At 44.0% G+C, this 137,913-nt stretch overlaps 13 protein-coding genes across 19 annotated transcripts; 5 read left to right on the top strand and 8 right to left on the bottom strand.

The window, feature by feature from the left end:
* The first annotated feature begins 2,353 nt into the window (after positions 1-2,353).
* c1qtnf4 (C1q and TNF related 4) lies at positions 2,354-17,142 on the top strand. Its single transcript, XM_003969752.3, has 3 exons — positions 2,354-2,505; positions 12,560-12,921; positions 13,663-17,142. The coding sequence occupies exons 2-3, from the start codon at positions 12,562-12,564 to the stop codon at positions 14,419-14,421; spliced, it is 1,119 nt and encodes a 372-aa protein (XP_003969801.3). The 5' UTR covers positions 2,354-2,505; positions 12,560-12,561; the 3' UTR covers positions 14,422-17,142.
* A 413-nt stretch (positions 17,143-17,555) lies between these two features.
* Positions 17,556-20,028, bottom strand: ndufs3 (NADH:ubiquinone oxidoreductase core subunit S3). The gene is made up of 7 exons (XM_003969751.3): positions 19,877-20,028; positions 19,462-19,527; positions 19,116-19,213; positions 18,826-18,975; positions 18,319-18,444; positions 18,110-18,229; positions 17,556-17,819 (listed from the first exon to the last, which is right to left on the bottom strand). Exons 1-7 carry the CDS (start codon positions 19,929-19,931, stop codon positions 17,652-17,654), a joined length of 783 nt encoding a protein of 260 aa, XP_003969800.2. The 5' UTR covers positions 19,932-20,028; the 3' UTR covers positions 17,556-17,651.
* A 239-nt stretch (positions 20,029-20,267) lies between these two features.
* On the bottom strand, positions 20,268-22,540 carry ptpmt1 (protein tyrosine phosphatase mitochondrial 1). Its single transcript, XM_003969750.3, has 4 exons — positions 22,267-22,540; positions 21,247-21,327; positions 20,965-21,156; positions 20,268-20,841 (listed from the first exon to the last, which is right to left on the bottom strand). Exons 1-4 carry the CDS (start codon positions 22,411-22,413, stop codon positions 20,713-20,715), a joined length of 549 nt encoding a protein of 182 aa, XP_003969799.1. The 5' UTR covers positions 22,414-22,540; the 3' UTR covers positions 20,268-20,712.
* A 490-nt stretch (positions 22,541-23,030) lies between these two features.
* Positions 23,031-28,386, bottom strand: prc1b (protein regulator of cytokinesis 1b). Of its 2 annotated transcripts, XM_029845953.1 has the most exons (15): positions 28,223-28,386; positions 27,847-27,979; positions 27,200-27,322; positions 26,862-27,095; positions 26,620-26,790; positions 26,348-26,497; positions 26,010-26,157; positions 25,789-25,925; positions 25,535-25,630; positions 25,305-25,451; positions 25,114-25,224; positions 24,903-25,016; positions 24,472-24,627; positions 24,223-24,257; positions 23,031-23,706 (listed from the first exon to the last, which is right to left on the bottom strand). In XM_029845953.1, the coding sequence occupies exons 1-15, from the start codon at positions 28,231-28,233 to the stop codon at positions 23,658-23,660; spliced, it is 1,815 nt and encodes a 604-aa protein (XP_029701813.1). In that variant the 5' UTR covers positions 28,234-28,386; the 3' UTR covers positions 23,031-23,657. The 2 variants fall into 2 exon arrangements, with proteins under 2 accessions (XP_029701813.1, XP_003969798.1); XM_003969749.3 differs by lacking the exon at positions 24,223-24,257 and having other exon boundaries at positions 28,223-28,379.
* Positions 28,387-28,632: 246 nt separating this feature from the next.
* vps33b (VPS33B late endosome and lysosome associated) lies at positions 28,633-34,003 on the bottom strand. Its single transcript, XM_003969748.3, has 24 exons — positions 33,862-34,003; positions 33,451-33,578; positions 33,012-33,092; positions 32,874-32,935; positions 32,744-32,793; positions 32,196-32,263; positions 32,071-32,116; positions 31,899-31,993; positions 31,384-31,488; positions 31,203-31,293; positions 31,057-31,134; positions 30,805-30,878; positions 30,652-30,738; positions 30,483-30,573; positions 30,336-30,410; positions 30,193-30,257; positions 30,031-30,085; positions 29,916-29,962; positions 29,690-29,822; positions 29,485-29,558; positions 29,303-29,404; positions 29,150-29,225; positions 28,946-29,065; positions 28,633-28,846 (listed from the first exon to the last, which is right to left on the bottom strand). The coding sequence occupies exons 2-24, from the start codon at positions 33,544-33,546 to the stop codon at positions 28,767-28,769; spliced, it is 1,851 nt and encodes a 616-aa protein (XP_003969797.1). The 5' UTR covers positions 33,547-33,578; positions 33,862-34,003; the 3' UTR covers positions 28,633-28,766.
* hddc3 (HD domain containing 3) lies at positions 33,920-35,334 on the top strand. The gene is made up of 4 exons (XM_003969609.3): positions 33,920-34,134; positions 34,624-34,679; positions 34,760-35,000; positions 35,130-35,334. Exons 1-4 carry the CDS (start codon positions 34,023-34,025, stop codon positions 35,258-35,260), a joined length of 540 nt encoding a protein of 179 aa, XP_003969658.1. The 5' UTR covers positions 33,920-34,022; the 3' UTR covers positions 35,261-35,334.
* Positions 35,335-35,859: 525 nt separating this feature from the next.
* Positions 35,860-39,263, top strand: mfap1 (microfibril associated protein 1). Its single transcript, XM_011609834.2, has 8 exons — positions 35,860-36,071; positions 36,670-36,886; positions 36,978-37,155; positions 37,267-37,454; positions 37,555-37,824; positions 37,910-38,069; positions 38,460-38,549; positions 38,681-39,263. Exons 1-8 carry the CDS (start codon positions 35,990-35,992, stop codon positions 38,858-38,860), a joined length of 1,365 nt encoding a protein of 454 aa, XP_011608136.2. The 5' UTR covers positions 35,860-35,989; the 3' UTR covers positions 38,861-39,263.
* A 24-nt stretch (positions 39,264-39,287) lies between these two features.
* On the bottom strand, positions 39,288-40,599 carry hypk (huntingtin interacting protein K). The gene is made up of 4 exons (XM_003969607.3): positions 40,398-40,599; positions 39,964-40,019; positions 39,828-39,879; positions 39,288-39,517 (listed from the first exon to the last, which is right to left on the bottom strand). The coding sequence occupies exons 1-4, from the start codon at positions 40,557-40,559 to the stop codon at positions 39,422-39,424; spliced, it is 366 nt and encodes a 121-aa protein (XP_003969656.1). The 5' UTR covers positions 40,560-40,599; the 3' UTR covers positions 39,288-39,421.
* A 3,940-nt stretch (positions 40,600-44,539) lies between these two features.
* serinc4 (serine incorporator 4) lies at positions 44,540-54,412 on the top strand. Its single transcript, XM_029846215.1, has 11 exons — positions 44,540-44,980; positions 47,160-47,327; positions 47,440-47,618; positions 48,221-48,300; positions 48,700-48,793; positions 50,227-50,438; positions 50,948-51,043; positions 52,738-52,864; positions 52,947-53,059; positions 53,150-53,303; positions 53,395-54,412. The coding sequence occupies exons 1-11, from the start codon at positions 44,861-44,863 to the stop codon at positions 53,600-53,602; spliced, it is 1,551 nt and encodes a 516-aa protein (XP_029702075.1). The 5' UTR covers positions 44,540-44,860; the 3' UTR covers positions 53,603-54,412.
* A 96-nt stretch (positions 54,413-54,508) lies between these two features.
* adamtsl5 (ADAMTS like 5) lies at positions 54,509-74,511 on the bottom strand. The gene is made up of 13 exons (XM_029846084.1): positions 73,862-74,511; positions 68,037-68,112; positions 64,949-65,115; positions 63,951-64,011; positions 63,172-63,277; positions 62,833-62,960; positions 61,937-62,060; positions 60,267-60,353; positions 59,610-59,773; positions 58,821-59,016; positions 57,754-57,879; positions 57,611-57,682; positions 54,509-57,515 (listed from the first exon to the last, which is right to left on the bottom strand). Exons 1-13 carry the CDS (start codon positions 73,879-73,881, stop codon positions 57,175-57,177), a joined length of 1,668 nt encoding a protein of 555 aa, XP_029701944.1. The 5' UTR covers positions 73,882-74,511; the 3' UTR covers positions 54,509-57,174.
* A 5,566-nt stretch (positions 74,512-80,077) lies between these two features.
* Positions 80,078-97,581, bottom strand: crtc3 (CREB regulated transcription coactivator 3). 6 transcript variants are annotated; one of them, XM_029845902.1, is made up of 15 exons: positions 96,401-97,581; positions 94,273-94,383; positions 93,224-93,352; positions 91,427-91,488; positions 88,757-88,819; positions 87,735-87,838; positions 85,916-85,954; positions 85,756-85,844; positions 85,498-85,547; positions 84,117-84,337; positions 82,970-83,205; positions 82,717-82,878; positions 82,538-82,648; positions 82,228-82,438; positions 80,078-81,760 (listed from the first exon to the last, which is right to left on the bottom strand). In XM_029845902.1, the coding sequence occupies exons 1-15, from the start codon at positions 96,530-96,532 to the stop codon at positions 81,555-81,557; spliced, it is 1,926 nt and encodes a 641-aa protein (XP_029701762.1). In that variant the 5' UTR covers positions 96,533-97,581; the 3' UTR covers positions 80,078-81,554. The 6 variants fall into 6 exon arrangements, with proteins under 6 accessions (XP_029701762.1, XP_029701761.1, XP_011608129.1 ...); XM_029845901.1 differs by having other exon boundaries at positions 84,108-84,337; positions 96,401-97,574; XM_011609827.2 differs by having other exon boundaries at positions 84,108-84,337; positions 85,756-85,841; positions 96,401-97,573.
* Positions 97,582-99,401: 1,820 nt separating this feature from the next.
* iqgap1 (IQ motif containing GTPase activating protein 1) lies at positions 99,402-126,222 on the bottom strand. The gene is made up of 37 exons (XM_011609825.2): positions 126,089-126,222; positions 124,969-125,071; positions 116,760-116,916; positions 116,453-116,530; positions 115,068-115,144; positions 114,043-114,110; positions 113,587-113,700; positions 113,124-113,302; positions 112,641-112,728; positions 112,398-112,555; positions 112,222-112,306; positions 111,733-111,896; positions 111,424-111,584; positions 111,227-111,351; positions 110,901-111,064; positions 107,972-108,062; positions 107,562-107,729; positions 107,297-107,439; positions 106,876-107,046; positions 106,671-106,754; positions 106,517-106,588; positions 105,777-105,846; positions 105,322-105,686; positions 104,948-105,111; positions 104,641-104,865; positions 104,400-104,540; positions 104,232-104,316; positions 103,194-103,426; positions 102,944-103,076; positions 102,717-102,819; positions 102,217-102,352; positions 102,055-102,142; positions 101,724-101,933; positions 101,474-101,640; positions 100,948-101,070; positions 100,728-100,836; positions 99,402-100,603 (listed from the first exon to the last, which is right to left on the bottom strand). Exons 1-37 carry the CDS (start codon positions 126,132-126,134, stop codon positions 100,490-100,492), a joined length of 4,962 nt encoding a protein of 1,653 aa, XP_011608127.2. The 5' UTR covers positions 126,135-126,222; the 3' UTR covers positions 99,402-100,489.
* cartl (cocaine- and amphetamine-regulated transcript-like) lies at positions 126,185-129,119 on the top strand. The gene is made up of 4 exons (XM_029845888.1): positions 126,185-126,312; positions 127,417-127,754; positions 128,098-128,175; positions 128,668-129,119. The coding sequence occupies exons 2-4, from the start codon at positions 127,617-127,619 to the stop codon at positions 128,773-128,775; spliced, it is 324 nt and encodes a 107-aa protein (XP_029701748.1). The 5' UTR covers positions 126,185-126,312; positions 127,417-127,616; the 3' UTR covers positions 128,776-129,119.
* Positions 129,120-137,913: the final 8,794 nt, after the last annotated feature.

Here is a 137,913-nt window from a genome sequence, read left to right as displayed (position 1 = left end):
GACAATCGTCTGAACATAAGTAGAGGATAATGAGTGAATTATCTCACGATGCGGATGGAGGAGAGTGTGGTGTGGTTGCATCCCTGTCGGTGTTACTGTACTTATGTTGTTGATGAGATAACATAGGATTTATGTCATAAGACACAGCTTAACTGTCCATTTCAACAGAGTTTCACAATTATGGGTTCTGTTGTCAGTCAAGAACTCTCTGTACACACACTAATCCCTGTATTTCTATCTCTGCAAGGACATAATTTATTCCCCAGGGCAGAACCTAACCCTAAATGTTCCAGCTATCTCCCTAACCCTGACCCTAACCTACACCCAATTCTAAAATCCACCCTAAAACCACATCGTCACCCTTAAACAGCAGTCTGACATTCTGGGGACCAGCCAAAATGTCCTCACTTCCCAACAATGTCCTCACTCTGGTAGTGGAATGCAGAACACACACACACCATACTGTCCATTCACATAGAAAGGAGAACCTGTGCGACATGTATGATTGTAAATATAGATCCTGTATTTCTGTTTTTGTAAAGGCTTCCGATGTTTCACCCTCAAATTTAGCTAAAATATCCATTCCCATCATAACCAGTCAAATTATCCTCTATATTCCAGTACAACCAGTCTATGTATCCACTCTGTCACAGTATAACCAGTCTATTCTTTAGAATTAATGTTTTAAACATTATTTGTTGTGAATTCTTTCAGACACAAACAGTGTCATGGATTTTAAAACACTAAAGTGTCAGATCTGCAAACAAACTGGGACCATCAAATAAATGTGCCCGTTTCCAGTGGTGTTTGTGTTGGTTCTTCCTACGTGTGCACGTGTCCATTAGACGCAGCAGCCGTGGACTTTGTCAGGGTTCCGCAGAGCCATTTGCGTGCCGATCCGCTCCCACTCTTGAAATTCTATTTCGACGTGTTGGCGGCAGCACACAGAGCACGCTGGCTTATGGAGACACGGCTCCCAGGATGCACCAGAGCGGCGACGCCTGCCAGCAAACCGAAGGGCCAAGAACTGCAAAAAACAAACTGCTCATTTAAATATGAGACAGACGGCACGATGTGAATGAGCTTATAAGAGGAGACGTGATAGGATGAATATCAATTTGAGAGAATTATATACCCCCCCGCACACATACTCCTCTTACCCCCATCCTCTCACACACCCCCACCACCCTCCTACCCCCCCCCCCCCCCCCCCCCCCCCCCCGAGATGTGATAATGAGTCATAGAAGGAGGAAGCTGCCAGCTCTGCCTTCAAATAACAGAGTCCGGTGCAAGCGCTCCTCCCACCCTGTTAACATGAACACACACACACATACGTGTACCCAAATTCTAACCTGGCCCTTTAAACACACCTCTGAAATTGTGAGCCAAAATTTCTTCACTTTGCTTGTGAAATATATCTTCTAGTTCTCCCTCTGTGGCACACACACACACACACCCCATTGCGGGGACACTGTTGTTGAAATGCACACTGAACCAACCGTCCTCTGTCCACAAGGAGCTTGAAGCTCCTGTGGTTTGTTTTGGAATTCCCTGTTGGAATCCTTCCGGGGCAGCTTTCTCAGCTGTGGGGGAACCACAGATGGAAAAATCTGAGTACGACATTCAAATCAGCTCAAATTACGACCTCAAACAGCCGGAGGAATTCACAATGACATCACGTCCGTACTTATTTCGCTCAGAAACCGATCGCACCGAATACGTCAGGCCAATGCCAGGCGGATGTTTGACCTTTTCCAGTGCAACACACTGCCAATTAAAGGCAGCAAAATGAAGGGAACACAGAAGGAACAAAGTCTGGCTGCTCTTTTTAAAAACACCTCACGTGTTCTTCTATGACAACGGTCGACTCAATAAAGGAGAGAAAAACAAAGAGATGAAGGAGCCAATGCTGACTAGAGATGCGTACACTCCATCAGGACTGATTCTGGGTGGTGCTGGAGGTGTCTACCCACCGCCTGTGGTCAACTCCACATCTTTATCTCATGCTCATATCAGCCCACCTTTAATTTATACATCTAGAAGTCTAAGCATTGAATCAGGTGCAGTATACAGACTCAGATGTTGTATACAGAAGCTTTTTCTGGTTCCTCAAGCCCCCACCGATCACGCAAGCTCATTGCTTTAACAGGTCTGTTCTAGTGATCCAGGCTGCACCTCCTGTGGGTGATGCACCCGCAAAGAAAGTGGCAGACTGAAGAAAGATGCTGATGGAAGAAGATCAAGGCTGATGAATGAAAAGAAAACAACCAAGTGATGGGGAAAAGAGCAAAAAAGGGCAGGCTGGTGGGAAAGAACAATATGGGAAACGGAGGGGGTGGGCAGACAGCCGGAGAGAGAGGAGAGACGGAGCAGGAGAGGGAGAGGGAGAGGGAGAGGGAGTGAGGAAGAAGGGGAGGATTTTCCAGCAGCGCTACTGTTGACAGAAGTTTCATCTCAGCCGTCACACAACCAGAAGAGAAGATACCTCACACACACCACAGTCAGGTAAGACAACACTTCTTCCTCTTCCTCTTATTCACCTCTCTGGGAGGCTTCTGGATGTCTGAACGCACCAGCGTGACGCTCGGGTGAGAACGTGTCAACTTGCTGCTCAGGCTGAACCGTGGCATCATTCAGGAGGCTTGTCATGCCCTGAGGGCACATGAGGAGGACAGCCCGCAGCTCCACCAAAACTCAGAAAACTGAAACGATCTGCGTGCGCGCGCTTGTGTGTCTCTGTGTGTGTGTGTGTGTGTGTGTGTGTGTGTGTGTGTGTGTGTGTGCATGTGTGTGCTTTTAGCAGTTATGGCTCGTGTGAGCAGCATGCATTATTTATCGGCACTGATCTCCCGAAGAAGCAATACCTCTACATCGGCGGGGGAGGGGGGTGCACACAGTGTGATATATTCAGAGCGTTAATATCATGTGACTGTGTGCTGCACAAGCAGAGAGAAAACTGACAACCTGCACCTTTTTTCATTACGTGCGGTTGAGCTGTGCTCACTTCAGTCTTTTGGCAAACACTGCCGACGGCTGCCGATGGTACGTATAGCTGTCCTGTGGTTTATCCTCCATTATTTGTGCCGCAGCAGCAGATGAGCCCATGAGCTCCTCTCAGGAGGTCGACTCCTTTTGTCTGCAGATACTCCGGATCTTTATCTGCATCAGTGTTAACGCTGCTGCTACTGCAGGAGATAGGCTGCATAGTACACACCTCTAAGACTTGTTATCTTTATGTTTTTCTACTCTGTGTGTGTGTGTGTGTGTGTGTGTGTGTGTGTGTGCGTGTGTGTGCGTGTGTGTGTGTGTGTGTGTGTGTGTGTGTGTGTGTGTGTGTGTGTGTGTGTAGATGTAGGTGTTCTTGTACTTGCTGAGTACCAAAATATTCATTCTACTACTGAAATGAGGACATTTTTGGGAATTGAGGGCATTTTGGCTGGTCCACAACTTCAAAGGACTGTTTGAGGGTCATGTCCGTTGAGGTTACAAATGGAGTTAGGTGTGTAATTGTGATGGTCCTGGTTAGGGTAAGGAGCTGGGAAATGCATTACGCCTATAAAAGTCCTCACAAAGATAGAAGTGCAAGGATGTATATGTGTGTTCTGCTCTTTTTATTGAATTCTGCAGCTCCCGACATGCAGAAACTGTCCATTTTGAGCCAGTTAATTTGGCCCGTTCGACACGGATTTCACACCTCAGTGAGGAGCACTCAGCACCCGTGTCTGACTATCTATTTGTCTGAATACTAGCAGCTTCGTGACCATAGATATTCTGGATTTTCCTGGACCCAAAAGCTTCTTAAAAACATTTAAAAAAAGAATCCAAGACTAAACGTTCGTCTTGTCTGTGTACACGGTGTGGCTGTTACTGTGGGTAGACAGGTGTATCTTATATGTCTGGCAAATGAATGGATTTTCCACACAAGCGTAAGCTCTTCAATCTGTGGCCGGGTCATTTAATAAAGGGGACATCTGTGCAGCCACGCTCATCAGGAAACAGCAGCACCTGCACATCCCTTATGCTGCACGTATGCTGGAAATTTGCATCTCGACCCAGAACAAAATTAAACTCATCTTCAGACTCCAAACCAGATTAACAGGCCGGTCAATATGAAAGGGAACTGGAGCAGAAAGATTTTAAGGTGGTGTATGAGGAGGAGGAGGAGGAGGAGGAGGAGGAGGAGGAGGGCTGGACCACTGTACAGTGTTTTTCCTGGTCCAGATCCTCTTTAAATAAAATGTATATATGTGCCCACCACAGTCACAATCTGACTACGTTTTTCTACTTGTTAGATGGAGTCTTCCTCCTCGAGAGAATTCTGAGCTCTTCTTACAACTGAGATCATAAATATGTAAGAATCCCTCCCTGCGTAACAATTCTGATTCACTAACTTTATTTTAACATTAGACAGCACAAGAGACGAGCTGTCACACTGAAGGATTAGAGGATTATACGCGTTGCAGGATTTGAATTTTTAGGTTAAAATTAGACCAAAAAAAACCTGGTGTGTAATAGAATTACAGTTTCATTGTTGAGAATTGAGAATAAATTGCTGCAGCAACACCTGAGGTTCTTTTGTTTTCAGTCCTGGATGCTTGTAGACGTTTGGATGTCCATCTTTGTGTGCCACACTTCGCTGCAGAGCAACACATTTGAGAAAAGTTCCGCCCAGTACTAGGTGCCGACTTTGTGACTAACCTGCTGTCAGGTTGCTGAAAATGCGCTCGTGTAAAGCAGAACGTAGGCTGCTTATAGCCCTGATCACACCTCTGCAGGCAACATCCAGAATTTATTTTTTCAACAGCAGCAAACCTTAAAAATACAACATCCCACACGGGACAAACACACAACCTGCAATTGCCGAGCGACCGTGGACGAGCGCTTCGAGGTGTCGTGAGCAGAGCTGCTGAGTGAAAACTGCACGAGTGCGAGAGCTCTGAAGTGGTGCTATTTTTGAAATTCCAGTTCACACCTTGGGTTTCAGTGTATTCTGTGTCATAAAAGGAGCTTGAGCCGAGAAACATGACAGCGCTGCAGCCGAGGATGTCTTGGAGTCATCATCTCATAATCCCTCTGTTGCTGCTTCTTATCCGTCTCCAGCAACATCCTGAAAACTCGCGGCTCCATAAACAGCTCACTCTTGTGCGAAAGAAACAACTCTTCTGGTCTGACATTTTTCCCTGGAAGTTCACTGTGCAGACGTCATGCTGACAGCCAGACTTCTCTGCGTGTCCCCAGATGAGATGTCCCCAAACTTCAAGCACCATGAGAATCTCCAGAGATCCTATCCAGACCAATCACAGCAGGCCTCTGTAAAATAGCCCAGATGATGCAAAAATCTGTAAAAGAAAAACACTTAACTTTTTTTTTTAATTTAGCACAAAAAAGCAATAGGAAAACTTTTTTTAGATGGTTCAGTTGGAGCATCAGTACCAAATGTACTCCTTTAATTGCATTGTGACACCGAGCCAGATAAAATTACTGCAGTGTTTTTTTTTCCTTTCAAAGTTTAATTTGAAACCTTCTTTTGTTCAGCTCAGCACAGAATATTGGTAAATACACAGATAAGGAGCAGCAGACACCAGCTCCCTACATGTTCTCCGGCAGGTCCCGGTGGCCACTGAGCATCTATGTGATGGGATTCCTGAAGCTGACAGTCCTGACTCGTGTCTCAACCCTTTGCCTACTCTTTTGTATTCCTTCTTCATGTGCTGCTCTCCATCTTCCGGGTCCCCTGGCTGGGCTTGTGTCTCCAGCCGGGCAGACAGCTGACAGGTTGGCGACGCGTCTGGAGCATGAGAGGCTGCTCAGGGAGCGAGGAAGAGCAGGGAAGGGGAACTAATGAGGGAGCGAGCAGCAGCAGGGGTCTGTCACTGCGCCTCCAGATAAAAGCTCACCCGAGTCCCTTTGATTTCTGTCCAGAGTGACCAGGTCGCTCCGTCTCCAGTCTGTGGCAGCCGGGGGGGGTTGCTTGTTAGCTATGTGTTTTTGTTTCCTCTATTTTGAAAAGACAAACCAAACCAAAATAATTGCGAGTTCTCGACAAAGAACAATATAAACCTGGCTTTTATTGTCAGATTTGTAGTGTTCTCCTGGGACTAGTACTGGAACCAGTGCTAGTCCCAGCAGCACCAACTCCGGGATGATTCTGCACTGTTGAAGGACATAAGAGGGAAGATTTCATGAGTGCAAATCAACCTGGAATGGCTCACAGGACTGGGCCAAAACAATGCCAGAAGAGTTCCGTCAGCATCATGGAGACCGTACTGTTTTGCACCTATTTTATGGTGCGTGTGGATGGAAGCAGTATCGATCTCCTGGTGTTTGTGTGAAATTGATCGGAGGAGGTGAACCAGCCTGCCTCCGTGCAGAGGACAATAATCCTCGGGATGTTTTCAGGTTGTAATCAGTCACACCGGCCACTGACAGAAGCAGGTAAAACGTGTATTGATTTTCTTTCTCTCTCAAAGTAGCAACACTCAATAGATCAGAAAGAACCTGCTGCGGGGGTTTGAACGTACATGAGTGAACTACGAGGCTCTGCAGCCAAGCTGATTTAAGTGGACTAAAAGTATCGTCACATTTCAATATTTCCACCCAAAACGTCAGGAACGGTCGCACCAATGTGAAGAATTAGCAAACAGCCTCTTTACCTGCCCGGTAACAGGCAATGCTCTGTTGCTACGAAACAATTTCAATGAACAAAATGGATCAAGGTCATGCAGAAGATTGTTGAAATTCAGGATAAAAGCATGAGGAAAATGGCTGCATGGAGGAATTTGACAGAAGAAAAGTGCAGCTTCTCTTAATTTGGTTTGTAGATTTTTTCGGTTTAAAATCTTTTTGCACATTGAATCTGCGTTTCTGTGTTATGGGTTTAGTCCACAGATCTGCAGTTTAGATCTCTTCCAAAGTGAAAAACTCAAAGTTAAGAGCATATTATTGGACAATCAAGCGTTCCAGCTGAATTCACACCCTGAGGGCTCATGTCTCCAGGTCCAGCTTACTGCTTCTGTCTGCAGAGCCGGAGACAGCAGCAGCTCCGAGTCCCTATGATCAGGTTTGAATTGAGCTGCTGCGCTGAGACCAGCAGCAAGAGGATGAGTTTATTATGTCTGTGTTGTTTATTTTATTTTCTCACATGTATTTTACCTCCCATCATATCACATTTCCTCAGTAATTCGACTCATTTACCTACAAACATCCATTTTCACAACTCAAAGGCCTTTAATAGCTTATATTAACATTTATTGAACCAATTACCAATATTCTTTTGTTTTAACAAAGAATTTAAAATATGACTAAATGGAAAAATTTTCCTTGTAACTCTTGTAAGGTGCAACTTTCTCTTCGTACTTGATATTTTATTATTACGAAATTATTAAATACATCTCATCTAAGAAAAAAAGAAAGAAAGAGGGCTGCACGGCTCCAGTTTAAAATGAACGCCGTCTGAAAATGAAAGCATCGCTTTCATGATACCATCTGACAGCTCAGTAGATACCAGGAGAGGGGAAAATGTGCATCTCAATAAGAAATCGCTGCCGTCAAATCCTGCTTTAATCAGCGCTGATCAATTGTTGCCAGATCTGCTGCAGGCTGTACGTTTTGATGAGGAGATATCTCTGATGAATCTATTGTTTGGAGGGGAGAACTCCCCCCCCACACGCACACAGCCCTCCAAACCTCCCCCTTTTTTGTTGTAAGGAGATGAGCAGGGCTTGGCCTTGAGCCGCCCCTTCACAATGAACGTTTGTCTGAGCTCATGAATCAAAAGATGAATCATCGCATGTGTCGGTGTCCGTGTGTAAACTGGGATTTGTGTCTTTGATATTGAGCTTGCCCGGAAGGACAAGAAGCACGTTGGACAACATCAACATTGACTTGAGCCGTTTATCAAATCTAAATGTTTTAGTATAACTCCGCATCCGTAAAGAAAACAGCAAGAATAAATGCAATTAGTGACACAGACGACCCTGGCAGGACCAGTGTGGTTCAGGGTTAGCAAAGAAACTGAAATTTCATTTAGACACCGCTAATAATTCCTCACCGGAATCTATAAAGTTTTACATTTCAGTGCTTTCGTTTGTTTGGCAACACCGGGAGCACACAGGAAGTAGAATGAGGCACTTTTCAAAAGTGCTAGTGCTTTGACCTTTGTTGTTTGATTTTTTTGACATGGGTCATTTCTTTGTAGTCATTTAGTTGTCATCAGTCGCTGCCCAAGTATGCTTCCAAAAACCGCACCTGTGAATTGAGAAATGGCCTCAGTGTCTTAGCTCGTTGCTGCTCAAACAGTTGATAACAAAACAATGAGCTGATCCGCCACCGAGCTTCCACCTGAACCACCCAGCCCACTGCTGCTGCGGACACAGCAAACTCCTGTGTTTTAGCTGTGAAATGGTGGCAGGAGTGAAGGTTAAGCCTCCTCCTGAGACCCGCAGATGTTCCTCTGCAGGAGGAGGCTCTCAGAGAAGAAGGGGAGGAATGATCCTCAGCTATCTCAGCACGTGCACACACACATATTGTTGGAACTCTGCATCGACTTCATCGTCAAATACCCCAGAATCTAGACAATTTCAGTCCACTCCAGCCCTGAAGCCAACCTTGATTCATATCACAAAATGTAACCAGGAGCTCAGGTCATGTTCCTCCTTTTGCCACACGGTTCTTCCATTTTTGCATTTTTCCCCTGTCCATTTCCTCTCTCTCATCTCAATCATCAGTTATTGATCTGTCTCCAGGGGGGAGAAACCAACCCCAACCTCTATTTTTAGACATACAGCCAAGAGCTCAAACACCACCTGGAATATGGGCGTAGATTCTCTGAGATGATGGTTAATTTGGTCACAGCAGATTAAAGATGGGGTCTGTAAGATATCATTTTTGATGTTCAGCTGAAGGGAAATGCAGGGAAAAAAACAATTAATTAAAAAAAAATCATGAAGGTCAACCTAAAAATAAGGCTGGTTTTGAAATCCTGCTGACCTTTTGGAGACAGGAGCTTTTCTGCTGACAACAGAGGACACAAACAGCTGATGTTGTGTGCAGATATGTCGATTCTTTCTTTTTCTTTGAAAGGCGCGTCAGCCGTTTCAGTTGAAACGCTCAAATTCTGCCTGTCAAGCACTGTTAGGATCAAGGTCCTGGAGATTTCAGAGCAACTGTTTTTAGCATTAAGCCCAGACAAGCCAAGACATTTCCAATACCTCACGTTTAAAGCCCCTCCCCCCACATTCACCTCAGATTGCCAATAATGGACCTGTATTATCACAGAAAAGTGATTTCATTTTTACTGAAGTGGACCTGTAACACGCTCGCGCACTGGTTGGTTGTTTGATTTGGCTGAGACGGGACATTTGTAAAGCAAGTCTGCTTAGACCTTATCCTCCCTCAGACATCTCAGCCCTTTTCAGCATCGTCAGACATTACCTGGCAGATTCATGGGGATTTAACTTCAAGTGAATCGTCCCACCAGGGTCACTGAGGCATGGCCCCTTAATCAAGGAATCATGTGGGAATCTCATGTGGGTTTATTCCATAGATTTTACCAGGCAGGAAGTGCTTCCTTGTCTGAACCTGGGATCCCACGTTCTTTGGAGCAAGTGTTTTCTGCCTGGTAGGACAGAAAACCTGACCCATCTGTGGTCCTCAAGGACTAGATTTGGGCACCCCTGTGAAACTCTTTGACATTGTTACACACTGTTGGACTGTGATGAAACCCAGAACCATAAAAAAGGAGAAGATGGGATTTAGGGAATGGCTTCTGGCATCCAGCTGTGATTGTATGAGAACTGCAACTGGATTGGGAGTGGGGGCTGCTAGATGATTTGGATAATCATATAATATGACACAAGTGGATTCTGAGCTTGCTCTTCATTACAATTAAAGATCAATCAACAAAGCATTGATTTGCAGTTCTGGTCTAAATTATGTTTAAGTTCATTCTTGTGTTAACTTAAGTGGGATTTAAGAGGAACAAATCTGTACGTCAGTGTTCAGATGTGGGTCTAATTCCTCATCAGTGGGAGCTGCGTGCATTCACGTCTTAGGGTTGTTTGCCCAAACTGTCCGTTTGTTTGGACATCTGGCAGCTGAAGCAACAGTTAATCCTCAGCAACAACAAGGAGGATTTGCACCGATTCATGAGACGTTCATGCATGGAAAACATCTTTGCAATGTTGGAAAGTCTTACGTCTAATCCTGCACCTTTCTACGTGGGGACCTACGTCTTATCACCCTCCCCTCCGTTAGCAGCACCCTCCACCTTCTGGTGGAACAGGTTTCCTGAGGAATTGTCGAGGTTTCTCAGATCGCAGTTTGTCGCCGCTTTTCACCTCATTTCTAAAATTGTCATTAGTAGGTTACATAAATGTTGAAAAATAATCAGCTTATATCTGTTTTAAAAGGAAGCGGAAGCTTTTTTTCTATTTTGTCAGAACTGAAAGTATGATGTTCTATTTTTAAGGAATAAACTGTGTGTTTGTAAATGCAAACGCTCACATTGTTACTATTACTGAAACTCGTTTGCCGCTGCAGCATCAGGAGGGCGACATAAAACATTTAGGAATTTAAAAGTCATTTCAAGTAGATGAGATCACGGGGGCTCCATCTGTAGCTGATGACGCAATGCCTCATCCAGCAGCAGCTGGGGAAAGGTGTGGACTCCAGGGGGGGGGGGATTTCCTGTGCTTTTCCACTACCTGGCTGCAAATTCAAGATGGCAGCGCTCACACCAGGGTATTATTGTGTTAATATTGTGTTAATGTTGCTGAGAAAGATGCTTCCTTAGAAAGACTCCATTTAAATTCAAATCTTGCACATAACTTGTTTTTCTATGTTTGCCTGGACTAATTTCGCTCGGTGGCGTTGCTGCCGCCTGTGCTTACCTCCCGTGGGTGCTCATTACGGAAAAAGCTTGTTAGATCTATTCTTTCATTGCCGTTTGAACCTGAAGCTCTCGCCTGTCGACGCGACTATTTAAAACCTGCTGCCATCACGCAGACAAACCAACCCCATCTCAGCCGCCACACGAACAAGCCTAATGGAAGTGCTGCATTGTCGATTGACTTTTCTTTCCAACGTAACTTTCATAGCAAGAAAAAAAAACACAGATTAATACGGAAAAGCTGCTGAGAACTGCTGCAACAGGCTTTGTTGCAGAATTCCTTTCTTCTGCCGTAACGGGAGAAATATTCTCACAAAAACCAGCATTTGGGCCTCTGAGCCCCCAGTGGAGAAAAACAACCTGCTATAATTAGTTCTCACTTAAAGACGCCGCCTTAGTATAAACATGCGTGAAGAGCCAGTTCCAACAGTAAATATCTTCAAGGCTTTGGCAGTCGTGCAGCACCGCCGACAGTTTAAAGACACAACAGAAACATCAGCAGCTCACAGGAGACGCTGGCTGGGCTGTTTTATTGTTTGGTGTTGATGAAGAGGAGGCTGCTGGCGGCAAACACTGCGATAAGCAGTGATTCACACGGGCAACTTAATCACCGCTTACAACGCAGAGGAATCTGACACACAAGCATGTACCTGAAGGCAACATCAGGACAGTTTCCCTCATGGGTCTTTTCTCAGCTCTGGCACATGATCAGTATAAGACTGAAGAGGTATATGTTGGCAGCGTGGTGCAAAACTGGAAATACCCCCCCCCCCCCCCCCAAAAAAAACAAAATCCACAAAAAGCTATCAGCTTTGACATTTTTCTGAAAAGAAATGCAGATGGTATGAAAAGGAAACATCTCAGCAGAGATTACTCCTCTCTGAACCACTTCTAGTCTTGAGCAGCAGATCCTCAAAGCTTTACCATCCAGAACCCATAAAATAAAGGTTTCTTGCACAAAATGTTTGATGCTCTGAATTTCAAACTCTTGGAGGACATCAAATAATTAGAGAACATCAGTGAATCGCAACAATTAAACCTTAACATCAGGCTGTAATCCACCTGTGTGAACCTAATCAAACAAATCAGTTTTGATGTGAAAGTGCACAGGTTATGATTAAAGCGAGTGTCACACTGAGAAAGTGAGTAAAAAGCAGAGCCAATTCATTGATGAGAGAAGGTAAACTCACAGGTAAGATTTTATTTTTATCACGGGTCGGAATCGGAGCACCAGAGGAAATAAACACCCACTTGTGAAAAATTGAAAATAAAAGTCAACGAAACAAACAAACGCTAAATAGAGAGGGGGAAAGCCTGGAGGGGGTGTCAGGTTGAGCTAATCAGGAATCATGAGCAGGGGAATAAAGGAAAATGGGAGAAGTTTGGGGAAAAACACTTGGATTCATGACTGAATAAATCAGGGAATATAAGAGTTAAAACGGTCACATGATAGGAAGGTTGTTGGTTTGATTCCAGATCAGGTCTTTATCAGGTGTTGGGACACACCACATTTCATGGGACGATTATGACTGTAGGGTTACTGGTTCAAATCCCTGCACCAGCAGGAGAGCAAAAGAGAGGCCCAAAGGTGGCTCCTTCTGTTCTGCCCATGGTGCAGTTCAAAACTGGAAGCTGGATCAAATGTTGTGGTTTTATGTTGTTTTCCTGCAGACATGATGCTGTTCCCAGCGAGCCTTCTGATTGGCCTGCTTTGTATGAGCCATGCAGGCGGGGCCCAGGCTTTCGCTCGCCTGCCGGATGATGTGGAGCTGCGCTCGGCTTTCTCTGTTGCGCGTACCAGCAGCATGGAGGGTGGGCCCAAGATGACGGTGACCTTTGACACCGTCTATGTCAACATCGGAGGGGATTTTGAGCCCAAAGCTGGCTTGTTTCGCTGCAGAATCCCCGGGGCCTACTACTTCTCCTTCACTGTGGGCAAGTTCCCTCACAAAGATCTCTCTGTGATGCTGATGAAGAACAGGAATGAAGTGCAGGCCATTGTCTATGAAGAGAATGCTGGAGAGGAGAGGAAGGTACGTGGCACTCGTCATCTAACGATCGGCTGGGTGGGATTAAAGTTATTCATCTGGTCTAACAAATCATGATAAAATAAGTCCAGTTTTTGAAGCTTTTTAGGCAAAGCCCTCGTCTTCATGGGATTAAATTAAAGACTGAATCAAAATAGTTTCAGAGTTTATGATGCATTTTTATTTAAATGTGGAATTTCAGTCAATCCTTTAAAAGTAACCAAATTTAAGAGGCCAGAATTTCAGTATAAATCATTGACATTGTGAACAAAATTATTGCAAAAAGGGGGAAAATCCCACTTTATAGTTTTAGAGACTGAATGTTTAAAACAAATAAATGTTCTAGTCTCCTCATTTTAATTTACTGTAAATTTGATCTATTTTTAATAATCTCTGTCATTGTCCTTGTAGGTGTTCTAGTAATGTAGTATAAAAGGTTGACATCAGAAATCCCATTTGATATCAAATATTGGTCAGAATATGAAGATAAACAGTTTTTTTAAACTGCTGAAACGTGCTAAAAGCGTCTGTTTTTAATGGTTTGAACTCAGCTAAACGAGCAGTGCCTGATCTCATCTCCCCGGCGATGATAGTGGTTCAGAGTTACTCATCTAAAACATTCTAACCTGAAAGAGCAAATCTTCCTGTGGAGAGAGCTGCCTGATTCCTGGCGGACGCCAGCATTGAGTTTGGGTGGTGAAGCAGAAGGACGGAGGCGTCTGAGTAAACATCTGCTTCCTCCTTTAGGTGCAGAGCCAGAGCGTCATGCTGCAGCTGGATTTTGGCGACACCATCTGGCTTCGTCTTCACGGTGACCCCCGCTACGCCCTCTACAGCAACACGGGCCACTACACCACCTTCAATGGTTACCTCATCTACCCGGATGTTTTTGGCTACCAGACTGAGCACCGCCACAGCCGTCCTGCCCAGCAAGACAGCATCCTCCATGACAAGGCCAATGAGCACGCCGCAGTGGAGGACGGTGTGTTGGCCCAGAGAGAGGATGAGGAGGAAGAGGAGGAGGCCAGTGATGAGGATGACCAGAGGTCTGCCTTCTCTGTAGGACGCACCCAGAGCATTGTGGGGGTAGACCAAGTGGGCTTACCGCATCACCAACCGGTCAGCTTCGACACGGCATTTGTCAACATCGGGGAAGACTTCAACGTGACCGAGGGCATGTTCACCTGCCGCGTTCCAGGCGCGTATTACTTCTCTTTCAATGTGGGCAAGATGCCTCAGAAAACGCTCTCCGTCAAGCTGATGAAGAACCACCTGGAGGTGCAGGCGATGATCTATGATGACAGCCAGGGAGAGAAAGCTCTCCAGAGCCAGAGCTTGATGCTGTCGCTGAAACCTGGAGACACAGTCTGGCTCTACTCCCACCAGAGGGATGGCTTTGGCGCCTACAGCAACCATGCCAAGTACATAACTTTTACTGGCTTCCTGGTGTATCCAGACTTCCCCACAGCTCCCACTAACCACTCGTATGCCGACAAGAAACCCTAGCTGTGACGCGTGAGCTGGAGACTGTGGGAGGAATTCATGCAAAGGAAAGTTTCTGGGCCACCACAACAGCAGTTTCCCACATGGAATTGCATCATGGCTCTATAAGGGTTTCTAGTTCTAATGAATTCCTTATCTCAGACTGGCAGCATCTCTTCAGTTTCCAGCTAATGGCTTCCCAGGAGGAAAAAAATGCAAACTACTCAAAGATTTCATTCCATAATGTAAACTCCGTGGTTACCTTCTCACCTCTGTGTCCTCCAGACTTGCATCTCAACAACAACGACGAGTCCTCTCCCAGTACTTCTGTGTTTTGTGCGGCTGCACCCGCTCCCATTGCTGCATGACTGAAGTATTTTATATTCAAGTGAAGATGTTATCGAGAATGACGGGCAGCTTTACGCCTCTTTCAGATGTAGCATACTCGACTCACACAGAGACAGACAGCCGAGGCATCGCCGTGGTCCACAAGTGAAGCAACGACATGTTAAAATGACCATATTTAACTTGTGCCGCAGGTTTGTAAGTGGGAGTCGGCACCGCGGGAGCAAAAAGAGTACAGCTGTCAAGCACGATGTCGCTCCCTCGATCTGAAATTAACTCCCGATTAAGAGTATGAAGGATATATTTGAGGCGACCGCTTCTGAGTCCTGCCTGCAGTGGTGGCGATGGGGGGGCTCATTTTATGACTGCTGAAGATAATTAAGATGTTTGGCTCCTCTTCTGTGAAGCTCTGATATTCACTCTGCTGAATCATGGCACTTACAGGAAAAGAAACTAAAGTAGAAGAGGAATCTGTTATCTTAGTTGTGTATTGTTGGCTGTCTTGAAGGCCGTGTTCGTTATACTCGTCAAAGACTTGATGTTTCTGCTTGTACAGACGATGTCACTACTTTCTCCGTGTCTTTGGCGGCATGTGAAAACCATAAGTGAGCAGTGTTGTCCGCTGTCAGTTGTCCCTTTTTTTATTTTTTTTGCTTTCACCCTGACATTCACAGAGGAAGAGGAGGATGAGCGCATCGAACAGATGAACTTTTGAGGAGTGCAGACTGTGCCTCCACCCCAGCTGGTGGCCACATGCTGCTCATGGGCCAGCGGGGATTTGGGACCTTAATTTGATTTTTCTATTTCCAACGGCGTAGGATTCATTTCCTCAGATGCCGACCACTGTGGGGGGAACTGGATCGCTCCTTCAGGGCCACTTCAGCGTGCATGGCTGTTTAATTTCACGCCACCAGGAGAAAGATGATGCTGTTAGAGCTGCACAGGAATGTGAAGCGTGACCTCTCTGTGGCTAAATTGCTGTAGAGTAAGAAAAGATCGGAGTTCATAAACAGCAATTAAGTGATGCAAGCTGACCGGGTTTTTGGAACATTATGTACCACCAATTGGACTATGTTTTAAATGATTATTCTCTTATTATACATGGAAGGTTCAACTGATTTTGCTGCTGTTTTTTTTTTTTTTTTGTTCAACAGATTTGTAAATCCAGTTCTGTATGGACTCCACGTTTGTTAGTCTTGACTTTAAGCCTGTTTCACCTCAAGGCTCAGGTTTTAGCAGCCCAGAATCCTGGTGTTTTACTCTCATGCTCTTGTTTCCAGCCAAAGGTAAAAGCCTCTGCTCCAGTCCAAAAGTAAGAAAAGTAGTTTGGCACCAAGTTTTACCTCTGTAACATTTAATGAAACACAAGTACAAGAGTCCTTAAACTTTAGGCTGGGTAAAAAGGCCTGAAGGTGCCCAATACATCTGAAAATGTTTCTCTATTATTGATCCAACACAGCTCTCATGGACGTCACTTCCTGTTCTCTTTCTGCTGCGACACAACTTATTGTTGTCGTTGCCTATGCGTGGTGTTGTGAGTTATCAGGCTGAGCTAAAGCAGGTTGGACAGGAACCACACAGTTGCAAATCACAAGAATAAGGTCGGAGAAAGTCCTAAAGCTGCCACGGTTCCCCTCTCAAAGTAAAGGTTTTAAGGGATCAGAACAGTATTGTTGCTCTCAGGCTACTGCCTGTGTGAAAACTAAGACTTGGAAAGTATTCTAGAAAAACACTAAAGCACTAAAGTGCAGCTGGTTGCTCTCAAACTGGAAGTGTGAGGATGATGTTGACTGTGTTTTTTGGCATCTTGGAAATGGTCTCACACCTTCATACGCTTCCATTTCAGCTCCTCATTGCTCATCAACAGCCGCCTGTCCTGCCTGACCTCTAAAACGCAGCCATTTTAGGGCTGCGAAGCACTAATTTGTTTTTCACAGTATGAGATGTTACAGTGAGCACATCTCATATTAGAAAATAACACATCAAAGTGAGACCCTCAGTGAATCGCTGGAGCCTGGAGACGGAACCAGTGGCCGGGTAAAAGATAAAACAAGAGAAACTGAGCAGAAGTGAAGAATTTATGTGATGTATGCATGTAACAGAATAAAATTGTTTAGACAGTTTCACAGTCCCTGTCAGCTACTTTAAATGAATTAACTAAATGAATTATCCGTATAGCAGTTATTGTTATTGACGTGGTGGATTTTCCTGATCCGTGCATCTTTGTTTCTGCTGAATTAAAAATTGTTGTGCACCTGGTTAAAAATATGGCTCTTTAAATAAGTCTACCAAATATGAGCTTTTCTGTTCCTCGTAATCACAAAATATTCAAACGCATTCTGGCGAGAACTTATTTTGTTGAGAATTTTTACATGTGAAATAAAGATGTTTTGAAAATTAAAACATTGGTGGTACAGCGCCATCTGTTTGTAAGGAATCGAGGGTCATTAAACGCCTGAATCGGTTTTTATATTCCGATATAAGTAACATTGAAAATATAAAACCAGTTTAGTGGAATTTTGTTCTTTAATCCCAAAGTTTTAAATGTGCTCTTCTTTGAAGGTTCCAGGTGTAGGATTTTACTTTGCCTCATAAGTTGTTCCTCAAACCTCTTGACTTCAAACATTGTACAATTTATTTCCCTGATGACAAACTTCAATGTGGGACAGAAAAAAACAAAAAACAAAAAACAAAACATCACAATATATGAACAGGTCAGAAACTTGATCTGGTTTGGAATAAAACTCTGATGAAGTTCAGGTTTATCCACAAATTTAGGCTAAAAGATTTACAAAACCCAAGAATCCAGAAGATCTTTTTTTCAAGTTATTTTATTAGTATTTGTATTTACATAAATATTTCAGGTGTGGTTGTTCTGGTGACTAACAGACATGAACATGGTAATGACATCACTTTTTTTCGGGGGTCTCGCCGGCCTCCAGTTTGGGCGCAGCCTCTTTGGCCTCGCGATGTGCTGGAAAAACTTCCCAGGGTGTGTTCAGATCAAACTTCCTGAACTCCTGCGACAGCTCAAGGGGCTCAGCCACCACACGCTTCACCTCGTCATCATAACGCACCTGTAGAAACAGGACCAGCATTCGCTCAAATCAAAGACTACTGAAGGTAACAGAGACGAGACTTCAGTTAACAGAGAAAAAGTGTAAAAAGTTCATTCTTTTAAGTTTGTTTTGGCCAACAAATCTCCATCCCAACACCGAGTATCAAAGCTCTTCAAGGCTTGGATCTAAATTTAGTGATGACCTGAAAATTTGTGCATTTTCTGAGCAAAAAATGTATCTTCTCTTTAACCACCAGCATTTTCACATCAATCTGAAAGTAATCAGATTCTCAGATTGAGAGAACTCACCTCTACGTATCCAGAGAGGGGGAAGTCCTTCCTGAAGGGATGACCTTCGAACCCGTAGTCTGTAAGGATGCGCCTCAGGTCTGGATGGTTAGCGAAGAACACACCAAACATGTCCCACACCTGAACGCACAAACAAAGACTCAATTCATCTCAACAAAACAGAATTAAAACACACCAACCTCAAGCTGGCCGCGCAGGCTCAAACTCACCTCCCTCTCATACCAGTTGGCAGCAATGTGGACTGGGACTGCCGAGTCCACGGGTGTCAGCTCATCCGTGTAGGTCTTGACACGAATACGAGAGTTATAGCGTAGTGACAGCAGGTTGTAAACGATCTGTAAATGATCAGAAAATAAGAAACAACGAACACCATTAGAAATAAATGCTAGCTGCTCCTTTACATCTTACACAGATTAACCCAGTCTCTACATTAATAATTCAATCTTACAAAAACAGCTAATCTGTATCCCTTTGAGCTGCTACTGTTGCCATGGTAACTGACATCAGCATTGTATTGAGCCAGGAGTTGCACCAAAGAAACCGGCACACATAAAAGCCCAGACAGGAATGTCAATGCTGCAACCACACTGCACCAATTCTCGTCTGACTTCTGAGGACTCCTGAAGGTTCAGTCAGATTGTAGGGGGCTTCTAATAACATATAAAAAACCCAATGAGCCTGTTTCAATGTGTGTGTTTGTGTATGCTTAAGAGAACCTCAAAGCGGTTCTGGCGTGTTGGGATGTCAACAGCAGTCAGATCAATCATGTTCCTGAACTGAGCATTGGTATGGTCCCTCAGGAAGGTCAGAACAGGTACGACTCCATCAGGATGGATCATCACCTCCAGCTCATCGTAGCAGGTCACCTGCAAACCACCAGTTAGTATGGATTCATAAGCTGGCCATCTTACAATGAGTCAATGCCTTGTGAACACCCACAAAGTTGAAATTAACTTCAAAGTGATTAGAGGTTTTCTGATTCAAGAAGAGGGTGAAGAGAACGGACCTGGACCTGCTGGATATATTTTGGCAGCATTTCGGAAACATACTCCCCAAATGCAGCCAGCTGTTTGTGAATGACAGCATCTTTGGGCCTGACAGTGGCTGCAGGAAGGACAGATAAATATATTAGTAAATGTCTATGTGGTCACAATAAATATGAATACAGAAAAGCATTATTACAACGACAACCAAAATAAACATCCCCAAAACCCTGCAGATTATTTAGGTCGCTTTGTGGGTTTGTCATATGTTGACAATATCTAAGTCAGAGAGGCAGAAATAATTACATATGTCAAGGACCACAAACAATCTCAATAATGTGCTCCAAGGAAACCTTAAAGCGGACTTACGTTGAGTGTCAGATGTAGAGCTCTGCAGTCTTTTGTGCTGCTGGAGTACACACGAAGATCTTGCAACTATGAGAACATCGAAAGACCGTTCTTTAAAACCTTGCATAAGATATACGTTTCTGCATAAGGGAATCTACACAACTGATATCTAATAAACATGAATGACGGGGCATGGTACAAACGAAAGATTTTTACTTAAATATGGGCATTTTTTCCATGCATGTTGCTGAAATAACAAACTATTCTCTATCGCTGTGGTATGTTAGCTTTAGCTAGCTCGAAGGTCAAACCCGAGACGTCTGACTGCTGAATACGAAAAAAAAAGAATTCATCGGCAAGCAAGGGCAGTTACATCGAAGCAACTGTAAACAACAAGCATCGCCTGCCCTCCCATTGGAATATTTAGACGTTATACCGTTAATACTCCTTCCAAGACCCCCGCGGACAAACCGCACTAATGAGGCCGCCATCTTTGCGCCGGTGTGGCTCGTCTCCACAAGCAAAACTGTGTGCGCTCTATCGCCACCTGGTGGATGGGAGGATGTACAACATGTACAGTTATAAGCGCAATTACTATGAATACCTATTTATAATTACTACCGGAAATTAGGTCATTATGAAATTAGTCTAGCAGGAATTATTACGTTGGCTGCGGTTTATTATAATTATGTGGATTTTTCCACGTCAGCAAAGGGAAATGTGCTTAAATAAATAAAACTACCATAATAAAAGATCAGTTTTAACAAACTTAATCTGTGTGTAATGTTCATTTTCAGCCAATTTAAAAATTAACTTAACAATCATGCAGCAATCATCAGACAAATATTTTATTTTATACCACAGCATTGTAAACTACAAAGGCACAGTTTTTAAATGAAATAAGGTAAAATAAACAATTCCTGCATTATGCACAATGTACAGTTTTTGATTTAAAAAAAAAGAAATGACAGTAACCAATATCCAAAGAAGAAATTGTTGTCAAAGTTGATTGTTTTAGAGATATTCTCCATTTTCTTTGTTTTTAAACTGATTTTCATATTCAAAATGTTCATCTTTTTAACCTCACAGCTTTCCTTGAAACTTTGATATTTGCCTGTAAAATATTTCTTAAAAATAAATAGGCTCAACATTATAATGACAGGAAATAAATGAAAATCAGAGGTGTGGACCATGTCCCTGGTGTCCACCTTTCCAGCTGCCAACAGATTGTGAATTTGACGGCTGAACCACCGCCATCGCCCTTCTGCCTGTTCAGCTTGACTGCCCACACACCTGCCGGTAATACCTCCTCAGCATCTCCATCTGAGCAGTGCGCACCAGTACGTGTGGTCGAACTGACGCCAGCATCTGACAGGCTTCCTCTGGAGTCCAGCAATGCAGCTGTAGGCAGGAAAGCACCGAAATCAGAAGAGAAACAACATGTGTCACTCGTGTGGTCCCTCTTGAAAACATGTTCTCATTAAGAGTTGAGCATGTGTGTCCTGCTCATCTTTTTACACTGACCCTAATGAGGTACGCAGCAACCAGCGTGGCACTGCGGGATCGTCCAGCCTTGCAGTGGATGTACACACTGTTGCCCTGCTCTCGGTGCTTTAGGGTAAACTCCACACCTTCGTGCAGGTACTCCAAGGTGGGAACGCCAGTAAGGTCTACAGTGTCCAGTCTGACCTGCTCCACCCCTGCTGCCTGCCACTCCTGCAACAGGCCAAATTAGGCAGCTCATTTATTTATATGTTGTCAAATGGTGATTATATCAGTGACTATAAGTATTACAGGTGGACTCACCTCAGCAGAGTTGCAGAAATATTTAGTTTCGTACATCTCATTCATAGTGACAACCCCTCGGACATTTTCCTTCTCCACCAGCTGCAACAAAACAGATCATCTTTGTATTTACTACTGATCAATATTTACTTGAGTCTGAGGAGGTGAATTATGTTCCTGCAACTGTGAAATATTACAAAACCAAAACTTTCTCCTTCCATTTACTTATTAACATCATATTTGTTACAATTTCTCCAGATTTTTAATTATTTCACGCTTTCAATCCTTCTGAAAAGGTTAATAAGTAAATTTCATAATGTCATAGATTCCAAAATTTTACAACCCTGTAAATAAACAAACACATCAATATACAGACAGAGCAGTTTGAGTGTTGTGGAGTGTTTCGCTGCAGAGTCCTTGAAATGCTGAGAGGAAAGATCGAAAAACGCTGACCTTTCTGCGCCCGGTTCAATATTTAATGTCATCTGCTCATTAAATTCAGACACAAACCAAAAGTGGAAACCTGAAGTAGCTCAAACCTGATCTGTCAAACAGCTTTACTGGTTGAACAAGTCAGGACAATTATTTTCAGTTAAAAAAGTAACCTGTTCTTTTTTAACTGTTCACACAATGTAAATTCTGAGTTTCCTCAAAAACTTTCACCTCCAGCTGAAAGAATAGTCTCCAGTGTCAGATAAACCAGACTTCACCAAGAGGCAAATGTGCAATAATCGAGGATGAAATTTAAATGTAATGCCACGGCATTCTAGTGTTTTATATACCTGTAGAGGAACAGAATACCAGATCCTCCAAGCTTAAATGACATTTGCTGTCGATCACAAATATTCTGGACAAATTCTTTATGGTCACAGAAAACTGATGCTTCCTAAACAGAATGACTTTGACAAAGTTGTTAGACACTGGTCGCAAACACATGTGAAACAACGACAGATAAACTGAATAAATATTTAAGAAGATCTGTCTAAATTCACATAATCGCAGCCAGTTGTTAAGAATTAGCCGCGGATGCTAACGTCTGACCTGTCTGGTCATGGATCGGAACGGCAGCGCTCCGAGGATGACAGTCTCGTCCACCCGGTCGAACCATCGTCTCAACGACACTTTCTCCATCACTACATTGTAGGCTAAGGTCGGGTAGAAGAGCAGCCTTGCTAGCGCTCCCGACATGACTCCACCGACACTAAAATGGCTTTAAAAACACTTAGAAAACTTTGTTGCACCAAATCTTCGCTCAGACCAACCTGTCACCGCTAAACGTGTTCAGCGGCGATGGCCGGGATCCACTTCCGGAAGCAATATCAACACTTCCGGTGAGACCATTTCAGTCTAAAATCCGCGACAGGTAAACTCTTATACCATATAAAGGTACATTAATATCAGCGTAACAATATTGTTATTAAAATTGGCAGTAGCAATATATTTCATTAGATGAATTCAAAGAACAGATGCTTTAGGACTCAGGTTGCAGTGGCACCTTTCCCAGAAATTATATTCACCTGTATCATTTAGGTATATTTCGATATATCCAAGGAATCAATTCCATGTAAACAAGTGTCAAATGAACAATGCATTTAGAACTGGTCTGTCCACATTTTTGCATGATAGGTAAGAGGATTATTAATATCTTGAATTTAGTAGTGGGATACTCATACTGTCAATATTTGACTCTCCTGCTCTAACCCGAAAAATCAGTTTTTCTGTTAAGTGAGGAAAAACATGTTACAAACTTGTGCCGAAACTCAAACCAATCAAGACAAAAATAACACAGTGAATCCTCAATAACAAACATTTTACAGTGGAAAATAAAAATTTATTGCCTTTTGGGAAAAAAAAATTCAAAGTCAGACATGACAGTGTTCTGACCTGTGATTTATCTAGATTAAAACTGTTATCGAGCGTCCAGATGACGCCCTGCAACAGTTCAGCATGTTTAAAACGGACAACTTTCAGAAACTGTGCAGAATCTATAGAAAATAGATACAAAAATATATACATAAATACATAACACATTCTGATGGAATAGTTTGCTTAAAATAACAATGCGCTGATTTTATAAACAAAGTGCAAAGTATCTAAAATATAGTTGGGCTGTGTCCTCAGATTGCATAAATTCAGAAATGTTTTTCTCTCTAAATGTGCAGTGAATTATACAATTTCTGTCACATCTCTATCAATCTTGGAGCACTACAGTAGTGTTAGTTCAAATATGTAGATGGTGCCAAAAACCCTTCAATGTGATAATATCACACTGAGGAATGCAACAGGATCCTTTTTCATCAGCCAAAAAACACTCAATATATTAAACCTTCATTTCCATATAAAAGCAGTTTGCAGTGAAAGGTAGTGAGGCGGTGACTTTGTTGAAAGGACGCCAACAGCTTGTGACCATCAGAAGTTGGTGATGGTTGAGTTCAGGACGCCGTGCTGGTTCTTGGTGTTGGAGGCCTTGGAAAGGTCTCGCTGTAGAGGAGGACAACACCATCATTATAATTTATTCTTGACATAGGAACTGTGCAAAAGGGGGGTTCTGTCTCTTTTGCATTCATGTTGCACGCTTATCTAGTCTGAGAAAAGATAAGAGTTTGCTGTTGCTATTTGATGTAGCAGTTTAAATCATCCTGCCGTGAATTCGTTACAAAGGCTTGAAGTTAATTAATTACAATTCGAGAGTAATAGTTGAGCAGCAATTAAGAAATGATGGAGCAAAGCAGTGGAGGATGAGAGCATTAGTGCTTCATTCAGATTAATTTGTTTAAAGATAAGTTATTTCTGTAGAGTATAAATGCCAAACTGGTCACCCTGGTCAACCATTGGCCAATGAGCTGATTTTGGCTCGGATGCCCACTATCTGATGTGTTAAGGCTACACTGGTGTGTTAATGTCATTTCTGCAGGTGATTAAAACACATGCAACCAACACAGAAAATTAAAGCATTAGTCAGAACTTCCACAAGAAAAATTCAACCTGAGCACAGACCTTGACTGAACAGATTCAGTGTTGACCAGGTCCCTCTAAGATATAAATTAATCCTAATTAGATATTAGGATATCTAGTTTGATTGAATTGGTTGCTGCACTTAAAGATCCCATGACAGGCTGCTTTTTGGAGGCCCATAAACCAGCCCCCCAATGATAGTGGGTGTTTTTCATGACATAGGACCTTTAAATGAATTGTTTTTTTTATTTTAAAAAAGCACAGAAGAAAAGAAACAAAAATGCAAGTTACCACAAATTCTGAATATGTGCTGGCAACAGAGTTTATGCTGTACTGGCTAGGGCAGGCCAGGGGAGTCCCCTTTGGTTGCACCTCATTTTCCTTGTTACAGCCTTTTGATGGTGGGTGAGGTGGTTTAGCGCCACCAGGCGTTCGTGCGGCAGAAACCTAAAAAGACAAGTTGTCAGGATCTGTGCAGTTTTGTACAAAAACCATGTCACAAATAATTCCCAAAAGATTCCAGATTTATGTTAAGGTCAGTCTTTGGGGAACAGTGTTTTTTCTGCACATCTGTGTGAAAATTCACCTGCTCCAATAGAAGGTCATTATCACTGTTCATAATCAAATGAAACTTGTTCATCCATTTCACGGCTAGGTCAGCTGGTGTTAGACTCAAACCCAAATCTACACAAGTCTTCCGTTAGCCGGACAATAAAACGAACCTTGTTCGCTGAGAGAGGTAAACGAGGCACAGGCGAACGACAGACTGTCCCACCAAAGGCACATCGCATGGTGCTGTTGGGCGTGGCGCTAGAACTGCTGGATGTCGCATTAAACTGATTAAAATAAGACAGGAGGTTAGAACAAAGGACAGGCAGGGGCTGGATGTGTACGTCTCAGAACCACACGCTCAAACAGAGACAGGTTTGACACCTTTCTGGATTTATTTGGTGTGGGGGTGCCCAGGAATCTGCGCTTGGTAGGGGTTCGTATGATGGTGCCATACAGCATATCCTCCTCGGTCTGTTTGCTCTTTTTCAGATGCTGTTTGGTTGAAAGAGAGAAAAGTTTAGGCATTGTCCTGTAGAAAGGATGAACCTCCAACACAAAGATGAAGGCCTTACCCGTTCTTGCTTCTCCCTCTCCTTCTCTATTTGATACAGCTCCCACTGCTCTTCCACATACTGCAGAAACTTCTGCCCATTCACCAAAAACTCTCGACCATGTTCACCTTCCCATGCTTCAATCTCCGATTTCAACTTCTTCTCAAGCTTTAAATCGAAGAAATGATGATTACAAGAAAAAAACAACAATTGGTTGCGAGAAAAATAATATGACATCCTTTGTGTTTCACCTTGGGGAGATGTTTCTGCAGCTCAGATCTTTGTTTCTCCTCTTTGAGGAGATTACCTCCTCTGTTTGTAAATCGTGTTGGATCAGTTGCTTTTTTCTGTGAATGAAAACAATAAAGGCACACGTTTATGGTCTGAAATTATTTTGGTTTTTTTAACCACCTTATACAAGTAAACCCATAATTGGAATTTGGAATTGTTCAAATCTGGATAACTCACAGGATAAAGACAGCCTTGTTAAAATATCTAGACTCACCTCGAGCTCCTGGAAGTGTCTCCAGTTTTCCTCCCACTGGTGAACTCCATCAAAAAGTTCTTTGTGGTCTTCATAATGCTGCTTCATCCTTTGAATCTCAGCATCATGCTGACTCAGCAACTCTTCTGTAAAATCCTCTAAAATGCAGAGGCAGAGTCTAAGCACACTCCCAAACCCTCCAGCTCTGACTGGGTCCAAAATGTAATCAAAGAGAAACTCACCACTAAAGTATGGTGTGAACGCCTGCCTCTGTTCTGTGCTGAAGAAGCACTTCTCCCAAAGCACAGCAATCTCAGAGCGAATGGCATCAGTGACGTTGTGGATGTTGAGAAGTTTAAGCTCTTCCAGACGCTGAACTTCTGAGCGTAACTAAAAAAAACAAACAGAATAAATAGCCATAATAACAGCTAAATTAAATACATGACATAGAAATAGCTGATTCTGGCTAAAGAGTATCCATGTCCTTATGGCATCTAAAGTTGATTTTAATAAATGAGCATCATCACACATTACAGAGATAAAAACTAAACTCAAACATGAAAAATGTTTAAAAGCTCACCGCTTCCAGGTTCCTCTTCTTAGATGACACCATATGTTCATTGAAGGCTTCCCTCTCCTCCTGTGGGACCTGCAGCCTGTCCCACAGCTGCTGGATCTTCTCTCTGTGATTCTCACACGTCGCCTCATTCTCGGCCTTACGTTCCTCCAGCTGCAGGATCAGAAGAACATCATATTTTTGTGCAGCTGCTTCTGCAGGGATTCTACATTCAGGTTCAGACTTTTTCAATTGGCATTTCGAGCTGGATCACACAGACATTCGGTCAGACTTACCTGGCAGATGAGCAGCTTTAGAGATGTAATATTTTCTCTGGAAAGGCAAAATGAATCTTCATCCTCACATAAAACATCCTTTTCAATGCTGGTCTCTGGGATGTGGTCCAGCTCTTCCATGTACAATATAATCTGCTTTTTCAGGGCCTTGAACTCAGCATGCCGCCTCGCCTGTAGACACAAAAGTGACTAGTCTAAGAAGCTTAAGATAAAATTAAGAAAACAAAGCATTGATCCTCTACCTTCTCTTCATTCTGGTTCTGAATGTGCTGCTGGAAGCTCTCCAGCTGCTCCACTGAGGGGACAGAGTCTGCAGCAATTCCATAAGGCATGGAGCAGAGGATGTCGCACAGATCCTGATCCTGCTCCAGCAGAATCTTCAGCTGCTGCATTCGATTAGCCTTCTCCTTAGTCAGAACCTCCACCTCAGTGCGCATGTTCTTCTCCTGCTGGAGCATGCTGATGCCTTTTTCCTCCTGAAATAACAAGATCACATTTACAAATCACTTTAGTCAGCAACAGTTAAAGAAAGGTGACTGTGCTGAAGAGGAGAACATTGAATTATCTTCATTGCTCTAACCTCAAAAGTAGGAAGCTGAAGTTCCAAGCAGAGTGTCTCCATTTCTGCCCTACATGCTTGAATGCTGGTTATGAGCCTTTTTCTCATTGATTCTTCCTCTTGGATCATCATGTCCAGCAGGCCCTGGCGCATAAAGACAAGGGAGTGATGAGAATAAAAACCTGTGTAGGATCGGGCAGATCATGGCTTAGGGCCACAACTAAACCAGCAATCCTCCGTTCACAAGACCAATTTCTTTCCTCTGACCCAGCAGTAAAGTTCTGCCCACCACTCCCGCACATGGCTTGTGTGTATGTGTGTGTGTGTTCACTACTGGAGTGTAAAGGATCAGTTAAAGGTAGACATCAACTTCACTACCACTAATTTGCATTTGTAAATATTTTAGTTTCTTGTACATTGAATTCTCTCTAATCTACCGTAATCTAATTATCTCTTGGTGATCTCTTGTGTTGCACTGTTTATGCGTGTTGAAGAGCATTAAAACACATAAAATATCGTTTAACTTTGTTCACCAATGATCTCATGGATTTTTCCACTGGTCGTTACTGATGCTGACGATAAGTGTGAAGCTGCCCCCCATCCACCCCCATCGAAACCTATCAGAAAGCATCTCGTTTAGAGACTCCATGCGTTCATCTGTGTCTCACCTTCACATGGTTCTTTACTACATTTGTTCTCTGTAGTCTCTGATCCTCAGGAATTCCGATTTCTTCCCATATCTCCTTCAGATGGTACAGCGCTTTATTCAAGCAGGTCACCGCCTCCGCTGCAAGCACCTCGCTACGGTGTCCAAAGAATCAATAGAATCGGTTTCAGTAAACTCAAAGGCCTGATAGCATAGCTGGTAATATTTTAAACCAGTAACGAACAATGGACATATTCTAACTGCGCTAAACCACGAACATGGCAGCTGCCGTTACGGGGCTTCGCTTGATCACAAGTAGTTCGAGTTAGCTAGTTATTTACATGGCCGTGGAGTAACTCCACACATTAGGTAAATCATACTATGGCGAATGTTCTTACCTCTTTCTCATTGTTAAGCTCCAAACTCGGACGCAATTTTATTTTTTCGTAGCAAGAAAATAAACGCCAAAATCTATGCGAAACAGTGTCTCGTCTCTATCAGCCGTGAGTCTGGTCCGTTTGGATAGTTCAAAATACGCGTCTGGTGACGTCAGGCGCGCTGATTGGCCCGTCTTCAGAGTGCCCTTGTTCTGTAAGCTAGGGCCGGCCGTTAGGAGCGTCCTCAAGGGAACAGTTGCAGAATCCGCCCCTCCAGCAACAATCATGATCAAAGAAAACGCACCACTATGGCTGTTGGAGGTCGGTAACTTGTTTCAACGAAAAGTGTCGTTTTTGTCCCCTCTATAACCAAGGATCCAGCTATTCAACTTAAAATGAAATTAAAATTAAAATGGAAGAAAACTCCAACATGCACATGATAAAAAAATGTTTATTTACTTTGTACATTCTTGTGGCGCCTTTTAGTATTGGACACTGTTAATCTTTGATGCAGGCAAACTAGGCTGGAGAAGACAAAGTAGCAATGAAAAATGCAATTGGAATGTCAAACACGGTTCTCAAGCAAAGCCTCCATCATTCTGGAACTGTTTGTAATTGCAGTTGTAACCACAATGAATCTATACCCTGGAAAATAAAGGATTAAAAAAGTGGATTAATAAAAGGATTTCAAACTAATGCCTAAAGTATTGTGTGAATGAAAGAAAAGCCGATTCTTGAATTTACCTTTCTCCTTGCCAAGGAAACGCAGGGCTGAAATCTCAGAGAAGGTGCAGCCACCAAGGAACATGACAAAGATAATACGCTGAGCATCACTCTTTGGACTCAACTCGGGGTTGTTGCTGACTAAAGAAAGAAAAAGACCTCAACATTCATTGCGCCGAGACATCTAGGAGCAAATATTACATTTGGATGTGCGGTCGGTTCAACCTGTAACAGTAAATTCAGGGCTGTTTATTAGCCTTGTGACTTCTTCAAGCCCTGTCCAACTGTCCCTCTCCAGCACCTGCACATGACCGCAAGAGGAAATAATAGCAAACATGGAGATCAGGCAAGTGGAATCCACTTCACGGGTCTTCTCACCTGCTCGATTATCTTGCAGCTCAGAGCGTTGTAGGCGCCACTGAAGATGTAAGCCATGTCTTTTGGGACGCGCAGGTCATAGTCCTTATCTGACTTTGGCACCTTTACACAAGATATGATGACATGAGACACCCTCCAATTTTAGCACTTTGATCTCAAGTGAAATCCTGAACTATACAAACCAGATTGAGTTTTCTACTTAGAGCCCTGAAATGACTTTTCTTGGTCAGAGAAGAGAAGGCATCGGTCAGCTTTCCTGAAAATCCGACAGTAAAGAAAATATAAAAACAAGCGCGACATTTATGTGCGAAAGAAAAAAAAACAGAAAAAAGAAATATAAACATCGGATATGTGATCAACACTCCTACAAAAGCTCTGCTCCATCACCTGCCGTTTTGTCATTGACCAGTTTGCCCACTTTGCTCTCCATCACAGTCAGCGTTTCGCCTGGTTGCTGCTCCACCAGCAGCCCCAGTTGTCTGAGGTTGGCAAACGTGAACAGGTGATCTGTGCCGTAACTCTGAGGAGGCCAACCAGATACAACATTACACTCGTGACAGGTGAAAACCTTTGACGGCACATCTAATAATAACATCTAGGAAAACAACTTCACCTGTAAAAACTGTGTTTTTAACGAGCGGTAATCTTTTGAAAGGAGCCCTGTGGAAGGGAAACATGTTAGTTCATGCATTTTTAATGCATTTAACATTTAAACAAAGCAAGCTCACCATTTTCAGTCATGGACAGAAGACAAAGGAGCCTCATACTTTCTGTTATGGAGGCCTTTTGAAAAAGAAAAGGGTCTTTTTAAAAAAAAAAAAAAAAATATTCCTGAAGTTTCTGACATCCAATCAGTATTTTGGATTCTGGACACTGATAATCAAACGCACCTGTCTTATGATGTGCTCCTCTATGAAGGAAATACATTCACGAATATCAAACCCTTCAAGTAAAGCTGCAACAGGGAAAAATAAGATCAGAGTCACAGTCACGGTCACAGTCAGCGTCAACATAGAGATACGACGACTCCTACAGTGCTCGATCCTCAGGAGCTCCTGAAAGTCCTGACTCGTTTTCGTCTTCATTATGGACTCGCTGGCACTGATGTCTGAAAAAGACACCGGACAGTGAGAAACGCACGTCTGACCACAATTCCTAAGTGAAGAGCAGCAAAACTCACGCATGCTGAGCAGCCGGTGCTCCTGTTTTAAGCTTTTGAGTTCTTCGGATACAAACGCCTTCATTTGCTTGATGTCCATCCCCTGACGCTTCTGCGGGGGGGGGGAATCACAGCTTTAAGCATCACAACTGTTAGTCACCTCAGCAACAATGACTGACAAAATCCTCACATCATACGCGGTCTGCAGATTCCTGGCTTTCTGACTGAGATAGCCAAAGACGTTGGAGAAATGCTCGTTTCTGATTTGATTGAAGACCTGAATGAGAGTTGAACGTGAACGTCACGTCGGACTGATCTGGAGCCATTGTTGGCGATGACCCACCTTATCCTGAGAGTTCAGCATGACTTTGGTGCTGCGGTCAGATGAGGTAACATCAGGGCCAAACTCCACACAGCCTGCAGAAGGGGACACAATGATCACACGTCACAGGATCAACAGGTGACCAACATAAACCAGCTGCAGGGTCGTAGCGATCAGTTGTGACTTTCAGGAAAGGGATAAGACTGGAAAAGTTCAAAAATGACTTAAACTTGAGGGTTAAAGTTAATCTACTTGAGATTTATTCATACTCACCACATTTGATCCGGAATATGTCATCTACAAGTCCTTCATAAACCACTTGTGAGCACAGGGGAGTGACGAAGTCCACATCTGTGAAGACACATTTAAGAGAATAAAGTGTGGCACTGCGCGTGGAAGAAGCCTGGGCTGCGTCTCACCTCTGTCAATGAGAAAAACCTTTCCGATTTTAGCCTGTTGATTCTTCGTCTGCCCCCGTTCACCCTGCTCTCTCCAACACTTCTCAACCATCTGAACAAAATTAAATGCAGTTCAAGTCAAAAAATCGCTTTGGTGGGTTGTATTAAATTCAGATTCTCCAAACAGATGAATGTGGGGAACCTTGGAAATTCGTCCAATCCCATAAACATTGGAAAAGGGACCATAGAGGGATTGAAGGAGGCACAGAGAGTTGCTGACTGTCCTCACCCACCGCTGGTCCCCCGCCTGTGTGATGGACCATTAAAGATCATTTGATTTAATACAGTGTTTCAAATTGTTGAAATATTAAAATAGCTTTGTTTGAATTTCTTCAGCCCACATTAGCAAACATTTACATAAATATAATCTCGGAGCAGGAAAGCAAAAGAAATATTTTTCATCAAAGAAAATTAATCTTAATCAGGCTTTACCAAAAAAATGTGGTAATTTATTAGTTGGAATCTTAAAAGCAAATTTCTATCCAAGATGTAATTTTATCTTCTTTTTTTTTTATCAAAATGCAACAAAATAAAGAAAAATAACCCCAAATCAAAGATTGATGGGCCTAGTTGACATTAAATGCTTTTTTGAAAAGAAACACATCAAATGTGAACACAAGTGCGAAGTGTTGGGTAGCACCATGATTTGCAGCCTACCAGGAAGCTGTCTCGGAAGAATTCTGGTAGCTCTAAACTGATGATGTCATCATCCAGGGGGAGAAGGTAGAACTCCCATTCATAGGTGGTCACTTCTGTTCATAAGATCAAATATCAATAAGAATTACTGACTAAAATCAATTATATTAAAAGGTCATAAAAAAGAATTTACCTTCAAAGAGTCCCTGCTCCTCCAGCACTGCGTCACAGGCATAGAACTGGACCAGACAAGGAGCCAGCAGAGAATTATCAGCATGATGCAAAATAAATCGAACTTTGTAACAAGACAGGAAGTACCTTCTGAGGGGTAAAGATGATGTTATACCGTCGAGACCTTCCGGCTGCCTTGTCTGCATTCGCCACATCTGGAACAAGGAAAACCATATACACATCAAACAGCACATCCAGTTTTCAGAAGAGAAGAAGTTGTGCTCTTAAAACTGCTTAAACCACTCAGAAATGCCTTTTTATTTTTGTTTTACTCGATGAAGAATTTATTTCTATTCATTTTGTCCAGTAGTTTTTAACATGTACTTTGTGTTCTTGCATCTTCTGTCATACTCAATTCACTTTAGCATTAAAACATCCAAATCCAACATTAAAAAAATATATGGATTGTTTCTTTTTTGGAGAATATGATCTAAACAACAAAAGAATTATAAAAAAAAATGTGTATCTTTAAAAGCACATTGCTTCTGAAATGCTGTTTAACAGATATCTTTCTTCAAGCATCGGGAGACTGGTGGTTAGTTGGCCTGAGGGTATGATCAGAGTTTAGTCTTTCGAAAAGATTCCTTGTTATAAAAAAAATATTGGAATACTGAGCATTTATTAACACCATTTACCACAAATCCACTTCACAGTTTGTATTCTCGGGCGGATCAAAAAGCAGAGCCTACAAAAGAAAGAAATGCCAGACATGTCAAATCAGCCTGTGTCTGTTTAGAATAGCAGCTTGAAAGTTGAAGGACTCACTGATCTGAGGTGCTGATAATTGGTTTATATTCTACTTTGAAGAGTTTGTCGACTTCATGTTGCTGCAAAACGGACAGAAAAGAATTTACTTAAAATGATTTCCAACTGTCAAGTGACACAGCAGCTGATGAAGTTCACCTTTAGCGTTGACACATTAGCAATACGATCCAGGGGGCTCATTAAGTCTGGCTCGATGAAAAGGTCCTTTTTCCCCGGAATCTGAGTGAGAAAGACGAAGAGGGAATGCAGGATGTTAAAGGCTCTACCAACCATGATCAATAAGCTTTCTGTCACATGACAGCTTGGTCTGTTATTAACACTTCATTTCACAGTTGTACACAGTGTTGTCAGATAACACTGATATTTTTTTTTACCACTCTTCTCATCACTAGATGTATGTTCTAAAAAAGACATATAGAACAAAACATATAGATGCCTAAATGTGTTTTATTGTTTTTATACATTAATATTTGTATATGGTCAATGTGGTGATGGTGACATTGATTCATAACATTCCTTTACAAATCACTTGTTTCTCCCAGAATGAAAACAAACAAACAGAAACAGAAAACCTTACTTTTCTTAACTGGTCAATGAGATGATCTTTGGCCAGGCTCTTCAGATAAGAGAAGTCAGGCAGCTCCGGCGAATCTTTCCTGGCACTGTGAGCCATACTGGGGCACCACGGAGCCAACAATCACTCATCTATTGTGCAAAGAAAATACACAACGTTAGTGCCCCAGAAAGACTCTAGAAAAGCTAAATTTCGGAACATCGGAAACAGAACAATTCTGTCAATGTTTAACCATCAGCTAGGTTAGCTTGTTTGCTAAAAATACTTCCATTCGGGAAGCACGATTTCGACAAGCGTTTATAGTCGTTGACAGATTAACCAAAACAACTCAAGAATTATATGTAATAATAATAATTCTAAGGTAAGGACAATGTACATGCTAATACCATTTGAAAAAGTAGTAACCAACATTACCTGCTTCCGTACCTAAATCGGCGGAACAAATAGAAGTCGAGTTGTTTCTTCCGGACATAAAAGGTGGCGGACTGCTACAGTCTCATCTTGACGCTTCTCTCGCGTTAGGGCGAGTGTAAATAGTTATCGTTTTTCCACTACTTTTTGTTCTTAGTTCAATAATGAATTCAGAAGCAGTTTTGTTGTTAGAGACCGTTCATTTTGCCGCAGAGAAACACCGTAACCAACGACGTAAAGACACAGAACAGACGCCGTACATTAACCACCCTATCGGTACGAATGTCTTGACTTTCTTGTGACGCCTTCAGGAGCGTTACGCAAATCAGATAACTAGTGAGAAACTAGAATGAAAAGAAAGTTAGAAATAAAATGTTTTTTATATAAATTAACATATGTAACAACCTATGAGACAGGAGGGACTATAAAATAAATTACATTTCATCAATTTTATATAGATATGGACATATAAGGCGCTTGCTCATGTTCTTTTAATAATTAGCGTTGTGTGTAGCAACAAACCCGGTTACGTTTTGTTATCTATATATTTAAGATTATTAAATAGGACATAAAACTATTACAGATTCATATAGAACTCTTAAAAGCTTGTTACAGAATTTCAAAGACTACTACAGCAGTTGAAATTGCCAACGTAATGTTCCACAGGAATACAGTACTGGGAGAAGCAAGTGTGTCCTGAATTGTTCTGAAATTATGATCCTGATAGATCTCTGATGCTCTCTGCCCTATGTGTACACTTTTAAGGAGTAGCCAGAATCCTCAGCCATGAAGGTGGCGTGATGGACGTTGAGGTTTTGCAGGTATGCCACAAGTGTTACTGTACAATGCTGTTTTGAGGTAGGGATTTAGAATTGAGGCTGCATGTTGTCTTGTGTCAAAGGCTGCTCTTCTTCATGACACCGTTGAGGATACGGACACTTCCATAGCAGAAATCCAAGCAACATTTGGACCCGTCGTGGCCCGTATTGTTCAGGAGGTGACAGATGACAAAAGCCTGCCCAAGCAGGAACGGAAGCGTCAACAGGTGGAACATGCACCACACTGCAGCCCCCAGGCCAAATTGGTGAAGATGGCTGACAAACTGTACAACCTCAGGGACCTGAACCGCTGCACACCCGTCGGTTAGAATTTCACTTCTGTTATTATTTTCCCCTTGATTTTCTACTGTTGACATATTTTATACCAGGGTGGCAGCCATTATGTTTTCACTTGATGTTTGAGGTACCGTTGTTCGGTCTCTTTGTTTTCAGGTTGGACGGCTGAGCGGGTTCAAGAATATTTTTTGTGGGCTTGTGAGGTTGTGAAAGGCCTGAGAGGAACTAACTCAGTTCTGGAGGAGAAGCTGGATGAACTTTTCAAACAAAGAGGAGTCCAGCTCTGACTGCAGGGCCACACTCAGCACACAAAATATACATCTTCTTTGTAAATTATACAAATAAAATGATATTTTATTTATTGGTGTTTATTAAATATTTATTTGTTTGTGTCATGGATTTATAGTTAACCTGGAGAAGAATGGGGATTGGGAGTTAATACTCTCTCTCCTATTAATCATAGATAGATGACCAGATTCCAGTATAATTCATCAGAATTTTTTTGTTTTTTTAGTCTGAAAATATATCCAGTAATTCAGCAACAGCTCAGTAAAGCACAGAATTAGACAAAATACACAAGAATAAACTAAAATTTAAAAAAACTTGGAAACAAATACATTAAAAAAAAATCTTAAAACGTAAAAGTAAAATTAATGGTATGGCAACAGGAAACAGCGCAATTGAACCTGCGTTTAAAACAGCGACCACTAGAGGGCGATAATATGCAGAAACCATTTTACAACAGTCTTTTTCGTCATACAACAAAAGTATTTACTTGGGAAATTCTCTATTCCAAACAATAACCATTATAACATCATTATGATTACAATGATGGCACGGCATAACACATTTTTGAGTAATTCGCTCTTTGAGGAAGAGGTTTCTGCCGGAACATATCTACTTCCTGTCCACCGTCTAAACTTCCGCTTGGCTAAAGCCACATTTAGCATTTCGTTTTGTGCGGAGTTGTATATATTTTTTGTTGTAGTTCAACTGTTATCGTCGACCAGACAGCCATGTCTAGTCGAGAAACCCTCAGCATGAATCTGCCCCCGATCCAATCCACGGCCGGAGCCGTGCCGGTCCGAAACGAGAAAGGTGAGGCATAAAGAGTTGGTAAACGACTAGCCGCGTGCTAAATAAATCGGTTAATGTAACGTAACCGTATTAAATGTCTTGATTAAGATACTAAACAAAGTTTAAAAAAACAAACAAAAAACTATAACGTTGATGTAAATAAATCCCCACAGACAGTCACTGTATAATTTGGACTCTGTTTCAAGCGAGATGCTAATTATCTTGTAGGAATCGTTGGAGGTCCAATGAATTTCCCACCTAAAGAATCAATATAACTATTGGTCATTAAAGTTGCTCATATCTGTAACACTATGTTCAGCATATACATATGCAAAAATAATAGCTTAGTCTATGGACGAATATGCTGCTGATGCCCCACAATACATATAATAATCTATACATTATATAATAAGCAGGTCATTTCCACACATATTGTGACTTACATTCATAGTATAGTATATATTGTACATAAGCAGTATTATTACAAAGTTACATAACCCCCTCTTTCTATTTTGCTAGCAGACAAACCCTGGCTGTCACATAATCTCCTCACCAAATTTGACCAATCCCCCCCAGTCTGCATATTTATTAGAGGTCCTAACATCTCTGCACTTTCTAGGTGAGCTGTCCATGGAGAAGGTGAAAGTGAAGAGGTATGTGTCAGGTAAACGGCCAGACTATGCACCCATGCAGTCATCGGACGAGGAGGAGGAGGACTTCCAATTTATCAAGAAGGGAAAGGAAATTGAGCCTGAGGTGGAGCAGGAGGAAGATGATGTCTCTGACCCTCGTCTCAGACGTCTTCTCAATCGAGTCTCTGAGGATGTGGAAGAGAGGTACCCGCTGGCTCTGAGGATTTGATTCACTTATTGTGGTGCTGAAATCTGCATTCAAATCAATGCTGCTTCTGCTTCCTGTCCTCACCAGGCTTGCAAGACACCGTCAGATTTCAGAACCTGAGGTTGTAGCAGAGAGCAGTGAGGACTCTGATGAAGGCACTTGGCACCCAGAGCGGGAGGAGAGCAGTGAAGAAGAAGAAGAAGAAGAGGAGGAGGAGGAGGAGGAGGAGGAAGAAGAAGAAGAAGAGGAGGAAGTGGACGATGAGGTTCTAATGTTTTTTGCATTTAATTTTATTGAGCATCCTGAACACAGAATTTGTGTTGCTTTAGGTGGGTTTAGGAACCGTTTTATGTGGAGCATTGTTTGTGCTGTGCAGGAAATTGAGAGGAGGCGAGCAATGATGAGGCAGCGTGCTGTTGAACGGAAGAATGAGGAGATGGAGGTGATGGAGGTGGAGGAGGAGGGGAAGTCTGGTGACGAGTCTGAGTCCGAGTCCGAATATGAAGAATTCACTGACAGCGAGGACGAAGCAGAACCACGACTCAAACCTGTCTTCATCCGCAAGTAAAACACCACAACGCAGTGCCTGATGAACACTCTTGTAGTGGAAACGTGTCCCCTAAAGCTTCTGATTTTGTCAAATTTCCTCTTTTCTGAATGACAGAAAAGACAGAATCACTGTGGCAGAGCGTGAAGCTGAGGAGCAGAAGCAACGAGAGCTGGAGGCCGAGGCTAAGAGGCAGGCTGAGGAACGCCGGCGATACACACTCAAGATAGTGGAGGAGGAGGCAAAGAAAGAATTTGAGGAGAATCGAAGGACATTGGCAGCTCTGGAGGCTTTGGATACCGATGGAGAGAATGAAGAGGAAGAGTACGAAGGCTGGAAAGTCAGAGAGTTGAAGCGTATTAAGAGAGACAGAGAAGCCAGAGAACTGTGAGTAGAGGGGTGTGATTTTCATTAATTAAAACATAAAACACATTAACATGGTACTAAGAAGGCTAATGTGGTGTCCACCCAGGATGGAGAGAGAGAAGACTGAAATTGAGAAATTCCACAACATGACAGACGAAGAACGTCGGGCTGAGCTGCGCAACAATGGCAAAGTTATCACCAATAAAGGCACCAAAGGAAAATACAAGTTCCTCCAAAAGTATTACCACAGAGGGGCCTTCTTCCTGGTGAGTCGCACCGCCAGCTGGACCACAGCAAGCTCCATTTGGATCAAACGACAATAAGACCTCACGCAAAGTTTAAATGAAACAGGCAGAAATGTTTCACAGTACTGTCATTCAAATGTTGTGACACCTAACACATTTAAATGTGTTGAGTCTCTTAAAAAAAAACACACATTTTTAATATAATCATTTAAAATTCTTAAGTACTGTAAGTCTGGCTTATTGTCCCACTCACCCCCAGAGATTGGAATAGAGATAAGATGGATCATTGACAAGATTCTAATCCTAGATTTTACAAATTTGAATGTCATCAAGGTTTTGAATATTCTTGCTGTTAGAGGGTGAATCTTGTCAGATAGAAGTTCTCTTAACTGTAAATTTCATCTGCTGCAGAATGAAGAGGAGGACGTCTTCAAGAGAGATTTCAGCGCACCGACTCTGGAGGATCACTTCAACAAAACCATCTTGCCCAAAGTTATGCAGGTTAGCCTTGTCACGGCACCGGAGGCACAAGCTTTGAACATGACCTTAAACTCTAGGTCATATTCTGCAATTCTATTATTTTATATGCCATCATCACCTCTCACCTTTACCCCCTCCCCACCTGTCGCCAGGTCAAAAACTTTGGTCGGTCTGGGCGTACCAAGTACACTCACCTGGTGGACCAGGACACCACATCGTTTGACTCTGCCTGGGCCCAGGAGAGCGCCCAGAACAGCAAGTTCTTTAAGCAGAAGGCAGCAGGCGTGAGAGATGTGTTTGATCGGCCCACAGTAAAGAAGAGGAAGACTTAAAACTCTAAACATACTGCATCAGTCTCAGCTGCAGCTTCAGACTGCTTCATCTGATGATCTTGGACTGACTCCACCTAAAGCTACTGGGAGGCACTTCTCCCAAGTTAGAAATGTCAGGTGGATATTTGTCACAAGTTTAAATGGATATTTCTGTTTTAAAAGGTAAGATTTTGCTTAAGGGGCATTTCTACTATCGGATTTTTTTTTTCTTAGTGATATATTGTGGACTACTGCATTTGGACACCAACTGCTCCTTCAGTTTTATACCTGTTGCATTGTAAATCTGTGTACATTTGTTCAGAATGATGAACTTTACTCTTCCCACACGGTCTTTCGTTGTATATTGAGAACAATTCACATTGGAACTTCAACTGTCTGAATAAAAATTGTATTTTCAATTTTTCAGAGGAAGAAATTCAGAGAAACATTCGTTACAAAATTTAATTTAACAATGGGCACAAAAGTAGGCATGTCAACTTAAAATGAATTGATCTTCAGGGTCCAGTCCAGGATTGTTGTCTGGATGTTGTTGGAAAAAGCAGTCTGCTGTTTAAAATGGGCTCAGTTGGTCAGAGTCACCAGGGCTTCCACGACATTCCCCATGTGTTCCCTCAGACTGCGTTCAGCAACAGCTCGGGAAATCTCCATCTCAGACATCTGCAACAGAACACAGGAGGTGACAAATCAGGCAAATTTCGGCCAGGCTGCAGGAAAGGTCAATGTGTCGCGTTTACATCCTCCAGCCTCAACTTGAAACATTTGATGTGAATACTTGTCGGGCTGAATGCTAATGAATGAAAGCTTCACATACATCTTGACTTCAGTTCTGTCCTTGTCGCCTAGCAGTGTTAATGGGAGAAAATCTGAAAACCTTTCAGCATATGTGCACTTGTTTTCTAAAAATGTGGGCATGCCATTAAGTTATTTAGCCAAAATCGATTTATGGAAGTAAAGTAAAGCAGCTTACAATTAACTCTACGTCCTCTTTCTTGATTGTGACTTTGGCCAGCTCCTTTTCACTGAAAGAAAAAGTCAATTTTGCATTCAGTTTAAGTCTAAATAAGTCAACAGGGCACTTTGGTGAAGGCTTCTGCTGTTCTTACCGTTCTTGTTTAGCTTTCTGTTCCCTTGATCTTCTGTCTCCGATCACCGACATGGCCTGAAGACATATGGGCACTTGTGATTATTACCACAGCTAAATGTCTCTATCCCGTTTTAAGATTATCCACAATGTGTGATAATAGTTTAGTGATAATGGTTTGCACAGGTGATTTTCATAAAGCATTCTGAAATAAAATAAAACGGGAGGGACAGCTCCAATGAGACTATGGGGTTAATCACGAAGTCAACCAACCACAATACGGAAATAACGAGTCTTTCAATTGGCAGTCACGGCATCTTTGTAGAACAATGTGCTTTTAGAAAACTAGGGGGTTAAACAATTTAACTGTGTGTCAATTTTAACTCTTTTTTATGGTTTGCTGACACCGCAGCCTGCTGGGGCCGCATGTTAGCTAGCGTCAGCCTGGTTTCTCACCGTTTCTAAATCGGAGCTGGAGATTTCCTTCTCCTCGGCATAGTCCGTCACTCTTTCCAAATCGGCGGCCCCGCTGTCATGTTTCCGAGGCTTTTCTGCCGGTTTTCCAGTACAGTTTTCCTCTGCTTCCAGATCCAAATCGACGTCCCCCTCTGCCGCCATGTTCGCTCCAGTAAGCCCGGAACAAAGAGGATGGTTCCGATCAACGGCGGAGGGATAATGGAGTAGTACCGGAAACGATAGATTAAAAAGAAAAGGTGTAATAATTATTAATTAAGAGTATTTGTATAGCATACAATGTTAAAATTTCGTTCAACTGTAATTTCTGCATTGTAAACAAAATCTAAAATAAATTTTATGCCCCTAATAAATATGGACAGTAAAGTAGCGGTCGTGGGCGCCATCTGTTGATAGATTAGTGTATTTCTCTGTCACGTCGTGGTAAATTAGAATTCAAATGCGACGGTAGAATTAGAAGCTATGCGTATTTTTTTTTAATATAAATGAAAATGCATTGTAGTAGTAGTAGTAGTACCTCACCCATTAAGTGATAATATATATTGCGGAGGGTAACTGGAGGACAAATCGTCACATAGCCAATTAATTAACTATTATAGAGGAGTTTCTTTATATATTTTGTTGGGGTTTTCTGTTTGTTTTGTGCGTTCACTTTAGTAAATAAGTTCTAAATGATTTTAAATATTTTTTTTAACTTATGGATGATGTAGAAGGACAATAAATGGATTATGCTGACTTTTAACAACATCACTCAGTGCTCCTCCTTCTTCTATTCCTGTTGCTTTTAAGAGGTTTACTTTTGCTTGGATAGCCATTCAAGCACAAGAACAGGATTCTTGTGAATTTTCCAGATCTTCTGGGTACTTGAGCTCTTTTCCATCTACCTGGCAATAATCAGATTAAAGCAAAAGGAAACCTGCTTGCGGCTGAGCTAGACACTAAAACCACACCCGTGCTTTCTGGCTTTTCTCTCCTGCCCTTCAGAGGATGTGTGTGAGGTCTGGAATCAGGAGAAATGGAATGGAGGACAGAAAAGCGATGCTGTCATCACACCAACCCGTTCATCCTGCTGTATGACTGATGACTTTGTGAATGTGTGAAGACTCATTGCCTCGTGATGTCAGGGCGTAAGTTGCAAGCTCAGGTAAGTCTGTGCAGGATGCATCCAAAACATCTTTGCAAAGGTCAGAAAACTCGCTCAGAGTCAGACAAAAAGAAGTTTCACCAAAAGCTGTTTGTTTTTTCTGCTTTTACATTCTTGAATGCCAAAATGTGTCTGTTATGCATGATTTATATAAATAGACTCTCTGAATTGGAAACTTTAACTTCCATCTAAACCAATAAAAGCCACAGGGCCACCAGGTGATCAGTCACATAAACTTGTTGGATTTTTTTGTGCTTTTCTTGTGAAAATAATCCTTAAAAGTTCTCTCTTTGACACTTTGCTCGTGTCAAACTGAACTATAGGCCCTTGAAGATTTCATGCAGTCATGTCACATTAATGAATGGGAACATTGTGTTCCTGTGACACTTTTTCCTGCCACAGTATGTGGATATGTTCACACCTTTCATAATTGTAGTCCTTTTCAGCTCAAACAGTGAGCCAAAAGTGGTTGCATTTTCATCCAAATGATTTTATGAATGGCACATTTTTATTGTCTGTTTTTCCAAACAAGCCTGGATCTCAGCCAAGTGTTATTGCGCAACCCTGCTGTAGCCATAGATTGAATGCTTTCGCTCTAGCGCCGATTTGCATCCGCTTATTTGGTTTCGTTTGTTCTCTTTGGCACTACCTCCTCTCCCACAAGGCAGCGGCAATTATCCTGGAAGTGAAGGGGGCCCCTAGGAATGCCCGGCCTTCGGCTCCCCGGACCACTCAGTCAACATGTGTTTGTTACAGGGACGCCACGCAAACACAAACTCATCGTAGTCTGAAGCAGGTTTAGGGAAACTTTTGAACACGGCTCTCCACAGGTTGTTGAGATGTCATCCATTGACAGATATTATAGATATGTTCGATTTTTACCTTATTTCCAAAGGGTGACCTGCTTTATTTGGTCACTACATTAGAGGGATTATCGCCACTACGCCTTTATAGTTCTGTTTTAATTGTCCCTGCACCAGTTTGTAAGCAAAGATTAGTGGATTTGGAGATGGGACCACATTATCATGCTCCAAACGTTTCTGACCTTAAGGCACGGCTGAGTCATCATGTTGAGGCTCAATCTACTCCCTGTAACACCTGCTGACGAGCCTTCACAGTGCAACAGAGGAGCTCCTCTGTTGCACTGTGAAGGAAAGTGTCAGGTTCTAGTTGCTCATGGAGGTCATGGGTATTAACAGAATTAGCTGCTCTTCTGCGTAATAATCCCACAACTGTGAGTTCATTCACTAGGTTTGCAAGGCCAAGCCTCTTAACACTGTCTGAACTGAGCCGACACCTCCGCATTTAACCTCTCTCTTCACTGGTCAGGTCATGAAAAGTGGCCCGTTGATAGACGTCTGCCTCTCAGAAGGAGATACAGCACATGAGTTCTTGCACCTTCTGGTAATCTCCCACCACAGCTCAGTGGTCAGTCAGTCTCTCACTTTATTGCTGAATGTCTGACTTTTGGATATCGACACATCTTTCTGTTCCTTTCCTTTTTCGATCCATCAAGCCAAAATAATGTACAGTAATGCAAAGTTTGATGTCTTTGACCAGCACAGGAAATAGATGTCCCAACAATGGGCCGTTTCCAGTTAAATTGCTCAATATTTTAAGTACATTTTTATTTTTAGTAATCAGTATTAGGAAGTGAATTGAGCTTTATTATCTGATAAACTGATAGAGGTCCAACTTCAAAATGTGGGCTAACGGTTGACCTGCTGCTGCTGCAGAGAATAATCTGAACAGCGCGGGTCAGACAGAGGCTGGTTTTCAGAGGACATTTAAAACTTCCCCTGATTGTTGCAGCAGGATAAATCCGTATCACCGTGGTCGGCGAGGGCTGAGCGGAGCGCTGCTCCCGGTGACCCATTTAGGCTCGTGAAGGTCAACGTGCCTGAGAGGACAGAGATGAGAACAAGGATGGGATTATCCCAGTGCTCCGCCCTGCACACTACCCGAATCTAATCTCAAACTCTCCTCATGCACTCAGCTCTTTTTTGTCAGATGGCTCCGCTGCATCCCTCTAGTGCAGCTGCAGCAGTCAAGCTGTCAAAATGACCCCGAATCCCAACATCATGTTCCAGGATTCTGGATGACCGTTGGTGCCTGCTGACAAAAGAACCTGCTGCACTTTCTCGCACATAATTTATTCTTATTTTATTTATTCTTGGACGCGAGGAAGACGGCTCACCATCACTTTTTACACTTTTGGAAACAGTTTTACTTTAAGCCAAAATCTCCTAATGTTAAGGAAATCTTTAGAAAGGGCCTGTATTCAGATACAGGTCGGCCCCGTGGTAACTACCATGGTAACTAAGATCACCCTTGGTGTCATTTTCATGTAAAACTATTCGAACACAATGTGGAAAAACTAAACAAGTAAAAATGATCAGTGCAATTGGTCTCGTGTAATAAACTAATTATGCAGATCACTTTATCTCCAATTTTTCTCCTCCAATGCCCTTTCAGCCCCCCCCAAAAGTGCCCCCAAACTTCAATTGGCCTATTTATTAATAATCTGTGAGTGCATGTAGGGCTGCGCCTGGTTGTGTGAGGATTCCATCACAGACTCGCTGCCCCATTTCGGTATTTCTGGGGCAATATTCAGCCATGATAACTTATTAGGATTAGAGAGGTGGCCTCTTTCTGTGAGCGCCCGGGTTGGCTGAGGCCAGAGGTAGATGGGCGGCTGTGAGGTGTCAAGCGTGAGCATCTATAAATCACGCACACAGAGTAACTGTTTAATTTTCCAAATCTGGATTACAGTTTGCTATGCCCAATCCCACTGTAGTATTTGCACCAGCTGGGGGAAGGGAAAGTAAGGACAGATGGGACTGACACATGGTCCCTGTCGACCTCCTTCTTCTCACCCCTCCCTCCTCCCCTCGCCGACTCTCTGCCTAATCTGAGAGGGTAGGACAGGAGGAGGGTGGGGGAGGACGCTGGGCATTCACCACCACCTCTCCCTCTTTTCTGGCAGCACCCACCAGAGTCACAGAGCCAAAGCACGCAGGATGTGGGCAACAAAACAACCTGTTCCCCAGTGAGGGTGGACTGAAAGCAGCCGAAACGGTTCTCATGCCGAGGGCCTTGGCTGCAGCCAACTCCTCCGGACTAAATTCATTGTTAATCCAGCATAAGGAGGACACGGAAGGGATAACCTGCAGGACTTTAAGCTCTTACTTTTTCTTCCTACCCATTTTTCTGAGCAGAGCAGTTGGTGGAAGTTTGGTCGAGGCCATTTTGAAGATGTGAATTTTCCATCTTTGGCCAAACCTGTTTGTGCTGGAAGTTTATGGCCAAATGTAGAGTGGTGGTAGCCGAGGAGAAGCAGGTTAGAGGCACGATGTCGGCCACTCAGGGGATGAACCGCAGTGGCATGTACAACTACTTCCTCAACATGGTGGCCTATCAGGTGAGAGGTGCTCGTAACGGCGGCCCTTTTACATCAGATCTGATACGGAAAAAGATTTTTTGGTTTGTTTTTGGGGGTTATTTCTTGATCGAAGACACATTGGAATTTGCAATAAACCCATTACTGTCAATTATTACCACATCTCAGTCGAACAGGAGGAAATATTTCACATCACTTTGCTGCTGCAGGACTGTGAAAATCACTGTTTTCTCCCTGACTGAAAATTATAATAATCCTGTGAAATATTTGGTCAAATATTTAAGATTTTTATCACTGTATGCAAAATAAATTCAGTATTTAGTCAAATGTATCGTGCAAAACAGAGTGAATACATCCGCTGGTGTCATTCCTGCAACATCTTGAAGCAAAAGAAAACAACAATACTTCCCAGCATGGTGAAAGTTCCATTTGACCTTATCAGTATATCAGTGTTGCGTTCAGATAAAGCCCTGCTGCTTTATTTCCCACCTCTGGGTGATGATCAATGTAATGAGAGACAGAGAGGTCAAAGCACCTCTGTTGCCTCCTGCTGATGTGTTGCAGGAAGTGAATAAGACCCTCAGCCTTTTATTTAAAAAGCAAAAATGTAAAACATTCTGATAATGAACTCTCTTAAATGAGTGCTGGATGTTTATGTTCTGCCTCAGCCTTGAATTGAAGTTATTTGCTGGATACTTTCTTGTGTTTGTGGACAAGCTGCTAGTTTTAGTTTGCAGGGTTTATGTTGAATCACAGAGTTGCTAACATGACTGAACGATAATATGAGCAACCTCAGTTTGAGTCATCGGGTTTGACCACCATAAGCAGGCATTTGTGCTGTCCTTTTTTTGAGCTACTGTTCGTGATTGAAGTTCTATTTTTATCCATTTGTTCACTAAATGAGATGATGGTGCATAATCTCTGCATCATCCGTCAGATTATATTGTGTCCTGCTGCTGCACATGAGGTAGACAGCATGAACAGATCTGCTGTACCTGCAGCAACCTGTCTCCAGAATATTGTTATTTCTGTTGCAATCCCACTGAAACTGAAAGCATCACTTAACATAGAGCAGAAAAATAGGCCCGTTTGCTGGACTGAAGGCTTTTCATGACTGTGAGGATGCAGCGGAAACTCTAGACTTTGCTGACTCCAGAGTTTGCTGAGGCAACAGACAGCTCGACTGCATCTTAACCATCGCCCTGTGCAGCTCTGATTTGTCAGTCAGAAAATGCCAAAAATTGTTGGACAAAATGACCTTTGAATGTCTTCAGACAGCTTAGATATAAAGTCCAAACTAGTCAGCAGGCAAAAAGCCCAAAGGACATTTGAATGTGACGGAATTTGGTGCAATTGTTAATTTTGTCTGTATTTTACACATAACAGTATCAGACATGTAAATATAAAAGAAATGTTTGTTTAATTTATGCCTCACCAACTCTTGAATTGAACCTTTTTCCCATGGATACAGTCTCACCGATTCAACCTGACTCAACAACTACAAAGCAAAAATGTTTCTCATAGACACAGTTCCAGAAAGGTTCCTGATAATACCGGTCGGTGCTGTCGACCGCTTCTACCTCACATATGCAGTATGTGTGGATGTAATGAGGCTTCACCTTTTGATGATTGCTTCACCTTAAAATACCTATAGCCTGAATGTCCCCCTTCCTTAAAGGAAAGGTGGCCACAATATAACGTATATCCTGGTGATTGTACATGACAGGACCATGTCCTGATGGGAATAAAGAGCACCTGGAACTGGACAACTGCACGTGTGTAATGAACTGAATGACTTAGGAAATGGAACATGAATATGGTCTCGTTGAATATGGTCTCGGTTATGTTCACAGAATATGTTATCATGGTACCTGAGCATCATCAGTCATTTTTGTGTATTTAAAGTCTGATACATGCTGGGACAGTTTCATATATATGGAGCTTCATAAGGTGACGTCTATGTCTGCATGCAGGCACAGTTATGAGTCTCATGCACCGTTTTAAAGGTACATTTGCAGCAGTTTCATCCTTGCGTGTGCACATAAACACAAATTGATGTGTGTTTCCTGTTCACAGAGGTTGCTCATTGCTGCTTTATCTGCTTTTATGTGGATGCTTTGTGCACATTTTCACTGGTTTACCTGGAATGGTGGCCGTGCGGCCTTGTCCTTCCCCCTCTCCTCTCCTCTCCTCTCCTCAGATATGCTGTTGTTGTGGACCAGCGCCGTGCTCGCTCTGCTGTGCCTTCTGCCCGCCGGTCAAATCGTCCACCAGTACGCGGGTGATGTACACCCTGTTCCACATCATGAGCTGTGCTGTTTCCTGCCTAATGCTCTCACGCACCGTCTCTGAGCTCGTCAGGGAGAACGTGAGCACTGAACCAAAACACCTAAATTCCCCTAATCTCCGAAAAAGACAGACTATAATCTTAAAGGATGGTGCAGATATTTTTATTGTGTGTGTCTGCATATTTTTTCCAGGTGCCTTTCTTTAACGTGGTGTGTGACCAGGCGCATGGCGGTGGTCACTGTGAGATGCTTGTTGGATACTCAGCAGTTTACCGAGTGTGTTTTGGCACTTCCTGTTTCTACCTGATGCTGGCGATCTTCCTCATAGATGTGAAGTCCAGTCAGGACTTTAGAGCGCTCATCCACAACGGGTCAGTTCCATCCCTCCATCTACCCGACTGCAATTCCTGTATTTTTGTATGTTTATTCACTACATCTCACTCTTAAATATGACTTTGACACATTTGTGGAATCACAAGGATGCAACATTCTCCTCCTCATCATCATCTTCAACAGCAGCAACAACAACAATCCGCTGTCTCATTCCCAGAACATCTTAAATTAGCCGTCTGTTTTCTCCTGTGCTGTCTCTCACTTGAGCTGCTGGTCTATTTAAAGCCCCTCACCTGTCACACTTTCCATTGCGCCGCTGTAGATTAGAGCCTGACATTGCTCAGATTAGGATCTGACAGGCTGGACTAGATTTTTCTCTGGAATAAATCCACTCACTGAGTCCATCAACTGCTACAATCAGAATCATGACCCAGAGGCCTGTTGGAACCTTGACGATCCAGATTCATACAGTGATGCAGAAACTGATAGCAGTTTTGCTCCAACACCAGTGTTATGGCTTAATCATTTTAATGATTTAAAAGAGTGATATAATCTTTATCTGTTGGGTTTTTTTTTTAGTTTAACACTGATGCATGTAAAACTTCAGTTTGAATTAAGTTCTTTGGAAATATCTCGACAGCTTCTGGTTTCTAAAGTTAATCACCCTGCTTGGAATGTGCACTGCTGCCTTCTTCATCCCAACAGAGTCCTTCCTCCACGGTGAGAAACTGCACCCTGTGAGTTTGTGTGCTCTTATTTGATTTTAATGTGATAAACTGGATGGATGGATGGATGGATGGATGGATGGATGGATGGATGGATGGATGGATGGATGGATGGATGGATGGATGGATGGATGGATGGATGGATGGATGGAATTACGCACATACTTAGCAACAGTTCGACCTATAGTCCGCTAGGGGGCAGACGAGTCCTGAAATCTATCGCGTTGCCTCGCAGCTGTGAATTATTGCACCATAAATCTCTTCTGTTTTTTTTTTTTTTTTGGAGCATTAATCTGGCTCCCAATACAACCCTGATATCAGACTTCTTTGTGATTTACAACCTGCCTCAGCCCACCAATACAAATCATTTCACTGTTTTTCTTCTTTGTCTCAGCCTGGCATTATGTTGGTGTAGTGGGAGGATTTGCCTTCATCCTAATCCAGCTCATCCTCATCACTGCTTTTGCACACACCTGGAACAAGAACTGGTGAGTGAGCAAGCAAAAATGATTATACTCCATATTATGTTCAATCATGACAAACCATGACACAAAAACCTTTAGGACTAACTTCTTCTGTCACCTGTGTCCACACACACGTCCCTGACCTCAGCGACCAGCTTCTGACCTCTTCACCGCTCTTTTTTTGGCTCAGTGGGAATAAATCCTTGCAGCTGATCACCACATCTGGTGGGAAAACTGAAACCAGCAGCAGCAGATAACTTTGGGGTGACGTTTTTAGAGTCACACATGGGCACGAGGTTTCTTTGTCCTCACATTTCTGGCCTCGTCATCTGAGTGATTTCATCACATTGTTGCAAATAACAACAGGCTGGAACTTTGTACTGTACTTAATTAGATTGTTATATATTTTTATATACAAAGTTCGGCCAGTCCAGAACTTTGTGGCCCGGACAACAAAAAGGATCTTTCTCTGTTTTTACTCCTGAGAATTATTAACAGGCTGTGGCTGGAGGATGTTGTGCTGCATCCTTGCATCACACTGATCCCATCAGATGTTAAATATTGTCTGGAAAAAGAGCGTTCGGGATGCGTTCGTCTTCATCTGTCAGGTTGCGTAAATCACAAACAACCACCAGAACTGTGCCTCATTCGCTCTTTCTCATTTTGTTTGTGACGTCCACAGCTCCCAGCTGATCAATAGATGACACAATTACAGCCACTTCCTTTAGTTGGTCTTCATCAGTTGCCTACTGGTCAATGTTCCCTGTCTACATTTTTCCATCGTGGCCCCACCAGACCGCTCCTCTACCAGCCGGCACAACCCAGATATTATTTACTGCATCCAGCTGTTTGCTGTTGCACCATCAGTCTGAAGTGGTCTAAAGAGGATCCATTCACCCGGGATGTTTTACAGATCTAAAAAAAAAATCCTCTACAGTGAAGAAATATTAAAGGATTGAAGGGAGTAATCTGTCTGCGTCTCCTTTGCGTGGGTACGGCGCCACTACAAAGTCATCACGTGCGCGGTAATCCAACTGGTTTGCTGCAACATGCACAAGAATGTCCCTGCAAGTTTTCAGTTCCAGGACATTACTCATAACGCCAGTGTCAAGGAGAGACAGTCAAAAACAGCGCAACTGATTCGAGGATAAAAGATCATATGACATCTTTGCTACTGCCACTGTGTTTGAGCTACGTTAGAACATCATCTACCTTTGGAACGGTGTTTGGACACACAGACCTGTCCACTGCAACCTTCTGTTAAAGGAAGAGGCAAAGAGGAACCTGCGGAGCAGTCGTCTGCCATTAAGTCTTCGTACAGCTGCAGGACGTCAGGAGAATCAGGAGTGAATTTGATTCATCCTGTCTGCACACAGTTTTTCAAACAGATTTTCAAAGTAAAAGCACGAGAGGCAGAGGACTTGTAAATCAAGATGTTTTTGCCTGATGTCCTTCAGGTTAACTGGAGCGGCAGAAAACAAGCGCTGGTATCTGGCTGTGATGTGCGCCACCCTCTTCTTCTACACTATCGCCACCATGGCCTTCACCTTCATGTACAAGTACTACACACACCCCATCGCCTGCCACTTTAACAAGGCCCTGCTGTGGATCAACCTGGGGCTCTGCGGCCTCATGTCCTTCATTGCTGTCACACCGTGCGTGAAGCAGAGTAAGTTGATGAAACACGTTTGCACATCTGTCATCGATGTTCAGCAGTGAAATAACACTTAGTCCACCTCTGCAAACACTCCCCCCCCCCCTCAAACAGCACTGCCTCTGATAATGATTAGATGTGAGCTAATATTATGTTCCTTTAAAAAGCAAATGTTAAAACCAGGCCGGATTTGCCCGCACATGCCTGCTTTTTATGACCAAAAACATACAGAACCGCACAGTAGTAGATGTATTTATCCAGGTATTCTCCAGCACAGAGTGAAGTTTTGGCATGTTGTGCTGCAGGATTTTTAAATGTCAGTTGACAAAAAACATCTTAGTTTTATGTTTAAAATCAATAATTCAATGTTATTTTCCAGCACTCTTATCTGCCACACATGCTGCAGCTTTTCTATTCTTAATCATAATGTGTGTGTGTGTGTGTGTGTGTGTGTGTGTGCGTGCGTGTGTGTGTGTGTGTGTGTGTGTGTGTGTGTGTGTGTGTGTGTGTGTGTGTGTCTACAGAGCAGCCTCGTTCAGGCCTCCTTCAGGCATCCATTATCAGCTGTTATGTCATGTACCTGACCTTCTCTGCGCTGTCCAGCCGCCCACCAGAGAAAGGTATGCCAACTCTTCACACACACACAAACACACACTGAGACAGCAGGTTTACCTGCGTATCTTACTGGTTTGCTCCCAGTTTTACTTGCATGTCTCCAGAGGGAGGATTGATCACAGTCACTTTCTATCTGGTCATGATAACATCTGACCTGCATTTGCTTACTCACATCAGAGTACATCAGAGAAGAAGAGAGGGACAAAACTTTCATGATTTCGCTTTAATTGCCTCATAATGGCCAAGGTGAGACACAGGGCCTCCTCACCTCTGAGTTCAGAGGTGTGATCAAGGGTTTACATCTTGACGCAGATACAGACTCACCGCCGGTGATGCGAGGTGTTCGGACATGCTGTCTGCTGTCCTGTGAGTCAAGACATTCATCTGACATTCCTCTTGGATGCATTGATGGTCAGAGGGGCAAGGAATATAGTCACGCATAGGACAGAGGTCATTGGCTGTTTTTCTTAGAGTCATCTGCTTTAATAACCTTAAAAACAGCCAAAAAAAATTTGATGCAAAAAAGCACATATTTATCATATATGTTAGACTGTCTGCTGGAGTATTTTCCATCATCTGATCAAGACATGTGACCACAGAACTGGTTTTGCTGGGCGGGGTAATCCACTATTATACTATAGATTACATCTGTAGTGTAATAGTTTTATTTTTAAATTTAGGACCACATGTAAAGTTCTGCTTCCTTTCAAAGTCACTTTGAATCACTTTTCTGTAATTTTGTATACAAGATGAATTGGTTTTCTGTTTGTGTTCTGCTTTTGTTTTGGTACTTTATTCTGCTACCTTGTCATTGATGGACAGTGTTTCATAGAAACTGAGTATGTCTGTGTGAATGTACAGTATGAGTGTGCACTGTGTGTGTGTGTGTGTGTGTGTGTGCGTGTGTGTGTGTGTGTGTGTGTGTGTGTGTGTGTGTCTGTGTGTCCTAAGGGCAGTGCAGAACTTTGTAGCAACTTGTTGAGGAAATATGCGCTCAGGGTCTGTTATAAAAACACCTTTTCAACGACAGTGAAGTGCTCGGTGTCACACAACAAACACACACATGAACAGTCCGCTCTGTAATATTAAATTTCCACCTACTGGTTCCTTTCTCAGATGCTTTAATTCAAGGGTTCAGCACTTGTCACTTTAACACGTCCAGGCTTGCGCGCGCCACACACACGCCAGCCCACGTGTGTGTTCGTGTGCGTGTGTGTAAGACAAATAGATCCATCCTCATTACTATTTCAAAAGGTCCTGGTCTCCAAAGTCTGTCCCTGGAAGGCTCAGTCTGTTCTGTGACCTCACTATCATGCAAACACACACACACTCACACACAGACGCGCACACACACACAGACGCGCACACACACACACACACACACACACACACTGTCAAAAGTCAAAGGCATAACAATTACTGTATGTGTGTTTGTGTGTGTGTGTGTGTGAGAGAGAGGGAGAAACAGCAGGCTGTATTTAGCCAATGTTTTCTCTGAGCTCATGTCGTCAGTAATCACTAAAGAAATGAGTTTCAGAGGAAATGAAATGATGGGGAACAAAACCCCTTGTGGTGCTGACTACTAAAGGTCATCTGTCACACATTTAAATATCTTAAAGACTTGTTTAAGAAAGTCCGTTTTCTTGTCGCCAGTTCCTTCCTCCGGTGATGGTGAACATGTTGTGGTTTTCTGTCTCAGTGGTGTATCAGGGCATGAACATGACCGTCTGTTACCCCAGCGTGGGTCAGGACGGCATCCAGAACGAGGGCAACGCCGTGGCCATCATCGGAGCCGCCATCATGTACTGTTGCGTCCTGTTTGCCTGGTGAGCCCATGATGTCATCGCTGACTTTCCTGACAGTTCGAGGTTAAAAAACAAACCACCAGCTTTTTCTGTATCCCTGCAGCAATGAAGCGTCCTACCTGGCAGAGGTGTTTGGCCCCTTCTGGATGATCAAAGTTTACCGCTATGAGTTCCAGAAAGCCACCTGCTGCTTCTGCTGCCCCGAGGAAGAGGAAGGTTTGTACGAGCTGCTGCTGCCACACTGACCTCCTTCAAGACGTCCGAATAATTACAAGAGTTCTGATTTTCTAAATGTATCCTTCTCAGTTGAGGAGGAGTTTGTGATGGACGACGACAACAAAGGCTGTCAGAAGGTGATTCATAACGAGACCCAGAGGGTGGCGTACAGCTACTTCTTCTTCCACTTTGTCTTCTTCTTGGCTTCGTTGTACGTCATGATGACGCTCACTAACTGGTTCAGGTTAGTTAACCACACCCTCTTGCTTCCATACATACTAAAGTTAAGATGCTGTTGAGTTCAAACCAAAAAATCCAATGAATGATTGCTGCAGTTACGAATCAGCCGTGTTGGAGACCACCTTCACCCACGGCAGCTGGTCTACCTTCTGGGTGAAGATGTCATCCTGCTGGGCTTGTGTCATCCTCTACCTGTGGCTGCTCCTGGGTCCTCTCTGCAGCTGTCACTCCGAGTCCAGACCTCGGCGCTCACGCATCAAACGTCGCTCGGCGTCCTGCCGCCATGTTTCCGTCAGCGTATGACACACTCTGTCTGTGGTCAGGGGATTCCACTCCCCGCCTCTCAAGAGGATTCACGGAGGCCGCCGGGGTCGTGGGGTTGAAAAGACTCGCAGTGCTCTGCGACCCGAGCGATTGGAGAGCTCGGCAGATCGGACCCAGGCCCAACATCACCGTGTGGACGTCATGAAATGAAGCCACTGGTGGGAACCTGAACGAGGTCATTTGCCAAAGGGATCAGAAGGGGTGAAGACCCGCTCTCTAAAGTGTGCGAGTTACAGGATGTAGACATAAACATGGAAAGATTTATTAAGTGTAACGGTAATATAATTTTCACTTTCTTAGACTTTAACCCCATATTAGATGTTTTATAGTTATTTGGTGTAATATAGTAGTACAACATCTCAAACACACCAATTTACTTCATCTGCAGCTGATCATTTTGGCTTTGAACAAATTTTTCTGAGAGCTGGAAGTGTTTAGTGTTTTATTTCCCTTAAACTCATATATTATATTTTATATTTCATTTTGTACTGCAGAGTAAACAATAGTGGTTATGTGTGAGTTTAAATTGCAGCTGGACATGTTTTACATGCCCCCCCCAACACAGATGTGGGTGATTCTGATTTGACCCGATAAACCAAAAACATTTTCTAGCTCTGCACAGCAGTGTTTATCTTGCAGGCCCCTGTCAGAAGGTGAGTTAAAAAAAAAATCCCTGCAGGGTTAAATGGATCGTATTAGAATGCGTAATTGTTTGCACTTGCTGTAAACAATTTCCATCACTGGCCTCAGGAGAAATTTAGCTGGTGAGTGACTAAGAGTGACCAGCAGGTGAATCAGAAAGCAAGGGTGAAGAAATCTGTTCAAGATGGAACAAAATCTACAAATCCAGGCAACAAAAGTCACACTCTCATTACGTAAAATATTGCTCTGAAGTGTATTTTATTTAGTGTGTGCAGAAACAAAGCAGAAAATGTACAAATGTCGTCTTGTTGAAAGCGCTGCGAGACACAACCTCAGGTTCTGATGTTCAGCCCAAAGACAATGAAAGATTTGTTCGGGATGCGTTCAGGATTGTGGGAATTTACAGATTATCGATCTTCTCTGCCTATTTCATATGTTCACATTCTCAGTGATGGTCTGCCAGAGAGACTGAGAGGCAGCTAATCGGGAACGTATGATGTAATTCAAAATTGCACGCTTGCATTCCCTTTTGCTTTACAGCTCACTAAATTCACCAGAAATTTCTGCATTGATTCTCTTGTTTACATTTTGTGTTACACTACTTTGTTTTGGATTTTATAAATTGAAACCAAGAGTGCTTAAACATAGAAAAGGTGCAGAAACACTGAGTTTCATAGGGGATCGCTGCTTTCTGCCTCGCACCTGAAGTCAAATGTTTTCAAGGTGTCCCAGCTGAGAGGACGCTGAGCTGTGAAGACTGTTACAGTTAATGAGCAGCAATCTGGCTCCTTCAAAACATACTTGCATAATTATATTGTCTGGATTCGATGTAGTTTTTTTTTTGGTGTGTCGTAGATATGGAGTTTGTCTTTTTTTTCTTCCAAATACATACTTTTCTTAAAAAAAACCAACTGTTCTCATGCCTGGTTTATGGTACACAAAAAACAAGTTTACATGTTTGGCAAACCCAGAACACAAAGGCACACAAGGTATTTGGCCAAATCTTTTGTGACATTTGTAACTCATTAATTCCAAACATCAGATTTACATCTGTTTTATATAAAGCAAAGCAGTCATGATCTTTAAAACAATGTATAATACCTCAAAGGAATAACACGGCCACAAAAATGTTAAATAAATGACACACAGTGTAAAGTTTAAACTTATTTATAAATACATTGTGAAGCATTATATTGTGAATATATCTTGAGTTAAAACAATAAAAACACACCCTTATAAAAAGCAAAATGAGCCAGCAAATTTAATCTAAAGTTGTATCGTATTTATTTAACTCCTTAATCCTGATTTAGACAAAAAACATAGATGTTCTTTTGATGGTGTGCGGTCTGCTGCTATGCTGCTAGCCTACGTCATCTAAAAGCATACCAAGTTTACATCAAGTCTAAATGTTTGTGTGTTTTTTTGGATTTACCAAATGTTTACTGCACGCTCCAACTAGTGTTATATAATTTATACTCATATAGATACAGGAGGTCAGCAGCATATGGTTCAGGCATGAGCATGAAATGATGCCGTGTTCCACTGCAGGAGGCATAAGCTGCCTGAGAAAACCATAATTAATGTCTGAAATCTGCACGCACACAGATAGGCATCTATGTTCTTGTGTGGGTCAGAGGAAGGAAGTAAATGAAAGGAAATGTAACATTTGGTGTATTCGATCCGCTGTAAATCCTGCATGTTTTCATCGTGGCGGCAGTGACGGATGAGGAGTTCTCCATGAAAACATCTGTGGTTTCGGGGGGCATTTACTGCAGCCAGGGCTGTGTATGCATAACAAGTGCTCAAAGCCTGGAGTGTGTTTCTGTTTTACTGCTTCTCTTCAGCGGGCTGGCTTTACATCTAAACAAGCCCCTAGTGACAAATGGCAGAGTTCTAATATTTGACCAGAATAGCTGAAGCAGAGAGAAGAAGCATCAGCTGTACAAGAGTGGTGTTTCTTTTATATATATGCATCTGTCCTGCTGTTTTAACTCACCTTTCTAAGCCAGAAACAGGAAGATAGCAGAAAAACTGCACAAACCTTTAGACAAGCCAAAATGACTGGTTTCAGAGTCCATAAGAACATGTTCACGAGGTAATAAAAATGATTTAAGGCAGCTATAGGAGTACATTTATGCATGATCACACTGTCGACTAACAAATAAACACGTGAACTACGCTGACCTCCGCAAAAAAAAAGCAGAAAAAGTGCAAAAATCTGAAATACGTGTGGAAAAACAAAATCAGACACCGCTGCATCAGTTTTACTGACAGTCCGACTCTGAAGGCTGCATCCATCAGCTGCACCTTTAAAACCAAAGGCCAAGGAAATAATTAATCAACTTTGGGTTCTGCCAGTCAGCCTGATGCGACTGCAGGCCAAATCCATCCACCTCATTGTGTCATCACGTCTCCGGGAGGATAATGTGTCACACCAAATGCCAAATACCGGTAGGGTACGGCTCAGTGAGCACAAGCCTGAGGCCTCCGAGCTATCAGATCCATATCAGTCACATATCCACGGGATGTGTTGGAACACAGGATCCACTGTCAGTGCCCTCTGAGCTACAGGAGATGTGTGGGCGAGCTGTAACATCAAAGGTTTTGGCACTAAATGCTTAATATACCAGTGCTGAGGTGATTTTTTTCCCCCCCAAAATACACTAAATTGCATCCATGTTCTTCTCTTTGGTATGTTTAAAGGTGGATTCGAGCATCCACCTAAAGTGCTCTCTGTGATATGGCAAGCTGGTGAAGTTCTTCTGCGTTCTAGTTTTTTCCAAGAAGGTAGAACAATGAAGGAACACCCGCTCTCCTCCTGTGGCATCACTTGGAAACAGCCGGATCATGTGATGATCAGAATAGCTGAAGCAGAGAGAAGGGGGCCCGACTAGACGTGATCTAAAGCGTCAGGACGATCCTGACGACTGTTCTGCGTGTTTGTGTCCTCGATTCCCGCAGAGCTTTTCGTGCTGCCGCAGCTGCTCATCCTCTCTGGGTCTGTACGGCACCACGTAGCTGTCCTCCTCCAGCAGGATCCGGTTCAGCGTGTGCTCGTAGTTGATGTGACGGCGCACCATCAGGATGTACTGCCTCCCCACCTCTAAGTGGGGGCAGTCGCACAAATTGGGGGCCCAGATGAACTCCCTGTGCTCCAGGCGGAAGCTGTTCCTGTAGGTGTGGATCACCTGCACGTCGTAGCGGGTCTCCTCGCCTCTGTACAACTTCCCAACCACCTTGGCCCGGAAAACTAACAGGAAACAAATTCAGTTCAGTTAAACATTCATTTACTCTGGCAAGTTTCCAAAGCATGAAATAAATACATCGTAAACGCTTCCAACTCACCAAAGTCCTTCCGGCAATACTGCCTCTTGCGCTCAGTTCGGCCTTTAACTCGCTGACATTTCCCACAATTCCCTGGAAAACCCAAACAGACACAAGTTCACGTATCGCTAGAATCACCCATTGTTTTCACGCAGGGAACTACTGAACGTACTTCCAGGTGCAGGTTGGGGAAGAAGGTTTCTGTGGTTCTCCTGCTCCGGTCGGGGCAGCGCTGGCTGGGGGGGGGCGCTGCTGAGGAGACTGGCGTGGCAGCTTCACGGGTCTTAGAACTGTCAAATGACACAGTTTCATCTTTTGTTAGATATACGGGGCAGCGGTAGCTCAGTCTCTAGGGGACTGGCCTTAGATGTGGAGGGTTCTTGGTTCAAGCGCCAGTGCAGGCCCAACTTGGGAGGTGACACGACACCTTCAGAGCACCACTGAGATACCCTTAAGCAAGGTACCAAACACCTAATGTTGAAAGAGCGCCCTGCAAGAAGCTGGTGAATGTGAATATGTTTTTGAAAAATATCACCAGTTCCATCAGAACCAGTTAGACTGTGAAAGTTTTATTGAACCAATTTCATTAAAATATGCTTGTTCTCAGGTTTTGGTCTGTTGCAATCTGAAGAAGACACAGTCTGTTTTGCGTTCCCATGTGAATGGGGACTTTTTGGATAACAGGTAGAATGCCACAAGTAAGAAACCATTATTTGGATCACTTTCACTGCCAAAAACCGCTTTACAAAACAAAAACCTTCTGTTCACAGCTTCATAAAACCTTCATAAAACCGTCCATGGTGAGGCAGAATTCCCATTAGCTTTTAAAATGAATATCATTCTAATCATGTTATGTCTCAGACATTAGGAAAAATCCTCAATTGTCAATTTCCCCGTTGCCATCAAAGCCATCAACACACTTTTTGGCATTAAATCAGGTTTTCTTTGGCAGGATTTTGCTACATGTCTCCACAGACAGATTCATTAATTTACAGTACATGTCCTCGAGCCGCCAGAAGAGTGTTTTTAAAACGAACATGTGTTCTGCAGGCTTATCGTGATGGAGATACACCAGCTGCTTCCCTCCCAGCAGACACATTGGTCCGCAGACGAAGCCATTTTTATCTCAAAAATGGCAGATAAACAAACATAGACCTCATCATAAACCCTAAAACTCTAATCAAGACTGACAATTTCCTGGTAACTGGAAGAATCCTGTAAAGCTACTTACACCAGTGTGGTCTGGTGGTGATGGGAGGTGCACGGGTGGTGGTGGTGGCTGTAGTAAAGGGTTCATCCCAGGGAAGGTAGTTGGCGGTGTGGTGAGCTTGACGCAGCGGGCTCTTCCTCCCATGGTGCAGGGCATACTGGTCTGGGGGCAACCAGTACTCGTACTCGATGTCTGGGTTCCTGTCTGTGGCAAGAACCTGCACAGGTGCACAAAACGGATGAAGCAGGAACCAGCCACCATAATGCTGCCGCAATCCACATCTATTTTTTACACTGGATTTATTGTCCAGCTGGAATATTTTTATGCGCTACAACACACATCGTCATTGAAATAAACTAAATGTGAAGCCCGACAGCCCAGGCTTTACCTAGTTCTTCAGCCCTGGAGGAGGCATTGAGGATTTACTCAGAAAATGATCACCACTTACCTGGGTTGATATCGGTAATGCTCGTCCTGCTGCAGTTAAACAGTGAATACAAGTTATCTGCAGAGCTTGAAGTGTTTGTTTTGATTGATGAGGGGGAAAAAATAACCACCAGCTTTGGTAGCAGATTCTGGAACAGCTGTGCATTAAGTGAGACTGGAAACAATCAACTGTTTATTAAAACCCGATGCCTCCGTTGACATGTTAAACACACAGCAATTAGCAGAATGACTGCAACCACAGTATTTTGCAGAAATGTTCGAAACCTTTATAGCGAAGGCCAGCTTTCTAACAATCTGCTAAAGTGTTGGGCAATTAACAGTTCCAAGAGGGGAAATGATTCAGCTGCATATTAGAAGTCTCACCATTAGATGAAGATCCTCTCGGGTGGGCCCAGGCACCTCAAAGCTCTCCCAGGTGTCCGCAGAGCGGCGGTACAACAGTTTTGTCCCAGCTACATTGTACTCTCCTGGAATGCTGATCTTCCAGTCACCATTGATCACAAACTGGGAGCGACCATTCTGGAGGGCTGGCGAAGAGGAGGAAGAGGCTATTCAGAGAGGTCAATAGCTGTTAGTATGAAAATCTACATCTCCAGAGAAGTGGGACATTCTGAGGTGAAGCTATGCTGTCAGGCGGAGAAATAGCCCAGCTGGCTCCATATGGCAGCTGTCTGTTCTCAAGCACTAGAGAGGGATTACTCATGACATGAAATGGAAACAAGCACCTTCACCTGCCGTGGCCCCGCGTTCAGAAAAAGCTCTTTACAAGCCTCCCTTTTCTGAACCACAGCAGGCGCCGGGTTAACAATGGCTTTATTTTCGTCTCAGAAACAGGGATGAGAATAGATGGCCTCAAGTTGAAAACAACACAGAGTGTCCAGATGGAAGTGCTGGAGCCCTCCAGCCTCCAAGGAGAGGAAGTTACACACAGTCTAAGACTTTAATTTGAAGCTCCTGATTTGCACTGAAGCCACAGTGTGTGTGTGCGTGTGTGTGTGTGTGTGTGTGTGTGTGTCTTACCGAGATAATTCCTGCTGTTATCAGTAACTCGGATGTGAGTGGCTCCAGCTGGTATCATGGCCACTTCGTTGTATCCAAAAGGTCCACCTGGCGAGCAGAGATTCAGGCTCAAATGTTTGGTGCTTTTAAAATAATTCACAGGTTAAAAGAAAAAAGGCATTTCTTTTCATCTTTTTTTATAGACTCAAACAATTTGCAGGGCTGAAAATGAGACAATGGGACCAAGATGATAAACAAGATGAGGTAAAGAGCCTACGTGGCCCCGCTGTAAAATAATAAAAGTGCTGAACTGGCTTAGTTTGCTTCGGGTCATGACTGTCAGAAAGACCTTTGTGGCCTTGCGTCAACAAAAGATGAATTTCAGGGCTTATTTTGGGGCCAAAGAGCAGACAGTGCACGACAAAGAGACTCTCCAGCATCTGAAGTGAGAAGCTCCTACATCTGCGTAGGTGATGACGCCCACGTTAACTTTGACCTCTGTGCACGATGGCAGGAAATGTCACAGCGGGTCAACGTTGAAAAAATGAACACAGAACTTTTAGTGCTCCTGCAAAGAACACTGATATTTGGCGGCTGTTTGTATCGGCTGTCATTTTTGTGATCCAGCAAACATGCTTTCTTTGCTCGTCTGTCGTCGGATTGGCGAATAATTGCAGCGTGTTCGGTATTTTATCGCTGAAATCACAGCGATTACGAGCGTAATTCTCTCTTTCAGAGCTATAATTCATCACTGATTTCCTTGCGGTTTGCATATAAGGTCAGATTCTGTAATTAAGTTGTCACCTCGGGTGGTTACTGCGGCAACGGTGAAAACACAACAGAAGAAGAAGCAGCAGTAGTGACACGCTCCAGTCTCTTAAGGAGGAATGATGATTATTGGACAGGATCCTCCTTAAAAACTCAAAGACAAGGAAGTTGTGGATGAGATGAGACCATCTGTTTATTCTCGAACATTTTCACCTCCAAACCCAAACTAAAAGATCCAATGAGAACATGAACGTGGTTCTCCAGAACTACCAGCAGAATGAGGTCCTGATGGCGTCTAAAGGGTTGGCCCAGTGTAAATCAAGCTCCTTTGGCTCAATGGAGATGTTGCCACAGCCAGACAGACAGACGAGATTAAGGCCATTGGTGCCTGACCTTGCGAGGAACGGCTGCAGGAACAGAGAGAACCTCCGAGGCTGACACGCACAGACAGTGTCCTTTATCGCCCCGTCATTCTCAGTTCTAGTCAGGTGTGAATTCTTTGGAAAATGATCTTTTTTTCATTTCTTTGTACAAATAATCCGGTCATTTTTTGCAAAATATTTGTGAACAAACATCAAGCACAAGATTGGCTGTGGTTTAGTCACTCTAGAACAGAAGAACCTGGAGGGCCCATCTTCCTCCTCCTTTCTCTATTTTGAACTATGGCACGACTGTTCCTGGAGGGCAGCCAGTTGGCTTTTCTTTTGCAGGAGCGTTGCCATGGTTATTGTTTGGTTTTGCCCTGAATGGTTGATGACAGAGTCTGGAATTATCTACAGCCCTTGTTGGTCTGAATATACTGCAGTTGGGTCCTGATGGTAATGGTGTGTGCGTGCGTGTGTGTGTGTGTGTGTGTGTGTGTGTGTGTGTGTGTGTGTGTGCGTGTGTGCGTGTGTGTGTGTGTGTGTGTGTGTGTGTCCTACCTTCCTGCTGACCGCTGCTCTGGTACACACTTTTGTGATGCATACAGGTGGAGTTTTGTCCTCCACACACCATGCAGGCGTCCTCCTGTTGCTTTGATCCCAGTATGGAGTCACAGCCGGGCTTCTGTTTGAGACAAGAACAGCATCAGATCTTTCCGTCCCTACAACAGGCAAACTTTGACCAGTCTGTCTCAGTCCTCCATCTCTGTCCTTCTATTTGCTTCTCCCCATTAGTTTCTCTCTTTACCAACATTTACTTCAGAGTGGGAACAAAAACAGTTTAGGGCCTCACGAGCAGAGGATGGATTAAAGAGCTGTCTCTGTGAATGTTACAAGACCGAAACAAAGAAGGCAGAGGATGGGTTGGATGGTTTACGGCGCTTTCTGTTGCTTCTGGATGGACTACAGTGGCTGCTTTCTTCTCTGGCCCTTCTTCTGCAGAACCAATCAAAGGGGAGGATCTCCAGCGAGACAGCAATAATTTATGGAACCCGCAATTACCCCAAAATCCCTAAAAACATAAAAACATGTGTGTGTGTGTGTGTGTGTGTGTGTGTGTGTGCGTGTGTGTGTGTGTGTCTATGACAGGAAATGCTCCTCGTGGAGCTGCTGCAGGCTGTATGCTATAATCTGCATTGTCTTTATTGCCGGACCTGAGGAAAGTTCCTAACTGACGGGGGGCAGACAGATTCAGACTCAGCTTTGTCTCATCATCGTTCCGCTAACGATCAGCTGCACAGAAGAAAAAGCTGTCGGACCTTTTACCACATATATCCACACTGAAAAACAGGCTTGTGTCTCTTACAAAATAAGACATCATTCCAGCTTTTTGTGTCTGCGGACTAAACAAAGTCTAACTTCAATTCAAGTTGAAATCACTCCCGATAAGCACTCACCAGGCAGCGCCCGTTGACACACACACCTCCAGGCTCCTTGTCGCAGGATGTGCCGTCAAGCACACGACCAAAATTGTAGTAAAAGTTGTGACCCAGGGCCAGACAGCTGAGTTCACAGGGGTTTGAGCCTGAAAGGAAGAAGCTTCATTACTTCATGGTGTTAAAAAGGCAGCGGAGGAGTAAATCCATGTGGATTAAATCCCCAGCAGGACTCTCAGAAGGCATCATTGGTAAGTAAAGCAGAACAGTAGCTTCACCAGTGTTTAAGGCTGGCAGATACTGAAAAGCATGTATTCAGGCATGATAATATGGGCGCCGTGCCGTAAGGAGACACCTGACCTCCATGAAACGTTGTCCATTTGAAGGAGCTTCCCGTCAGTAAAGGCCTGTCATTGAAGGCAGCACACTGCATCTCTCTGAAGTCCTCTGCGTTGGGGGGGCACTCCTGCAGACACACACTTGATAATGCAGCTCCACATCCTGGCTGCAACATCAGCCCCAGATATTACCCATCAAGTGGAGTTTATTGGTGTAATAGGAAAAAGCCTTGACCATTTCTAGCTTCCTCAGACACGCTGACATCTGCCAGGTCAGTTTGTTGGGGATAAAACAACACTGTGTTTTAATCTCTTGCTATCATTTTCAGCTGATGTGTTAGACTCCAAAACATCTGTTTAACGGTTCCAGCATGTGACTGACATGTTCCATGGGGCAGTGCCATTTCCACAGCCGGACCTGATGACCTGTGACTCGAGCTGTGAACTCTGAAAGTGCCACAAATGTAGGTAGACATTCAGACATGTTGTAGCACGTTGCTACGTTCATGTACGTTTTCTTGGTTGCAGCCACTTTACTGTACACACACAGAGCTGCTGACCTCAGTGTGTTTCTAACATAAAGGCAGGACTGAAACCCAACTGTAGGGCAGTAAATCCCTTCAGACACTAATGACGCCCGTTAATGTGTCAGTTAAATTCCTGCTCACAGTCAGTCACAGAGAGCCATCAGCACGAACACACCTGGCGCACTTTCTGAGCAAACACCATCCATTGTTGTAAAATGTTTGCATATAACCTGACTTTCACAGGTACGGTAACAAACCTTTACACTGCACTGACCTTGGTGTTGCAGATTTTGTACTGTCTGGGGTCTCCATCACATGGTCCACCCACTGGGTTCCTGCAACTCAGAGATGAAATCTTGTGAGACGTTTTTCATCTTCAAAAGGAAAGAGATGTCGCAAAAAGTGTGATATCTGAGCAAAAAAACTCAAAAAAACTCCTATAAACAGAAGTTTATGTCTTAATGCTTACACATGCAACAAACTGCACCAGTGAGATCATCAACACCCACAAACATTTACAGAAAAGGATACACAACTCTACAAGGTTAATTATGTATGTTTCAGACAGAAACATCATGTAGTTCCCACTGAGGCTACTTGTGGTTTTGAGATGAAACATCTGGGTATTTTCTCATGTAAATCAAAGCTTTAAGTCTCATTTATGTTCTACAGCTGATACACAAACAAAACTGGCACAAGCTTACAATCATGTGTACCATCAGGAAACACGAGGGCAGCCCGCGGCTCCAGCAGACCTCCCAGTGTCCAAGGTCAAGTGTTACAAGTACACATAAACAATAAATACAGCAATGAACAACCAGGAGAGCCTCTACAACTGGAGAGTTAGTAAACTAGATGAGACAGCTCAGCCATCGCAAGACCACAAGACCTTCCCTGAGCCAGACAGGCCCAAGCACCCCAGTCCAAAAGCCTAAAGAGCTATTTTAATGCACATTTGGTTTCAACAGGTCATGAGAACCACGTACAGCAGCCAGTCGGACTCACGAACAATACATCACATTACTCCTGCATTGACCTGCACTATTTCTTACCACTTACCTCTTACCACTTACTATTTATGTATATACTGTATATATGTCTTATTTTATTTTATTTATATTATTCTAGTGTGGTCTTCTTTATGTTGAACGTCGCAGCGTCACACCATGACAAATTCCTAGTTTGTGTAATACTGTGTATTACATGAACAATGGCAATAAATCTGCTTCTGATTCTGATTCTCTGAGAAACAGGTAAACAGTTAGCCTTTACCTGGTGATGCAGGTGCGCATCCTCACCGAGGCCCCACTCCCGCAGCTTCGAGAGCAGACGGACCAGCCGCTCCATGCCGACCACTCGTTCATGAAGAGCAGCTGCCGCCGGAAACGCACTGATCGCCCCGACGATGCAGCAGAAGGAGCCCAGGAAGAAATCCACGACTGAGGGATGTAACAAAGATTTTAACCACTTTCACTACATCAAATTAAATCACAAGACTGTACGTGAAATCATTTGTATTGATTCTGGGGATCCACACCTCCACAAAGACATACTCTCATGGGAACGGCTGTTTTATTTAAATTAACAGCAGCATTGAGCATGAAAACATTTATGATCAGTGGAAAATGTCCTCTGCATTCATGGAGGATTACCACGTTCTGTCCTGTTGTGCTACTGGAATTTGTTTGGTTTGTTTCCGGGACAGAACACGACACTGGGCCGACTATCTGATAGCTCTTCAAATGTTATGTGTGTGTTGATCATGTTGTGTCACTTGGCAACTGTCAGCTGCTCATAATGTGTGTATCAGCTAAAACCAGTAAGGAGGGGGGTGTCTTAGAGTAGCTGGGAGATACAATCGGCAGATAAATCTATTTATAAAACGTTGCGTTAGGAAGGTAAAAGGATCCGGATGGTTGAGCCGAACAATAAAAGTAATTAAAAATCTCTCAAACACATTCCAGAGATTTTGCCCTGGAGGACCGACACTGGCAGTGTTCCCAAAGGAGCTGCCTCACACACACATTTAACTCTTTAAACACACTGGGAACAAGTGCTCCGACTACAACTCTGTAAGGGGTCATTTGGAGTTTTCACATATGGTCTTTGCATAGTTAGTTGGAGCGAGATATTGTCTCTACTTGGTTGACAATGACTTCAAGGAGCAGTTACAAAGAAAAGTCTAAACTATTGGAATTTTTTAGAGACAGCTGCAAAGTTGTGAAATCCTGGAGCCACTGCTGCCTATAGCAATGCTGCACCAGCCCGTACACAACGCAAAAGCATCACTGGCTGACATCTGGCAGGCAAGAGAACCTGGATCGAGCCGTTTCATTTTTAATGTTTGCATAGCTTTTGAATGGATAAATGAAGGTATTAACACAATAACAGGGAGCGCAAACAAGAATCACATTCTAACATACCTGAAAATTCAACACACATCTGCAATAAATCTTCCACAGCAAAACCTCAAAGTAGATGAACTGTATTGGTGTTTGGCTTTTATGGAAAAACACACACACACTTGTGACACGCACGAGCACACACACACAGTTGAGAGTGACCTGTTCTATGACTTCGCATCATTTTCCATGGTGGGGGTCACCTGAGGTTGCCCTCATTAGTGTTACTGCCAGTCAAATTAGCATGGACATCAGTTGGAGATGAGGTCAGCTGGCATTCTGGAGTAATGAAAGTGACATTTGACCTTTACATTAACACCCCCCCATGCACACACACACATACATACACACACACACACACACACACACACACACACACACACACAAGCAGCTCTTGTCCAAGCATACAGTCAATAGTCTCCAAAAACATCAAAATGACTCCCCCATTACTCCTCTCATCAGTCGGCAGACCACTTCTCCCAGTCTGTTTTAGACGGCCTTGAGCTGATAGACAAACTGGAGAAACTTTCCACCTAAAAGGCAACGTGAACCCAGCAGGTAAAGTCAGAGAGAGTGTTCAACCGCTGCCCAAATACGTTCAGATAGCAAACCTTCTACACAGGCATCCATCCGCTGAGTATTTCCTGGATTGCAGGTAAGAAAATATACGGGATAGACACTTTAATCAGATTAGTCCAAATAAAGAGAAAATTAGAGAATTAAAAAGGTGTTTTAAAAATAAAAAATCAGAGACATGGGTCTATGCGAGCATGGCCGATGATGACCTAATACAGAAAACGTGCCAGCAGCCTAAAACAACTCTTAGAAGAGGTGTGTTTTCCTTGGATTGACATTATTTCTCTTTAAATGACACTGGTGTGAGACTGATTGGTTGTTTTTCCTGACAGGTGGGAATGAAAAAGCATGTTGACCCTCCTCTACATTCCTGTTGTATGATGCTTCAGAGTGCGTATCTCTGTCTACGCCTGGCTGTTCCAGCGAGCCTGGGGGAGGCTGGTGGACACCTGCCTGACGACAAGACAAACAGTGATGAGAGATGGTGCAAAGGGGGGGGCGGACAGCAGCAATCAGAGAGTGGAAAGAGGATGCCACCATGTAGGAACTTCACCATTTCCAAGAACATGCACCATCAAACAATCTAATGGCACTTCTAAAACTCTGCTCTACCCTCTGAATGAGCAGGGCTTTCCTTGATGGAGCAGCCTTTTCCTCTGGACTAATTAGCTTAATCACATAATTTACCACTGCCAGATGAGACAAAGGCGGAGAGGCTGTGGGAAATGTCAGCGGGGCCCTGACGGACCCGAGGCTTCAGTGTGGTTCCCTGACACCGTCGCTATGCTATTAGCTTTGTATATTTGTCCAACGCACCACAAAGGCTGACATCATGGCTGCAGAATGAATTTCAGATCAGCTCCTTAAATATCTGTCCAAGTGCCCTAATCAGCCTGTTCCGAGTGCTGCTGTTGTCTTCTCTGCGTACACCAACCAGTGTGATGCTTGCAGTGTGGTAGCACACTGAGAACACCTGCATCTCGCATTGAGTCTGTTCATTATTTATGCCGCTCAGCTTCACGGTGGAACATGTGAACAACCGCTGACCAGTTTTGCAGGGGTGACCGTTCAGCACCCTCCCTACTTACAACACTCACACACAATCACACACATTTGTTCTCCACATGTTTTAGTCAAACTAGTTGCTTTGACCTGAAAGGTTTCTGAAAAGGGGGCCAAGACTCATGATTAATAAGATGATAATTGGTTCTCCGTTGTGGGGCTGCAGGTTGTATTTCATTTGTTTCAGTTTTACAGCCGTGCACAGGGTTACGTGACCGGGAGGTAGGTGGTTGTTGTCATTGACAGGAGGTCCAGAATCAACAGCCTTTCTTCACTTCATCCAGGGATTTGTGTTGTCAAGATATGTCTTTCAGACTTACACTCTGCGGCGTCGACAGGCAGTCGGTAGCGGCCAGCAGCAGGGCAAAGGTCAGGGCCTGGCACAGAGTCAGCTTCCTGTAGGCAAAGAGAAAAACAATCGCAACAGGTTGGAAACATCAGCCTGATCTATTTTCACAAGAGCACAGAAATCAAGGAACCCTTTAGGTGGTAACCGGAGGGGAATCTGAGGAGGAAACAGAATGACCAGAAAGAAAAGGCGAGCCTGACATTTTAACCATGAGAGGTCTTTAGGTCGATGATAATATCCACATATAATCTGCTGCATTACAATGATCCCCTGTGGACAAGAACCAAGGACAGGAATGCCCCGATCCAGCAACTATCATTAACTTCACCGCTCACTTCCCCCACCCACCTCGAGGCCGCCTTATTAACTCTCACGTAGCCCAAGAGGCATGGACCGCCCGCCTGCCCGAAGCACCCGTGTCCAACATTAAAGACTTACAGGACCACCTGCTGAGTTTACGGGACAGAATAACTGGCTGCATTGGTTCCTCTCTGATTGAGGAATACGGCAATAAAACAATACTAAATAACTGGGCAGAAAAGCATCGTGTTGGATTTATTTTTCCTCCAGGGTTTTTAAATGAAAGGGACTTTCATCGCCATGGAGCAGGTCCAAAATCTGATAAGTAGTATATGATTATCATAGTACATTATTGACATGATTTATAATCTCAGGCAGCACTGCAACGAAGAGGAGATGTTTTAAGTCATTCTAGGTCATCTGAAAAAAAAGTGGGGGGCCGAAATGTGAATGGCAACAGCACAATGAGGCACCAACAGACAGTGTTGAAAGCCCGTGTTTTGTCTTCATCTCTACCTGGAGGCAAATGTGAGTCTGTCCCTCTGACTCATCAAAGCAGACCTAGTTTCCCAGCGGTGCCCATAATTCTTGGAAGTCCTTCAGACACGGTTTGTGCTGACAGCTGTGGTGCGTCACACCTTTACAGCTCTGTTCCCTGACTGGACGTGTCATTTTTATTTGCTTTTTCTGGGAAAATATATGACCCGTTTCAATTGGAAAAGTACAACAACTTAATCTTCTCCATTTCCTTTGTTTCATCGGTCTGTCCCTCATTTATCTTCGAGGCTGTTTTGACTCCTTTATTTCTCTTCGGGCCATAAACACAGATCTGGTCCAAAGCTCTGGGAGCTCCCTGTTGGCTCAGTCCCAGGTCAGTAGTTGCCCTGTCTAATTAAACGATACACATCTCCCTCACACTTGGCTGAGCAGTCCTTCCCTTCAGCTCCTGTCCTGCCCTTACATGGGGGAATTCAAATCAGAGGAACCGGGGAGGTCACGTTGACCAAAATAGGACAAGGAAGGCTCATAAATCACACATAATTAGATGTTCAGTTTGATGTTTCAAAGTTCCAGGAAGTAGAAGTAGTAGTGCTCTCACAGCCTAGGAAGTTATAGTAAAAACAGGTTATATTTGAAATGAGACTATGACTTTTAAAGACATTTAAATGAAGATCGCAGGGGGAAGAGGGACCAAAGGTGATAAAGCAGACCGTCGGACCAGAAAATGTCCTTTTTACTTAATTTATGGAAAGCTGTGAGCCTTCCTGCATGAGCTTAAATGTCAGAAAGTTCCCTCACAGCATAGATCTCACAGCAAGGAACGGTGTTGAAATGGTCAAGATAGGCAGACTGGGAAAAAAAGCAAATCAGGTGTAAGAGGCTTAATTGGGCTGAGTCAGCGCATCGAGGTTTTAAGAGGTCCACATTCATGGTGATGATGGATTCATTTTTTCCCGTTTAAAAGATGCACATTGATCCCTCAGTTAAGATTAAAGAGTCAGAGATCTACATCTTTAAAGACAGGATTTCAGTACCTCAACTTTACTGTAAAGGCAAATATGAAATCATCATAGGTTTGACTGTGAGACTCTCAATGTGTGAAATCACAAATATGGAAACAGAACTGCACACATGCCTCCAATGTGAGACAGGCTCAGAGGTATTACAAATTAGATATGGATAAATCCAGCACATGACATTGATTTAAACGTTTGATCCTGGAACATCTCTTGTTTCCACAATATCAAAATTCGGAACAATATTCACGCACAATTGAACAGCTCCGATCTTTTCTCCGCAACTTCAGTTGTCCAAAATGAAAAACACATCAGGTCCATTTACTGACCACCTCCCTCCCCTCTCAGAGGGGCCCTAAAAGAGACGAAGAGGGGGTCATTCCTCCTCCTCCCACCCTCATTAAGACTATTGCAGCACATTAGGGAAAAAGCTCCAGGGCAGAGAGACAGGAAATGACTTCAATCAATACCAGACAGCTTGTTTATTTTGACCGACATTAGTCACTCTTACAGCAGCCCCACCCAACACCCCCCAACACCACCCAACACCCCCCAACACCACCCAACACCACCCAACACCCCCCAACACCCCCCAACACCACCCAACACGTGAAGTCGCTCTGCATTCATAAATCAGCAATAAAGCCACTGAGCTCTTCCCTAAAGTTGTTATTAAATAAAATTGAATGATCCTGTTCTGTACCCTGCACGGCTGGAGTCTGCTGCTCTTGGATTAAAAACCTGAAGGCTCTCAGACAGGTAACTTGACCTGCGTCCACCCTCAGCAGCAGGAGACAGGGTGACCTCTCCCCTCAGTGTGCCGGTTGAACTCGCGGACCTCTGCGCTAACACAGCCTGGCCAACAGGTATAGCTCCCACATCCCCACCCTGCACAAATAAACAACACTTCCCTGCTGTTATCTTTCAATTACAGCGAGGCTGCGGCTGCTGGGCGTCTGGCCGGAGCGCTGCAGGTGAGAATGTGTTCTTTGACCTCGGTGAGGTCTGAGTCAACACCGGGGACACCTGACCAAGGCCAGTTAGCGTGTCTGTACGGTGACCCAAGGCACCCTTTTCTTTACGAGGCTCTGCTCACCCACCATGTTCGGAAAAGCAATGCATCTTCCACCCAGTGTCAACCTTTGACCCCCACCGAGCCTCAGCGGTGACCCACCCTGGCTTTTTGTGAGCGCCCCGTGGAGGGTCTGATGGTTATATGGAGTGCCCTGCTGAATGGATTGACAGAACCTTTAGCAGATGTTCAGTGTGAAACTCCAGCGCTAGGCTCTAACCCCTGGGTCTGCGCTGTGAATGCAGCAGCAACAATTGGGCACCACGGAGGCCTCGGTCACGCATGCATTAATGAAACGAGCCACTTTTAACACGAGTGCAGGCCCTTTGTGCAGTGACAGCTGCTTCTTTTAAAGACATAGTAATTTTGTTGTGGTGAAAAGAGATGAAATACTATTGTGCGCGAGGATAAACCCCCCGGAGAGGATGGGTGGCGGACGACTACAGGACGCGCACTGCTTTCTCTGTTGGCTTTGCTGCTGCCAAAATGTCTAGACTTAGCCTCTTGCTCAACCACGGTCCCTTCCCTCCGCTTCACTGCACTTAACTACACGACAGGGAGAACAAACCTGGTACACCGTCATACCTCAGGGATTATGAGATTATCTTTTCACAGCCACTTTGACTGAAGCAGGCTCTCTCATGTCATACGGTTAAAGCATGAAAAACAGATAGAGATGCTCAAAAGTATTTAAAGAGACGGGTAGTCGTGACCAGAGACACACAACACTTTCAACAAGTGAAGGCACCTACAGGACCGGGGAAGCTTTATTTCCTCCGCCGGAGTCGTAATTACAGTAAACGGATTTATGGTATGGCCACAACGTGAAGACACGTCCATCACAATTCATGAAAATTCCTTCGTGAGTTTACAACCTGCTGACAGACAGACATGATCTGAATCCTGCAGAGAGTACGAGACACACACAGGCGCACATGCAGAGCAGTTAACTCTTATCTGACTGAACATTGAGACTGCGGAGGATCAGTTTCAGGAGCTGTTTCAGTGGAAGCCAGAAACCAGATACGTGCGTTCATACACACATGCAGTCTCCACCCTTTCTGTCAGGTGGCAAAATAACAGAAGCTGCTCTGCAAAGTCTCCAGAGAGATGTTTGACGGCACCTTAGATCTGTAAAAATCTGGACAAGGACCTGTGTGACATCCAATTTAATGATCCAGGTCGGATTATTGCTGTCCAGACCCACCAGAATGGGACAAACACTTAAAAGCAGAGAGCAATACCTTCACTGAGCAGTCTCACGTGGACCTCAGCTGTGATATTTGTGGGTGGATGCGGGAAAATCACATCAGACGATATCGTCACATGAACATCACGATCACAGATTACAGATAAATGTTATTTCCCTTTTTTTGTGGATCAGAAGATCACAAAAAACATGTGCAGGAGCAACATGTGATCATGCAGCTGGAACAAATAAACTCCTCTGCCCGACGCTCCCTCGAGCCAGCTCCCAAGGATACAAGTGTCTCTTCACAATCCTGTCTGGAAAAAAGGCCAAAGTGAAGAAATTCCTTACCAAGCGACAACAGCACCAGGGTCATATAATAAATACAGCACATGATAGCGCCGTGGTTACCGCTGTGATCATCACCAGCACTCTCACATTGTTTGGAACTGACAACAATTGTTCTTCATCTAAAAGTGGAATGTTCCCCATTCTTGGTGAGGGATTTCAGCCATTTAACCTTTTGGGCGCTCCTTTGTTGTGGTTTGTGTTTTATTGTGTGCCAAATATCCTCAATGGGTGGCGGCTCAGGAGCGCAGGAAGGCCACTCTCACCAGAACCACGCTGGAGTAATCACACAGAACAGAGTTGAAAGCGGAACGCGTCTTCAGAATACGTGTTTGGAAAGGAGGACATTCTTCAGACTCCTGGATCAAGTTCCTGCAGTTAAAATCATCGCTTGGTTCAGCATCTGTGGACAGATGTGCAGTGAGGTCACACTGCCCTGCTTTAGATGCAGGGCAGTCATGGGGGCGGGGCAGATGGTGGCCACCCAACACTGATCTCAATATGCTGATTGTCCTTCCAAAAACTCGAGGTTAGAGTTTTAAGCTATATGCCCAGTGTTCTGTGTCTGTGGTCAGAGGACAGAAAGAGGCGCCCTGAGCCAAGTTGTCCCCCTGTGGACCAGTCAAGGCTGACAGCCCCCATCTGACAGACAGACCACACATTTCTCCAAAAATACAGCCCATAAAAGGGAAAACTCTGTAGGTCAACATCCTGGGGGTGCTGAAGTGTCCCATCAGAGGATGGGGGGGGGGGGATCTTTGAGTGCAGTTTGACTCTGCTGTTCGCCCTGGGTTTGTGTGCCCTCTGTTGCTGGGCTGGGATTAGATCAAATATGAGCAGGCTAATTATAGCCAGTGACATTTAAGAGATAAAGGTAGGTTGGCAGGACGGCTGGAATGTGAGCGCTGGAATTGCAATATCAGAGATACTGTGAGTGAGGATTGCCTCACTGACAGGAAGTTAAGCTTGGTGAGACTTTCTCCACCTCAGAGCAGAAACAACAACAACAACAACAGCAACAAGTGACTGTGTTTATGTCTTAAAGAGACACGGGGTAAAAGATAGCCAAGGACAGAAACTGTATGTCCAAATCCACAACTCACTCCTCCAGTTTTTGGGAAGGAATGAAAACAACTTCCAACCAGGGGGAAAAAAACAAACCCTCAAGTGTCCCTGGAATTTATCACCTCCCATCCTTCACTGTACTGCAGCTTTGCAGCTCCTCGCAAGCAAAAGCCACACAAGGTAAATATTTGAAGCATCAACTCTCCAGTCCTCCCTGCTGGACACTCCACTTCGAAGACAGAAACGCTCCCTCGGCTCCCCACTGCATCTCCAGCAGAGACATTAAGAAAAGCCCCGTGTCTTACCTTGTCACTAATGAAGGCATGGTAGATCAGGTAGCTCTAACTTCAGCCAGGTAGGTTTCCTCCGTCTTCGTGCACCTTTACGCACGCACAAGATCATCACGCTTTAAAATGTTGCGGATCAGTTGCACAGTGCCTCCCGACTGAAGGCTGCTTCAACGCGTGGATTTTAGGTCCAAATGTACCCATGACCCCCCCTCTCACAAGGTTCTTCTTTTTTTCTACAAATGTGACATTAAATCAGCTTTCGCTTTTCAGAAACCCTTTAATCTGAATTTCTGTCCATCGGATCCAAAATCACATCACATGCTGTATTTTACGCACGAAAGCCGATAAATTCACCTCTCCTTCTCGACCTTAAGTTGGGGGGGAAAAGTCCTCTTTGACTTCTTCTTCCTGTTTCTTCTCTGTATTAAGGACTAGTCGTGATTTGCTGCGGTGCACTTTGCTCAAACAGAAAGTACTGAATCTTTTCGAGCGCGTCGAAAGTCTGTCGCCTCCGGGCAGGTGCTTTAATGCTCCCGCGCAGCCGTACCCGCAGGTTCGGCCCACAACCCGTTTCTGTTCCTCTGAACCTTCTGTTCAGTCCTAACAGGTCCAATGTTCGCAGAGTGCGGCAGGAAAGCGATAAGGAGCTCTGCGCTCACCTCTCTCTCTCACACACACACTCTCTCTCACCCTCCCTCTCTCCCTCTCTCTATGGCTCTCTCCCTCTCTCACTCAGGTGTTTCTGAAATACGTCTCATGTAGTCAATCACCTCGTGGCAGCAAGTCTAAAGTCACAGGTGTCCAAACTGATCGTAGGGGCAAACATGCGGTTATGACAATGTCATTGTAATCTGTCCCTCACAGGTTACCGTGGAGAAGAGAAGGGTCTCTTAGGTAGAGTCGTTAGACTCTTCATTGACTGGAAAGTCATCTGGCGTATTGATAGATTTTAATTAATGTGTAAAGCAAATCTACATGAAGTCAATTTCAGTGTAAACAAAAATATCTTTTAAATCAGTGAACTGTGCTGCTGCTGGTGGACCCCTCACAGGAGAAAACTTACTGACTGAGTATCTCAGGGGGAGAAATGACCTAACATATTAAACAAAGAATTATTTAAAAATAATAATAATAATAATAAAAAGCATGTCCCGCGACCGTCTCGCATCCGGAGCAGTGTTGAGTGGTTCTGTGTTGGTCCACAGCTGAAGTATCTACTGGACCGACAAGACAACTCCCGCTAGACAAGTTGTGACCCAATAGATGATGCATGGACCAGAGGTGCTGAGGCTGGAGTGGTGCTGCTGGGTTCGACGGAGGATATGGCTGGTGAGGCAGTAGGTCGCAGTATCAGCGTATGTCCACTAGGGGGCGCCGCAGAGCCTGGAATGACTCGTAGAGCCAGTTGAGGGGGAGGATTACGCGGGCACGCTGCAGGGGTGGATCGTAGAAGTAACTGGGGTGAGTGTGATAGCAAAGTGGTGGATGAAAACAAGTGAGCCTTTCTTGCCTGCACCTGCAGTGATAAGTCCAAAGAAAGGTTTGACTTGGTGTGGGAGAAAGATGGAGGCACCCAGCCAGTGAATGCCATCTGAAGAACGAAGCTTGGCAACCTCAAGGTTGTGTACGGCTCTCGCCAAGCGCTGCTGCCTTTCTAGCCTCTAATGAGTGCCTCTCTGGCCCTAAGTGCCTCCTCATAGAGCCTCTGTCCTTCCTTGGCTCGGTCCTCCTACAGTTTGTACTCCATGTCAGCTTGAGTGCCATGGTTAATCAGGTGGCGGATATCTACCACCTTCATCCGACTTATTTTGTCCTCCAAGATTGCAACTTGTCCAGAGGCCTAGACTTGCAAGAGAAAGTAAATAGCGCTCCAGGTAAGCAGGTAAGCGGTTGTCCATCATCTCAGGTTGTGCTCAATCCAGCTCCGACCAATGTTGGAGGGTCAGCCTCAGTGGGGGCATTGCTGGTTGAGCGTTTATTCACAACGCTGAGGTCGGGCAATGGCTTTATTGTTAAGGTTGAGGATAGACAAAAGCTGGAGTATAACACATATCGAGTATACTGAAGTAGTATAGTAGGTGGCTTTATGATATAGGCCCCATGGTCCCCTGAAGATCAAGAGCTAAGTCTCCCAGTTCCTTTGATTTTGTTGTTTCACGAGGGAGGGCGATGGGCGGTCCCGATTTGTTCAGATGGCGTTTTTATATGGGTTTATCTTTGCACAACTAGGTGGTGCTGTTGGATCTCAACCTGTAGGGCTTTCTTACACTAGTATTGATAGGACTTAGAGAAGGTAAGATAGATACTGTTGGTGCACAGGTGAATGTTCTTGTGTATTGTTTTGGGGATTGTTTTCACCAGAGAAACATTTAGAACGTTAGTGATACATACGGTAACAGGGGCAATTTCACAGTGTTTGTGTTCATATTAGAATATTCCCCAAACAGGATTCCTTTGGTCCTATCAGCCCTGCTAGCCTTCATCATGCACTGAGACGTCAGTGTTTCAGGATACACTTTTAGATAAGCCTTCATTAATCCCCGGGGACAACTCAAAATCCCACTTTTTTGTAACTCTATCCTCCTCTTCTTTAATCAGGTGAGATTTCCTTTTAGAAGCCTTGGTTTTACAGTTAGAGCACATTATGGGCCACATGAGGCTGTAATCCTCGGGTCACAGGTCCCCTTTCAATGCTCGTCCTGCGCACAAGAGGATTGATTCGGTGACTTAGCAACCGCACGTGCACGTGGACCGTCCCCAGCTCGCCGTGTCCATGGCGGCACCACGGAACCGAAGCTGTGCTTCGCAACAGGACAAACGGCAGAGCTGCAAGGCCGTTCTGGCAGCCGTCAGCTGTCGCTCACTGTTATTAATGGAAACTCGTGTTTTAGAGCTGGTGTAAATATTAGTGTGAATCAGACCCTCAGCGCTACACGGGGCACCGTGTTTTGGTTGTTCAGAGGCCAGAATCCACCGGTCCGGCTGCCATTTTTCTGTGCATTTACACAAAAATATTGATTCAGTTCACACACTGAAAGCCTCTGAGAATGTTTCACATCATTAAACCAAGTCTCTTTAATGTTTTCTAGAATCTCCTGCTTCTTGGATAAGCAACAGCATGGGGTTATTCCAGCTGTTCCAGCTGTCACCGAACCTCTTTGGCAGAGGTAACAATGGCAACAATAGATGGGGATTCAATCATTTTGAGCTCATTTGTTGAACGCAGCTCAGTCCATATAAAAGAACAGACGTGAGGACCTCGTTGACTTCCACGTGACCTCTGAGTTACGTCCACGTCTGTCGCCGTAACAGAACACACGTGGCTTTAATTCATTGTGAGGCCGACTCTAAACAAGCTCCGGGGGCTTGATCACGGCCCGTTGAGTCCCCGTCTTCCATCCGGGATCATTTTGTCTTTAAAGGCAGTTGACATTAAAGTATTATGTCCCTAATTCCAGCCCAGTCAAGTCCATTTAGTTTCCGTCGGTCTGGGTCATTTGCGGGTGTATTCAGTGATGAACATGATTTCCAGTGATCTAAGATTCAGAAGATCAACGGGAATAAAAGCTCATGGACATGTTTCTATTATTGTGAGCTTTCTGTTTGTGTGTAGAACAATTACACACACTCTGAGCTCTCCGTACTTGTCGAGGCCTGCGGCGACATTTCCCCCCCCCCCGACAGCTCAGAGATGACAGAAGCAGCCGCCGAGTGTTGGCAGTAATCATCACATCCATGCAGCTCCGCTCTCTCTTTATGTAATAAGAGGCTGGAGAGGCTCTTCACCCCTCCTCAAAAACATTAGGGGGGTCGGTGTTTTTAACACCAGCGCTGATAAGAGGCCACCTCTATGGGTATCAGGAGGCTGATACCTCCCATCTGCAGCAGGAAGGGAAGAGGGCTTTGACATGGACGTGTCCCACCGCTGTCAGGTTACATTTAAGCTTTGACCTTTCACTTAGACGGTTGAAATGATGCATATCCAGGAAGATCAGAGCAGAGCTGTCAGTGTTTTATATTCATAATTCACCTACCGAAGGATTTCTAACACAAACCATCACACGACTAGATGCTTCCTGGTGCGACTGTCACCTGGTTGTCAAATCAGGACAAAACACACTAAATACTCAGGCTTGATGAGCTTATTTCTCCCGGTCACAAAGTTTTCCCATGATTAGCTTCAGGAACAGATCAGGATGTCAGTGAACGCCTCACATCGCAAACTGGCTGAAAATTTTGCAGTAGTTCTCGGTTGAGTTTGAGGGCTCACTTTGTTGCATGTTGCCTTCACTCTTTTCTGTCTTGATCCAAAAGGTTTCACACTCATTACTTCAAAGATCCTTAGATGTCGTCCTGGGAGCACTCACCCGTGCCTGATTATCGGGATTCCAGTCGTCACTTGCGTCATTAACGCTCAGCATAAGAGCAGCTCATTACACGCCACTGCCATTAGAACTTTAACAGCAACCTTCCCGAGAGGGAAAAGAACATACAAAAACGGTTAAAGCTGCCGTAAATACCATCCGCCGACTTTACTGGACAGTTCAAGTACTGTAAAACTGGCTGAACATCTGCAACAATCGTGTACAGGGACCAAAGAGACACATGTTCTTAGATTTCCCCGAGGACCCTCCTTCATTTTCTCTTCAATTGTCTTTGAAGTTCCAGTTTAAAAGCAGCCGTTTAAAGATGCCACCACTCCTGAAATGAAGCCGCTTCTGATTCATTGCAGACTTGATTTTTGGCGACCTTACCTGACAAGGACATACTCCTGTAGTGTTTATTTTCTGAAGGGTCATGTAAGTTTTTGGTCACCAATGCCTCCGTTCACACTGTGACTGTGCCAGTGTTAAAAACAAGGAACTCAACATGTTTTAAAGGAACCCGCTTCCTTTTGAAATCTTTAGAGTTGAGTCAGACGAAAATGTTGGAAACAAACGGAAAAAAGCAAGCTGGACTGTCAGCAACATAAACAACAGTGATGGGAGTTCCTCCCCACTGCAACCAGTTAAAGGAAGTCATGAAACCCTTAACAACAAGCCAGTGGGTGGAGAAAAAAAGCCCCTTTAATGTTAAAAAAAAATCCTGTTTTAATCTCACATGCCACTTATGGCAACTAATGGGAAGCAGATGTTTAGTGGAACATTCAAGAGAGGTAAAAAAAATAGAAAAGATCGTCATTTTGAAAATGACACTTAACCTCCATGTTCTTTCAATGGCCACAATGAATTTTAGAGGCCAACTAGGGTGGTGAAGAGGAAGGAGGTGGAATATGAAAACTTGACATGAAGATGCTGCCCTCGGGAGCCTGCAGAGCTCAACAGATTTGTGGCAGCCAAGCCCTAATGTGCACCTAAACAGTCATAAATCACTTCGGAGGGCAGAAAAAACATGCATGTTTTTGTCACAAAGCTGTTTACCCCTCATCGGGCATTTATTTTAGAAATAAATTTATGCTTCAATTCTGCGGTGATAGGTAGGATCAATAATGCAATACCGATATAGAAATGGTCTGTATTTATAAATACAATTTAATTTATATATATATATATATATTTAGATATATGATACGTTAACCGAACTTAAGAACCCAAAACGGTCAGGTTTCAGACCAACGCTGCTCGGACGCCACCTAGTGGCTGCAAAAGCAACTGCAGTGAACGCTTGAGGAGGGGGAAAAAAGCATCAGGAGACAGAACCTATAGAGTTGTGTTTATATTAAATCAGATAGATAAGCACTATAACATATACAAACTTTGATATATTCAGGAAAACAAACTCAAATTACGTTACAAAAAGTAGTAACACTAGTAGACAAAAACATTATTTAAATAACAGAACTGTACACTTTCATATGTAACTAAAAAGTACTGTAAGACACCAAAACTGGACAGAAGAGACAGTTAGTAATAAACAGAGCAAAAGCTACAGGACTAGATGAGACGAGTTCTTGTTGGATTATGACAAAACAGGAGAGTAAGGCAGCAGAAGGCAGCATTCAGACAGCAGCAAGAAAAATCGACAAGGATAGAAATGCATCAGAGCTGCAACTGAATATAAAAATAACCTCATCAAAACAGCCATAACCCCCCTTACATACACAAATATACACAATCCACCGGCAAATTATTCAATATTCCCTGACCTTTGATTAACTGGATAACAGACACTGTGGACACTGGACACACGTAACCTAATGATTTTACACAGATCTGAATAATTTTTTTTTAAAAAATGTATCTGCGAGCAGCAAGTCCAAAGCACACCTGCTCAACAGGTGAGAAATAAGTTGCATAGATGAAGAGGGAAAAAAACGACTCCAAATCCATTTGTAGTTACGTTTACAGAAGCATTCTTAGGGAAAAATATTTGATTTGTAAAAAAAAAAACACCAGGGGGCACTCTATGCCCAAGAACGCTGCGTTATTACATAATCTAGTGTAAATATGAACTCCTTGCACAACGTGGAACAACAAGGACAAAAGCCAGAAAAATGTTAAAAACTTGCTTAAGATTTAAAAATGTTTGCATGTGTGTTCTGTTAGTAATTCTAAACTTTGTTTGAATGGCTTCTTTCAAATTCTTTGGTTATCAGGTACAAAAACCCCGCATGAAGTACAAAAAACAACCAAACAAAGAAAAAAAAATAGACAAATTAGTGCAAATGTGAGTAAGTGCATCATTACATGATATCCGCCGTCCACATAATGTCCAACTGCACTCACACGGGGGTGGGGGGGGGGTCAATGACAGAAAAATAAATGCATAAACAATATTTGGGACAGATTGATCCACAGTAGCACAGCGCATGCCCTTATTCACAACATTTACAGTACAAGTGCTGTTAGATGTCAGTAAAAAAAAAGGAAAATAAAACATTTTTCAATGATTGTACACAGACTATTTAACTTAAAAAAAAAAAGTTCTTGAAAAAAAAGAAAAAAAAAGAAATTGGATGCTGCTGCTCCAGTGCCGTCAGAGTTTTGCCAACCTGACTGGGCAGAGCTGGGACATCGTTCCGAACAGATGGAAAAATATAGCAGTCTTAGAAATTCATTTCTTCATTTAAAATATCTATCTTTTTAAGTAATTGTTACTTAAGTCTTTGTAAACAGCTTGCCCTTTTTGTTTCTACTCTGAAATACATTCTAATCAGACTTCCATATTGTATAGACGTGTCCATATCTATGGTGCGCGTCTCAAAACTATTCTGATGTGTAGAAAGAAACTGAACCCAAAGCTTGAATCTCTTGGGTCTCGTTTTTCTCCAGATGTGAGCGGCAACAGCAACCCTGCTCTCTTGCAGAGCAGGAAGTGAAGCTGTGTTGGCATTTTGCATGCTCCTCAGCTCAGTGCTCACGTTGCTATGGCGGTGTAACCGCGGCAACCAGGTTGCCATGGCTTCGGGAGAGCTGGTGATGCTGATGATGAGGGACGGAGGCTGAGGATTGCGATGCGGAATGTTCATCCCGGCGTTCTTTGATGTTGCAGCCTCTTAAAAACCCGACGATGGGTGAAGTCTGAGCGACTCCAGGCCGAGCACGAGTCAAGGATGCAGGTAGAAAGTGTTTGTTCACAAGTCTCCTCCTTCGAAAGCTTCACATTGAAAAAGTCTTAGTGGCTGCATGCACAGAGGCCTCAGAGACGTAGGTGCGCGTGTGTGTGTGTGTGTGTGTGTGTGTTTCTGGACACCTGCACCCCTCTGTGCTCAGAGTCTGTCACTGCGGAAGGTGTCTTCCACGGAGGGGTCTGGCAGCACCATGTCGGGGTCACTGAGCATGCTCAGACCATCCAGGCTGAGGGGCTCGATGCGCAACTCGTCCTCTAAGGGAAAGACCCCCTCCGAGTCGAAACACTCGGGCACGGTGGAGAGAGCGCTGCTGATGTCTTTGGACAGGCTGGGGTTGGAGTCATCTGAGAGGGAACAGATGACAGTGGGTGAGTGTTTCTTCTCGCTGCGACCTCATAGTGTTGCTTTTTAAAGAAAGTTGACACTTCCAGGAAAAGCTCTGGAGCCTCGGGCTGCTTGCTGCACTTCTTTTTTTCCCGCCCTTGCTGAATCTTCATGAACCATTAATCAATATTAACAGATAGTAGTCAACAGATGATTTCCTGAGGGAGCTCAAATAATTCTTTCATATCTTTGGTCACGATTGCACCATGACTACTGATTTAAACCAGAAACCCAGAGGGCAAATAGTTTTTCAAATCCAATAACTTGCTGATTAAATAAAGATTTTTAGAACCTAACAGCAAGTCAAGCATACTCTGATCAACACCAGCTCAGTCCCCTCTAGTAGAAAGACATGTGAAAACATCCCTCCACTTATGGCCAGTCAAAATCTTTCTAAGAGACCAAAAGAAGCTGAAGCCAGATTTACCTGTGAGTATGATGTTGGGCAGACCTCCGCTGCAGTTGGAGTATAACATATTGGACCTCATGTGCACCGGATCCTGCAGGCTGCCATGGCTGCCGCCCAGACCCGAGAGAGCAGCCTGGGAGTAGTAGAGCGACGATGAGGCAGAGGGGTCGAAGCAGGAACCCCCTGCTGTGGTATTCATCGCATTTTCCAAAAGAGCAAACTGGTCCAACTGGGTGACAGATGGAAATGGCAGGGAAAAGAAAGACGATTCAGAATCAGGGAGCAATAAACATGAGACCTAAAGGTCAGGAAGTGAATTTCAAACCACCGTGAATGCAGCAGGTTGCGCGTCTACCTGATACGGGAGGGCTTTGCTCTGGAGGTTTGAGAACTGCTGCTCCATGAAAGAGTCAGCGAAGATCATCGCCATGTTGTTTTGCTGTCAGGGAAAAGATTTTTTTAATTTTTTTAAATCCAAGCACTCAACACATGAGAAATGACACTCACCTGAATGTTGGTGAAGTCCAGCGAGATGTTCTGAAGGGGAGAGACTGGCTGCTGTTGCTGCTGGCACTGTCGGCTCTTGTCCACTCCATGCTGGGACTGCTGGTAGAGGGGATAGGGCGGGGGTGGCTCTCTTGGCATGTTGCTCGTGTCCAACGCAACTCCCTAGACAGAATGAAAGAACAAAAGAGGACTTGCAAAAGACCAGCTATACCGATTTCACTACTTCACTCAATCATGTCCGACGTGTGTATACCTGCGTGATGGGGGACAGCAAAGGCGACATCGTGGGAGAAAGCTGCTTGGCCAGACCCCTGCGCTGATCACTACCAGGAGACAGCGTGAGAGGGCTGATGGGAGCAGGCCGTCGCCGCGGGGAGCTGTTGGACAGGCGAAGGGAGGAGTTGATGGAAGGGTTACTGAGTGACGACTGTAGCTGGCAGTTGTTGAGGGACGCCTGAATGGACGGGTTGCTCAGAGAGGAGGACAGGCCTGTCAAAAGGTGGAGACGAGACATCAAGCAGGTGTAAAGGGAGCAATGAATGAGCAATGAGAATCAATCAAGTGTATCTGAAGCCGACTACAACTCAGGAACATGCAGAAGTTATGATGTAGCAAGTGTTCGGTTTACCAGAACACTGGACCTTATTGTGCAGCAAAGATGGGAGGATGGGGGGGGCAGAAAGAGAGGGAGAAGAAAAGAACCAATTGTTATGAGCCTAAAAAACAGGGTCGGGGTTCCTGTGTGACTTTGGTGCTTGGCCAAGCTGAACTGCATCTGACACGAGAGCACAACCGACTGCACAGTCCCTCAAACCAGGCAGCGGCCGAGGAGTTAATGGAGGGCGTTTATGAACAAGTCTCGCTGGCAACAAGAAGATGGAACCCGCTCTACACCCGGCAGAAGCAATTTACAATTTTAAATATAAAACCAGAAGCCATTAAATTATTTTCCCCACACTTATCTGTTCAGGAAAATCTATGCTGAAAACAGTCTGGGTGTAATTGCACACTCCTGCCTGAGGTCAGCCAGGGAGAGCTTTGCCTCCTCTGTCGCACTCCGACTTCAGTCGTGACCCAACCGACCACAACGCACAGTGTCCAGGTTCTAATGCTGATGTGACTCGACCAGACATGTTCCAACGAGAAGTGAAATCACTGGTAAGCCACACGGTTGCCAGGAGACCATTATTACAGAGTGCAAGAGTTGTGTTAGAGCAGTCGTGTTGTTTGGGTTTTCCTGTCTAATGCTGCTCATCTTCTGTGTTGTGGAGCCAATAAACAAGTCTCTTGAGTTCTGGCAAAGATCTTTTGGTCATTTCAATGCCAAAAGCATCAAAAGATACTGTACAAGACTCAAATATGGATGTGAAACACTAAACACAAAGCTGTACCGTGGCCACCTTGCGAGTTCCCAATGCCGAGGTGCATCATGGCAGCCGGCAGGTTTCCGGTGCTGCTGCCGCCACTCAGGTTGGGGTACGCGCCATTGTCCTCGGGGTCCAGCGGTGTGGAGAGAGGCGAGGGGAAATGCAAGTTGCTAAGATCAGGTAGGGATCCTCCTGTGTTTAACAAGCCCTGGTAGTGGCACAGCCCTGGATTCTGCTCCGGAGACGGGAATATGCTGCGGGGGAGGGAGAGAAGGAGAGAGAAGCGTTTTCAGGAACAACACCGATGATCACAATCCACATGAGTAACAGTGACGCCGCTAATGCCCGGGTCACCGTGAGTGTCACTACCGTTTCACACACCCACTTATGTCCAATCTCTGGGTTTTTGCATCTTTACTCTTTTTCTATTATTTATTTTTTTTGAAATCTCATCTGCATTTGTGCTCAAACAGCGAGTGCGTAACAACTGTGACTCAATGATACACCCACATGAACTCAAACTGAGATGACACAATGAAGAAACGCTTCATCACAACCGAAGCCTCTCCCTCGATGCCGACTGAGCCGTCTTGTACAACTAAAACAGTGGACTGAAAAAAGAAAATCCACTTTTATTGGTAGGAGCTGCAGCCTTGAAAGCTATTTTATTGCCGAGCACCTTGCCCAGAGAATTTTGATTCTACAGGAACACAAGAGAAGATCAGGAGCTTCCTTTTTGAGACTAAAACGAACAAAACAAAACTCTAAAAACCCAAATATTCATTGAATTGACGACTGGGGAAAATCTGGTTCCTTTTTCAGTTCCTGTTTCAAAGAGACCGTCGGCTGCCGAGTTACGGACGTTGTTTAGAGTCAGAATTAAAGAGAAATATTCAGAATTAACCCTTCAAAACCTGGAAAACAAACGCATCATCTGTGAGGTCATTTCATTTCAAGTTTAGTTTGTCCAAAATTTGGCAGGCCACTCGTGAATGGGTGTTTAGGGGGAACGCCTCTTCCACTCAAAGCCTACAAGTTCTTCAAGAACCATCATCAGTGGTCGGCTTTGTTACCTGCTGCCAAAAATAACCTGTAAATTGAAATCATTGCGTGCAAAAATAAGCGCATCCGTTTGCTGCCGAACTACAACAGGATAAAGGTGGTTTGTGCAGGGAAGACAATGGTCTCAGTGAACCTGCTGTTACACAACGGCTGTGGAATGTGATAGTAAAAACTCCACTCCTCTTGCTTCAGCAAGCGCCTGACGTATGAAGAGGAACAGGGGTATCCTGTCTAACCAGCTGGAAGTGTGAGGGATTTTCATGCTTCCACAATTACAACATTATTGATGAGCAGAACACAGAGAAATTAGAGGGAAATGCATTTTAACGTGTTCAACAGGCTGGTGACTTACTTGATTCCAGGCACCTCGCAGGATTTAGGCCTTGATGCCAGAGACTGAACCTGAAACAGAGACACAAGCTGGACGATGGAGGATTTGTTCACTTTAATCATGTTGAATAGTGCGTTTGATTGTTTGAGCTAACTAAAATACCTGATGCACAAGAGATCCCATCATGTTTTTAAGAGAAGTTATTGTTGCGTGTATGTGTAGTGACCGCGCCACGAACACGCAGAACAAACAAGACCTAACAAACATGTAACCTCTCACCTTTTTGGCTTCCCATAGTTGTTTGGGAAGTGGCTTACTAACACCTATCAGGCTCTCCTCGTTAACCAGGGAGGGGAAACTGAAGACTGCTGGCAAAAAGATGCATTTTAATGAAACGTCTTAAAATGAGAGCTCATTAGAAGTCAAACGTTCGACTCACCGTTGCCAGAGCTGTCCACCTCTGCCTCGTTTAAACTCACTGCATTCACAAGAAAGACAGGATAGGAAGAGGAGTGAGAGAAAGGGGGAGGGAAGATACCGGTAGATAAAGCGGTTCACAGACAAGAACCATTAACTATCTCGACATATGTGGCACAATCATCAGTCCTACTGAGAAGCACAAGGCCTCTGGGATACATCCTGCAATTATTGCCTAAATTCATAAATGTTGGACATCTGGCATCATTTATTAGACCGATGAGGAAGAAGGAAAATAGGCGAAGATATGATAAGGAGAGCCATTTTTCCCCCCCACTTGAAACAAAGAGCTCCCTTCGGCTCCACTGTCAGGATCCAAACCCGCCATGTGTTTTCTCCTTTGGGCTTTGCTCCGTTTAACAACAAATACGTTACTCTTTATTTCATCACTCGCAGTATAAAACCGGGTCTTCATTGCTTCTCCTTTTATCTCTCTGAGGCTCACTCCATTTTGATCAGCAGCTTTTGAACAGATGGGACAAAGAGGTGATAGAACACGTTCTGGCACTATTACATTCCCCCTTTGAGAGGTGTCTAATCGCTGAAGCTCGCGGAGGCGCAACTGGGACGGAAATGGGACAAATGGGATGGAAAATGGCTGGCTTGCATCCCAGCCCCGTTTATGCCGTGCAATGTAGTAATATGGGTATTGGAAAAAATGGTATATTCTTTCAGGCAAGGCAATAATCAGGGTCGTTTAGACTGTTGTAACATTACAACCGCAGAAAAGAAATTAAGAGAAACACTGAACTCATCTCGACCTTGGCGCTGTGACTCATAGCTGTAATTCATATTTAGACGCTTTGTTAATCAGTCAGTGCTCAACAAAACAATAGAAATGTTCTGTGGTATCAACAAACTAACAACGGAATCGGTAAACAGGCTGTGAGGCTTAATCTCAGGTTCAGCAGCAGCTTCTTCAGGAGAATGATAAACCAGAATAAGGCCTGCAGGGTAGCAGGAAAACATTAAATATCTAAGCTGATTTACCATTTTCTTTTCAGCCAAAGAGGATAAGCAATCATGCATAAAATCAGTAAATCTATGGTGACAGGTTTCCAGCTGGGGTTAAGGTGACACATTTTAAATCACAGCCGACTGTAATCTATGCATCTGCACAAGTTCGTGTTTGTCTGTGAAAGTCCAACTTGGCCAGGATCTTAAGTAATATCCTGTTTAACCCTGTTGGCTAAACACAGTAGGTAGTAATGCACTGCAGGAGTGCTCCTCTCATCCACCACGCACTTCATCAGTGCTGAGATCAGACAAACACTGTAAACGCTGCCAAAAACATGCCAGAACCTAGCCAGGAAAAGCAGCTGACAGGGTGCATGTGTGCATAAAGAGGGAGGAACTGAATTAGGAGTGATAAATTTGTCTCTGGGCCGACGTGATCAGCCCGCTTGAACCATAAACACCAGATCGGCCTGATGGCGAGTGGCTCAGCTGAGCCGACAGACAGGGATGAAAGGACGCTGTTGGATGGACTGTGTTCTCTGTTAATCAATGACCAGAGGAATGGAACTACAAACACCATAAAGTAAGCTACAACATAGATCTTGTCCATTAACAGCCAGCAAAGGATGACGGCGAGGGGCTTGAGTTAAATTACAGCATATAGACGAATGTCTGTGTGTACAAATGAAGTTTGGTTTACATTCATTTCTGTCCACACCTACATAGTATTTGCAGTGAGTTTAGCCACTCTGCTATACCTCTAATACAAATGTGGGATTAAGGGCAGGTGACACTGTCATCCCGTACCTGCATTTTACTCTTACCATTACGCTGGGGGGGTCCACGGCCCATATGCTGGTTCATACCGAAAGGGTTCTGAGGGTTCGGGTTCATGGCGCTCGTGTGAAGAGCCGAGTCTGAATTAGTTCTGTGTAGGAGTGAGAGAAGGAGACAAATGAGACAAAGTGTCAGGACAGCACCTTGGACAGAGGCAGAGGACAGGGATGCGACGCTGCTTCCTGTTCCAATTCTACATAAATGAGTCCCCTGACCTGACCACACTTGATGCTTTAAAGCATTAATGAATAGAGTAAAAGCTGTAAAAACAAAGCATCAATGGAGACTGGAGAGTGTTTAATGCACTATTGCCATTAACATTGGAGTGAATCATTTGTTTACATCAGATACACATTCCTTAAATTGAGGCCAATATTAATATCTGAATTCTCTGCACACTGATTTCTAAAGCAGAGCTGGAACCACCCAAGGTCTTTATCTGGCTGTGGAGCTCAGAAAAAACCCAGTAAACTCTCTGAAGAGCTGAACAAAGCTAGGATTTATTTAGGAGCTACAGAGATCAAGTTTCCCCTTTTTCTCTTCCAACAGTAAAAAAAAAACACATCCACAAACGTTCAAACTGGCTTCAGTGAAGTAATTATAAATACAAATCAGTGGGTGACATGTAGAAGCTTTGAAAATGTTAATGGGCGTCTTTGATGGAAGACTGCAGAGGAGCTGTGAGTTGTAAAGCTGGGTTAGTAGGAAAAACAACTGATTAATGCTTCAGACATTCAAACTGGAATGATGAGTGGAAAAAATGAATTAAATCACCAACACACAACAGTGTTTAGTGGGGCTTCTGTGGTCCTTTATTTCAGGGCCTTGAAAGGAAGAAAAGGGGATTATTACCATGTCTCAAATCAGGCAAAGGTTTAGAAAGGATGGAAAAGAGGATGAGAGATTGCAAAGAGACAAAGAGCAGAATTGTCTGCCTCCGTGTGCATGAGGGATAAAGCGGTGAAGACAAGCTGAAGGGAGACAGAGAGACGGGAGAGTCAAGGGTCACCTGTTGAGCTGCGATATTAATCTAAACCCAGGCCGTTTTTCCTCAGTCCATGGCTGCTGCTCCCTTCAAAGAGACAGAGGAAAAGAATGGCAGACATGTTTACTGGGTGAAAACAGAGATCCCAGACTGCTGCCTTAAAGGCTACCAAGAAGATAGCATATCTCTTAAATGGGAAGAAAGACCCAAGGAACTGTCCAGAAGTGGAACAATGCTGGTATTGTTGGATGCAAAAAGAATAAATTAACAATGAGGACAAGGGCTCTAATGAGCCTGCAGCAGATCTGATCTTCAGTTCTGATGGACGGCGTAAACAACTTAAGGCGAAGTGCTGCTGCCAGAACCAAAGAGTGGAGTGAGTATGAGGACGAATTCCAGCTCCCAGAGACGCGGCCAAAATGGGTCATCTCAGCACCAATGAGCAGTCTAAACTCTAGACCGATGATTGTGGACAATTTTTGATGGTTAAATAAAAATAAATCAAAAGAATTCCAACAGTCTTAGGCACACCTAGACCACCAAGATGGAGGAAAAAGCCCCAGAGAGTCATCACACCACATCTCCCACATGTTCTTTACAGCCTGGAGGGAGCTCCATCTGCAATTTCATCCCAAGAGAGGCTGGTAGAGGAGCAGCAGGCCAAAGATGGGTGACTGAAAGAGGGAGAGGGCATGGGAGTGGACCCAGACTGGAAAACAGTCTCTGAAGAGACGCATCCAGAGCTGCACTCGGTTCTGTTAGAGGACTCCAGGAAGCAATCCCTGAGGAGGAGTCCTCTTCCCAGACACCAGTAAACAGTTCATTGACATATTCACATTCAGATGTGAGTGAACAAATGTTCCCTGCTAGAGTCTAGATAATCATCAGATGCAGGGAGACGATAAAGCCTGCTGGTCAGCCCGCTGGTCACAGAGCGGTTAAAGGCTGTGTGAACAGCTCTGCTCCCCTTCATTTCTGCTGGACTGCACAGTCCCTCAGAATTGGCCCACTGCCCTCAAGTTCTGTTCTAAAAACATTGCGGGAAGCTTTGCGTGACTTATCTTAACCCACACACGTGAATGCTTTACATGGCTTCTCAGAACCACAGCTTCTCCTGCTGGTGCTGCAGCACCTAAACAGTTAAAGAGCAGCACACATGTGCTCAGTGTTGAACGCGCCCACTGGCCCGCCCACTCAAACACTCCAAGTACAACACAACCGTGAAAACAAGCCCGAGACCCTGGAGACATTCTTCTCTCAGGAGAGTTTAGAATAATGTGAATACATCACCTAAAGAATTTAGTAAGACAGTGTCACCACACCGGATTTAATTTTAAGGGATTTCCCAGCAACTTACTGGAATCCAGTGTGGCCAGACTCCTGGTTGGTTTTTATTAAACCAACCACTGACGCAAAGGCATCATTCATTTTTTGCCACATATCTAGGACTAATAACGACATATTTACCTGCAATTAATGTGCTGTTTTACCATATAAACCACGCTGTATTCAGACTCTCTTTGACCGATGCAGCTGTGTGCTAAAATAAAACGCAGCTCTGCTTAAGTACTGATTCTGAAGACTGGTGTCAATGCAGAATTTCTTTGTTGACAAATTTACAAAAACAAAATCAAAAAAATGTGTATTTGAGGAAAGTGAAAGGGTTTGGAAACGTTGACAGCAAAGAAACTTCCACAATCTGAACATCCTGAAGTGCACAAAGTAAAAGTGGAGCGGCACAAAATACTCCAGGAATAATGCTCCCATAAATCTGCTCTCCCTCCAGAAAGTGTTGGGTTCTTCTACTCATGAAGGGCTGTGTCTCCAAATGCTTTTCCATCTCTGTCAAGTTCAAGCCTTTCCAGTTTGCTTTCTCTCCAGAGTTTCTTTCTCAACAATTTTTTGGGAATCAGCGTGGCGGTTATGTAAATCACACCAATGTGAACTAGACAGGACCACTGGGGCTCATTTATTACACTGTCTATGCTCCTATAACATCTCACTAAGCCAAGACATACAACAACATGGACATTTTCAAGGGGATTTTTTCATCTATAAAATGATAAAAGGGGCTGTTGCAGTAATGCGAGAGGATCATGTACAAAATTCATGCTCTCGGTGCTTCGCGACTCTCCCAGAAAAACGCGTGACGTTCATAAGCCGACTTGTTCATCTGTGTGTCGTCAGCGTTGACGACAGGGTGTGGGCCCTGTTCAGTACAATCCATCAGTGTGATACTGCGTTATCCACCGATCCCGGCATTTTGCTGATGACGCCGAGGGCCAGCGGAGCCACAAACCTAATGAGAAAGAGTGAGTAGGGAGGAGCTCGCCTTTTATCGCAGGGCCATAATTCTCTCCCTGTAAACACAGAGGAAACGTCCAGAGAAAGAAAAGCAGGAGAAAAAGAGGATGTTCCAGCTCATAGTAAGAGGCCGACAACTGCTGCTCACCCAGACTTTTAAAACGGAACGCCTGGAAAGAAAACACGGCTTCCCCAGAGTAAAATGATATGAGGGCCACAACTCGTCACCCTTCTCGTCACCGTGTGCGACTGTACTATAGAAGTTTGATTTTAAAAAAACAAACAAACAAACAACCATACTGACAACCACACCAAGAGGAAACAGTTCTCAAGATGATAGAAAATAAGGCAAAAAAAACCCACGACATGTAGCAGAGACGCCTTACTCACCTTCTCCAGTTGTTGTCGAGCGGGGGGGACAGGTACACACCTCCATACGGTGAACTGTCGATGTGCTCTACAGTTAAAGAAAGCACCGACGGTGACAGAAACGATGCAAAAATAAATGTAACAAGAAAAACACTTTTCTTATGTTGTAAAGCTCCACAATCATAACCGAGCTAGTTCCCAGGCCAGAGGTCACATTTCCTCTTTGAGCTCTTTTTGGCTTTTACATGGACAGCTATTGAATTTGAATCATGTCAGTTGCTACAGAAGGTATTTTTCCCTCACAACAGAAAATAAAACAAGTATTGACTTGATTAACAGTAGAGACCCAAGGAAGCATGAGGCTTTGTCAACTGCCAGAACAACAACCGCACGATGTTGCTGGTGTCTGACGGTGATGCAAGGCAAGTGGAAATGATGGCGCCATCTCTTTGAATACGTAATGGGAGAATTGCACAATGATTTGATTTACTTCTGCTGACTGTGGAGTTCCTGACATTGTCTGAAGGGGCAGGACAGCAGAAGGGCGGTGTTTTATTCACCTCAGATTTGCAAGTTCTTAGTGAGGGATGACCAAAATGCTGCTTAATGAACTATTGTGCAGCGTTCCTTTAGGCTCTAAGCAAACTAATGTATTAATTTAAACAAAACAATTATTTAGATCCATCTACTGCCTTGAAAAGGAAAAAGGATATCAAAATAACCACAAAGCAAAGTAAAAAAAAATAGAAACATGCCCTGTCAGACTGGAAAATATGTAGAAATTTTTTTTTTGGCATCGTTTGTAGTGACAGGATTTGTTGTATTTATCGCCGTGCACGTCTATGATCGCGTTGGCTGTTCCAGACGCGGCGTGCTCAGGGCATCGGGGCGCGATCACACCATTAGAACTGAGCTGCTTTCAAAGAGAAGGTCTGGAGTCTCACTTTGGAAAGACTAGAACCAAACCCTGAAATACATTTTCTCCAGAGTCAGCCATAGAATGTTTCAGCAAGCGTATAGAATTAAGATTGACAGGTATGTACACACCTGTCGACTTTCCTTTATCCTCAAAGAAAACATTAACTACATAAACAAACTCGGGGACTAATTCATTGAGCATCCATCACACCCGGAGAACCCAAAAGGACAACTCTGCTTTCTCCAGTGAGGCGACGTGAAAAGCTCCAGAGAATTCTGTTGAGCTCCCCGACTGACTGCTGCGCATCAGATCGCTCTCGTCAAACAGCGTCCTAAACACGCCCAGCTCATCCTGTTTTGCACGTGAAAACCTTCCGTCTACAGCTCCAAGGGACAAGCTACTATGGACAATATTACTTTAGCGTTTTAACAAAAAATAACAAGTTAGTAGTTTTCCTCTATCAACGAATCAACAGGAAATCTCCTTGACATAATTGAGCTCTAAGTATTAGTTAGCTGCCCTACCAAACACCCCCAGGCCAATTCCGGGAAAGAAAACCAATTGGAGCATGCAAGATACCAAACTTCCATTCTACTTTCCTCATGATTGACAAACAGACCATTTCCAGCTTCATCATAATCTAATCTGCTCCCACTCTTCAGTGTACACAGCCAGAATGTGTAACCGTGACGCCCCCAAATCTTAATGACCCTTAGGTCTGAGTCCAACGCACCGTCTCTGCGTCACACTTTGAATTACCATAATGACTAAGTCTGCTCCTCGGGCCAGAAACCTGGTAAAGGGCCGTCAACATTACAAACCTCAATAAAAACACAGGAGGAGAAAGTGATTCACTGTGGAGACCTCCTACTCTGACTGAGTCAGCTCTGAAAGGATATCTGTCGTCCGTGCTTGTCTAGAGGGCGGCGGTGAGGAGAGTTGATGCGGTTGCGCTCCCTGTGGACCCTCTCAACCAGCCCGTGGTGGCGAGTTCCTCTCACCGAGTCCAGCCCTGACGGAAAGCCACCCTGAGACAGAAACATTGGACATTAAAGGTGTCAGAAGCAGCATGAGGGTAGCAGACACAGACACCGCGAGGGGGAGTAAATACACGCCCTTTATTTCTGGTCTGACGACCTCTGAGGTTAAAGCTCTAACAGGAAGTCTTAACCAAACGCTTTACATCCAGGAGAAAATTGCGAATGGGCTCTATATAAGAAAGCCTTTCTGCCTCCATGCGGGGCTCAATTTCTGGACTGGTCACAGATTGTTGCTCCACGTCAAAGGGCCATTATTTTCAGCAACAAGGACACTTTCAGCAGAAACCCCAGCAAAGGCCAGGGGCTGGATAGAAGACACAAGATCCAGTCCAGCACTGCAGTCATTCAGAGCCTGCGGAGGGCTACTGCTCTTATCTGGTTTAAAGCGGGCAGAAACACCACGAGCCAGACAGTTTTACAAAAATTCCCCGAATACACCATTTCAAATCTAATCCCAATGCCACTGTTAAGGATGAAAGAGTGTGAAGAGGCAGAAATGAGCCTAAAAAAGCCCATTAGAGTCACTGCAAATGCCGGCAATTTAGTCGTGGTCTCACTGAGAACCCAACACAGAAGCAAATTCTGATTTAAATCCCATTCCTATCCTGTGAAGGGAACTGTTCTCCAAAACATTCCAGGTTTGGCAGTAAATGCAACAAATATGAGGTCCAAAAAGACTTAGAAATGGTACAAATGAGCAATTATTAAATGGAACAAAGCATCCAGATTTCCTTGGATGAAAACAAATAAAAATGGCGAGACAACAGACAGAGACTGTTTAGAAACTGTCGTGATTTGAGGCGTCTGGGAAATTCCCAAGAGCCTGCAGACTGGTAGTTTTCCAATTAACCGAGAATGGTGATCTGTGATGGGAGGAAAGTTTGTGACCGACAGCGACGACGTCCCACCTGAAAATCGGTGCTAGTTTTGCCAATCTGGTTAACGTTGGGCAGAGAGCCTCCGTAGTACGGCGCCCGAGACTGGGACAGGCGGAGCTGCTGGATCTTCTGAAACTGCACCTGCCACCAAAAGAGAAACCAGCAGGGGTGTCAGGGTTTAAGATACAGCATTGATCACTGACACATAAACACAACCTGATCTAATCACAACACATCGGGGTCTGAAGAGAGCTGAGAGTTGCTCAGATTTCAGGTTAAACAGTCCTGCCAGGAATCACTTCTGCTGTGGATTTAACTGGAAAACAGGTTAACAGATTCGGAAATTATCAATCCAACTCTCACACACGGATTTTTGCGCAGGAGTTGACTTCCGGAGCATCGCATACGTCTCCTTCCATGTGTTTGCAGGTAGTGGGTGAAGTGTGTGTGACGCGTGGTGTGTGTGTGACGCGTGGTGTGCCAACCTGGACAGCCTGCACACAACAGATGATTGACTGGCCTCATAGCCTCATCCTCTCTGACTGGAGGGGCTGGACTCACCGAGCTCTCTGTGTCCGATCCTGCATCATTCCCGACCACGTTTGGCACCTTAAAGCTGCAGCACATTTCTGGTTCTCATTCTCTCCTTATGTTTCAATGGAGTCTAGATTAGGTTTGATTTCCTTTTTCGAGTGCAGGTCACAGAGAAGAATAGGTGGTCTATTTTTTTTTACATCCACAGAGGGGAAGAGAGATCTGAGTGGTCACGGACACTGATCAAGACCAGGTTATTCCCTGTTTTGTGTGAATGGGACTGAAAGTGGCTGCACATGCACTAACAAATATGCAAGCAAGCAGCCATGCCCATTCACATCAATATAAGACAGATGTTAACCGACAGGCGGTGCCATTACCTGACGTAATGAGACACTAATTGTTTGACATAAACACAAATTTGCAACTTGACGATTAAAGAGATGAATCTTTGGAACCTTTAAAAGGAACCTTTCCCAAAAATAACCTTAGTTGCTTGACAAAGCGATAGGCTTTCTGTACTATAATAAACAGAATCAACTACAAAGTGATAAACATGGTTACGGAAGTGTGAGGCCAGACTGAATAAAGTAGTTCAATAAAAGAGGGCGTGGTTAACTGATCTAAGAATAAACCAAGTAGCTGCACACTAGAAAAGCTTGGATAATGGAGCGGAACCAGCACCAAATGGTGTTTTAATTACACACACACACAGAGCTCAGGTTAGTGTGACGGTTCCAACCAGCCAGAGCGGCAGTTAGACAATGCAAATCCAAAATTAAGACCAAATTGCAGCCATTAATGTGCTCAGTTATTTATTTATTTTAAGTTTATAACACTATTTGAAAGCGAGAGCTGCAGCTGCATTTGAGAAACTGCAGGCAAAGCTCTAATGTTGGAACAATTTCGGGTCTAGAATGAATTCAATTCTCAAAACAGATGCTGGAAAACTCTCAGATTTGTTGTCCAAACCACAGTGATTCAGCAGCGGATCAAATAACACTTTCTGCATCCTAGAAAACAAGCAACTGGGAGAATAGCTGAAAAATGACCCCATAAACGGCCATTAATGCAGCACTTTCGCCATCCCATTTGTTCCTTTTGCTTTCTGCATCCTAACTGAAGATCCATCGACAGATTTGTGCTCACAATCACATCATTTAGTTATCGTTTCATGTCACTATTAATTATTTAGTCAAGTTCTTTTTTCCTTTTCAAATTCAGATTTCATTTGCTTCATTTCTCCATTGAACCTCCATAGAGCAGACTTCAGGCTCTCACCAAACACAGATGATTTATTCCTAAATAAAAATAAAAAAAATGCTGCAATCAAGTTCTTATGATCCAAAACTTAATATTTACAGGCAACAAGGCTTCAAACACATTTGCCATTTCCTGCGATCAGATAAAAGAGGTCCATGGGGTTTTCAAGCCTGAATTCTACCGGGATGTTGGTTTTCTCTGACTTTTCATTTGGCTTTGGGGATTTTAAAACAACCAGACTTCCAAATAAACCCATGAAATCAAACAAGCCTCCGTGACGTCACAGAGAACCCCCCCCCCCCTCATTCTAAGTCATTAATAAGGTCCATCAATAAGAGACGCCGGACCGGAGAGTGTTTACCCTTGAGACATTGAGGTCCGTCATCAGCTGCTCGAAGGCCCGGGTCTCCTCTGCCTGCTTCTGGTTGTGCAGGGCGATCTTCTCGCTGAACTTCCTGGGGTTGGAGCCACCTGTGCCCGGGGAGCCGGACATCGTGCGGGCCGCGGTTTTTGAAAACTTCAGCTACTTCGAAGAAAGTAGAAGGCTGTTCTCGGCGTTTACTTTTTAACGTGTGGCAGTGAACCCATGAGCGATTTAAAAACACAGTCCATGATTCTCTGTTATTTCTTTCTGCAGGATCCGACCCGTAAAGTTTAAGCGCAGCTAACGAGCTAAGCTACCGATAAATCTGCCCTTATCAAAAGTTCTTTTTTTTAAAAAAAGGACAAAGGGCGGAATTGCTTGGTCCGCGTGACTCGTGTTTACACCTTAAATCCAACAACTTGAGAGAGAATGGCGTTTGAACCTCTGAGCTCACAGCTAAAACAGAACTTTTATGGAACCACTTGTTTGAATATGTTAGCCGCCATTGCTAACATAACACTGCAGGCGAACAGCTGCAGCTAGCCGAGTTAGCTAAGCTGCTGTCAAATGCCACTGCAACGATTTTAACCCCGCAAAAAAACCAACGACGCCGTCGAGCGGCCGCCGCTCGCCCTCGTTCGACACGAACACGCACGATTTCGACGCAAAATAACGCCGACAGCCTCGGTAGTTAGATGTGGCGACCAACGCTAGCAAAGCTCGGAAGCGTTCGGGCAAAGGTTTCCCCCGTATGGAGCATTTCAACAAGTGTCCGCTGGGTCTGCCTGGACGCTGAAATCCGACTTAATAATATTCGCCAATTTGGTAAAAATAAACCAAATGCCACAACGCAAAACAAATTCTACGTCGGTAGCCGAGCGCCTTCATCCACAATTACGCAGATAAACTGATATCGCGGCGCTACTTAATCGAGAGTAGTGTTAATCCACAGATAGCAGAGAGATTTAAAAAAGAGAGAGAAAGAAAGTCCAACCCGACAAGATAAACAAACGGCACCGCTTCTCTTTTATCCGCCGTGAAAACCAAGGTTCTTCGGAGACATTCCGACCAATGAGGTGGGTTTTTGTTGCCGTTGAGTTTTTCTGGACTTGTGCTCGAAGCTCAGATCCTCAAACTGAAGCGGCGAGAAAAACAGTGGCCGCATATGGCGTCGATACCAGCTGTGGCCGCGGGGCGGCGACAAACGCAACAGTCCGGCTTCGCTCCCCGATCGACTGGGATCGATGTGGGAAATCAGCTCCGGCCCAACAGATTACTCAAATTTCACTCGACCCTCGCATCGAATGCTTTAGTGCGAGGATATGATTAAAGTCTTCATAACCATTTAATTAGAAAAAATAACGCAAATGTAAGTTTTAATCATGAATTTATATATTTTCATTGTCTACATTGAAAATATAGTAAATTCTTAGCTCTGATTCCCATTGGATTAAAATATGTTAGGTAAATATAACCTTCAACCTGTAAGAAAGAATAACATATCTAGATGTCCTTTAAAAAAGTTAATCATGATCCATTATTGCTTTGTTAGATATCTAATGGAGGTTTCTTTGTCAACTGGACTGTTTATCTTCTCTTTTGAAGACGTTTCTGGTGTGAATGTTTGGTTTGTTGGTGGAAGGAGTGGAGGACTGCATTGTACATGGGTGATAGGAAGTGCCTCAGGCCACCACCTCTGTTTAAGGATGGTTTTCCCAGTTTGACATGGATAGCTTCCTTGACAGCCCTCTCAAACCATCGGTCTTCTCTGGCCAGTACCCGTACTTGACTGTCCTCAAATGAGCACCCGCTCTCCTTTAGGTGTAGGTGGACTGCTGAGTCCTGACCCAAAGAGGTGGCACATCTGTGCTGTTCTTCTGTGGAGAGGTTGTTTGGTTTCCCCAATGTACAGTTCCTTGCATTCCCCCTGGCACTGTACAGCATACACAACATTACATTGTTTATGTCTTGTCCTTCGGGTGGACCAGCCTGTCTGAGAGTGTTGCTGGGTTTGAACTGAACCGGTATGTCGGGTTTCTGGAGGATCCTCCTAAACTTCTCAGAGACCCCGGACAGATAGGGGATGGAAACGCTGCGGCGTTTGTTTCTCTCCTCCTCTCCTTTGCTGGGGTCTCGTTTCCTTGAGGTTCTGGTGAAGGCCCAGTCTGGGTAGCCACATGTTGAGAGCTGTCTTAATGTGGTCCTGGTCCTTCTTCCTGCCTTGGGATGTGGTGGGTATTTCTCTGGCCCGGTGTTGGAGAGTTCTGATCACTCCCAACTTGTGTTCCAGGGGGTGGTGAGAGTCAAACTGGCGGTACTGGTCGGTATGTGTAGGTTTCCTGTAGACTCCAATGGTGAGGTTTCTGTCCTCAGTGATCTTGACTGCACAGTCCAGAAAGGCCAGACTGGTTCCTTTTACATCTTCCCGGGTGAACTTTACATGCTCGTCTGTTTTGTTAAGATGATTTGAGAACGCTTTGCGAATTCTTGTGTTCGAATTTTGACCCAGGTGTCGTCCATATATCTGAACCAGTGGCTTGGTGCAATTCCTGTGAAGGATGTCAGGGCCTGGGATTCCACCTTCTCCATGTATAGATTGGCAACTTTGGGGGATACTGGTGAACCCATGAGGCAGCCATGTTTCTGCCTGTAGAAGCCTTCAGGAGACCTGCTCACTCGCCACCATGTGAGCCAGCAGACAAAGGGGAGACACCTCAACTGAAACTAGGTGAACGACAACCCAGATCATTAGCATTAGCGATTTCAGAACTGAAGAAGCCTTCTGGATAGAAGGAGAAGCGTTTTCAAAAGAGAAGAAAAACAGTCCAGTTGACAAAGAAACCTACCTTGGATAACTATGGATTGAGAATCTACACAGACATTTTGTTAGATATCCAATAACTGGGAGAAGATTTTGGGTAAAATCTTATTTTTAGCACCAGCATAGTGAAATAAATGTCAACAATGATCAAATAAAATTAGCTCCAAAGTACCTGAGTGAATGTAGTCATTGCCTCTGCAGAGCTTTATTCTAAAACAGGTCAAACGCATTTATTCAACTCATGGAAATAATGTACATTTCAAATCACTTTGTCACCTCCGGATGGAAAACTTTACAATAAACAAAAACTGTCATTAAAGGGCCGAGCCCCATCAAACAGACCCACGGGTCTTCTGGCACCTAGTCTTTAGTTGTTTTGGGTCAAAGAACAAACAGACGGATGCAGTGACAACATACAACCAAAATAAAGACCGTCGTAAATTATTTTCAGCAAGAAATTTGGAAAATATTATTTAAGGGCCATTTTACACTGTGAGCGAAAATGACATGTACAACGATGCACTGGATTTGGCATTAGGATTTATGTAAACATCTGCACACGCTGGGCTGTCGTCACGGCCAGCATGGGCACATCTGCACTGGGAACAGTGTCATTGAAAAATATTCAAGGGTGGTTATAATAAAAATAACAGAAGTTCAGTTCATCTTCAGAATGGGAATTGCTTTTATGGAAATTTGAGTCAAACATGCTGCCACTGCAGATTTCAACATATGTGTCTGTGGGCTGAGATGAATATTTGTCATTTCGATGCATAAAAAGTCAACAGATGTCGCAGTTTCAAAGTGACTTAAAGTTCTAATTTGCCTCGGAGGACCACAGAAAATAATATCTTTAATGTCCAAGTGGCACTTTGACCTGACCGAGATGTTTTCAGTCAGCTGAGCTGGGAAACTCAAATCAAACATAATCCCTTTAGATAAAACATTACATTTATAATTAATCATAGCCCGTGCACAAGATATTCAGAATATTTAAAGCAAAACATACAAATATTAAACCTTTGACTAGCTGCAGTAACATGGAAGAAGACTCCAGCAAGTTACTTTGCCCACTAGAGTTACACAACGGAGTGTTCCATTATGACTAAAACACAAACGGCGTTCCACATAAAAATAATGCACGTACATTTGCATAGACATAGAGGGAGAGTGCAGTCGGGGACGTGTCAGAGAGCCCAATCTGCCACTGCAAAATAGGCTCTGTGGTTTGTTTGAGTCTGTAACCCTTTAATCCTTTTCTGCTTCTACTTTTCGTAAAACTTCTTGTTGAGCAGGAAAATGAGCAGATTGACGTTGATGGTGGCCCTGTCAAAGATCTTCATCACGGCCACGCCTTCATACTGCAGCTGGAGGAGATCCTGACCAAGAGAAAGAGAGCCAGGCAGCAAATCAGAAAACGTGGCACACATTTAGATCGGTTTCACTTTAAGCCACGAGGAGACAGTGAAGCCGCTCAGCAAAGTAGCGTCAAAGACAGACTACCTGATACTCTATCTGTAACGTCTCCAGGTGCACGCCCATGAACTTGGCCTTAACGTCAAAAACACCAACAGCCTCCGATGGGGAAATCTCAAAAATAACATTTTTGAACCTAAAGAGAGAAGAGGAACACGAGATTGGGAAAGATTCAAAGCCGCCGTGATTTCAACCGAAAACAGTTCCGCAATCGTGAGTGTTGGCTCAGAGCGCGAGCAGAACTCACTGGTTGGGCTGCAGGTCCTCTATGGCGATCAGCACGCCTTTCTCGTGGAGCCGCGAGGCGGTGTACTTTTGGGAGACCTGCTTACTCTTCTTAGCTTTGTTGCTGCCTGGTTTCTGTGATAACCTGAGAAGAAACACGTTGGCAGATATGGAACATGTTGATGAAAAGCTTAAGAATTAGTGATGGTGAATTTTTCCTGCATTCAATCCATCCTTTACACACCAGTAATGAACATACACAAGACTAATTCCAAAAAATGGTTTGTTCGTTGAGGTAAAGATACACTGCTGCCTGATCACGTCTCCTGACATGACGCGGCCCAGGTTGTTTGGCCCTTGGCAGCATCTTGAAACCTCGTGTTGACACTCCACACAAAAGTCTACTTTTGTTAGCAGGTGCGGACTTTGTCAGCAGTTAAATCAGGTATTCATGTGGACAGTAAACACAAATCTTTCACCTTTAAAAGGCGGACAAGCACAGCCGGTCCAAAATGACTCACCAAGGTAAAACAAATGTAAGGACTTACTTTCCTTTGCTGGCCAGGTTGTCCATGCACGCCTTGATATACTGATTGTAAGAGTCAATCTGGACATTGAAGAATTTTGTCTTGGTATTGAGGGCGGCGTTTGTCTGCTGGAGCCTCACCAGCTCAGCTTTCCGACGCTGACGGTATCGCCTCTGATTCCGGATGTCCTGTAACACACGTGGTTTTTCAGTAACACAAAAGCGACTGATGCCTTTACTGTGAAGGGGCCTTTTCTGTCTTTTCCCTCCACCTTGGCGATGTCGTTGATGAGGTCCTGGTAGCGGTTCTGCGGATCAACCTTGCCCAGCTCTGCCAGCCTCTGCAGGTTACTCTTGATCTTGTCCTTCTTCCCCTGAAGCGTCAGGCTGTCATCCACCACCGGTTTGACCTGCTTCATCTTCTCTGGAGTCTTAGCGTCTCGGATGGCCCTCCTCTGCATGGCCCGCTGGTATTCTGCTTCCTGTTACCCAGGAAACAGAGGCTGATTTTACCCACTGTATCAAATATGCGGTCATCTTCATCTCTATCTAAATGGCCGACAATATTTTGAAACAACATGAGAGTAAAATGTGTGGAGTTACCTGTTCTGGGGATGCCGTTGAGTCCAAGATCTCTGTCAGAGTCTCTCCAGGCTGGAATCGGATCACATCCACGATGAGCCTCTTGGTGCTGCAAAGACATTTGATAACTTTGAGAAATCCTCTAAGAAACGTAAAATATTAAAACAATTCAGCTGAACTCACTTCAGCAGCAGAGTCTTGGCGTCCATTTCTACGTTGGCCTCGCCAGGAACATCAAATTTGTTGGTGAGTGTGAGAGAAACTTCAGTTTTGCCCATCAGTTCTTTGTTGGGGTCGTCGGGAGGAAGAGGATTCTCACCTGGATAGGAAGAAAAGTGATAACCACAGTAGTCTGAGGATGATGTCATCATCTGTCGCATGGCTTCTGGTAATATCTGTTCTCATCTCATCTGTAAGCTGTCTGAGACCACTAAGCCCATCAGTGAGAGGGGTAAGTGCGCCACTGCAATCTCCGTGTGAAACGGACCTTACAGCAACAGCGCCACCCAGAGGTATGGTGTAAAAGGCACTGAAGACTCCCGCTACATACGCTGTAAATTCATATGAACAGGACCTGAGAAAGACTTGGGTTTTAAAACATTTCCCAACTGGGAGGCCTGTATAATGAGAGTGAGTTAGGCCCAAGTTGGTGTTATAAAGAACAATATGCGTTGTCCACTCACCAATTAGAGACTCCACAGTAGGAACCTCCCCCAGGTCCTCAAGGAGCTCATGGATGGGATCATTGTGTTCTGGAGCAATTGCATCCTGATGGTCCAGCAACAGCTACAAGTACATAAAATAAGGGATCATGACGCAGCTGAAACAATAAAAGTCTCCAAAACAGTTTAGAAACGGCCACAAATTCACATTTCACAGCAGCAGTGAGCGAAATGTGACCCAGACTCACCGTGTGAGTGTTGATCATCTCTCCAATTGAGATGTAAATGACAGGTTTGCTGACTGTGACCAGGTCTGAATACTGATCCACGTTGAACTTGTCTTCCAGAGAAGGAACGTCACACGCTGCCAGAAAGAATCTCCTGTACAGTCAGAATAAATAAAAAAATATTTTTGAGCAACAAAGACTGATCAAAAAACTTGTCCTGTAACACTATTAGCTGCCTTCGCTAAACAGAACTGCTTCCTGTTTGTGTTACCTGAACTTCTGATAGGAGGCACTGAGATATTCGTTGATGGGATTCAGGTGGGCGTTGTCTCCCAAAAACATCTTGTTGGAGGCAGCGTGCTGCAGCATCTTGGCGACCGATCCCAGGTTTCTGCGCTGCTCAGTGGTCAGTTGACCCCCTGCCGACACCTCGATGATGTCGAAGGCATCAGGCGCCACAATGGCTGGGTTCATGTAGCGGTAATAGAGAAGGTTCCCCACAATCTGGAAGGAATAAATCTTTTGGATTAGGTTTCACACTTTACGAGCCCCCTTACACTGCAAATGTCTTGGAAAATCTGTCAAGCTTGGACAACTGACCTTGTTCAGTGTTCATTATAAAAAACTGCATCAAGTCCTCTTGTAGAAAGTCTAACAAATGTGGTTTGTCTAAAACTGATCAATATGCAGTGCATCTAATAATAACCACAGGTGAGCAGGACAATAGTGTTAGATTTTACCAAACACTGAAACTGCTCATTCGAAAGGTTCCAGGGAAATTGCATCATTTCCATTGTCATATTCCAATTTAACCTTTTTTAAAAATTAAAACTGGCACCATGAAATGTTGGGGTAGGAAATAGTGATGGACAACGTGCTCCCACTCTATAAATCATGTCACAATATCTCTGTTTGTAGTCAGAGAAATAAGCTATCATTCCTGATGGTTAAGCATGTTGCTGTGGCCTTAAAAGACAGATTTATATCATTTCCATTCCAACTACAACAGATCTTTGCTGTCCATCTTTATTCGAGAGTCACAATTTCAAGACAGAGAGCAGGAAGTGAAAAAGAGTCAGAAGCTCACTTTGAGAGAGGAAGAGGAAACCCTGATCCTGACACAGACGCTGCAGCTGGCTGCCAAGTCAGAAAGGACAGCAGGAGACAAGAAAAAAGCAAGGACATATAAGCAATATGAGGCAGAGGGGGACACTGGGGAAGCAGCTATCCTTCCACGAGGGGAATGGGAAGGAGAAATTTGCTACCGTCAATGCAATTTAAGCAGAAAAACAGGATTCCTTCGACAAACCTTGAGTAATTCGTCTTCTGTTGCATCTGGAAACTTCTCTTGGAGACTGTCCTTCAACACCTTAGAGATGAAACGCATCCCGTATCTGACGGTAAGAGACAGGCCAGGTGAAATAATGAAATCGAATGACGCAGAAACCTAAAAATGTGACGATAGCGCGGAACCTACGGAATTTTATCCACTGAGACGATAATGGCGGACAGGAATTTGTCAGTGATGGTCTTCATGTTCTTAATGGAGGCCTCCAGTCTGGTCCTCACCTCCTCGTGGCTCATGGCTTGCTCTGGAGTCACGTCATAAGGCAACTTACTGGGAGCAGCCGAAAGAGAAAGAGGGTTTTGTAAAGAGTTGTTCAGCCGACAGGGCCGACATCCTGCAGGAACAGAAGGGAGCCTCATTCTCTGCTCACCTGGCCTCTCCGGTTTGGGTCTCCATCTGGTTGACCCAGCTCTTGTAGATGTCCACTGGATCGGTCTTGATGTTAAGCGCCTTGTCATCCATGATCTCCTTGACAACCGGTGCCAGGATCTGCCGCAGAGCGTTCTGTCCCCGGGCACCTCGGTGGAAGCTCACCACCATCTTGATGACTGTGGGGTTTCCTGTAACGATCTCCTTCATCTGGTCGACCTTTGACCTGTGGGCGGTGGATGAAGCCCAGCATTTACTCAGCTGAATTTAAAAAGCTCAGGCATGATTATCAACTGGCTGTTTCTCACTTGATCTCCTCCTTCAGGGCTGTCTTGAAGAGCTTGAGCAGCAGGTACTCCTCCCTTTGGTTGGAGGCATAGTTATACAAGGTGAAGATCACAGAGTCCATAAACTTTGTGGATTTATTCTGTGGCATCTGGAAGATGAGCTTGGCCAGATATGTAGGGTTGGTCTACAAGGAGGGGAAAAAGAAAAAAAAAATCAATACTTTATTTCTCCAGTCTCCCTCCAAAAACAGTGTTATATACAGTCGCAATAGAAGTTAATCGGGACTGGCTGAGCTGTTGAAGCAGATTTGTCCTGTAGGAGTGATTCATTCTTTAAGACCTCAAAACACTGTCTACGTCCTAAATTTTGTTTTAATCTTCAAGTAAATCTTCACCTGTAACAGATAAAATAGGTATTGGTAGGCCTCCAGTTTCAGCCTCTTCTCCTTGCTCAGGGCCTTCAGGCCTCCTCTCTGTTTGTTCATCATCATCATGTTGGACAGCTGGCCCTTGTTCTTCTTGGTCAGCCTCTTGCTGTGGGACACCACCTCCTGCAGTGTGATCTTGTTCTTCACCAGCAGGCCGATCTTGATGTCCATGAGGTTCAGGTCGTTCTCCAGCTGCTGATTAGAGCGGATGTTGGTGATCACTTCCTCACGGAGCTGCATCAGCTCCAACTCCTCCTGGAAGTCCTGGTCACTGTGGTCCAGCAGGTGCACAAACTTCCGGACCACCCCCATTGGAGGATCTTCGGCACTGGCTGATAAAGGAAGCACATTTTGTAAGTCAAGTGATGACTTGGCAGTGACCGGGGGCCCATCTGAACAGTGATCGAGCAGGAAGTACTTACTCAGTGTCTTGTAATCATCTCTGGCCTTGTTGGCTCTAATAAAAGCCTGGATCTTTATCACGTCATTGATCTGTAATTGAAATTAAATCATTCTGCTGATCAATGCTCTTTATTGTACACGAAGAGATTCTCTGTGGGTTTGAGTGGAAATGACTTTATGTACATCAGTGCTGAGTGAGACATCCACCTGCATCAAACCCCACTGGACACAGAATAAATGTCTGCAGGGGTGTCGGGGGAAATTTACCCACTGGAATATAAAGACTTTAGTTGATTTTAGTGTCTTTTTTCTACTCTGAACCTCTATTACTGTGATAATTAATAGGATTTCAATTTAGAATGTTCAGATTTTCACTTTTTTCATTTTTTGGACAAGCCATCAGTTTTTTTATTTTTGTGCTACTGTAAAAACAAACAGCAGCAATAGCAATTTTTCCCAAGGGCCCAAATTAGAAGTCCATATTTATGTAATCATCATAAATGAAAATACAAACAATTAATATAAACAAAAAATTAACCATTTAAAAACATTAATATGAATAAAATCACTATGGAAACAGAACAGATACATCTCTGCAGGCCTTTTAACGCATGCTCCACCCTGTCCTAATCAAGGTTTTATGTAAAGGAGCTGCTGCATTTGTGCACATCAAAGTGCTGCTGGTTCCTAAGTAGAAACTGTGATTATGAAACGTTTACATTTTGCGATTCATCTCAATATGACGGATTCTCAAACTCACATGATCTCTGAAATACTTTAGGCGATCCCTATATTTCTTACGAGCTTGATGCATTCGAACCATGGACTGGATCTGAAGGGGAGAAAACCAATGGAACCATAAATTTGCTGAAAAATACTACGATTAAAAAGTGGTTTTAAGGCTTTGTTTTCACCTTAACAGCTTCATCACTGTGATCCTTCAGATATTGCTTACGATCATTGAACTTCCTCTTTTGTTTGTAGCCTTTCCAATGAGCCTGGGAATAGCAGATTAAATAAAGGCATTATGATTTTATTCACCCCAAAATACCCATTAAATTGATATTAACACGTGCCTTGTAAATAGATGTGACTTTGACCTTATGTCTGAATAATTACCTGTATGTTTGTAACGGCCGCCTCATTGGATTTCAGGTACTCCATCCTCTCCTTTAGGCCTTTTCTCACGAGGTAGCCACGACAACGAGCTTGCAACTTGGTAATGAGAGTCTCGTTGGCGAGCCACAGCTGCTCTCGATTGTAAGCTGTGGTTACTCCAGAAACCACGGCCTGAGAAGCGGGAATAAAACCCGTTCAATGTGATGTCCAAAATAGCATTTCTACATATTTCCAAATCCCAACAGTTTACTTTAACTGCTTCCAAACTTTTGACAACAAAGCTAGAACATTAGTTTTGTTCCCTTTGCGATTTTAAACTCTTGATCCAATTTTCCACTTGCAAATTTCCAATATTTAGTTTCTCTCCTTGATGGCAGCAGTTCAAACAACAACGACCCAACTTTTCCTGTCAGTGACCCACCTGAATGTCGTCCTTGTTGAGCCGGGTGTTGTTCTGCAGAAAGCCCTCCGGTTCCACCCATGTGCCTTCCTTTGTGTTAAGGTTATAATAGTAGTCATGTCCTCCTTTCACCCAGTGTTTCACCCATTCGCTGCCATTATCACCTGCAGGAGTATCAGGACACGATACAATTGCAGAGCAGACATTAATAAGTTTAAAAAACCCAACTAATTTAATTAACTAACACAAGGAGCTTAAATGGGAGATGTCACATGTTTTGTCCTACCTTCTGCATTCTTCTGATTTTTAACCTTGACGAGGTCATCCTGATAGGTCTGGGCACATTCAGAGGTCACTCCATACAGTCCTGTGCCAGGATTGCGCAGAGCAGCCAAAGTTTGAACCGGTTCACCAACATTCACCGCCTCATTGATAGTCTGAATAGCCCGAGAGACTGCAAAGACAAAACTTTATATATAACCCAGCAGATGGCTTGAATAGTCCCCTGGGTTAAATTCTTCAATATATTCCTTTGAATGAGTGAAGTATTCAACACATTCTTTAAAAATCTTCAAATAGTGCTCATGCTCATTCACAAACATGGAGAGAGGACAGAGACACACAGAGAGAGGGAAAGACAGATGTGCAACAGCTTGACATTATTTAGTCAAATGAATTTATTTTCTGTGCTCTTACATTGCAAGGCCTCCTGTGTGTCTTGGTTAGCCTTCAGAATGGCGTCCTGGATCTCGTCCAACCACAGTGCAGCAGATGGGTCCTCGGTCTCCTGCAGGGACATGGACAAAAATGTATTCAAAATCTTAAGTACCAAAGCAAATACATGTTAACATTATGGCAACTTTTGTGTGTGTTGCTGCTTTGTGTACATTTTCAAGTTATTACTATGTCTTCTGTTGTGTCTTGAGACATAATAATGTGTATTCTACACATTAAAAGTTATTTTGCTTCAAGACTACAGCTGCAAAGCGATATTAAGAGAAAATAACTTTTTGTTCTATTATTTTTCTTGCGTTTTAAATGACTACACTCAGCATATAGTTCAAAACCTCCCTGTTACTGCTCAATGAGATGGGGGTTAAAATTTGGTCTCCACAGACACGCAAGATGTTAGTATGAGCTGTAGTTACTACAAGCTACCACCTGATGGCGCAATCACCCTTAAGAACTGCTGCAGCTGGTTACTGTTCCTCAAAAAGGTGGGTAAACCAGGCTAATTTTATCTGCGACTCCCTCCTCCGTGTCTCCACCCCCTTACACGTTGTACCTCGGGGTGGAAAAGGAGGGTGTGTCACATCAATACCTCATCGTGAGGATTTCACTTGCAGCAGCAGTAGGAGGATGGCATATAGAAACCTAAATGCCATCCTCCTACTGCTGCTGCTGCACCTTGACAAAAAATTGATATTTTGCAAGTGGTGAGACATGAGACTGGGCAGCAGACAGTCAACCAAAGTTCAAACTTTGTAAACTTCTGGGTTTCCCTCAGCAGTCTAAATTTATATTCTGCAGCTATTTATCACAGACAGCCCTAATTCTCTTGAGGAAACTTGGTGCCAGAGAAGGTAGAATGCAGGAGCCTACAATCTACAATCTTGTTGTTACAATGGGACCTTGTCAGGACTTCCTGCTGTTTATCTGGGCACAGTTCTGAGTGGATGAGCATTTGTAGCTGGCACTCTTGATTAAACCCTGTAGTGTGATCCTGCAACAACACTAAGAATCAGAAAAACCAAAAACAAACAAACATTAAACTTCCCCCACACAGCCAAGACCCCAGATGACCTGGAGGCCCCTCCCTTTCATATCTCGTCATATCATCAACTGTAGCAAATCAAAAGGAAGTTCAACGCTACTTCTTCAATCATAAACCACCACTTTTCACAGGTCTGGAACATTTAATGTGGTCGGCTCCCTGCCCTTTTATGGAAGTCAATGAATTTAGCCCCGCTTGTTATTTCCTTAGCAAATGAACACGTCAAGTAGTTTGGCCTCTGTGTGTTTTTACTTCTAATGTTTTTCTCTGCTGTGAAAAATTCCCACAAGCTTTATTTAAGGGTTATGATCTAACTGATGCCATTTAAAACAGTGTGGGCAGCAGCCAACTATTGTCCAGCCTTGACGAATGATTTTCAGTATCAGAATGTAAACACAGTCCGTACAAAACGATACAAATGGAACTTTTCTATTTACTGACTGGTTGTACTGATGAAATAAGGAGTAATAACTGAACCTCATCTTCAGCCTCCTCTGCTGAAGTAAACCAAATTCACTTCCTGTAACATATGCAAACAGGCTTCTAGGGGTGAGCCTACAGTCACTTGCCTCAATCTCACGACTGTAACACAGGTTAGAGACACGTTAGAGAGCAGTGACGCACAGTTTAAGAAAACAGCTCTCCCACTGGATGTGTCTGCTCAAGTCGATTTGTCTGTTCAGCCCACAGAAAACAGAAAAGGATGTGCAGCCATGAATGACAGGAAGTGGGGGCAGTGGGTAATAGAGCAGAATGGTGGTGTCATGTGTTGCTCGGAAGCCTGCATCACATGGAGGTGTCTGCAACAATAATAGCTAAGGTATTTTACACAGCCACAATCACACATTTTAATCAAATCGATTTTTTATAGTGTTAAAACCAAGGTTTTTTCCAGCTGTGTTACAGTAAATTAGAAGCAGTTTTAGATGCCAGTGGTAAGTTTTTAGAGCTCCATATAAAGGAAAAGAGCGGCGGGGCAGAGCGATACTGTTGTTTCCCCCGACCATTCATAAACAGGCAGATCTTGGTGTATGTGTGTGTGTGTGTGTGTGTGTGTGTGTGTGTGTGTGTGTGTGTGTGTGTGTGTGTGTGTGTGTGTGTGTGTGTGTGAGAGAGTGAGTGAGTGAGAGAGCGGTGTGTGTTCTCAATGATGGACTAACAACCTGTCCAGGGAATATTCCAGATTAACAAAGGATGGATGGATTAACAGGAGGAAAATTAGAGCGAGACCAGGCTCAATTAGTGGGACACTCCAACTAAAGGTATATTTCCGTCGGGAATATATGAAAACACCACAACTACATGCCCACTGTGTATCATGCTGCTGTTAATATACAGTTTGTACATTTTCTTACTTAAATTGTGTGGCTGTTAAAGTAGTTCCCTGACTTTTCTGAAGTTACTGATATCACAGCCCAAATTACACACGGGGTCCATTCGTGTCCTCGGTGTAAATAAATGTGTCTACAACTGCCTTATTGGATTCTGACCTGGACGTGAGTGCTTAATTTTGCTCCATCTCAAGTGGGCTGAGAGATGGATGAAGCCTCTGAGCGAATCCTGCCCACTTTCTTATTTTAATGAATGCTTAAAGACACACACCAAATGTTTAAGGGAAACTCTACTGGCCAAAATAAACTTTGCACTTTACCATCTTGCAGCTTCTATAAGTCAGTGAGTAACTGTAACCTTCTACTGTTTACATGCTGTTTTTGCATAATACTGACCTGAACACTAGCTAAAGAAAACAAAAGACAAGAAGACAGTCAAAGCAGCCCTAGGAACCCAGCATCTTATTTTCCACTCTGACTGTAAAGCCCGTGTATGTGCATGTGTGTGCATGTGTCTTACGTGAGCCTTTTCCCGGCGAGCCTCCAACAGTTTGTCGTGGTAGTGCTGAGCTACAGACGGGTCCACGTCAGTCAGTTTGGCAGCCGGATTCTGTAACATGGCCAAGGTTTTCAGGGAATCCCCCTCATGCAGAGCCTCGTTTATCTGTCCGATGGCAGCAATACCTGAGAAAGCAAACACTCATATTCAATACCTGCAATTTTAACTCACCTGGATGTCATGACAGAGATGCGACATGTCATCTTTGGGGTCAAGCATCAATAGTTTCTGTCTATTTCTTCCAAAACTAATGTGGGTTTAAGACCTAATATGGTTCTGGGTCTTACGTTCATGCTCCTCCTGCACAGTGAAGTTGACCTGGTCAACGCAGGCTTGAATGTCATTCCATGTCAGATAGTCGCAGCCCTGCTCTCTGGCTGTGGCCTTAAGACGCACCAGTTCATCCATGTACCTGGGACATACATAGATTCACATTAACCACCTGCTTCATAGACGTCCCTCACCCGTGCAGCGCTCTGCTAACCTCTGAGCGTAATTATCCTCCACATTACTGAGACCAGTGACCGGGCTGGACAACTGCCTCCAGAGGGCAGCTCGGTCTCCGGCATCCATCGCCTGGTTCATCAGCACCACCGATGATAGCATCTCCACGGCAACGAGCAGCTCAGGATGGGACAGAGTTAACTGCGAGACAGGGCGATTACTTCATGTGTAAGACGATCGGATTGCTCTGGTTCAAATTAAAGAGTCAACCAGGCAAAAACACTCAGCACATCTGTAGTAATCATGTCTTAAAAAGAGCTAGTAAATACAATTTCAGCTCTCAGGGTACCTCTGGGCTCTGCTGCTGTAGGCTGGCCAGCTCCCTCTGGTACAGGTCTGCAGCACTGGGGTAGACTTCAGGCAGCTGAGCTTGTGGGTTCATCAGCTCCTCCACCGTTTTCTCTGGAAAACCTGCCCTGATGGCAGCATTAATGCGTTCCACTGCTTTCAACACTGCACACGCACGACAGTTGGGAGAGAAAGATAGAAAACTTAAGCTTTTCCTTCTTCAGATGCAGGATGAAACGTTCAGTTTATTACTTTCACTTTATCCATTTTTAAATTGGTGAAAAATGAATTGGAGGAAAAAATGCAAAAGCCAAATCAAAGATAATAGCTCCTATTAAAGTCAATGCAGAAACCAAAAAAACAGCTTTACTGGAACAACCACAGGGACATTGTGGAGGTGTGTATTAGTAATATACACAAGTATTATGAATAACATGTGAAACAAGAGCAGAACAGCACAACACATATACAATGTCATTTATGCACCCACATTTTTGGTAGCTTTCTGCGATCTCATTGGCCACATCTACGCCGCTCTGCAACTCATCCCTAGTCAGTGCTTCTCCTGGAGACGCCTGATAAAAGAAAATCATCAGTAAAGTGAGTTATACAGACAAGCCAGAGAAGCAGATCTTTACATAAACTTGTAGCGTCATCCTCTCCAACCTGCTCTTTACTCTCCCGCTCAGCCCGCAGCTGTTTGAGGTACCAGCCTTTGTTCTGGGGCTGCAGGTTTTGAACACCTACAGCCTTCAGGGCCTCATACAGCTTCTCCTCATCACCGTTCAGTATCGCCTGTTCGGCTGCATTAATTGCAGTTGCCACTGCAGAGGAGATGGTTAAATGTCACTGATAATCTATGCACACAAAGCATGATATCTAATATGGGTCTGTGCTCATATGGCTTACCGTTGACCTTGTTGACGTTGCCCTGGATTTCAGCCTGGGTGAGAAGCTCGTCATAGATGTCTCTCTCTGCGTCAATGTTCTCCATTTGCTGTGCCAGACAGCACCAAAGTAAGACAGGTTTTGAAAACATTACATATTTTTTATACATCCTCACACATCCCATTTTTTTTCCAAACTACAGTTATTCCCTATGAATGTAAAAAAGCAGGTGGAGAGACTTCATTCCACGGCTGACACCAAACAGTTAATCTTCCAGCCGCTGTTCTTATCCATGATGGTATTCATTCCTGGTTTGTGCAGCCTCAGCATTTTTCTCTGTCGGAGGCCAAAACGCTCTTCTGCTTCAGGCTGCAACTCCAATTACTTTCTAATCAAGACGGGAGCAGTTTGGGGCCTTTTTATGGCCTCTTCAGAACGCCGCGCTGCGGGCCATCATTCCTTTCACTGCCCCCGTGTCGCACCACCTCTGATGAAACTGCCTACCCTTTTCCGCGAGTTGGCCACCTTCTCCCCTTTAGCCTGGTACAATGTGTTGTGATAGTGATGAGCACTGCTGGGATCCAGGTTGACCAGCATGGCGTTGGGGTTCTGCATGGCGGCCAGTGTGCCCTCAGGTACACCCTGGTCAATGGCCTCATTGATGGCGATCACAGCAGCATGTACTGAGGAAAGAAGAGGTGATGGTAGCGTTTTTATACCATGCATGGTTTTCATTGATGTACAGCCTTCATACCCTCTAGGCATATGAAACAGTCTGAAAAAAAGGATGGATTTTAAACTAAATAGAAAAAGACATGGTGGAAATGCTATCTTATTCCGATAAATCCAGGAGCTGGATCATTAATAAGCGTTAAGGGCATTTTCAAACCATGAGTTAACTAAACTCTCATAATCTGCAGCTATCAGACTCCGCCCCCTTTCTCCAGTACATCTGAGCCCCTCTCACATGCAGCTTCGTCCACAGAAAGCTCATTCGCCAGGATCCCGCCAATCTTGCTGAAGGCGGGCATCTGAATGCCATACTTCTCCAGCTCACTCTTCATGTTGTTGATCTCCTCCTCTGCAGGAGAAGACAGGACAGAAGGAACAGATCAAAAACAGGAGTGGGCTCAGTTTAAGGAAGCCAGGGACGTGGAGCGTTCCTGGCTGGTGTTTGATAATCAGATTATTGACTCTGGCTCCAGGACAGAGCCAAGCTGGAAGTCAACTCTCACAGGAAAAACTACTAATGACTTTCACATTTACAACAGCTGCTGGGGGGAAAAGCTCCTTTTTCCTTATAAAGCATGCAGACAAACTCAAACAATTTATACTTTGTGCTACCTTTTGCAACATCTGGATTTAAAATGAACTAGGGAAAAACTGAGGAAAACAGATGCAGACTTTTTGTTTTTGAACTTACCAGTGAAATCTACTTTTCCATACAGATCCTGAATCTGCGGTGCCAGGCCGAGCTTGAAAAGGTACAAGCTATGTATGACGACATACACGAAGCAGATTAAATAACACATCAGAATGTTTTACACGAGAATAGAACAAACCACAAGGCAAATATAGTCATTTTCTCAGAGACAGACTGAATATCAGACTTGCAGTACCACCCAGTAATGACAATGATTGAATGAAGTCAGTGAGGTTCAACATGCTGACGGGACAGACAAAGTAAATATCAGCCCACAGCCAATAAATGAGATGAAGGAAACAGATGTTTGGACACTGAAACAGACAGAAACTTTTGTGGCCTTAGGTGGAATTTCATATGAATCTTCCTGCTAAAGCTGTAGTTATACTGAGAGGGCAGTTGTCTGTTAGTGAGCATGCAATGAAACGGAAAGAAAGACCTGAAACAGAAAGACCAGACGATTGTAAAATTAGACGGACTAAAAAAACCTCACCTGAGTTTAGTGAGACAGAAACAATGTATCATAAATGTGCAGACAATAATACTACTCGCACAACATGATATCTCACTTTTGTCAGACACTGTAACCTTAGTGTAAATGTTATTAAGTTTAATAGTACATTAAATTATGAGCCAGGATGAGTCAAAGGAAGCGGCATTTTAAGTCCAGCAGATAAGACTTAAATACCACACACAGACGTTTTTGTGGTGGGAGTCATCAAATTCCAGTTCAGGGGAGAACACGTGTATGTAGAACTACTAAGACCACTTTTCTCTCCAATTTTACCTCAGGTGGAATTCTAAATTAAAACTCGCTCTATATGTTGTACCACTGAATGCCTTCGTGCTGGAAAACTGCTCCCTTCACCTCATAAAAATGCCTCTCGCTTGACACAGGCTCACACTCCAACGAGGCAGGAATTCATTAAGAAAACAGTGCGGAACAGCTCAAATCAGTAGAAAAATCTGGCGGTCATGCAGTCTGGGCAGGTACAGGGCGACGAGGGCACGACGGCAGCAGGTACCTGAGTGCGTGTATGCAGTAGATGCAGCGCGGCATGTTCTTTCTGTCATATATGTCGGTCGTTTCTGGGTAAAAGATCTGAAAAAGAGACGGGACGGTGAATCAGAGGAGCACTTAACAGCCTCTGCATGTCGCAGCCTGTGAGTGACTCAGAATATTTAGTATAAATTAAGTGTAACCCAGGGTAAATGTGCTTTTACAAGCACCGACACCGTCACTGTGGTAACCAGGGATATTTAAGGGCAGCCCTTTTTATTTTCTAGTGCAGTTGCTCACTGGGGAAGTACGAGGGTGCAGCTTGGTTCCCTCCGTGTGCCAACAGAGTGACAAACACCTTAAGTTTCCTCTGACAGGGTGGAAACTCTGAAGCTGTAACAGACCACCGTCTCCATCGTCTTTTAGGGAGCATTCAAATGAATCAACGTCATACCGTGTGGACTACAGTGCTTTTCACCACACTATGTAAATCAACTTGCAAAAGCAGGGAAATTAGTCAGAGGTAGACGATTATTATTATTCATTCGACTGAATAGTGTGTTTTTCCAAGATAATTGTTGGGCTCCCAACATAAATACATCAACAGAAGAAACTGTAAATGCTGTTTAGTGAGCAATGACTAACTGAATAAAGAGTTTACACAAGATTTTACTTTAAAGTGTAAAGAATCTGAGATTCTGCTGGAGCATCAGCATACTGACAGGAAGAGACTTGATCATTTGGACCAGCTCTGGCCCTCCTCGGCTCGGTGCAGGTTTTGGAAGACAGGGATGCTGGTTCCTTGCTGAAAGTTTCTCAGCCAATGTTGTAGACAGAGAGCCTCGTGAGTGAAGCAGCACCACCGCAGGGCCTTCCTTCCTGCCGCCGCTGGCCAGTAAAACTATTCCTGCTTTCAGTCAACACTTCTGTCTCTCCAGGTAGGAGCGCTAAACAACAGCTCCTCAAAGTGCAACTCTTAATTCCATGTGTCGTTTTAGTTATAATTTGTTAATCCCATTAGTTTACACTTGCCTTAATTTATAGTTTATTTGCATATATTTATGGTTCCATTGTCTATCTTCCACTGTGTAACAAATACAGAATTATCTTATCTCATCTCAGGTTTATAGGTGTAGTTAAGGATTATCTGCACCAGTCAGCAGCAACCAGTCAGTAGCAACAACCCAATAATACAAGTGGATAAACACATATTCTGACAGTCAGCCCTTTGTATTATTTAGCATCCAATTTAATCACAGTGACACAGAAATTCACTTGTTTCATGCTCAAGAAGATTTAAAATATCTGGGCTTTTAAAGTTATATCACATTTAAGCTTATTTATTACCAGGCTGTGTAATTTTGATTGAACACACTAAATGACCAATATAAGATGTGAGATGCTGCTCACCTTTGGCAGGCCCTTCTCTGCCATGGCATTGAGCCACTGGATTACGTTGTCTGTGTGTCTGAAATGGAGACCAGTTGCCTATAAGAGAAAAACTAAAAGTCAAAACTTGATAAACAGATATTAAAACACAGAAGAATGATGTCTACTAAATTTTATTGGTACTATATCATTACTTGATAACTTATTGGCTATTTTAAAGTTTCAATTCAACAACCTACAGATGGCACATTTAAATCCCTTCCTGCCAATCACAGTGTCCAATTGCCCTGAAATGAATAAGAGGATCATTTTAGCTGTAGAGTTCCACCTTGTATCTAGTCTGCTCGCGGTCGTAGATTTTCTTGAGGGAGACTGTGCGTGGGGCAAAGAAGTTTCCCAGTTTGGCCAGATAGACACCATTCCTGAGACCTTCCTCCAGCTCTGTGGTGGGAGGCAACTCCTCATCCAGACAGGCCTCCATCCACCTGGAAATAATGTACAGAAGATAGACCCATCTATAGAAGACGCACACATCACAGGATATACAGTACCAGCACATTATTTTGGAACAGTGACCTTTAGTTTACTGCTTTGATTGTGATGCAAATAAAACGTCCGATTAAGTCCAGGTTGTACGAGAAACTATAGTTACAGAAACTTTACAGTTGAAAAAAATGATTTAGTGCCTTAATCTGAAAATGTGTTAGTCAGACTAATGTCGGAGTTCTCCTTATCCTACTAAAAGACCCAGATAATGCGATTAGTCTTCAGCACGTATACACCTTAACAGGAGTTAAAGTGGACAGTGCGTGCACATGCTCCACAACCCCCTCCCTAATGTATGTCCCCGGGACCAAAACATCAGAGACAGCTGGTTGCAGTGTCTTATCTGCACCAACAATAACACGTAAATTACAAACGGGATGAACAAATCTGTACGACTGTCCATCTTCCTGATCCTCAAAATGCTGGTCTGCCACCTGACCTTGGTTGTTTACTATGTGACGACATAGGTCAACCATAAAGGGGGGCAATATTAACCCATTGAAATACATATATCACCACCATGTTGAGAAGGAGCACATCATTGATTCAGTTAGTCCATTTTCTCCATTGCCTGTAAACTGGGACAAGAAACGAATGCTGGCAAGATACCAAATTTGAATTTTGAGTATAAACCGACTATTCTTTGTATGTTATTTACACATTCGTATCGGTAACAGCAGGTTGTTGCCTGCTGAACGAGTTTAGCATCTTAGATTTCACGACAGACTGCATTCTTCAGAACAAATTATTCTGCTCCGATAACACTTGTTTGTCTGAAGTGAAGCGGCGCTGCATCTGCAGGACAACACCTCACTTGGCCTCTGGTAACTTTGCTTCCAGGATACCAAGTTCCCAGCATTCCTCACGTGTGACGTTTCATTTCTTTTAGGTCATATTGTAGAGTCACATTCCTGCTGTGTGCCTGTGTCAGCCCTGGGCCACCGAGGAGAAATACTGAGCATTCACACCAAAAAAGCCCCGGCGGACTGGATTCCAGCACCGTCCTCTGACAGACACGGCCACTTGTATTTACAGCAGAACCTCACCCTTTCTCTCACTGCATTAATCTTTAGAATTCTAAGTGATGGGAAATTCTGCAACTGTCAGCTTCGCTTATGATTTAATCTGCTTCACTTTGCTCTGTCTGGTCTCATTTATTCTCTGACACATTTTGCAAACGGTCGGACGTCATGCCGGGATCGGTTTCCACTGCTGCAACATTTTATCGAATTATTAAATTGTATTCAGTTTATTTAATTTGAACAAGGCTGGGACATTTCCGCTGTGATTTCAGATGTGCAGGTTGGGAAATGTGTTTAGAATATTTCTTTACTGGAATATAATGGCTGCCTCTGCCTGATTTGAACCTACACATGAAAGAATAGTTTAACGCGGGGTCGATGTTATTAACAGCAATAAATCCATTGGCCGTCAGTGCTGACATTGCCTCTTTCACCTTAAAGCAACAGACCCTTTGTTCAGGATAAATAAACGCCTTTATACATCACTTTCTACCCAGCCGAGCCTAATGAAGGTCCCCGAGTGTCAGCCTTGATAATAAAAACCTTGAATTTATCGCCGGCTGTGAGCGGTTTCACAGTGCGAAGGCGCAGCAAGGTCACAAGACAAACTTTGGAAAAACAGCTTCTTTTCATCTGTTCAGAAAATACTCCCACTGTTCTGTAACTAAAGGTTCATAACTTGAAAAAGATTAAAAGATCTGTGACAGACTCCTTTATACAGACACAGAAGGAGAGAGTGAGAGACAGTAGGAGACAGAGAGAGAGAGTACTCAGGTGTAAACTTAATAATCAGCTTTTTCTTGCAATGCAATAATGCAGGAGTTTCCAACTAAACAATCATTTTTATGTGGACCTTTACAGACTGTAATCAAATTAAAACTATCCAACCATGCTGAACAACTCTGCATTCTTTGCCCCTCCACACAAATCCTGAATTTTCACTTCTTCTTAAGACGTTTGTTCCTCATAAAAAATAAATGAAATTGCCCTTACAAAGCGGTGCACGTTCCAGCTCAACACCAGCTGAAACAACTTCCTTCACAGGAAGTTGTGACATGCCGAGAGAGACAGGCCGGTCATTGAGGGTGAGGTGACCGTTCCGTGGCGTAAGACCTGGGTCTGCCAACCACAAACAGGCCCCCCCTTTGACTGACCAGCAAAGCAGTGAAAGGCCCCATAAAGCCCGGCAGCTAATGCTTCTTTTATCGGGCATACACGCCCTTTCCAGACGAGAACAAACAGAGACACACCCTCCACTTCAGCAGTTAAAACACCAGCTATGAATGGGATTTTAGAACGTCAACATGCAGATTAAAACTGCAAAGAGCAGCTCGATCACCACTGGTAATAAGCAAGAGGTGTATTGTGTACTGGTGGAAATGGCATTAGTAAGTACTGTATGCCTATTTTTTCTTTTTAAATTATACAAACCAGATGAGATGCAGGACAGTGAAAGAGCATCCTCGAAACCCCAACTGAAAATGGAAATATTGTGACAAACCTGTAAATGATAACATCGGTTTTCCTCAGCTGATCACCATTATTGGGGAAATGGGAAAGAATTATACTTCTATTTGTATTATGTGACTTCAGATGAGTTTGTGTAACCCTAATCGTCTGGATTAATCAAATTAAAACATTATGAGTACTATAAATCTAACTGCCGTGGATTAGAGGAAACCACAGGAAATTAGAGAATTTCTCGCCCGCCTCTGATCTGGTCAGCTGCCAGGAAGCTGAAGTTCAGAGGTCCATCTCATAGGAAGGACTCCTTGTCTGACCAGCAGCTCTGCAGGAAGACACACGGACACCTCGCGTGCAGGCCGGACATCCTCTGTTTTCCTGGACAGTTACAACTCGACGCAGCTCTCAATGAGCTCCATTAGCAGCCTAAAACTGTTAATAACAGCTTAACAGCCATTAAAAAAAGATGAGATCTGATGGCTTTTTCTTGACCAATTTACCCATTTCAGGGTCACGGGAAGAGTGGTGGAGTCCAGCCTTGCTGCCTATGTGTCAGGGGCCACCCCTGAATGAGTCACAACGCTGGGCCCTGTGTGAGCATAAGAGGGTACGGTAGCTCACTCAAGGGTACCTTGGCAGTGCTCTGAAGGTGTCCTGGTATCTCCCTGCTACCAGAACACCTCCAGAGGTTTGATCGCACCGGGACTTGAACCGAGAACCCTCCACTTCTCAGCCCCTAGAGACTAAGAGACGGACCCCTAGAGACAGCTACCACCGCCCAGATACTAGGATGTGTTTACTTTTTTCACCATTTTCACGACAAAAATCACAGTCAACAAGCAGTGACTGAGGCATTACAGCCTTTAAGCCTAGAAAACACTGGTGGGGGAGGAAGCAGTCGCAGATTAGGGTACAGTTTGGAGAGTATCGGGTGGAGGAAACTGCTGGGTCAACCCAGCTTACATGGCTGACAGGTTTCTTTAGTAGGAAGGAGGGAGTCAAACACTTTTCCTGGTGGATATCTAGACAGGATGAGTAACATGTTGTCTCGGGTTTCACAGACGCCCAGGTGAAGGGTGGGACCGGGGCGGTTCCTGCCGGGAGCTGACAGAGCGTAGATCCTCTCCATTCCCATATTCTCCACTGTGTTTCCAGGCAAAAAGAGTCACAGCTGGTAGCATGACAACGAGACCAAAGCATTTATTCACAGCAACAGGAACCTCAACAAACATCGCTTTCAACATTATTTAACTGTGATCTGGTTGCAAAGACCTGAATTTACTGCTTTTCATTTAAGATGTGTTGGTTTGCTCGTTTGACCAGAGGAATGTCGGTTTAATTACTGTTCAAAGCTAATGGGATGGGTCACCTAAGGGCAGATCTTATCACTAGGTTAAGACATTAAATGCACCATTTTTGGACTATTGTTTTCCCCTGCAGAAAGAAAATTACATAATCCCTATTGCACCAACCACAACAGAACCCCGTTTAGAAACGGTTTGAAAACAGGAAATTACAGGCAAATGTCCAAAGATTTAGAGGGAAGTGGGTTGGTTTCTCACAATAGAGGGGGGGGGCATTGACATGGATTTTATCCAAAGCTACAAACAATGAGTGCAAAAACAGCTAGGCTATAAAAATGACCCATTTTGCTATGAAAATAATTAATAGGGAGATTGTGAGTTGTAGAGACATGGAACTCTATATTCCAGTTTTAAGTGCACATCGTCTCTCCAAGTGCACGATGGCTTTGTCCAGCCTGCGGCTTCAGTCACCAGTCCAGTTTTCTCCCAGTAAAAGCATTTGAAAGCGTTCCACACCTTAATCTTCGCTAATTACACATGACATCCCACGATATCATTTGTTTGCACCATTACGTCACAGGAAGTTGAGAGAATCCAAGTCATGAAGATAAAAACCCAAAGCAACATTCTTATATAACATAACATCAAAAACAAATAAATAAATAAATGATCTGTTTGTCCAGTGAGTTCATGGTGTAACGTGATAATGTCCGCCCAACTTTAAAAATGTCTCGATCTCATTAAGATACGACCAAATCATGTGGCAGCTGGTGAAAATGTCTGATGTGACCTCTGATCCACACAGGATACATGTTATCACTATCTTTTTTTCTTTTTTCTTTTTTTTTAAAAAGCACCACAGAGTCCATTTTGCCTAACAACCGTCAGAGATGTCAAGTTGTCCAAACCGCTGCTTCCACCCCTGCGTTACCGAACAGTGACATCAGCCCTGGCATCTCAACGAGGTATAAGAAGACTTCCTAAGGCGGTGAGGACGATCCTTCCAAATTCGCAGCGCGTTACGACACGCTGCTGTGCACCGGCAAAGATCATTACATCTGTCCTCACCTGTCCTCACCTACGTCCTAGCAGCTTTTTGGGGAACTGCACAGATTAATTAAAGCAAGTCCTCCAAGTTTACGTAAGAGTTCCCGTCCCAAGGCTGTCATCTTGCTGAACGCAGCTCTGCACTGTAATTCTGTTATGTCCCAACATCATGACAATAAAGCAATGTAAGTTGTGAATCTTCCCACAATGCAATGGAAGAAAACAAGCATAATGTGATTCAGGGACTGTAAATAACTGTAGTTTCAATGACCTAACTGCAGTTTTTAATGACAAACAGTAACCCAGCGGTTGATTTGACAGCACAGAGCAATTACTACGTAAACTGTGCACACAAACACAAAAATTAAGCTTTCACTATTTCCGTCATTATATGCAAAGAGCAAACTGCAGCAAAAAACAGTCGTTCTGCAACATATCGCCACCTGAGCCACAGTTTTAGATATCAAAATGATCCTTTTTAGTAAAATTGATAACAAAACATTGGTTTGTCGGAAAATCTTCACATATTATATTCACAAACCATGAGCGTTGGGGCACGGTTATACCTGTCATTTTGCAAGTGTGTACCAGGCACTAATTTCACACCATGTGAACCTCAGAAAAACCTGTAAATTATGCTGGAGAATGGGAGGGAGACAGGTAGGGTAGCACACAGGCTGGCACTTGTACTGAGGTAAACCATGTTAGCTTCCTCTTCCCTTGCCCACAGTCTACACCTAGACTCCTGCAGGAGAACACAAACCGAGGGTTTAACAGACGCCCTTCGCAGCCTCGTGTCTACTAATCAAGAGTCGATGGATGATGGCAATACATTTTTCCCCACCCTTTCCTTCTTTATGTCTGTTTCGATTAGCAAGACAGCAAAGCAGAGGTCAGGCGTGAGATCGTAATCTAGGTCATCACGAATAATGAAAGCCTGTCAGCCAAGAATAAATATCTCACCCAAACAAGCGAGCAGTTTATAACCAGCATTAAGTCGGCACACACAGCGGGAACAAAGATGCAGTGATCAAACGGGGGAAGGGGGGCCTACATGCAGGCGTGACAGCAACCTGTGAAAATACGATACCCACGGAGATACAGAGGTTACTGTTCAACGCACGCACAGCAGCCAAATTCAACCCCATCTCATTGAGCTAGCGCAGCTACTGCCCATTTTCCCCTTTGAAAATGCCTCAGAGACCCTTTTTTCCTGATGAAATCTGTATTTCTGCAGCAGAGTGAAGCCATACAGAAAGAAATATTTTGACTGGGCACAAGTCAGTTTCTGATTTCACACTGTCATTCACGCACGTACAAGAGCGTTTGTCATCTTTCCAGCGGGCAGGAGGCGCGCTGGAGAGAATGAGCAGCAGTTTGGTGTTTATTTTCTGCCTGATGGCCCATTTTGCACCATTGGTCTGAGTCCCAGAGTATTCAGTTGGATTAAATCGTGGTTTATTGGTCACCAGTGAAAATACTGGAATAAGTCAATCTATGGGATGACAGTAACATACACAAAACATGTCCAACTGCATTCTCAGAAGCACTGAAGTACCGATGAAAGGTGGAAAACAGAGCCAGGAGGTTTTGTTTTTTTTTACATCTAAAAAGAAAATCCATCAATTCATCTGATACTAACCAGGTGAAACACACAACAGGTGCAGCACTACAGCCAAACCCCAAAACATCCTGGTGCCTAATTCAATATTTAGAGAGTGAAATGAGATGAAAAGGAGTCCGGGCATTCAAATATGTGCACAGCGGGTCACTTTCAAAGGCAACATGAAAATAACGCTGATAACACACGGTTTGCATCTCAGACAGTCGGCCCTGTGAGGCCTGCGAAAGCCTTTTATGCTCAACTGAACATCTGTCCCTGGCAGCAGAGCTTCAGCAGAAGCCCTGCCACAACGCATTCTTGTACTCATCGCCACAGGTTGAGCTTCACACCCTTCAGTTTGTCTGTCAGAGACATTCCCATCATACCCGCGTGCAACAACGCGCTCTCCCAATCAGAAATGTACAACTGCAGCAACGTAAGGAGGTGAAAGTGACCTCTGCGTTGACCGATAGTTTGGGATTTGCGAGACCACCGCAGCGACCATGACAACGCCCTGATTTTCTAAGGGAACATTAATGATTGGGACTCAGTGATTTCCATTTGAACACCAACAAGATGGGAGTGTTGTAAACCATCTTCCTGTTTTCATTATGATGATGACATCAACAATTGTAGTTATCAAGAACTGTGACTACCCCCCCCCCCCCACCCCCACTCCCACTGTATTCTTCTGCTGCATAAACCATAAAGGACCCCTACGATTCCTCCCACAGGTGATGGGAGCACACGGAGAAAAGGAATAAGTCACATGTGTAAATCTGCCTGGAGACGATCGAACCTCCAAAATAGGACATGTTGAAGAGTCAGGTGACCTAAAACTTTGGAAAAGACTTGTTTTCCAGGGAAGACGATCAACGCTACGTGCAGATGTAAACTATAATCATGCCTGTACTGACATTTCTGGGAAACCACACCGTCACCACCAACCACTGATGTGGTTTGTTTAAAAAGGAAGAACACCGGTAAAAACGTGGGGAGCCTGGGTTAAGGACGTGCTTATATGGGTAAATATACACGTGTTTTCATATTTTGGCTTTAACAGCAACTCTGCATAAACAAGGAAACGAGGAAAATAAAACTGCAGACTAAACATCACGGATAACAATGTCAAAAAATCAGGTGAAGGACAACACACACACACACATTCAAAGTTTGCCTTGTTGCTAGTGAACAACCTTTCAACACCGGAACCGGTTGCTATGACGACAGTGGGTTTCTCTGGCTCATGTGCAAGATACTGAAATCAGCAACGATGAGTCACTTCCTGTCTCACCCGTGCTTCTTCCTCTTTTGAATAATCACAATCACACACAGTTGGCAACAAGTTTAGGAAACCATGAGAGTGTGTGTGTGTGTATTCACATGTAAAAAATAATAATAAGAATTTTCACTATTTTCCACAGATTTGTTCATCAAACCGTAAATTAAACTGCAGTTTGCCCAATGGTGAAATGTTGGTCATGTGAAGCTCTCATGGCCATTTTATGGTTCATACTCCAGCAGCGGGTGGCTTCAACCGGACCGTCTCACCTTTTGGCTTCCTCCAGGTGACACAGGTACTCGTAGGCCATGTTCTGCTGCCGCCGCTCATCCATCTCCTCCGCTGTGAGCCGCTCCACGCCATCCAGCACAGCTGCAAATAAGATGCCAGGATTCAAGACAAGAATGGTGGATTCATGTATTCCATCACTTTATGAGTGTTTTGCCCAGAAGGGCGGTGAAAGTTTTTGTTTAAGCAGCTTTAGAGAATCCTGAAATGAGGGTAATACCCTAAGAAGGTAACAGCCTCATTAACTAGTCATCTGCACAGCCAGCGGACAGATGAGTGTCTGTGAACACACTTTCATTTAAAGAAAGAGTTACAGAGCCGTTCCCATGGGATTACACAGAGGAGAGCCATGTTTCCGCCTGTTGTACAACTTTTCCCCAAAGAAAGTTGCTCTCCTAAATTATGGAGAGGGGGATGGGAAAAAGTGGAAGGCGGGTAATACAAAGAGGCCCCTTTGAGTCTCCTGTACTGCCAGAGGTGGAGGCCTGCCTGGGGAGCAGAGGCAATATCATTAGCAGGTAAAAACGTGATGCCACACACTGGTGCGCCGGGCTTCATTTACCTACCAACTGAAACCCTGCACCATAGAGCTACTTCTTCTTTTCACACTTGATTTATGAAATGGCAGGGTTGAGCAATCAATGGTCCACAGAGTGTCACTTCATACATTAACAAATAAGCTCCACGGCAGAGGTGATCACTGTGGAATATCAGTTTTTAACATCTGTAGATTGCTGTTGTTAGGACTAGTTGTTAGGAGTAAGAAACTCAAACAGCTCTTAGGTGGGAACTCCGTGTGTCACACCGGACTGGAGCTGTATGAAGTATCCAGAGTGGAAAAGGTTCTGGGAACTCCTAAAGCAGGCCTCCCTCCTCCCTCTCCTCTGCCATATTATAAAACGCGGAAGTCATAATTAGGCTGCAACCACGCTGACTGGAATAAAAGTGCTCAGGGGCAGCCCTGGTCCGCTTTGGGAGGCTTTTCTGGCGTTTCGTCGGTTGCATGAGCAGTATGTGCGGGGCTGCTTCTCCGTCTGCGGGGAAGCAGCCCCGCACATACGGCTGGCATCTCAAGGTGAGCAGGGAAGAGTGTGAACTTACAGCCATATCTCGGCCGGAGCCCGTCTGTTTCCTCTGAAGTTGACATCCTTCTGCCTTTAGAAACGCGATACTTCTGCGCTCCTCGCTTCGCTTCACGAAAAAACTTTTTACGCGCAGCCTGAACGCCTCCGTCCCAGAACTCCTACAAAGAAAAGAGACTCAAATCGCGACAGAAACCCGGGAAGGACCTTTCGGCCCTCTTGTTCCTCCTCTGCACAGTTTGAGTTGAGAGTTTTTCTTGTTCAAACCTCACTGATGTCACTGGGTGTGTTCTTCCTAATCCTGAAGTATGCGTTTCAGGAAACCGAGCTCAGATGCTCACCGCGGACGCAGCGCCCCCTACTGCCCGTAGCGCTCAATGCAAGGCGCTCAGGACAAATCTTAAAGTTCCAAATTACAAAATACAAATAAAATCAAAGCGTCTAGAAATAAAAACTTAAAAGAAAATAATTTTGTCCGTTTTTTCTGAAACAGCCTGACTAAATCCATGTTCTATACGTCGGTTGTTTACTAAAAAAAAAAAAGAAAAACATAAATCTTTAAGAGAATTAGTGATTTAGCCTCACATCGAAAGAAAATACTGGATTGGATTGATTTGGTGCTCCTTGAAGCGGTAATGATTCTGAATTAACCTTTTTTTAACCATTCAGAAGATCATTACAGTTTTCAGTCCAGGAATGAGATTTCCAGGGCACGTGATTTAAAATGGTTTTCATCTCGCAAGTTTTGGGTTTCCATGCACAGAATAATCATAAAAAACAGTAGAGCCTGCACTGATAAATATACTATGTCCCAATAAACAAATTAAACAGTTAAGAAATGACTATTGCAACATATATTGATCCAGAAAACAGACATATTGAGGTACAATGTGCTGCTTTATCAAGGTTTTTCCTGTTTAACTGGATTATATAAATTGATCTGTAGACAGTAACAGAAAAACAGTCAATTTTAAACTCTAAATTCATATTAAAACTTGGAAATTCCAATATTTATTTTCTACTAGACAACAAACCCTAACCTGGTAATTTGTGTTGTGTAATGTTGTGTTATGTTTTTGTCATCTTTTTTGTGCTACAACAGCTTCTCTGATTCCTTATCAAAGACTGCGTTGTGCAATATTTATGAAAGCCATCAGATGTCGCCATTTCAAAGAATAACTTTATACGTTTAAATGTAAAGATTTTAATTTGTAGAATCTGCAAAGATTAATACGATATTATCAAACAACATTACGAGTTGTTTTGTTTATTTTGCGACGAGCAGGAATTGACACGTGGTTTAATTTCATGTTAACCATAGTAAATGAATTTTCTGTAATCTGTTAGATGAGTTGCATCCGTGACCTGCCGCAGCCAACAGTCAGGCATGGAAATCCAGCAGCGTCCCGCCGGGCGGGGCTCTGAACCGGGTATAAGAGAGGGTGGAGGGAGAACTGTCCTGAGGACCCACTGCGACCTCTCTCCCCCCGTCTCCTTCCGCTGACCCGCTCAGTCCTCCAGCCGCCTGCACCCTGACCACCTGCACCATGGTTGCCCCCGCTATGGTCCGAGGACTGCTGTTAGTCGGCCTGCTGACGGTGCTGTGTCACGGCCAGACGTCCCAGGAGGTCACCGCGGAGGACTTTGGAGTGGGAAGAGCAGAACCAGCTGCAGACAGAGACCTGGTCAGTACCCCCATCCACACAGTGCACGATGGAGGAGGAGACTCGCAAAATAATGCAATTTTCACTAAAGCCTGCGAATAATCAAAAACTTTAACAAATTACCTACAGAGATCATTAAGAGATTTGATGCATTGCTTCACTTAAAATAGTTATAGCTATTTTCTTCTTTCTTAAGACGTGTTAACATATTTAGTGTAGACGTGTGTGTGTGTGTGTGTGTGTGTGTGTGTGTATGTAACTGAAACACTGAAAAATAATAAGCAAGGAGTTTAAGTGGAACTATTTTTTCTGTCCTGCGGCCTGTTGTGTTCTATTTCTTATTTTGTGTGATTAAATTGAGCAGCTAGAAGCGCTGGAGGCTGTGCTGGGAAGGATGCACAGTCAGGTGTCCTCCCCTGAGAAAAGAGGAAACATCCCACTGGTAACTCGAATCCACTCACTGTTTTTATATACCGGCGTTTTAATTTGTGCCCTTCGTGGGGGGGGGGGGGGGGGATGGGGGTGTCTTCAGGTGTTATTCTAACATATTTTGAAGTTTCCCTCTGTAAAATAACACAATGATGATTCCCCGAGCAGAACAGAATTGTTACACACTAGTTTATCGCCTCTACGCCGTGCTTTACTCATTTACTAAATAATTAAAGCAGCAAAGGTCTGCTAGTAATTAAAAGATAGCAAGGAAATGGCAGCCAGTCTTACGCGGCCCATTTCCAGAGTAATCAGGGCTCCACTCCAATTAGGAGAAATTAAAAAGGTGGAGCTACGTCCGGAGGAATAAACCAGTTAAAGAGCAGGATTTGTGTGTGGTGCCTAAACTGGAGAGATCTCCTTCAGATTAGAGGAAGAAAGCAAACCTGACTCTTGTAGCTTCAGGACTGTGTCTGAAGGTGCCTGACTCATCTCTCTGTCTCAGTGCGGTTTGGGCGACCGCTGCGCCATGAGGTTCGGGCCTCGCATCGGGAAGCTGTGCGACTGCGGCCGAGGATACAACTGCAACTCCTACCTGCTCAAATGCATCTGAAGATGGCGACCGCGGGCCTTTATCTCCTCCACAAATGCCCTCAGCAGGAGCGAAGCATCCTTCATCCTCAGTCTCCATCCCTTTCCCCACCCCGGACGGCGATCATCGTTGATGAACATGTGACGCCGCAGGAGCCGTTGGCTGGGAGTTAGCATGGGTTTAATGGTCTGCATGTTGAGGTGTGATGGTTTGAAACATGTTTGTCGGTGTATCTTTTCAGAAGCAGCAGCTGTGTTGGGTCATTATTTCACTCGTATGAAGAATAAGAGATGGTGGAATGTTTAGTTAATAATTTGGAATGTTGTAGTCATGTGTCCTCGTGAATAAAGTCCATCTCTGAGTCAGGTCGGCTCCATTGTGTTCAATTCTGAGTATAGAGATATTTTAAACACCAATCTGGTGCTTTTTAGAAACTGTTCAATAGTCTTTGTCTGATATCAACACTTGTCTGTGTTCTGCAAGTATAATTCTGTTCCTACCTACAATATTTGCTTACATAAAGCAGTTCAAATTTACTAAGATGAAGAACAAGAGGCCGCCCTCTTACTGGTTGTCACAGCTTGTTTTATGTTTGTTCAGCCCTCAGTGAAGCAGGAGGTGTCGATCCTGTAGAATTAATCCTTTTATTTTAAAAAGTCAGCCAGCAGAACTGCATCACCCCACACATTTTCTGGCCCCTGTTCTTTTTTGTTTGACAATCATCCCCGTGATGATCTCCTGGAGCTTGTCGGTTCGGCCTCCTCAACTCTTTAAATGGAGACATAGAAACCAACTAATTTTAACCGTCTCTTGGAAGAAAGTTGGAGTTGTTACAGGTGACCTTTCTTCCAGCTTTATGCTCCCCACTGTTGTATTCATTCATCTGCAGCTCATAATAAAAGAACTTCATTCACAGTTTATTTCCACATCCTCCGTGAGTCATCAAAGGGGAAAAAAACTATCCAGCTGTGAGAAAAAGCTTAAAAAATAATAATTTAAGGAAAGCTCATTAAAAGGCGAGTGTATGGGATGGATGTGTGCGGCTTGCTGCTGGCAGATAGACCTGCATTTCATTTGTCCCAGGAGCTTTAATCCCCACAAAGCGTGGAAGAGTGAAGAGCTCATTTGAACCTTCGCTGCAGCTTGTGGAAACAGATAAAGAAGAAAAAGGGAAGTGTAATGTCCCCTCCTTCGCTGCCCGCAGCAATTCAGCCTGCAATAAAAGTGAGTCAATAGTGAATGGACGATGTCGCCAGTGTCCAGGTCTGCTTAGCACAAGCTTCCATTTGGGTTGTAGCAGAGAAGATGGCAGACGGGGTCACGTAGCCATGTAGAGGCACAACTATTGTGAACCTATAAAAACACCCAAAACTAATATAGATTTGCTCTTCTGACAATCTGACACTAGCTGTGGCAGCAAAAATGTGGAGGAAACCCAAAAATCTAGAATAAATGCACCACAGGAGGCGGTTCAGCTCCGTTTACTGATGCACAGGCCACACGGCTCAGGGTTTACCCTGCTGTCAAGCCTTTATCTGTAGTGATCAGCAAAGCCTCCATCAGGCGATCTGATCCGTCACAATGGCGTTCCGCATGTCTGATCGCTTTGTGGGTGAATAGTGATCACGAGAACCTTGCTTTGTCATCGCCGTGGTCATGTTTTTATGTCCCCTCGGGGACGTGTGGCGCGATCTCCAGAGTTGGCTTATGTTACTCGCCGCTCTGCTCCGTCTGTTGTGTTAATTTAGAATCATTTTCTCAGGGGTAACCTCTGGAAGACTGGCTGTTAGCCTTTAACCTTTAACCCCGTGACTGACTGACGCAGAAGCCCAGAAGTACAACACTTTAACAATTGATTTCCCATTTAGACCCCCTAAATGAGCTTCACGCAATCAAAGGGTGCATTGAATAATTGATCTACAAGGGGGAGCTCGTTAAGTTTGAGAGTCATTTTACTGGTGACGCCGATACAAACGTTCGGTCACATCTGGGAAAGACACAGAGCCTTCAGAAAACACGAGAAAGAAAGAACCAGATGTTAACGGCACGTTGCAGCTTTTTAAGGCTTTAAGGACATCACTGATTTTATTATTCTATTTTTTAAGCGAACCCAATTTAATTACATTCATCTTTGTTGTATTTTGGATCCAATAATGCTGAAGGGGAAAGATTTAATTAGTCCGAGGCACAAATGAGGATTAAGGAGCTGCACACTGAAGTGTTTCACCAACATTTTCATCTGCAGGAAGGAATATTGAGGATGTTGCTGCTTTGAAACCTGGCAGATCTTTAATGTGGTGAGAATTCTATCTGAAATAAAGTGAACATCAGTGAAGATCAGTCAAAGTCAACAAGTACAGATTGGGATTATTTACCTGTTGATTCGGTTTCAAGCCATGAAATTTATGAAAAAGATCCATCATTCATTTCGCAGCGGAATTCTTTTCAATATCAAGGATGTGAGGACTGAGCAGAGGTGGAATCCAAACACAACAACCTCCTCAGGACTCCTTTCCCCTTCCACATCATCTATAATGCTGTTCACGGCCATTATTATCCCCAGTTCCGGAGTTCTGCTGAGATTGCAGATAATTCCATCAGGCTTGTCAATAAGCTACAGGCAAGGAAAACATTGCATTTCTGCCGAGATAGTAATAAGATTCGTTTCATTTGCAAACAGACCCGACAGTCCGGCTGAAAATAAATCACTAAGGAGCTCAAAAGAATAATGTAGGAATGCTTCGATATCCCCAAAAGCCGTACAGGTGAACACGTGGCCACTTCAGGTATGTACACGCGCTCCCACCTGCGCAGAAACGCCTGCTGCCGCTATGACGCGTCATTGTTGGTGTTACCAGAAGATGGCACTGTTTCTTCACAAAAGCTCAGCAGGCGCCGAACCAAGGATCAAATCCGGTCCACTAAGGATGAAAATCAGGAAGATTTTCGTCCTACCAGTTAGACGAGGCATTCACCTGGGATCCTACATTAGTTGGATTCAGGCAAGGCTCAGGCCCCTAAAAAGCTTCATGGATCACCTCCTGCAGGCTCCTAAGGCATTTGTCACTCAATGTTTGATTTTTGCTACTTTTTTCTTTTTTTTCTCTTTAAAGACAAAGATGTTGCTCTCCGTGTTACTGCTTTGTAATTTCTTGCCCCTCCTAACTGGTAAAATCCAACACCAGTAACGTTTTATCCACCAGGAGATTAATGCTGGTCACTATTGACCTTTAGGCCTGAAGTAATTTCCTAACTGAGACATTATTCTAGTTTGACTGTCAAACACAATGACAATCGTTTGGTCAGAGAAAAGCTGAATGACTAATGTGAGTCATTACAACAACTCTAATAACAGCTGAGCTGCAGGATTAATTATTTAGGAACTCTAATTAGTTTTGGTGTTGTTTGGTCATTGTGTTGCGACTTGCAAGTGTGTGTGTGTGTGTGTGTGTGTGATACAATGGTGTGAAATAAAGAGGATGAATGTTTGATCAAGGTAGTCTGAGCAGGTTGTGGAAATACCACACAAGCAGTATTTAACTGTACCCATTTCCACCAGATCTCAGTTATCTGCTGGGTCAACAGGTGATGGTTTTAATGCTGAAACACACTCTGAATAAATGAGATTGTTCTTGGATTAACTTGGCCTGATAAACAAATGCAGTGTCCTTAAATACAGCAGTAGCATGTTTTTAGATCTGTTTGGGTTGTTTTTTTTAACAACGTTTGTTGTATTTCTCTCCATCGCTGCCATGCCAAGGCGTTCAAATCTAAACATTCAGCAGGGCGTTTCTGCATGATGCCGTTTGTTTACCACAAATAAGTTACAGTAGCAAAATGTTTGAATGTCATTGCTGCAGCAATAAATGCTTAAAAGGAGGTAAATTGACAGGAAATGTAATTTTGACCGCTGCAGAAACAAATCGTTTTATGTGTAGGAAACCACAAAATGGCTGCAAATGCATCGTAGATTCTATGAAAGAAGCTGAAACATCAAGTTCTGGTCTGGCGATAAGTTCTTTCTCCCTTGAACCTCCTTTTAGTCCAGATAAGACCAGTCTGGGTGCCAACATGAGGCTGTCTGCTGCTCCCTATATCACAGGAATAAACTGGACTTATCTCCAATACCAGGCTGACAAGCTGAGCCTCTGGTGGCTGAGTGGGGCCAAAAAAAGGAAATGTGAGGATCTCCCATGATGCCAACTGTGCAAGAAATCCACAAATTACCTTTTGAGTGTGGACACGACTTAGGTGAGACATTTGGTGCGATTCACTAAACTAACAGTGGCGTTATTATTTCCCTACAGGCAGCTTCGTCTGTGCAAAGGTCCAGTGGAAAATTCGCTTTACAGCTGCCATCTGCAAACCAACGCGCTGAAAATAGGACGGGGGCAGAAGCTGCGGCGGTCACGGGTGGACAGAAACACGTCCCATGTATCTGTCAATGCATTAAACATGTAGCTGAGGGAGGAGGTAGAGGTTGTTGAAGGTCAGGCCTGATGTGGAGCTTTGTTGGGGAGGAAGGATGAGGAAGAGGAGGAGAACTAGAAGGAGGGTGAGGATGAAGGTTTGCCCAAAAATGTGTTGATTTTATTTTAATAGAGTCCGTTTTGGGATGTCAGGTGATCTCACCTGGAGGTGTAAAACACAACGCCTTTTATCTCCTTCTTCTCTGATTGACCTCCTGCTGTGAGCTGGACATCAAAGACACAGACAACAAAGGAAATCCTGGGCATAAAGGAAAGTTTCCTAAAACGTCTGGGCGATCCACTGACTCTGCAGGCGTTAAGAACTTGTGAGATGAACAAGAATCCGGACAAAACCGACTCAGACTCACGCAGCCTGACGTGTGTGCTAGTGTAATTGTTAGTATTCAGACTGGTGGAGATGAAACTGACGCCGTTGTTGTGGCAACTGTGGAAGAAAAGCGATGCTGAAACCTGCTAAAAATGTGTGTGAACGAGGGGAAAAAATGGGATTTTCTCCAAAGGAGAATTCTCTTTCTTTTCACATCTGATCTTTCTCCTCACGCTCTTATCTCCAAATCCGTCCTCAGGCTCTGTGCTTGTTACAGCAGCAAAGTTTTCTTTACTCTGCCCTCCATCGCCGCCTGAGGACAGTCCGACCGTGCTGTTTTTACACCCATGGGGATGTAATGACCAAATGTCGAACGATGGTGACTCTTTTCAGGCGTCGAGCATTAGGAGCAGGAGGGGGGAAAGAATTTATGTAATACCTTTTATGTGCGGCGACGTCACAAAGTGAAGCAGAAGCTTGAGCCAGATCTGACATAAGAGATGGAGGAGAAGCTTTTTCTGGCTGCGCCCCACTTTCCCGCACTTTTACCTTTACAGCCACAACGGAAGACCTTGGTTGTCACGGGGGACCGTTTTTGTACAGGTGTGAACAACCGGTTCCCTCCTGCATTTTGCTGCGTGGGCAGATTTGTGATTCCCTTTTGGTCATGAAGCATTTTCATGTTCGCGTAAAAGGCCTGAAAAAAGAGGCTCATCCGGTAGGCTGCCTCTCTGGCTCCACGTCGCCCCTCGCTGTCGCTTCCAGTTGCCACTTAAGAGTTGTGAAAAAGCCTGAAAGAGTTCAGAGAGAATCGATTTGTTTTCCTCCTCGTTTTGAGTGACTGGCAGAGACTTTGTGTCTGCTTGCGACAATGACTGAAACCTAAGATTGGAATTGATTCAATTCCCAGTCGGGCTCAGACGCGCTGATTTTAATGAGTCATCTCTTATGTAACGTGCCTTCAATTGTTCCTGGAGTCTCATTAATCCCTGCAGGTATTTGCTGATTCAGCATCAGGCGCTGATGCTCTCCGGCCACATGCGTGATAACCTTCATCTCGACCTGCAACTGATTCACATCCCCTTTAATCAGCGTAAACCTTCGTGCGTCTCCACGTTTCGGGACACGTGCAGAAGGACGGCGGCCACGGGGGACTCTGTTTTCATCCCTGCAAAGACAACAACAGTCGCTTGGACTGTTTTTCTACACTGCAATTACAGAAGCGAGCGCATTGTGCATTATTTAAGTATAAATGTTGTGTAGGCTGACGGGGGCAGAGAAGGTCCAGAACCCACAACCCACAATTACCTCACAATGACGCAGGATGCTGGGATGACAGAGCCAACTTGTGTGTTATTTACCGATCCAGTGAGCTGAAGGGCTGTGGCTTTATCTCCAGGGTTCAAAGGGAAAGGGGCAGGGCGGCTGCTTTCCTGAGGATACGTGCACAACTCCAGCCAAAGGGCTTCTTTTTTACGATGGCGTGTCCTCGTACATCCATTCGCTTTATGAAAGGAGATGCAATATTCCCAGTCAGAGTAGATCAAAGCAGCTCTGTCAGCCCCTCCAGCGCGCCTGAAATGTGCCGCAGCGTGACGAACATTTGAAAATGGACTTGGGCAGCCCACGTGCACAGCGTCTTGCGACTTGCTGGGCCTAGCATCAGATTTAATGGCACAGTCTGACAGCTTTTGCATTAATCATCCTCGACGCCCACAGACGCACTAATGATGCAGCCTGTGTCGAATAAACCAGGAGAGTCCAAAGAGGGTGTGTATAAAAGGAATGAACCTGGCAGACAAAGTGAGGGGATTCATGGTGACAGGAGGCAATCAGCCGCTGCTTGGCTGCTTAAATTGTGCCTGAGGAGATTTTGCAAGGCAGGTTTAGAGACTGGCGGGCGGACAAGGAGGAGGGGAAGGACGCCGAATGTAAAAATCAACTTTTTCTTTCCTGCTTTTGTTTGTTTTCTCTTCTGGTCCCTGGAGCCCAAAGCCTGGCAAATTCTCTGTCTCAAAACGAATTACGCATTAGATATCGATGTAGAAAATGAAGATGCTGTCCTTTCAGCAAATCGGTATAATTATGGACAGAGAGGCTTCCCCCCCGATGCGTTAAACACACATTGTAGCAGCCGCTGATTGACTTGTGGAGGAATCTGTGATTTAACAGGCGATCCTGAAGCTCCCGGGCAGCAATGTGTCAGTCCAACATGGAGCTCTGACAGTAGCAGATGCACAGATGTTTGTCTTTCTGCTTGTTTCCAACTGGGAGCTTATGTAGTTACGTACGTCAGTCGTCCACGCTGACTCCATCGGAGACTTTATTACCCTCAGGTCATGATGAGGTTTTTTCATTCAAAAATTTGAACAAAACCTTGCTGTTGTAAAGCAGATAAACTTCAGGTTGGGGACACTTCAATGCATGTCTTAAATGAAAAAATGGTGTCAGTCAGGGCAGCAAAAGCTGCCAGATACAGACAGCTATATGAATGACTCAAGTGTTAATAATTAGAATTGTATCCACGAGGGAGTTCGAAGCTTTAGGTGACGCTGCCTGACAGCAGGACAGCAGTAATGATGCTCATTAATCATGCTCTTATTTGACAGTGATGACTTATGAGACTGGAGACCAACTAATTACCAGTGAGACACTCCTGGATTTAACACCTGACCCAGCTGGTGGTCTAATGACCAATCAAAAGGCGACGCTGAGCCTGTACAGAGAAGGTCCGAGGCAAATGTCTCCCTTGGTCCACGCTTCATTCCCTCTCTGCTCCTCAAGTCTCCATTAGTGGTGTTTTCCGGAACAGGATGCTCTTTGTCAACAAGAAGAAAGAAGAAGAAATATCGTATCACTGGGAATGAAAGAATCTTTAAATCCGAAAACGGGAGATCTTTGAGGTCCCGCGTTTTCACCGAGTAGCGTGAATGGAAAAAACTTCATTGCGCCACCTGCAAATGTCAAGTATGACAATATTGCAGGAACAATACTCTGCGGAGAGAGCAGGTACATCTCCCTGAAGGTGACCGTCTCTTTTGATGGACCGCTGTAATTATGGGATTCACAAGGCTCCATCACAGAAGTTCCATTATGGCCTGAGAAAGGTGATGTGAAAGTGAGAGAGTGGAGGGTTCAGACGGATGATTCAGTTAACAGCATCTCACCATTACAGGTTTCACTGATGAAACTCCATCGTCAGAGAAGGTGTGAGGAGGATTCCAGGAAAGAGGAGGTCTTCATGGACACATCCGGCTCTCAAAGAGCCCATAGTAGATGTTAAAGATAGAATCACCACCCAAAGGCTAACAAATAACAGGAAATTTGTCTTTTGCCATTTCAGGGTCACGGGGAGGGGGCACATGTGGGCAAAGGCAGGGTGCACCCTTGGATAGGTCAACAGTGAGCATTTTTGGGTTGGGTAGTTTGCTCAAGGGTACCTTGGCAGCGCTCTGAAGGTGTTCCGGTACCTTCCCCTACTACCAGAACACCTTCCATGTTTTGTCCACACTGGGGTTTGAACCAGCCCCCTACAGACTGAGCTACCACCACCCAACCACAGGAAATATTAAATAAACTAAAGCAACAGCAGGTGGAGTCCGTCCCATAAGGTAATGGCCCAGGCAGGCTATTAACAGCTGACATTTGAACAATTTCAAGTCACAGCATCAAGATTAGATCAAGAGGTGAGATGTCATGACAGGAGAAGACATTTCAGAGGAGCCCAAAAAACAAAGAAAGCAGTTTCCACAGTAACAAACACACGGCGGGTAGTGGCCTCTTGTTGGGAATGGAACTCATTAAACAGTTGCCAGTTTAATTAATTCGTGGGGCAGAAACTAATTAACTGTTGATTCACAAAGATTACAGCAGGAAAATGATCAAATGTTCACACACGGTTAATAACAAAGACAACACACACTCCAACATTTTATTTTTTTTTTAAATTTGGGCTGCTAATGTGTTTTTGACAATTTTCACTGTCAGACTGCGATTATCTGTAAAAATCAAAGGATTGGGCGTCAATCTTTTGATAATAATGAGCAGACAGTTTGTGAATAAAATCACCTGCCCTGTTGGATGAACGCAATCTTGGTTTCTTGGTCATTAAAAGTTGGAGAGGAAAAGAAAGAGAGACCTAGAGAATCAGGGAGAGAGATGAGTCATGCAGCCGGGAGCACAATATTACCTTTCCTTCCACTTCTCTGCTGATGGACCCCGCGGATGCAATCGGTGCAGTGAGCCGGACAAAACAAGCTCGGGATTAACAAAACAATAGATACAACAACAGGCTGCACTGTTGCTGTTGCCTGTGTGGGAGGTAAATGACACCATTCTGAGGCCGCTGCAGTTCGAATCAGA

Source organism: Takifugu rubripes, chromosome 13 (genome assembly GCF_901000725.2).
Source record: "Takifugu rubripes chromosome 13, fTakRub1.2, whole genome shotgun sequence".
NCBI classification, from domain to species: Eukaryota; Metazoa; Chordata; class Actinopteri; order Tetraodontiformes; family Tetraodontidae; genus Takifugu; species Takifugu rubripes.
This window is presented reverse-complemented; position numbering and strand designations above follow the sequence as displayed.

Bases quoted from the DNA above. Each gene is read 5' to 3' on its own strand.
- c1qtnf4 (XM_003969752.3), top strand. From the start codon at position 12,562: ATGATGCTGTTCCCAGCGAGCCTTCTGATTGGCCTGCTTTGTATGAGC. The intron at 12,922-13,662 runs GTACGTGGCACT...TTCCTCCTTTAG, and splicing joins ATGCTGGAGAGGAGAGGAAG to GTGCAGAGCCAGAGCGTCAT.
- ndufs3 (XM_003969751.3), bottom strand. From the start codon at position 19,931: ATGGCGGCCTCATTAGTGCGGTTTGTCCGCGGGGGTCTTGGAAGGAGT. The intron at 19,528-19,876 runs GTATAACGTCTA...ATGTTCTCATAG, and splicing joins TCTTGGAAGGAGTATTAACG to TTGCAAGATCTTCGTGTGTA. The intron at 18,976-19,115 runs GTCCGTTCTCTT...GGTGGTTTGCAG, and splicing joins AATATATCCAGCAGGTCCAG to GTGACCTGCTACGATGAGCT.
- ptpmt1 (XM_003969750.3), bottom strand. From the start codon at position 22,413: ATGTCGGGAGCGCTAGCAAGGCTGCTCTTCTACCCGACCTTAGCCTAC. The intron at 21,328-22,266 runs GTCAGACGTTAG...GTTTTGTTGCAG, and splicing joins TCCGATCCATGACCAGACAG to CTGGTGGAGAAGGAAAATGT. The intron at 21,157-21,246 runs GTGAGTCCACCT...GGCCTGTTGCAG, and splicing joins ATTTCTGCAACTCTGCTGAG to GAGTGGCAGGCAGCAGGGGT.
- prc1b (XM_029845953.1), bottom strand. The intron at 25,017-25,113 runs GTGTCAAACCTG...TATTTTAATCAG, and splicing joins CACCAAATAAATCCAGAAAG to TTTAATGCGACATCCAGCAG. The intron at 24,258-24,471 runs GTAACTTGCATT...TTTATATCTTAG, and splicing joins GCACATATTCAGAATTTGTG to AGGGACCTGGTCAACACTGA.
- vps33b (XM_003969748.3), bottom strand. From the start codon at position 33,546: ATGGCTCACAGTGCCAGGAAAGATTCGCCGGAGCTGCCTGACTTCTCT. The intron at 30,739-30,804 runs GTGGGTCATCGC...ACTCTCATTCAG, and splicing joins TGCTGAACTCTCAGGATAAG to GTCTTCAATCAAATCAGAAA. The intron at 30,086-30,192 runs GTGCGTTTGATT...CTTTTTCAAAAG, and splicing joins AGGAGCACATCATAAGACAG to GCCTCCATAACAGAAAGTAT.
- hddc3 (XM_003969609.3), top strand. From the start codon at position 34,023: ATGAATTCAGAAGCAGTTTTGTTGTTAGAGACCGTTCATTTTGCCGCA. The intron at 34,680-34,759 runs GTATGCCACAAG...CTTGTGTCAAAG, and splicing joins TGGACGTTGAGGTTTTGCAG to GCTGCTCTTCTTCATGACAC. The intron at 35,001-35,129 runs GTTAGAATTTCA...CTTTGTTTTCAG, and splicing joins GAACCGCTGCACACCCGTCG to GTTGGACGGCTGAGCGGGTT.
- mfap1 (XM_011609834.2), top strand. From the start codon at position 35,990: ATGTCTAGTCGAGAAACCCTCAGCATGAATCTGCCCCCGATCCAATCC. The intron at 38,070-38,459 runs GTGAGTCGCACC...CATCTGCTGCAG, and splicing joins ACAGAGGGGCCTTCTTCCTG to AATGAAGAGGAGGACGTCTT. The intron at 38,550-38,680 runs GTTAGCCTTGTC...ACCTGTCGCCAG, and splicing joins TCTTGCCCAAAGTTATGCAG to GTCAAAAACTTTGGTCGGTC.
- hypk (XM_003969607.3), bottom strand. From the start codon at position 40,559: ATGGCGGCAGAGGGGGACGTCGATTTGGATCTGGAAGCAGAGGAAAAC. The intron at 39,880-39,963 runs GTAAGAACAGCA...TTTTTCTTTCAG, and splicing joins CAGAAAGCTAAACAAGAACG to TGAAAAGGAGCTGGCCAAAG. The intron at 39,518-39,827 runs GTAAGCTGCTTT...GTTCTGTTGCAG, and splicing joins AAGAGGACGTAGAGTTAATT to ATGTCTGAGATGGAGATTTC.
- serinc4 (XM_029846215.1), top strand. From the start codon at position 44,861: ATGGCCAAATGTAGAGTGGTGGTAGCCGAGGAGAAGCAGGTTAGAGGC. The intron at 48,794-50,226 runs GTGAGTGAGCAA...GATGTCCTTCAG, and splicing joins CACACCTGGAACAAGAACTG to GTTAACTGGAGCGGCAGAAA. The intron at 52,865-52,946 runs GTGAGCCCATGA...GTATCCCTGCAG, and splicing joins TGTTGCGTCCTGTTTGCCTG to CAATGAAGCGTCCTACCTGG.
- adamtsl5 (XM_029846084.1), bottom strand. From the start codon at position 73,881: ATGCCTTCATTAGTGACAAG. The intron at 64,012-64,948 runs GTAAAGGCTAAC...TCTGAGTTGCAG, and splicing joins ATGCGCACCTGCATCACCAG to GAACCCAGTGGGTGGACCAT. The intron at 59,774-60,266 runs GTAAGACACACA...CCTCTTCGCCAG, and splicing joins TAACAGCAGGAATTATCTCG to CCCTCCAGAATGGTCGCTCC.
- crtc3 (XM_029845901.1), bottom strand. From the start codon at position 96,532: ATGTCCGGCTCCCCGGGCACAGGTGGCTCCAACCCCAGGAAGTTCAGC. The intron at 84,338-85,497 runs GTAAGTCACCAG...CCTCCCCCGCAG, and splicing joins TGCGAGGTGCCTGGAATCAA to CATATTCCCGTCTCCGGAGC. The intron at 83,206-84,107 runs GTACAGCTTTGT...ACCTTTTGACAG, and splicing joins GAACTCGCAAGGTGGCCACG to GCCTGTCCTCCTCTCTGAGC.
- iqgap1 (XM_011609825.2), bottom strand. From the start codon at position 126,134: ATGTCAACTTCAGAGGAAACAGACGGGCTCCGGCCGAGATATGGCT. The intron at 116,531-116,759 runs GTGGAACTCTAC...TTTCTCTTATAG, and splicing joins GCGAGCAGACTAGATACAAG to GCAACTGGTCTCCATTTCAG. The intron at 114,111-115,067 runs GTACCTGCTGCC...CGTCATACATAG, and splicing joins TACTGCATACACGCACTCAG to CTTGTACCTTTTCAAGCTCG.
- cartl (XM_029845888.1), top strand. From the start codon at position 127,617: ATGGTTGCCCCCGCTATGGTCCGAGGACTGCTGTTAGTCGGCCTGCTG. The intron at 127,755-128,097 runs GTCAGTACCCCC...TAAATTGAGCAG, and splicing joins CAGCTGCAGACAGAGACCTG to CTAGAAGCGCTGGAGGCTGT. The intron at 128,176-128,667 runs GTAACTCGAATC...TCTCTGTCTCAG, and splicing joins AAAGAGGAAACATCCCACTG to TGCGGTTTGGGCGACCGCTG.